A 119469-nucleotide genomic window follows, 5' to 3' on the forward strand; every position below is an offset into this window, starting at 1 on the left:
CCCTTTCTCATCTTCCCAGTTTCTACCCAACAAAAGCACTATTCACTCTCTAACTTATCTCAGGCCCACAGAGATCAAACATCAGGGGTTTCTGTTTTGCAGTATGAAACAATTTGTACTATTTTCTTCTCCCAACATTTACATTTTAATTTTCAGTAAAACTGAACCTGAAACTCTACCTGTGTTGGCTCAAAGGATATACTACACTCATCTTGGAGCTGAAGAGGATGGACAACTTTTGGGTGGGCTAGTCAGAGACCAGCACACTCATACACAAAGGCAGTATTTTCTGTGGCTCCTACCTCTTGTCCTCCAGTTACAGGATGTATTCTGACACGCCCCAGAGAGAAAGACACTGCTCTAGTAGAGGAAGGAAAAAAATGAGCAAGACAACAATCTGATTCTCAAAGCCATTACATCATCCAAATAGTGAATATAGTTGTTTATTTTTAAAACAGCTGGAATCCCATATTTGACAAAGTTGCAGACAGATGGAGCTTTCAGAACCAGGTTGACACTGAAGGAAATTTAAAACACTTTTGCTGGCAGAGCTACAGTAGTAAGGTGCCAAAGTCCCTGCCAGACAGAGCTGTCTTTCAAAGAGCGCTGGTAGAGCTGGTGATACCAGCAAAACTTGTGCTTTTCTTGGTAGACATATTTCACAAGGAGGATTTGGGGGGGGGAGTGAGGAAGCTTTGGCAGCAGAGAGGTCAGTTTTCCAGCCTGAAAGCATCCTGCATTAAGAGCATCTGGTAGGTCTACGGACCCAGCACCATCATAACAGCAAAAGCTGCAGGCATACCTTAGACCTGTCGACAGGCACAAAACCCAAAAGGGAACTTGTAATTTACTTCTTTTGATTCAGTATAAACGAGTGCACTTGCAGCAAAACATATTCTTTGGATGATCACACAGCATAGTTCAAAAATTCTTTGGTTGTCAGACTGCATGAAATTCCCCCTATTTTTTTTTTTTTTTTTCCCCACATGGTGACAAGTGACAGAGTGATGTGGGAAGCTGAAAAAAAGATGCCAGTGTAGTGCCAGGAAAGAGGGCACAATTCCAGCAGAGAGAGGAAACAGACTTTTCTTCAGAGCAAGTTCAGGCTCCAGCCCCAATCCTTAGCAGGTGCTTCTCCCCAGTGCCACCACAGTGCTGAGGTCTCAGCTGCATTCACACTGTGTACAGCAGAACGCTGCTTTCCCACAGGATTGCCAAGAGTGGTTAAAGCTTGTAGGAAGATGCCTAGTATCTATCTGAAGTGATATCTCAGAAGGTGAAGGAGACACCATCAGAAATAGAGCACTTCTCTTTCCTCTGGGGGAACAGAAGAGGTTGTATCCTTAAATATCTACCATGTCAGTCCAAATTAATGTCAGGGTGCTGGTTTCAAAAAAACTGCGGTTAAGTCAGTCTTGGCTGGACCATTGATGATTCAAGCACCATTGTTACAAAAAACCCCATATATATGTGTGTGTGTGTGTGTATGTGTGTACCTTCTTCTGCAGGTATTTTCACTCAAGTTGCCCAGAATGAAGTCTCTTGGGGTGTATTTCCTTTGAACTGGTCCTGTGCTGGCAGGGCAAGGAAGCCTGAACCATCACTGACCCAGCTGACACAGGATTCGTAGCTGAGAAGGATGTCTGTTCTCTTAAGCCACAGAGCCTTTGAGGTATGCTCAGTTCGGGTTGTTAAAAAGAAAAAAGCAACCCATTTCTGACCAAACGCAAAATATGTCATCTGAAGGTATAGGGCAGAAAAGCAGACCAAAATTGGACATTGTAAAGAAATAAAAAATAGTCAATATGAAATTAATAACATTATAACTGTCTGTTATATGGTCTTATTTGAATAATCCTCTATATTAATGTCAAAGGGAGTGAATATATGTATCTTCATCCACAAACAGCAGACTTTTGTGCTTTCAAATTGTTTCCTGCTCTATGTTGCTGTAAATAGGGCCCTGATGAAAAGGAACAGCAAGAAGAATCACAGAAACCATGCACTGTGAGGAGGGGGATTTCTACCTTTTCAGGTTATCATCTGCTCAGTTATTTTCATTTACTTAAAATTTTTGACATTTTAGCAGTTGGCCAATTTCTCTTGTCAAAGAGTTAAAAAAAATCAAATTAAAGACATATATTAGGATGAGAGAAAAAAATAAGGTGGCAACAAATGGCAATGTATGATGAGGCACAAAAAGAATTTTGAGAGGACTGTTAACTTACTTAGCAGTATTGATGCAGAATTTCAGACAAATAGAAAAATGCATAGCAGGCCAGAAAATGCTTTTTTTTTTTTTTTTCCCTCCAGCTTGGACCTGGTAAACTGTATAAATCCTACTTTTTGCACAAACCTGCTGCACCACCCTGCAGTTGTCCTGACAGACGAGACCGACTTATAAGTACAAGTTCTACTTCACAGCTAGACATGAAAGAGCACAGCACCAAGGAGGAAGGGTCTGTGCTTCCCTTTTTCCCCGCAAAGAATTGCCAGCTCACCAGAGATGGACTGCAAAAGGACAGAAAGACAGAGGTGCCAAGAAGGCATTGTCTCAGCCTCGAAGCTACATAGAACTTCATGATGACACCAGGTTGGACAAAACTGAACTGTTCTGCCTGTCCAGGCTCTGGGCAGAGTCCTCAAAAGCACAGATCCCAGCAGAGGCAGAGGAAGGGACAAACTGCATGTAAGAGACAGAAAGAAGGACATTGCTCCACTCCCAATGGGCTTTCCATAAAGACTGTTAGACTCCAAAGAGAATAATTTATATGAAATGCACAGAAATTTTCTACAGAACAGGTCTTACAAATACCCATTTTACAAATGAGTATTTGTGAAAAGGAAAAAAAAAAAAAAGATCCCACAAACCATTAAATGTATTTTCCTGTATTTGGCAGAGGGAAGGTTTTAAGAATAATCTGTAAAAATTCCCGGATGAAAACCTGATTTCATCATGTACTGTTGGGGTTAGGAGGGAGTGTTTGCAGTGATGTATTCAAGTTGCAGCTCATAATTTTTGACGCTGGCTGAGCTGATGTTAGAAAAAGTCCACAGTTCTGATAGAAAGAGGTAACAAAGACGGGTCAGCTTATCCAGGCAGAAATCAGTTTGTAACAGTTCCTTTGTTAAACAAATCATCCTTGGAAGTTAAGAATCAGGTAGGAATTTGCAGGATTTCCCTTCTGTAAACAGATGGAGGAAATTAGAAGCAAGTTTTCCATCCCTCTGACAGGAGAACCAAATGACTCTCCAAATGAGTTTTAAAGGCACTTATTGCAAATAGGTGGAAATGACTCCAGCCCAGCTTGTGAGACAGAAGTTGTCTTTCTTTTTAAAGCTTATAAAAAGCAGGTTCTCCATTATAAACTTGGGGGGGGGGAGGGGGCAGAAAAACTTTGGTTCACAACATTGTTTTGCATAGGCAGTCAAGTAGATCTTCAAAAGCTACCGGCTGTCCAGGCTAGTAACAAAATATCCATGCTCTCTTCTCAGTAGTGGACACTCTTCTTTGGTATTGTATTTTGTAAAGCAGACATCTTGTGGAGGTGAAGGAGTCATACAGATGCATCTTTGAAAAAAGAAAACAGTGTCACTTGCATTGCCACAAACAGATTCATCTACTTGATTAAGGAACACACAGGAAACCTTCTTTTGGCAGGGGGTGGGGAAGGGAGAAGAGAAAGCACTGATATATTCACTACTTGCTAGAGACAAGTTATCTTGCTCTTATAGTTAGTTAACAGCTGTCAGTAGCTGTGCTATGTCTGTGTTGACAGAAAATATGGAATTATCGCTTTGTGAGTAATTTTGAGTAACAAGGAATAGGAGGTTAATAAATCCTTCCAGGTAGACACTGCCCTGTGGCAGAAAATATAAATATTAATTTTGGGAAGCATTCCAGCAGTTACTAAGCATGATACTTACTTGTTGACTGCGTGATGCACGAAACCTTGTAGGATGACCAAATGCTTAAAACACAAAGGATCGTAGCTAGGAACCCGAAAGTCTAGATGAGAAAACAAACAAACCACAAATACTTACAGAACATTAGATGACACATATTCCATGAATGTATGGACGCTCTTGTATACCCAGCTACATATTTTACGACATTAAGAGACCCAAAAATTTGACTTTTTTACTCTACTCTGGCAATATACTAAAAAAAAAAAGTTTCCATAGTATAACAGCAGCTTATGTTTTGTCAAAACAGTGACTGAAAGATAGATTGAGAGTCATATGCAAGGAAGGAGAAAAAAGCTGGACAGCAGCATAGAGCGTCACCCTCTAGACTTCTCACTAGGATACTGCAACAAAGAAAAGACTTTCTAACACCTCTGATTACTGATCTTTTACTGCCCCATTTAAACAAGTCTTTCCCTGCCATCTGCCAAATAAACAAGTCAGGTAAGTCTTCTAGTCCGTTTGCATCATCAGGATTAAGTTTCTGAAAGCAATTCTTTATTCTGGAGGAGCTGCGTTTCAGGTCCTGCTGTGGTGAAAATACTGTTGCCCACAGTCAGAAGTCATGCCTCTCTCTATAGAGCCCTCGAACCAAGACAGAGAGTATCTCCCAGTAAGTCAGCCCAGGACCTCTGTTAGTTTTAGCTCAGGAGAAATTATCTTCAACAGGGCTCTGTTCAGGAGCTGGAGGTGTCAAAAGCTGAAGACTGGGGTGAAATCCTTTACGTAACTTCCAGCTGCTACAACAGACATTTATCAAAACTGAATTAGCTTAATTCTTCCCCTAAACACATTAGTTCTTATGAGTTAAAGCAGGAGCCTTTGGTTTCAACTCTCTAACAGGACAAATAACCACTTTAGTGGTGAGCCTGGAGTCTCACAACAAAATCTTTTTGTTTTCACTGTGTTACAGAACATTTATTGACATGAGCTAGATCGTAGTTTACCCAACCAAGACACAAGCAAGTCTGTAAGAAAATAAAATTACAAGTAATAGATTTCCAATGTCCTACTAAAAATATATATTGCAATTAAAAAAGTGTCAAGACTAATAAAAAGAGTTTTACCGCTCCAGCCACAAGTCCAGTCAAATTGTAACTCTTGGATGCTGCTACAATTGATGCGATGAGAAGCAGAATGGTACCGATTAAATAATGAAGAAACTCCTGTAAAGACAAGCACAGCGTGCATCAGAAGGGAAACTTATCAGGAAAGCATTTTGATATGCCTCAATAAAAACTAGTTGGCAGAAGTTGCTCAAACCCAGAGGACAAAACACCAGTCAAAAGAAAAAAAAAATTAAAAGGCTTAAAAAAAAAAAAAAAGAGAGAGAAAAAAACCATCTTGTGAGTGGGTTTTGTACCATACCTCACTTTCTGTTCAAAAAGGGAGAGAAGGCCAATCTTCAGGTCTACTAGTGTTACTGGAATAAGATCTACTTACTGGGTACGGATGCAATCTTTCAGTTCAACACGGTACATTACTGAAACACGTATCTTTATTGCATCAAGTATGCAACTTACTTAAAGAGACAGTTCTGGAGGAAGGAAGAAGCCTTAAGGGCGTATTTCTCTAGCCTATATGAAATGGCAATAAATGGCAGCACATGGCATAAGTGGAAAACCAAATGCTCCTACTTCTGACAATCTTAGAAATTAAACTGGGTTTACTAACAACTTACATCAACCAAGACTGGAAACAGGAGGGAACCCATGAAAAGCACAGCTATTTAGACACTGATAACCAACACCCAGGCCCCTAAGTCTCTATGGGTGGTTGCAGCTGTCCTGCAGTAAAACATGACGCCACAGGTTTTTCTGAGAGCGCACTGAGGCACCACTTTTAAGCTCTTCTCTAGTGTTATGAGTATCAGTCCAGGAGTCAATTTTACCTTGTTACAAGCTGGGGTTGTTTATAGACTTAGATTTTGAATGCTCCCAAAGGTTATGGCAACCACTATGGGTGTCTGCGAACTGAACACAGGTTGTTTCTTTTGCATGGTGGGGTGGGCAGGAGGACATCTGCTTACTTTATCTCCATTGCACTACCAGCATGAGCTAAGGAAATGCCATGTGTAAGGAGAGATTCCTTCTCAAACCAAAGAAGAGAGAATATAGTCCCAAATGGAAATTGTTCAAGTAAGTCCCAGAAAAGAAATAGTCTATCATACCATACCACAGTTTCCCTCTGCTCAGGTGTTTAGAACAGCTGAGGAGGATCTTTGCCATAAAGTAGGCCCTGGCACTGCAACTTACTTTCCTCATTTCTAACCTTGTTTCAGGTACTCAAGAATAAATTATTTCTGTAAGGAGGCTTCTCTGGCTAGTACACGATGCAGCAGGCAAATTAAGCGTGCCATTCCCTCCTTAGAGACACCAAATAGAGCAGTATCCACAGGCCACCACTTTAGAGGAATCCAAGGGATGGGCAAAGGTGCAAAAGAATCATCAAAGGCTAAATTACGTGGAGAATCAACCCCTGGCAAGGCTGGGAGAGTGCCCCTCTGGAGAAATACTACTTTAAAAGGTGCCAGTGCTGAAACACTGCAACTTTATTGGCTGCAAATCTGTGATCCCTGATTGCAATGTAGGGATCCTGCCAGGAAACTGCCAAACACTAGCTGTAGTTTCCCGAAGTCTTTTACAGGCCTTCTCATTCTGTTCTAAAGATACTTAAATATGTGACTGAAAAGGAGGTTGGTTGTAAAAGAGTGGAAATGTTCAAGCATTGCATCCCATAAAGCTATCTGAAGCTGAACAGCCACAAACTGCAGTTCCTTAAACTCACTAGTGACTCTGGAACATTTAAGAATGATTACACACACAACAAAAATCAAAAGCAGCCTACACAGAGGTCAAAACTGCACAGTTCTATAACAGCAATGGACACATTAAATGCTGCTTTACAAAACTGTCATTTATTAGGTTATTTCAATCCCTGCATCTGTATTATCTCCAGATAGAGAAGTACTTTCTAGAGACAGATAGTGGTGGTATACATTTCAAAAAATAAAAAGGTGCACAAGTTTAACCGTATTCTTCAGCTAAAAAGAAAAAGAAAATTAATTTTTTCTCTAGTGAGAAGTGGATGGATAAACTGTTATTTTTGATCTGTAAACTACTTACAGAGCTTCCATTAAATGCCACCCAACCACTTCTTGCATTTCAAAATCCCTCCATATCTCTCCATGTGGCTTTCCTCACCCCTTTGGTCCTTTCTCTGTGGAACTAACATGTCACTATGCATAAGGGAGACATGTTTTAAGCAGTTAATAAAATCTGTCATCCCACCCTAGGACGCAGGACTCTTCTGTTAGCCAGTCTGACCCAAAGCTACTGAGGAAGTTCAGGTCTTGCATTTTCTGTGCTGCTTGTTAGTTCTCTGCTAGGATATGAGAGAGGTGTGCAGGGGAAATGTGGGAATGAGGCAGGACCATCCTGCAGAATATCCCAGAAATGGCCAGGCTATGGCAATCAGGCAGAGGCTCCTATTTCTTGCTATTGTGTAAGTTACCTAAAACTATACCAGAGAGAGACACATTTGACTTAAATAGCACTCACAGACTTTATTTTGGGACAGGACGTAGTACATGAATTATAATGCTATGATTTGGTACTCTAGCAATCCCTCAGCTGCTATAAATGACCCGAGCTACGACCCGTCTGCTGAAGGCTAGATAATCAGTAGCTTCTTTTCAATTGTCTCTCTATTGCCTTCCCTGAAGTAAATCTGGATTTATATCTGTGTGAAGGGGGGCAGGATTAGATCCAAATCAGCCAAAAAACTTACAATTACAGCATCTGCTGAACTGAATACTTGTAACAAAAGCAACGAAAGGATTTGTAAACAAGGCAAAAAAGAATTACGTGAAAGACAGCCTATCATTGTGTGATGACACAAGAAAATGGACTAAGTAATTGAGTAATCAACCCACAAGACAGGCCAGGAACTGAGACCATCTAACAGGCTTACCGCAAGTGGCCAGCTAACGCAAGTGAGCTGCCTGTAGATTCTAAAAATGTGGATAATGTAGAAGAACAAAATCATAATCAAGTCGCACATGGTGACAATCTGAAAGTAGCTGAATGCACTGTAATCCGTCCATTGAGAATTATTTACGCTGATGAATCCAACTAGCAGTGAGATCTGAAAGACAAAAGCCACATTCAAGATTTTTACAACGGTGCTCAGAGGGCCGTGGAGATGATTTTAAACACAACAAAATGGCACTTAGAAACAGAAGACAAATATTTAATATAAATTGGATGGTCCAAACAAAATGGAGGACAAAGTAACGAGCATGGTAATAATGTTTTACAATTTGCTGTTAAAGGAGCTAAAACGACCATTAAGAGTGGGGAAAGCGCCAACTGCTAGAAGGAAAGCAGTGGTTTCAGCCTGAAGAATCCAACCTGAAGAAGTCTCTATGTACAATACAAGAGATCTCAAACAGAGAAGAGGCATTGAATGCCTGGAGTTGCAGCAGTGACTGAAGCAGCTAAACCCCATGGACTTTCAGAAGGAAATCACTGAAAGTTGTAAAAACAAAGGTGGCCAGGAACGCATGCACCTTTTCTTCCATTTAGTGAGATTTCTCACATGCAAAATCAGAGGACCTGACTGCAACTGAACTAACAGTTTTATCCTTCCTTTTCTACCACCTACAGAGCAGGAGTATTAGCAGACTGTAAGGTAGTATCATAGCAAATAATATAAACATTTGGAGCAATTGATTAGTTCACCCCACTCCCAACACAATAGTTATAAAGCTTTAATATGTTAACATTGCAACATTAAACTATAAAGCATTATTGTACAACTTTCTTCAGTTGTAGTCTTGCAAAGGACAAAAGCTATTTTATTTTTTTAATCTAAAGCTACTTGTTTCTTTTACTAATCTTACTGCTTCTACCAGCTTGGCTAGCCTGAGTGATAAAAATAAATCTACCAAGGATATATCCAAGTATTTTCTTACTACAGACTTTGTCAATACATGCTTTCAGCCACTCTAATTTTTAGTTCATCCAAAGTCAACCAGAAGCAGTAATGATCCACTTTTTAAGTGTTTCTCCAAGACATTAAAAAACTATCTGAGAAAGCCAGCAATTCAAGGCTGCACCATCCTTTCCTGCACACTCATCCTCCAAACTCCTAACCAACTGCATCTGTTATCCGAATAATTTCCTTACATTTAAAAGGAAAAAACCCCAAAACCCAACACCCAAACAACATAGCTTAGATTCTCCCTGCTGCAGTTTAAACTGAGTTTCACCTGCTCAGTTCTAAGTGGACAGGCTAAACATACACATCCTCAAATGCAACCAAAAGCTCTATACACACATAAGAACTTCACAAGAAGTTCACAAGAACTTGCACCTTGGCCGAACTCCATCCAAACAGCTACATCAATGTCGCGACAGCGAACCGCCTCAAAAAGGTAGCTCCAAAGAGTAAAGTCAGTGTTCCGGTATCCTTTCCCACACAAGTGGCTAAGCTACTGTAAGATCTGGTCCAGTTCCATTATTTTTACTGTGGTAGTCCAAGTAGTTGATATTAGCATTGTAAGTGATGTTCAGTCCAAGCCAGTGACAGGCTTCTGCACTAGACTACTAGCCTACATCTCCTCCCACCTTTGAAATAGATATAGGTAGGGAAGATAGGACTTTGAAGTGCAGGGCTAGATCATCCTCAATGCTTCTAAAGAACAGATGTTATGTGTGCCTTTGCAAATGCATGGTATTGCTCGGTCCCTGGTCTCCTCAAATATGTTCCTGCCCTCTGGTTGGGAGTGCCACATCATAGCAGCATCCTGCACGTTTAGTGCTTCTGTCTGTACCATGCCTGTTCTCACAGCCTAGCCACTGGGGAATCCTAAATGCACAAAGTCTTGCATCTTGTCCATGGCAGAGCTTTCTGAGATGCTACATTTCTTAGAAGACAGCAGAGCAATGCTCTCCGCGATTCAGCATTTGAAGACTTCTGGCTCAGTTTTTCAATTCTGAGATAATTTTAATGCAGTTTTGTCCAATCTATGTCTACGTACAGCAGGTCTACATTAAGCTGTGGTTTCATGAGGGACCATGGCCTTGGTCATCCTCTCCTTCCCACCCTGATTCCACTCCCTGTCACATACTGGCTCCAGCACTCATCTGTGCTGAGCTATCTCATTTTACTAAGCCAGCAGAAAAGTGAACTACTAAAATAAGCAAATAGCTTTACTCTGACTGCTATCACATAAGGCAGGGTCAGGTGAGCAAGGGAGCTTGAGGGAAAAGCCAGGACTCCAAGGGAAAGGATAAGAAGGACTGAGCAGGCAGGATGGCAGCAGCTAGTAACCCACACTGGCTCAGGCTGCCACAGACCATCCATCTCGGTTCCTTGAATCCTAATGTAGGTTAAGCAAAGAGTCGTCCGAATTGCCTGTTGAATAACTAACTTGAACAATCAGGAGATCAGCAGGTCATTTACCCTATAATTTAGGAGAACACTTGAAGTGATGCAAGACACAGATCCATTATTTTCATGAGAAAATGAAAACTAAATTTAATGAAATTTCATTCTTTAGGAAGACTCAACAAGAAGTCACAGCAAGCATTGAATCTTGCTCTTGGATAAAGGCGGGATGAGGACAACACTTCTCTAACCACCAAGGCTAAAAGCGGTCTCCCTTATTCAGGTGTCTTCACAATCATCAGTTCTCAGTTTCAATTACACTGTACAAAGGAAGAAGAAAGAGCTAACTCACAGAAATACTAAATGTGCCTATTGGCTCATTTCACGCTTGAACCATTAACTTTATCAACTTTTTTACTGTTTACAAAGGGTAAGACGGGCTGGATCCTTGAAGTACAACCACCATTCAAATAATAAGAAGCACTGGTAAAAACCCCTTAGTTTAAACTAGACCCAGTTCTTTCAACTCCATGGAAGCATAGAAGTGGGTTTTTTTCAGTTAAAAGGTATAAAAAATTGAGAAGAAACACAGAGAAGAATGTTAGCCATCCAAGGACAAGGTCAGAAAATTCATCATCATCAGGTGTTATATTCCTCAGAAATAAGAAGATACAAGGTACCAACAATTAAGTGATGAATCTGCTCAGCTCCTAAGAACAGGGTAGAAATGTGGATTTGAACAAACATGCTTTCCATTTCAAGCATATTTCACAATTAAAACAATTCCAAAACCAAATAGTAATGATTCTCCCTTCTTTGATTTTAGATGTGCCTACCTGTACACAGGTAGGAAGAAATCACTGCGTGGCAAGAGGGACTTTTTTTCCAAAGATTTCCTTTCTTAGCGTAAATTTCACAATATGAGATTTACATGCAATTTCTAAAGAGGGTTCTTTGATCAAAGGTACATAATGCTATTTCACAGAACAGGTGCAAAGGGGGCCATATAAACAACTTTATGTAAAGCTATACCATGTTTGCCACATTATATTGCCTGCATGGCTACCAGGTACAATCAGTTTAAAACTCACCTGTTAAAAAAGAATGCTAACAAATGTAGGAAAGGGAGACACGTAGTATTATTTGTCCTTTAAAAGTGACAAATATCAAAGTTCCTTCACCGGATACTGGTTTATCATGATACACTGGGTGATGACTGTATTTCCCCTCCCCCCCCCCCCCCCCCCCCCCCCCGGAATTCCTGTTTCCAGAGAATTTAAAATTGAGTGATAAAATGATTAATATGTAACTTTCTGGGATACAGGTCAACATATATCCTAGAAGTCAGTTTGTGGCACAGAGAGCACAAGAGAGAGAAATGAATGGCAAAGCAATAAAATGACCAAATGTTATGAGTGTTCTTTATGCATCTGTGGTCAGGAGAGCAGGTTAATACATCTTGAAAATAAAAACTAGAGGCACAATAAAGTTAGGGCACTGCCATTTCCATTTCAATATAGTATTTCACAGATTGTGAGGGCGGCAGACGTGTAACCCATAGCCAGCAAACCATTCAGACCAGAAGTACAGATCAAATGATGGTCAGTCTCATTAGAAGATTTCAATGTGCTCCACAAAATATATCCAGCCTTCAGACCTGCATTACAAAAGGGGTGGGGGACACACTGCAGGACACTACTATTTAAGTGCTTTCTGGTTTCTGAAAAACAAAGAAAGAACACATACATTGATCAACTCCAAGGCAGGATTTTTGGATTTAAATAAAGTTCCGTATTTACTCTGTTTCACAGAAGTAGATCAGCTTAAACTAATCCACTTCTTGACTGTTCATTGGACCAGATATTTGAAGTGAGTCATGAAGGGTGTTTAGGAACGCTGGTATATATCAGGAACTACCTTGCAGCAAAGCCAACGAGAGCTAAAGGCAGTCAGCAATTGCCAGGAGGCACTCAACACCTTACCAGACAGAACAGACATCATAAAAGAAAGATGGTAAGAGTCTGCATTCTCTTCTCTATTTTGAGCTGGAGGCAAGGCAACCACATCCTCTGCAACATGCCTGTAGAAAATGTGGGCTCTTGAATAGCACTGACATAAGCTCCCAAGTCTAAACCCCATTCTGATTTTAAGTGAGCACAGCTCTACTAAAAATGAAACATAATTTGCTCTTTCCTGATATGGTCTTCCTTCAAAAGCCAACCCATTGCCCCTAAAAAAGGGTAAACAAGTGCAGATTTTTCAAGGATGTTAATGGGATAGGACATGGGCTGAGAGATCTGTTCTTCACAACAAAGAAGGGCCAGGTATTATGCTGCTGCTGCCCTGAAGTGATGAGGGCAAGGCCCAAGACCCTTTTCCCCCTGTGATATGACACCACCCGCTCAACGGGCCAGGCATAGGCCAGGCCAACCAGCTACACCCAGGGCTGGGGGCGGGGTAAGAGCAGCACAATGTGTGTCACAGCCATATGGGAAATGTAAGGTGTGCTGTTATGTGTCCTGTGCTCACAGCAAGGATCAACGAATCAGAGAATTCTTGAGGTTGGAAAGGCCTTTGGAGGTCATCTTGCCCAACCTCCCTGCTCAAGCAGGGACACCTAGAGCCAGTTGCTGAGGATCGCGTCTACCTAGGTTTTGTACATCTCCAAGGATGGAGACTCCACCACCTCTTTGGACAACCTGTGCCAGTGTTTGACCATTCTCATGGTGAAAAAGATTTTTTGATGTTCAGATTGACTTTCATGTGCCTATTGCCTCTTGTCCTGTCACTGGGCGCTACTGAGAAGACTCCAGCTCCCTGTTCTTCACTCCCTCCCATCCATACATTGATAAGATCGCCCCCAAGCCTTCTCTTCTCCAGGCTGAACAGTCCCAGCTCTCTCAGCCTCTCCTCATGTGAAGGATGCTCCAGAATCTTCATCACCTTTGTGGACCTGTGCTGGACTCACTCCACTAAGTCCATGTTTCTTTTGCAGTGGGGAGCCCGGAACTGCACACAGCACCGCAGATGTGGCCTCACCTGTGCCTACCAGAGAGGAAGGATCACCTCCCTCCCTCTGTTGGCAACACTCTTCCTAAAGCAGCCCAGGATGCTACTGGTTGCCTTTGCCACGAGGGTGCATTGCTGGCTCATGGTCAGCTTGTTGTCCACCAGGACCCCAAGGTCTTCTCTGCAGAACTGCTTTCCAGCCATTAGTGGAGATATTGAACAGCACTGGCCCCAGTATTGACTTCTGGGGTATACCACTAGTGACTGCCCTCCAAGGACCTTGTACCACAATCCTCTGGGCCTGGCCATTCAGTGTCTAATCCACCTCACTGCCCGTTTACCTAAGCCATACCCTGCTAGCTTGTCCATGAGGATGTTACAGGAGACCATAACGTTACTAAGATCAAAGTAAACAACATCCACTGCTCTCCCCTTGTCCATGCTAGTCACCTCATTAGAGAGGGCAGTAAGGCTGGTCAAGCATGATTTCCCCTTTGTAAATCCGTGCTGACTATTCCTAATCACCTTCTTGTCCTTTATGCGTTTGGAGATACTTTCCAGGAGGATTTTCTTCATCACATTCCAAGGGACTGAGGTAAGGCTGACCAGTCTGTAGTTCCCTGGGTCTTCCTTCATGCCCATAGAGATGACATCAATCTGTTCAGAATGGTACACTTTCCTTCTGTACCTTTCAGGCTAGAGAGGATAGGGAAGGACTGGACCAGAGTGATAAATTCTCTTTCCCTGTGCTATAAAAAGCTACCTGAAGTGTTCCCCAGAAACACTGTTCCTTTTTAAAAATCAGCTGTTTTCCTTCCTGTTTCTTCTTGTCCCTGTCAAAGAATAAGCATCTAAAGTCCATTGGTCATTGATTACACTCAGTAAAAAACAAGGAAAATGCATACCAAGACTTCAAAGTAAATCTACTGCAGGAAAATTCAATACCTTCCTAAGGAAAGGAGAGGAATCATGCCTTTGTATTCTGAAATTATTATATACAGGAGAAAGATCCAACTTCCAATTACTCCCAAGGCAAATGCACACTGGAGAAAAGGCCTGTGCCATTAGGTCCAGATGCCATTGTACTCGTCATTTCAGATGATTTTAATTGCACCTAACTCCCTGCACTTACTCTTGGCTGGCTGTACTCCTGCAGATGCAATTAGTTTACAGAGAAAGTTCAGCTTCAAATATCCTAGTTTCACAGGAGTGTATTGGGTATGATGCTGGGACCAAGACCAAGCCAGCAACACAATCCTCAGTCTCTCTGGTGGCTAGATTCTCCTGCAGTTTCCAGTCCTGTCACTGGTCACATGGGTCACCGTGAAACTGCCCAAGAGCTGCCTGCATCTCGGGACTAACAGGCTGGGCTCCCCTTCGCTAACACAATCGTGCGGGAGCGTATCAGCAAAGATGGAATAACCTGGACCAAGCCGGCAAGTCTGAAGAAGCTTACTGGAGAATCACCTGCTCCAAGGAATGGGTAGGCAGAAGAGATTACAGACACAATTTTCCCCATTAGTGCCCTGAGGGTAATGAAGGAACCATAACATAAGACTTGTTTTGCCCTCCATGTACTCATAGGCCAGCTGGCATCACTGAGCATTTTCTGATCATGTGGTAGAAGACCATAGTTTGTCTGACCACAGAACAGTTTTGTAACCCAAGAATCAATCTGTGCAAGTGCTTTGTATGATCTTTTTCTACTGTCTTGATTTAATGGATGTAATAAATAAAGCTCTGGCTTTATTACCAATATTTAATTCTTTTGTAACATTTGGAGAGAACTAAATTTTTCTCAGACACAGCTACCTGCACAAACGTAAATCCAGCATGATCTCCAATATTGACAACAACCTACTCTAAGGAAAAGCCTAATGTTCTGAGGATTAGAGGTACGTTTCCACAGTCAAACAGTGACACAACAAGGGAGGAATTGAATGTCACTGGCTCTTGAATTCTGACCCCAGTTTTGTAACCATCTCACTGTCTGAGCTTCAGTAAATGATGTATTTCACTACTTCAGCTCCCCCATTTGCCAAAGGAGGGCTAATAAAGACTTTCCATGCATCATGCTAAAGTTTTTCACCTTCAAAACACTTTAGAAGTGTAAAAAAAAAAAAAGGTAAAAATGTTGAGCACTTCTAATAAACCTCTAGGTCAAGATGACCGTTTTCCTTTATAGTGTGAATGAGAATAGATGCCCACTAAAAAGAAAACCCAAACCCACAACCCCCCGCCCTCCAAAAAGCTCAAATCAACAATAAACAGATCACAGATGTAACAGAAAAGCATGGGCAAAAATATGTGTGGGAATGACCCTAAAACAACCATGGAGGGAGCCACAGAACACATAAAACAATAGGAAAAGATTGGTCTTTTAGGGGTTGCGTTTTGGTTGATTTGTTACCATTACACAAGATAAATAAAAATGAGAGTCCTAGCTCACTGTAAAATGGGAATTGATATTTATGTTCTGACTGTCATGTATTTACTTACAATAGACTTTGTTATCATGTGTTGCAAAAAAAACCATCATGCACAAGACATTGCAAATAAACTGTTTTCTAACTAGAAGTGTAATCCATAATACTAAGGCTACTTTACTATTCATCCTCTTGACCATTCCTGACTGTTCTGTACCGCGCATATCCAGCTCTTCTTTCACAGTTCTATTAATGACTGCAAAGTAAGGGTTACCCTTTCCCACTGTGCCTGTACAATACCCCATATAGTGGTGATGTACTGGATGTGGCTGGGACAGACTTAACTGCCTTTGCAGCAGCTCATATGGTGCTGTGCTTTGCATTTGGGGTTAAAACAGTGTTGATAACACATCAGTCTTTGGGCTGCTGCTGAATAGTGCTTGCACAGCAGCAAGGCTTTCTTTCTCTCCTCTCCCTCCCCTCACCTCAAAGCAAGTAGGCTTGCAAGTGGGCAAGATGTTGGGATGAGATGCGTCAGTGATAAAAGGAAGACTAGGGAAAATGTGGGTCCTTTCTGGAGGGAAGCAGGAAACCTGGTTACCCAGGATATGGAGAAGGCTGAGGTACTCAACGAATTTTTTGCCTCAGTCTTGCCCAGCAAGTGCTCTAGCCACACCGCCCAAGTCACAGAAGGCAAAGGCAGGGACTGGGAGAATGAAGAACTGACCACTGTAGGAGAAGATCAGGTTTGAGAATATCTAAGGAACTTGAAAGTGCACAAGTCCATGGGACCTGATGAGATGCATCCTGAGGGCACTGGCAGATGAAGTTGCTAAGCCACTCTCCATCATACTTGAGAAGTTGTGTCAGTGGGAACTTCACCAGACTGCCTGGAAAAGGGGAAACATAACCCCCATTTTTAAAAAGGGAAAAAAGGAAGATCCAGGGAACTACAGGCTGGTCGGTCTCACCTCTGTGCCCAGCAAGATCATGGAGTAGATCCTCTGGGAAACTATGCTCAGGCACATGGAAAATAGAGAGGTGATTGCTGACAGCCAACATGGCTTCACTAAGGGCAAATCGTGCCTGACAAATTTGGTGGCCTTCTACAACGAGGTTACAGCGTTGGTAGATAATGGAAGAGCAACTGACATCATCTACCTGGCCTTGTGCAAAGCATCTGACACTGTCCCACATGACATCCTTGTCTCTAAATTGCAGAGACAATTGGATGGATGGACCTCAGTGGATAAGGAATTGGCTGAATGGTCACACTCAAAGTGTTGTGGTCAATGGTTTGATGTCCAAGTGGAGATCAGTGACAAGTGGTGTTCCTCAGGGGTCAGTATTGGGACTGGTGCTGTTTAACATCTTTGTCGGCAACATGGACAGTGGGATCGCATGCACTCTCAAGTTTGCTGATGACATCTAGCTGTGTGGTGTGATAGACATACTGGAGGGAAAGGATGCCATCCAGAGGGACCTTGACAGGCTGGAGAGATGGGCCCATGTGAACCTCATAAAGTTCAACAAGGCCAAGTACAAGGTCCTGCACATAGGTTGGGGCAATCCCAAGCACAACTACAGGCTGGGCAGAGAATGGATTGAAAGCAGCCCTGAGGAGAAGGACTTGGGGGTGTTGGTGGACAAGAAGCTTAACATGACCCAGCAATGTACGCTTGCAGCCCAGAAAGCCAACCGTGTCCTGGGCTGCATCAAAAGAGGTGTGACCAGCAGGTCAAGGGAGGTGATTCTGCCCCTCTGCTCCGCTCTTGTGAGACCCCACCCGGAGTACTGCATCCAGCTCTGGGGTCCCTAACACAAGAGGGACATGGAGCTGTTGGAGCAAGTCTAGCAGAGAGCCACAAAGATGATCAGAGGGCTGGAGCACCTCTCCTGTGAAGACAGGCTGAGAGTTGAGGTTGTTCAGCCTGGAGAAGACTCTGGGGAGACTTTATAGCAGCCTTCCAGTACCTAAAGAGGGCCTACAAGAAATCTGGAGAGGGAGTTTTTACAAAGGCATGTAGTAACAGGACAAGAGGTAACGGTTTTAAACTAAAAGAGGGTAGATTTAGATTAGATATTAGGAAGAAATTCTTCACTGTGAGGGCGGTGAGGTGCTGGAATAGGTTGCCCAGAGAAGCTGTGGATGCCCCATTCCTGGAAGTGTTCAAGGCCAGGTTGGATGAGGCTTTGGGCAACCTGGTCTAGTGAAGGGTGCTCCTGTGCATGGCAGGGGGGTTGGAACTAGATGATCTTTAAGGTGCCTTCCAATCCACACCATTCTATGATTCTATGACACAGCCAGGACAGCTGGCTCTAACTGACCAAAGGGATATTCCAGACCATACAGGGATAAAAGCACAAGAAAAGGAGGTATAAGGGGAAATGTTTGAGGTTATGGCACTTGTCTTCCCAAGCAACCATTACAAATGCTGAGGTCCTGCTTTCCAGGAAGTGGCTAAACATCTGTCTGCTGATGGGGAGTAGTGAATTAATTCCTCTTTTCGCTTTGCCTGCTTGTGCAGTTTTTGCTTTCCTTATGAAACTGTCATTATCTTGATCCATGGGTCTTTCTGCATTCCTTCTATTTTCTCCCTATCCTGCAGGAGAAGGGAGTGAGAGGCAGGGTGGGTGTTTGGCTGCTGGCTGGGATTAACCCTCTGCAGGTGGCCTAGTCCTTGCCTGGGACTTCTAGCTCCTGCAGTAGTAGAAAGAACAATATTAAAAATCTTTGTTGCAGAAAGGAACTGAACACAGTTTTTGCAAACCCCAAGATTATATCCTGAACTGACAGGCTGAAGCTGCTATCTTGCTGTGTAACTTTTAACTATGGATAATAATTCTCTTTTTCTATATAGAAATTAGACACAAAATGCCAGCTAAACTGCAAGGTGAAAAGATAATGTTGATAAGAAGCAAAATTGCCTCAAGGTACCCATTTCTAGAGAAACACTAACTCTTATTTCAAACATTTACCATAATACTGTGACACATACATTGTCATGTATAATCCACCTAGCACTGCATTATCTTTTCATTGAATTATTTTGCTATGCAATGTACAACCACATTCTTGCTTTTCTCGGAGTATTTTCTTTTTTTTCTTGACTGTACTCCCCTCTGCTACACACTTCCGTAAGAAGTTGTACTATGACTTTTTGTCTCCAGTGTTTCCCTTTTTTCTGCTCGATTCCCCTTTCCTCTTCTTTCCCTACATTACACTCCGTGTTTCTTCTCCTTTATAGCTCTCATTCTCTCTCATCCAAATTTCCCTCTATACATGCAAACACACCATAATTCCCTCTTTTAATGTTTCCTGGCTATCTTCCCCACTCCCTTGTGTCACGACATGCATTGCAATTAGCTAACTGAAAATTAGCACCATTTAGGGGAAAAAGGTCAGGGGACAGGATTCAGCATGGTACTACACCTGTACAAAGACTGTAGGCAGCAGCTCTCCTCTACCATTATCCAGTTGGTAGTTGGCAACACCTGAAACTTTTCCATCCTTCTCTGACAATTTAACCCTCTGAAGACAGAAACAGCTTTTTTTTTTTCCCCGCCTCTCCTGGATGCTGTAAAACAGCATTGAGAGGAGAGCTTCTCCATTGCACTTGCTGGAGCACTGATGAACCTTTGTACTGCTTTAATGTCCCTCCTCCTGAATCTGAAAAGAGGAGGACCCTGAGAACTATCCATGAAACTGATAAAAACTGGTTGATTTCCACTCACTTAAAACTTACCCAAATTCTAGTGCAAGCAATAGTACAGAAACTGCCTGTCTACAGATTTGGAGCAAGGAACAGCATTGACTCATATCCACTTGTAACACAGCCTTTAAAAAAAAAAATAATAAGAGTTAAATGCTTTTTGTATTTGAACAAAAAGAAGTCAAAGTTTCCAGCTTGTGACACCAGCCAAAATAGTAAGCAGAATTTTCCATCCTGAAACGAGCCAATCAGGATAACCACCCCCTGGAGAAATGTCACTAACTGCAGCTGTACATTTCCGAATGTTACACCTCACCACAGTGAAGCAACACCTATACTATATTAGGTACATATTTCTCAAAAGAATAAAACAATTTTTGAACAGCTTCCCAAAACAGAAAGATGAGTGAAGCGCATGCCAAGATTACAATTGTAGTTCATGCAAGACTGGTTCAGCTAATTTAAGTGACAAAGTTGACTGCTGTTGTAATCGAGACTTCCCTCTTCCAGAGCGGTGTTGGAAATGCGAGCTGTAACAGCCAAAACCCCACTAGAAAAAGAAAATGAAGATTAAAAAAACAGGCCATTTAAAACTTCACTAATGACAGATGAAATCAGCTGCCTTCAAGTGCATGATTCTGTGAAGCAGTCAGTCTTTGGTTGCACAATAATCTCTCAGCCCCTGTGTGTGGGCAGATTTCCTTCTTGTCTGGCTGCTTTACTAAAATAAGGAGGCTGCCTGGCCTCTGTAAGTGACTTCTCTTGTGCACCCCCATCCACAGGTTATTTACTGAAGATAAAAATGGTGGGACGGTGACAAAAGGCAAAATGATCTTATTCAGACCCTCTTCAACTCAGATAAGAGGACAATCCTAAGTACAAGCAAGTGGTATTCTTTATCTATTAATAAGAAGTTATCTATCTGCTCAGGCACACGGCTCAGTGGTAGAAAAGGATGTGGGGTAGTCACAGAACCAGCATACGAATGACATTATTAAAAAGCCCTTGTTACAGGATGTTAGCCATGATCATTAAAAAGGCAATTCTTTGTAATGACTAGCTACAATTAAGTCCTGCCTACCACTGATCACAGCGTATGCAATACTACAATCCCACCACTGCCAGTTTAACTAGCTCCCTGCCTCAATCCCCACAGCTGCCTGCACCACCACTGCACCACACTGAAAGACACCATACAATCCTGCGTGTTACTAACTGACAGCTGAGAACTTTACAGTTATATGGCAAAGAATATGCTATATTGGGCAGTGAATTATTTTTTCTAAAAAACCCAATCACAATACAAGTTTGTTACCTACAACAACCTCATAATTTTCTTTTCTCTCCAATCCAATAGGAACAAATTTGTTTTATAAATCAACTTAAATTTAAAACATTTCAACTGTAAAAGCATTATCAGTAACTTTTTCCAACCTACACAAAAGATGCACACACAACACTCAAAATACTGCAGCAATTTAAGTGATAATTCAGTAACATTGCACAAGTGCCATATTCAAAGTCACAAACAATTCCCAAAACACATAAAACTCATTGCAAAACAGTATTAATGGCACAGCTAACTTTTAGCATCTCTGCAAAGGATAGGAACGGAATTTTAAATCCAGCAAATGCCCTAGCAGGGTTTTAACTCTGGGAAACACAGCTGCTTTCCCTGTAACTTTCAAAGAGGTGCTTACGTCTTTCCAGACACCTGCAATGACTGAAAGTACTACTCTGGACAAAGCCAGGAGACCCCTATATTTTGTGAGGATATAGCTTATCCATCTATTAATAAGGAGTGACGTCTCTGTGCAGGCAACAGCCCCCACGTAACAGCTAGCCCACCACCCACTCCAGTGGTCTCTCCTGTCTCAATCAAGTCATAATCCCCAAATCACAGATGAACCTGCTGTTTCAAGCAAGAGCAGGGACACAACCTCTATAACTGATTTACTCTGCAGACACAATCACTGGCTCAGCCTGTGCTCTCTGCCCTCCTCCCAGGCAAGGTACTGGTTGTAGTCCTTATTGGAAACCTGTGTCCCACACCACCAAACCAATTGCCCACTTAAAAAAATACTACCTGATTGCTGCAAAAAACATGCATGCATGGGGCTCCCGCTGAAACTCGCTCCACTGTAGAGGACTATCTATCTTATATGGTAGGGAGAATCCCTGTATCACAACTCAGAAGATTATAGGAAGTAAAAAACATTGAAAGAACTTGAATCTCCAGAGTTCTCTAGTAAAAAGCAGAGTATCTGGTGATAATAACCAAAAATGTAGGGATTAATGTAACCAAATCTCTGCATATTCAGAAAACGGACAGCAAACTGTGATTGTTACTTCTCTCCTCTGCAAGGCATGCACTTCCAACATCTAGACCCTCCTGGAGAGCCATGTTAACTGTTCTCTCAGCCTGGTAAACCTGAGAGTCAGAAAGAAGGACAGGAGAAGACAGTCCACAGTGTAAGTAGGTTTGTGTAAACAAAGAAAGACTGTCTCAAGCACACAAGGTGCTTCTGAGGCAAGAAAAAGAAAAGGACTGAGAGGCAAAGAGAACTGTAGGCCAAGAAAAATGGGTTTGGTAGAATCTAAAAATTAAGAGGTTTGAGCTGCCTCAAGGAATGGCAGAAAAGTGGCTCTTGATGGCAGAAAGGAATCCAACAATGATGTGCAGGAATATACATGCTCATGGAGGTACAGAGACACCTAAGTATGTAAACACTGCTGGAGAACTTTGTCTTTTGAGGTAGCAACAGAGTTCTCCAACTCTGGGTCTGGAGAGGGAGCCTTGCTCAAGGGCAGAAGATTGCCCACCTCACCTGCCATAGCTCCTTTTAGTCAGCTGGGAAGAAGAGCTCCTTGCAGGAGCAAGGCCCTTCTGAAACCACTGCTCTGAACCATTCTCAGATTTATCACTTGGGTTGTTTGTACTGTTTGCCCTTTAAATAGTCAATAAAGTCCCATATTATCAGCAATATACAATAAAGAAAGTGCTTAATCCTTATTTGTGAGCTATAGACCTCTTGTAGATAAAGTTCATGGCTGTCTAAAAATGGATGTACCAACCATGCATGGCAATACCACCTACAGAGAAGGAGCCCACGTTGGCTGACCAGCCAAGCCTGGCTCAGACTGGCTGGCTGCTTGAAGCCCAGCATACATAGTGTTTATTATTAACAAACACCCACAAACTCTGCACAGAAAGCTGCACAGTTTCCCCCTTGACCTGGATATCCAATACATATCTAACAGCATACGGCTGCTTAAAACTCAAACGTCATACACAAAACCAATACCTCATGGCAACGATCATTCTAGTAACCTATCAAACTTGATGCACAAAAAATAAAAAGCATACGCAATCTAATCTTCTGAAAGTTGTTACTGAGATAAGGAATACCTTGCGAACCACTCAGTGAAGTCTCAGTGCCTATGCCTGCTAACCCTCAGCAAGCAATCTGTTCATCACTCGCCCTTACAGATGCTGCTCACAACACAACCCGTTCTCATTGTCTGAGGCATTTATTGCTTGACTGATTCAAATCTTCAGTTAACACCTGCCGTATCTCTCCCTGCCCCAGAGAACACCACACTGACATCTGGCAGTCGCACAGACGGCAGTGAAAAAGTTTGTATCTGTCATCTCCAGCAAAGGCTTTGTTAGCCATGGCAACGGAGCCTTCAGCAAGGTCTCCTCGAATAAGAGGAGGACTTGTTTATGTCGCCAAAGTCCATGCTGTTAACTGTGCTGGCACATCATAATTTTTATCAGGAAAAAACAGGTGAGAGTTCCTGAAAACGCTAACATCATGACAATTTCCAGACCAACTGGCGTGATCACAACCTGGCTGCTGGATCAGACTGGGCCTTAGCACACAAAAGAACGACCTTGTCTAAGTGCAAACACTTGATGCTTGGCAAGGTGCCAGAGAAGCGAAGGGCAATGAAGGGGGGGGGGGGGGAACAAGAATAGATGAGATTCCCCAGTGCCACTGTGGCAACTGACAGCTTTCAGTGACCGCCTGGAGACTGGCAGGCCTCCCAAACACACTGGGACGGCACTCCCGTGTCTACTAGGAAGCTTCACTCAAGCAATCTACACAAGGCTCAATTAGCCAGCAGGTGACAAGTAGCAACTGGGGACCGTGTTTTTCCTAAACAGATGAGAGAGCTCTCGAAGTGGCCTCCTCAGAGCATGATTACAGGCTTGCAGGAAAGTATGCTAAGTCCTTCTGTAGTTCTGCAGCTGTTGCTTGTCATCTCAAGTTAACAGCATACTTCTCACCCAGCTGCTGGTCATCTCAACAGCATACCTTCCGCCCAGCAGCCAGTACCTGTTTCTTGAACTCATTAGTGGCTTTTTAAAAAAAAAAAAACAAAACAACAACCCACCAAAAATATTCTAAGAAAATTCCCCCTGTAGCAGCTTCTCCATCTTGTCGTCATCACATGGCATTTTCCTTAACGGAAGCTATGAGCAAGAGAGGAAGCCATAAGCGTTGCAGCTGCTGCAATTGTTGCAAGAACAGCAGCCAAATTTGCTTTCGCTTTGGAAGTTGCAGTCACCTAGCTTTGACCAGTCAGACATATCTGTGCTCGCCACTACATTCGTCAAATTACCAGCATTTCAGCACAAGGAGTTGTTTCAGCTGTGATTCCTTAAGAATCTGAGTTATGCAAAAAAGAGGAAGCTCATAGGTGAGTGGGAGGAAATCACAGCAATTTTAGAGTTTGATCTTTGTGTACAGAAAGTAGCAATTTCTGGCTGCTGTATACTTTACATGTCACCGCAAAATAAGAGGACAAGGCCACAGCACGCATGATGTGACAACAGCACAAAGGAGACAACTCAGCCGCAGTACTGTGTGAATACCTCACAAGAACTCCCCAGGGAGGGGAGCGGAGGAAACACTTACTCATAGCAAGCAAACACTGTCTGGCTTTGGGGGACAATACTCCACTACCCCAGTAATGCAGAGCAGGTACCTAACAGTACCTCACCGACATACTGGATCCACAGCTTTACTGGATCACAATGAGACACTACAAATTGTTCCAGCATCTACAGCCCTAGAACCCGATGAAGGATGCTTGGCAAGATGTTCTTTATTATTTATTTATAGGCTCCGAGCAGATGGAGACCACACTTGGAGACGGATGGAGACCACAGAAACTGATCCCTTGGTTTCTGCTTCTCTGTGGCAGGAGAGGAGGATATTCAAAGGGACACCATCTCCAAAGAGAGGGAAGACAGGGAATACACCACACTTGCACGTCTCAAAGGAAAGTCACAGAGCGGTAAGAATCCACGCTTTTCACCACATCTTATAATCCACGGACACCATGTACACCTGATTAAGACTTTTAAATGGCACTTGCAAATCTAACTTCCTGTAAAACAAATCTGCCAGGAAACCACTGCCAATACTTCACTCTGCTCTTTCAAGCATACTAAACACGTCTCAGGTAATGTGGTGAATTTCTAGGCTTCATTTCCTTTTTTTTGTTTCAGAAAACGTATTTTCTAACCCTTGTTCAATCACCTCTATACAAAGAGCACTACATGCACTCAGGTTGCTAATGAATGTATTGCAACAAATCCTAATGGATGGGACAAATGAACAATGAAAGGTAGCTCCAACTTTGTGCTTTTAGGAAGCTTCTTCTGGGATACAAATAAAACATTCACTGACACATTCAGAACAGAGATTCCCTAGTGTTCAACAATGATTATAATTGCCTTTTTACAAAACATACTAGAGTTGATATTTTAGCCTCCTAGAGCAGTTTCAACATCAGAAAAATTACTAGTTTCTTTTTTGCTGAAAGAGATAGAAATTAATACAGATGGTATAAAACCTTCCCCTGCCCAAGAGAAAAACAAAAAGGACTAACATCTCAGCTTGTGGTTTGAAGCATGTGGAACCACTTCAGGCTTATGCAGTTCCTGCCCGTGTATGCCAGACACTCACTCTTGCTGACAGTAGTCTCTACGGCTGCACTGTTCTCTAAAAACTCTTATAGAAAAAAGAAAACTGAAGGAGAGCTGAAGTAAAGCTACATCAGTTCCCTGGTTTCATTTACTGCATAACCTTGTGAACAGCTGCATCACTGCAGCTGAGAATGGCTGCAGGGAGGTGAGACAGAAAGGGAAAATTCCTTAAGCTGGTCTTGCCTGTGGAGTTTTGTGTCATCAAATAAAACCATGACAGCTCCTTGGTTAACACACAGGGAACATGCTGTTTGCTCCCAGCTCTTATGCAAATACCTGGGCAGAAATTGTAAAATGGCATGGAAAAAAATTACAACTGCCCAAGCCAGCCTGTTTCAGTGATCTCAGAGTGGAAATAACAAGACTTTGCAGACATATTGGTTTTAATTACTAGGCTTGGACGTTCCTCACTCAACTGCTCCTGCTTACTTTGGAGCCACCTAAGTGATAATTTTTTTCTCCCTTTACCCAGCATGCCAAGCAAGGTCCTTTTACTGCAGCTTCTAGCAGAACAAAAATAATTAGCACCTGCAACACATAGCTCTCACCTTGGCCTGAAAAGAAAAACTTTGCCGCTAAAAACCATGTCCCATTTCTTACAGCTTAGCCAGTAGTTTATTACATAGCTGCAGACTGAAGACACCTGCACATTCGTGGGGTGGTTTTCTTTGCAAACATAAAATGCCTCCTGCATGCCTCAAAATAAGACTTTTTGTATAATATGCTATGACATCACTGATAGCTATTACAGCATTATTTTTCATGTTTTCTGTTATCAGCCAGATGAAAAGCCAAGCAGAACACAGAACTCTCTGAATCTAAGCTTTGTAGATTAGCATCTGACAATTTGCACCAGGCTTGTTACTTCTGGCCATTATTGTCCTTTGGAAGAACTATGACAGAGTGATAGCAGGGGAAAGTTGAAAGTGCAGTCTACACAGGACCCAGAAACAGGCTTATAATTTTAGCATCTCACCGGAATCCCTCTCTTCTGACTGAGCGGCATTATTACCATACAGGCAAAATCATATATCACTGACAAGCTGCTCCAAAGAATTAGATGTTTTATTTCAATCACCTCCATGGACAGAAAGACATTTCAGGCTCAAGATCAAGCCAGAAGACTGAGTAGCTCTCAAATCAGTCCAAGCATCATTTGCTTTTGTGAATTTCCTTTTCCTCTATCAATGGTTTTGATTAGAAATTGTTTTCTTCCACTAACAGATTTTGCTTTCTTTTCATATTTTAACTTCTGAATCGAGCTCCCTAGTAAATTTGTCTGATAACATCCAACATATTCAGAAATTGATCTTGGCGCCAGCAACCTAACTACCTAGCATCTTCTGCCTTTCAGTGTTGGACATATTAATATTATCTTGAATACTACTATTCAGCTGTATGTTAGCGTACGAATAAACCGTAGAGGTTTCAGCACACTCCAAAGTTACTCAGAATTACAGACTCTCTTGCTGGCAATTCACATATCAAGTACATAATTGTTTTTGTCAAGACACACTTTGGAAATTAAATAGATACTCAGCAGAAAAGCTTTAACTATTGCCTCAGCATTTTTAACAAGTAAAAATGATGACTAAGTCAACTTTTATTGAGTTTATCCTTGTCTACCTTGCAATTGTTTGCAAATTTTTTCCTGAGCCTTGAGAAGAAAATTTTGGTTTTCTTCCTTTCTGTCTGATGAAACTGCTTTTTCCTGGTTCAGACTGAGCTGAAAGAGTAAGGACTGTTTTTAGCTTAAAACACCCTGTATTCTGAGGCTGTGTTTAACGTGCCAGAACTATTGTCCACTCAGTAACAGCAGCATTATTGTGGGAACAATCGCCTTCAGTCTGAACTGTGGTCAAAGTTAGGTTGGCCCAACCTGAAGAAGGGGAAAGAGAAGCGGGAAAGACCATGAGCCACCTCTGCACCTCTCAAGAGTGCAGCAACGAACAGTCCAAGAACAGTTTGAGAAGCCTGAGAGACCTATACAACCATGTGCTGTGCCATGATGGCTCTCCTACACATGAGCTCTCAACACGTCTTTTCTCTCTTCAGTCTGTATTGGTCACACTCTTGCAAATCTCTGCATCAGACACTTTGGACAGGTGACAGAATCACAGCCACTTCTACCAACCAACTGCCTAAGATGGTGGGATACCTACACAGGCTCCACTCTCAAACATGTGCTGTGCTGGAAGCAGGACCTAGTCCAATACAGTGTCTGTGGCATCCTCCAGACTTCAGTTGTCAAAAGGCACACTAGGGCTCCACAAGAAATTCAGCTGAAATCAGACTTGTTTCAATCTATGAACACTGCCACCTGAGCCACCTTGGTGACAACACAGATTTAAATTCATATTGCTGTCTCTAATGGCACCAGATGCCTCAAAAGGCTTCCAAGAACCCATCTCCTGAGAACTCGCCAAACTCTTACAATAAAGTAAGCCAGCAGTAGCACAGACACTTGAACGTGCTTCAAACAAATCAGCACAGTTACTGTGGCATATTGAAGATTGCCACATGTGTCAATTTTGCCAAGCTGGCTAAAATTCAAATTATTTATCTTCTCTGGTACAAGTGTATTGTGCATACTGATATACACCCACCCACCCATTTACTTAGAACACTGCTGCTATAGAACCAAGGTCGCCACGATGCGATCCTGCATGTATCCTTGTGAATATAAAAAATCCTGACAAAACTGCAAATACAAAGAAAAAGGAAAGAAAAAGGAAAGAAAAAGGAAAGAAAAAGGAAAGAAAAAGGAAAGAAAAAGGAAAGAAAGAAAAAGGAAAGAACTCTATTAGTCACCATCAAGTTAAACCAGTTGAAGCCAATTAGATGTTGAAGATACTTCATAACTTCCTGTTAAAAACAGAGCATCAATTCAGACTGGATTTTGAAAATGGAGCCCCTACTAACATTAGTAATACGCATGCATGGAAAACAGCTTTCAAAGTGTCTTACTGCCATGTAAAACAAGTCACAGAACTACTTTTCTCCTCCATTTTATTTTCAAAATATTTACAGACCATTCCCTAAGCATTAGGAAGTCAGGAACTCAGTGCATAAAATACATTATCTTTTCAAAGCTACAATCATTCTGCAATGTTAGAGAAATCCTCTAGCAAAAAAAGTAAAGGAATTTGTGCAGGCTTACAGGCAAGAAACACATTTTTTTACTTCCTAATTTCATTCTATGCTAGACACCACAGCACCCAGAATTTGAAGAGAAAGCACTGGTAACATGTAGGCAGTACCAAAAATTCAGTAATAATCAGATTGCTGCACAACCTCTTCACCTTGTCCAAGACTGCTGAGTTTTAGTCATTGTGTTATGATCTTTCTTACAGAAGCTGTAATGTTATCTTCTATTTATTTCCTTTGTATAATTTCCATAGCTTATTGATCTAATCTATTAGAATTATTTCACATACAAATACCTTTTTTTTTTTTTAGCTTGCAAGCACTGCAAACAGCCCTTAACATTATAGTAAAATATGAAATGTGTCTTTTTTGTTCTCTCTCATATAATTTACTTCTTGGTAAAAGGGATTGAGGAATAAAGAAACAGATTGAGGAAACAGTAATGTTCCTTCTTCGTAACCACAACCACTCAGAGGCCCAGTATGCAATTTAACCCAAAAGATCTTACCTCCTCTGCCAGCATAACGGTTCTCCTTCTTAGTAAGACTGTAGTCCCACCAGCCACATTAACACTAATGCAGCAATGTTTATAGATTTAGCAGAAAGAATTATTTTCAAAGAAAGATACTGCCAGTACTTACTGCTTACTAGAAGAACTAAGTGCTAAAACAAATAGATCCATGGATATAATGGAAATACTGTCTGAGAAGACCTAAAGGAGAGTTGCAAAAATACTTAGTTCTCCACATTTTATTGGGTGCAGGAGTTAATCTAGAACTAACCTATCCTGGTTATTTCTACACACTGCAGCACAAACATTTCATTTTCTTAGGGAATCATTTGAGAAGACGACACTATCGTGATACCATATTAAAAGAAGTTCCTTTGCCTGAAGTTCCTTGGATACTTGAGGTAACTTTTACTGATGTTATTTACAGGCAAGTTGGAAAGCAGAAAAATCTAAGAAGGTGAAGCTGAGCAAGCTTCATTTACATTATTTTAACTCATGTTAAAGTCATTGCAGAAAACCAGTAGCTTAAATTCTGATGAATTTGATATTGAACAGCATTGATAAAATATTACTTTATGTAAAGTATGTGAAGTATTACATAAAATTACACAGATTTTCACACAGTACACATAAAGAGTGTAAAGTATAGACACATACTTTACACGTGCACCAAAACTGAAATTTCAGTGCAAATAAGCATGCTAGTGCTAGTCACATATCATAGCTGTAGTGACACCACAGCAGGATGGAGAGCAGAGAGGACTAGGTACTTCTAGTCCATAAAAGGAACTGTTCTTTCCACAGTGGTGAAAGCAAAATGACAAATAGGCTTTTATCAGCAAAGTGCAAGTCTACCGTTTTAGGGCTACAGGTTCATTTGCAACGTAGATACACGCTCAAAAGAATGTCATCTGCCTCCTGAAAAGATACTCCAGATCCGCACGACGGTTTGGGAACAAGCCAAGAGAAGGCAGCAGACAACTGACTGTATTCCTACCAAACTGAATTCATAGTGAGGGACAACTCTGAGGTCTCACGAGTGCAGTACGAATGCTTGGCAGGTGCAGGTAGCCATGCCCAGTCACATTCAATTGCGTCCCTTCCTACTGAGGCTTGTTTCTAAAGGCAGCTGATGGCTATTCATGAAGTGGAAGAAACAGGGTGCCTTTTAAATTGAAACTTTAGGATCTGATACTACTCCACAGTAACCTACAACAAAATGATTCCTAACTTCTAATATCAGTTTAGGACTCTGTGGATGCTAATAAATTACACAGGTTTAAAAAAATGACTAGATAAATAAACACAGGGGGCAAAAAAGGTATTGGGGGCTATCAAAAAAGAAGGCAACAACTCCACCATAAACTGTTGTCAAGGTACAAGTTTTTGCAGGACGACACTGTATGTGAGGAGGTATTGCTACATGTTGTCTTCCATGCTGTTTCCTAGCCACCCATCATTATTCACCGCCATTACTGCAACTGAGCTGACAAATCACTCCATGGACAATAATGTGCCACAGAAATGAGAGAGAGCTTATCCATCTGTTAATCCTCTCCACATCTGGATGGAGCAAAATTTCCTGCACTGAGTCAAGTTCAGGCATCAGCTCAAATCCTGGCAGCGCTCTGCTATCAATTTATTTCGAACTTCTGCTTTACAGCCATACATCTCCCAGATCCCTCCCTGGGTCACTGGGGCACTGCCCGGAGGTCTCTGACAGAGAGGGCACGGAGCCAGCTGGACTAGCGGTCTGAGCCATGGTGCCCAGCCTTACCAGCCCGCTGTCGGCACTGGCACTTGGCCCTACTTTCTCCCAAAAACTTACCCGTGCTAAAGAACGAGGTGTTCCACTGGAGCATGACATGCCTTCGCCTCACAGTATCACCATTATCATTAATTGTAAAAAGTTGTTGATACTAAAAATTACCACTAGCTACCATTATCAAAATAATACCAGGCAGTACTTCGAGCAAGTAGTGTTACTCTGGGCTCATATAGCTCCATCTGAACAGAAGCGCACACTGCTGCCTCAGGAAAAGGCAAAGGCAGCTTCTGACAGACTTAAACGCCTCGCTTTGCCAGAGGAACCGGGACTTTTCTTCTTCCCGCGAGTTGCGAGAGCTGAGAAGTAAAATCGCAGCGGCCCAAACGGCAATGAGCTGCGACCCCAGCACCGCCCGGTGACACTCTCCAGACCCGGCCCCGAAAGAAACACCCAGCAGCGGTGACTGCGACGCCCGCGCGGGCCGAGGGTCCCAACGGTCCCAGCGGTCGCCCCCCGCCCTCGCTCGCCCCTTACCATCTGGGCCACCTTCAGCATGCCGGCGCAGGAGCGGAAATAGGCGCCGTCCATGAGATCCGTGTCCGAGCCCGCTGAGGAGGCGACGGTGGCGGCCGGGGGGGCCCCGGGCCCCCCGCTGCTCACCCCAGTGCGGATGACTCGCGCTCCGTGAGACATGGCTCCTTCCCGCGCTCCCTTCGCCGCTGCCCGGCCCGGGACAGGGGGACGGGACGAGACGGGGCGGAACGGCGAGGGGCGGGCGGCGGCGCCCCGGGGCTGCCGGGGGGCGGGCGGAGGGCGGCACCTCCCTGCCCGCCCTCGCTACCCGGCTAGCGCGGCCGCGGGGCGGGGGCCGCTGAGGGGGCGGGCGAGGAGTAGCCGCAGGGGTTTCCCGCGGGGGAGTTGCAGCCGCACCCGCGCCGGGAAAGCGGGGCCCGGCACGAAGGCCGGCAGCTGGGCTCAGGACCCCCGCTCGGGCAGGCAAAGAGTGGCCGTGCCGCGGCTCCGACCCGGCGCTCCCGCAGCACCTTTCCGGAGCGGCAGCCGCAGCGGGACGCCTGGCCGTCCCCGTTTTGCAGTTGGGTTACGTGAAAGTAGAGTCCGAAGCGAACATTTCCAAGGAGGGAGAGGGACGCCTCGCTGGAGATTGTGGGGTTCCGGGAGGGGAGCTCCGCACTGAACCGGCCACCACAGCGGTTAGTAGCTCTGCTCGAACTATTAAAAAAAAACCAAAAAACCCTTCGGCCTGTCAAAGTTGGCCAGCAATGTTCTTAGAGGGGAGCTGTGCTTGGAGGTACAGCTGCAAACAGCATCTTCCCACACAACGTTTATTCTTGTAAAAACCCCCAAACCTTCTGATGCATGATCTCGTAAAATATAAAACATTTACCTTAAAAATTGTAACGACTGTCTAAATTTCTTGACCCTGATGTTTGAATTGAATCACGCAGAGATACTAGCAAAACTCAGCAAAGGAAGCTATATATTTCCTCAAGTTTAAAAATAACTTGTTTTGCTTTCTGACAAGTGAGGTAATATCAGGCCTCTCAGCTGGGCATATGCTGCTTTTATACTCATTACAGTAGTAATGTGATCTTCTGCTGTTATGTAGTTAGGATGCACATTCTGTTCATATTTAGTATTTAATAGCTCCTTCAGTAACTAAAATTATCTTAGGAGGGAAGACAGGTAAGTTCAGATGATCTCCAACCCAAATAAAGGGCTAGCATAAGGAATTTACATGTGTTTGCCAGTGTAGGTAGTCTGTAACAGACTAAGCAGTACATAGTTTTGGACTTCTATTAAGCCAGCTAGTAGTTGCAGTAAGAGATATTACCTATCCCACCTTTATCTATAAGCTACAACATTGCCAATCTACACAGGAGTAAAGTACTAGCTGCTGAGAAACAGCTTTTTTGCCCCCCCCCCCCCCCTTCTCCTTACAGTTCAAGTTGAGAAGCATGCACATTTATAGGTTTCTTGCAAGCCTCGTGGAAGAAGGTTCTAATAGCTTCTGTACTTCCTGTTAAGAAATATATTTTTCTTATCCGCTGATTCTGCTTTAGTTTTTAACTTCTTTTGAAAGTGTGTATATGACTGGGACCCTGCTGATCTGAGTTCAGCCCAGTGAAACAGAAATACCTTTAAATTAATCCAAGTAGAGCAACAGTCCTGTTTTCCACTCAGAAATACAGCCATCTACTGTAAACCACTGGCACAAAGTCAGTCTAAAACACTGCTGAATTTGAAGTTTTTATTACAGTTCTCATGCTATTAACTTCATCTTGTTAAGTGCACCATGTATGATGATGATAAGAGGTACTGACAATTCCTTAATAAATGAAATTTGATGGCCAGAAGTTGACATCAAGTATCCTTATGTATGTGGGTGACTTGGATTTGTGTGAAACAAGTTATTTATGATGTCAAAGACTTTCATTTTTTAAAATTCAGAATTAAGGATTCAACTCACAGATTTACCTTTGGAAGACATTCCACACATCTTCCCTTGAGGATCAGTGCTAAAGACCCAGAGAGGTGGTAGGTATTTTGCCAGACTCATTCCTTATTTGGTAATAATGTGGTTTTGTCCTTCATCAAGGGGTTTATACTGACACGTAACACACAGTTTCCATGATAGCTTTTGGTAAAGAAGATGAAACATATTACTCCCTCTTACCTCTACTCCTTCTTACTACCTCTATCCACAAATGTTGTCTGGGTTATGACTTTAGACCAGACCATTGCACTTACCAGAAAATCATGAAAGATTTGTGCAAACATAGTCACATTCTTTGGACTTAAGATAAGTACATCAAATACCATTTAAGAAAGAATTTCTATTACTACGAAAGCATTTTCACTGATGAGAAATCACTGATGAGATTTTAATTCTAGCTATATTTCTAGTCACATTTTATCAGTTGACATTTGGATCAGTTTTATGCCTTTGATTTTTTTTCCAGCAATGGAAAAAGAACATACAGGATTTTAATGACACATTTTATCTGTGTAGATAAAATGCATAGTTGGTAGCCCTTCTTCCTTCTCACAACTGGATAATTTTAGCAAGCAGCAGACAGCCTGACCTTTGTTGTACAGGCCAGATGCAATCTGCAGACAAATATAGGTTTTTAAATAATATCTTGGCTTCCCTTACACTGAAATCCTGTGACTGCAACAGATAATCAAGGACAAAACAATGTGATCTAAAACAGAATTAGCCGGCTGCTGATAAATCTTTGCTCCAGGGCAGACACATAAGTAAGCACACACATTTGGTTACAGGGAGAAATAAAGAAGTTTTTTTAAGCAGTAAGATTTCTCTACTACCATATATAATTGTCCAGCTAGTTTTTGAAGACTGGAAAAGAGTCCAAATCTTCTTAATCCAGGAATAAAAGATTTACCAGTAGCTTTAAATGAGGAAAACTTTAAATAATATCACAAAACAATCATGACTTTACACTCTCCACATAATTCCTAGAAAAAACTCCTTAGGTAATTTGTATTTGAAAGTCATTTTCAAAGGTATCTGTTTTGAAAGTCATAATCTTCTGTCATACCTCTGCTTGACTCAGATATTTAAATATGAGTGTCAAATTAAAAACTTAATTTGTTAAACTACGAACTCACAGATGATGTCAGTAGACAGGAAAGGAGGGAGGAAATTCTTTCTTTGTAGCACTGGCATCTTGACAGTTCTTCTATGGATTTAATCTTTATATAATTTAATAGGATTTAGAAGCCTAGATTTTAATTAGGACAGATTAATGGTCTAATATGAGGAGAAAAAAACTCAGTCCCCTGAGAAAGAAAATGTATTACCTTTAGTAGATGTTTTGTGATATTCTCAGCACATTAAACACTGAGCACTAAGGGACTGTTGTCTAGACTTATGCCTTGGAGCCTGCTGGATTTGAGAAACCTGTTAAGATAATGTGTTTCAGGCACAACATTCCTTCAGTGAGCTTCAGACTTACAGTAACAGGTTCCAAAAGCAATCTCATGATTGTGAGAAGCTGTTATAATATGCAAACTGACAGGATCATCAGAATTCTTAGTAGTATAAATTTTACTCTGAAAAAAAAAAAAAGAAATTTAAAAAGCAACCTTCTACTCCCAGTTTACAAAACATGCACAGTTAGATCATTTGTTTATTTATTTTTAAAGTTTTGTGGGGGGGGGTTTGTTGCATAATGTCCCTTGTTATACATAAGAATGAGACAGTATCAATCTTAGTTTTGATTTCTAGCATTCAGTATCAAAAGTATACCTGTAACACTTAAAAAGTTACATTTACAAAATTGGCACATTGTCTGAGTAAGATTTATTAAAGCTTTAGTAATAACATCTATACACTGTCTAGAAAAATACCATGTTAATTTTAAAAACAGTATGAAATTTTATTATAGTACAAAGTCTGTTAGATGTCTCTAAAGATATTATAAATAATAATTTTAACCTCAAAATGTCAATTCTAACTGAAATGTTCACCCTCTTCCAAGTTTTTGTCAAAAGAATATAATCCTCAAGATATTTTGTACTGTAGAATTAATTTTAACAAAATATTTACTGCAAAGTTCGTGATCGCCAAGATACAAAGCTAAAGTACGTATTTCCAGCATAGCAGGAGGTAACCACGAAGGCAAAGAACTGTAGAGAGAAGGGAAAAAAATACATTAGGAAAAAATATATTTGAGAGCACTGTCACTTCTATGAAAAAAATAGTTATGGAATTTGGAAAAAGGAGAAGTAGCAGGCTGACTAAAACAGCACTCTTTCATCTCCTTGTACTTGAGTGGCCATCACAGTCAACACTGTATAAGTAAGCTTATATTATGCATAGAAATATGGGCCTAGAAGCAGACAAAACATGGCATATTTCATCTTTTATCTCCACATTATACTGCCTCAGTATGGATCTTCTAGACTGGACTCCCACCAATCCTATACTTGCACTGCTTTTAACATCAGTTGTTGGAAAGACTGAGGGATAGTCCATGGGACAGCGTGAGCTCAAGCTAACACTCCTGCACTGCCGCTATGTTCCAGGAATTGCCTACAGCCCACCTGTACCTCACTACAGCACACTGTGCATCAAAATCAATTTGTTTACAGAGGAAACTTGGACTCAGATGCAGGCCCAGGCATGTTCTCAAACAGCAGTACTGATTAGTTTACCAATTCTAGAGGTCCTCTACTAATGAATAAAGGTATTCCTCAGTGCAAATAACAGTGACAGTAACCATGCAGAGATATCAGTACTTTGTCAGAAATTGATTACAGAATAAGTCTTCTGTAGCAGGCCAGATTTATTTTATGTTTAAAGATTAAGAACTACACAGTATCAGTGGTGTTCCTTCTGCAGTCCTTGTAGCACAGGCACACAGAAACCAAAGAACAGCTGTGAACTATTTCAGTTGTACTGATAAAGTCCAATTCAGTGCCAGTGGTTAAGTTCCTGTTAATCGCTGTGTGTTGTTCAAAATAGACAATGTTCAAAATGGTCTTATGATAAGACCAGAGTGTCTTGTGCTCGTAACTGAACCAAATAAAGCTGACACTGCAAATAGGATTGACACTACTTTTCTTGGAGGTGAGTGGTGATAGGTTGAGAGGGAACAAAAGCAAGTTACAAGAAGGGAAATTTCAATTAGATATTGGGTGTGGGGGGAGGGAAATCACAATGAGAGTAGTCAAACATGGCAACAGAGGCTCAGAGACATTGTGGAATAGCCATCCTTGGAAATACTCAAAACTCAGGTGGACAAGGCCATGGTAGCCTGATACAAGTTAGCCCTGCTTCAAGGGGGGAGAGAGTTGGACCAGATGACCTCCAGAGATCCCTTCCAGCCTAAAAATATTTTATGATTCTACCAATGTTTCTTATTTATATACTGTCATTGGTCTGGGTAGGCACGTCAGCTCTGAGAGCAGGGCACTACTAAGTGTGCATACAGGCAGTAAATCCAACAGAGGACTCTTGGCAAGTCTTGCCTAATGTCAGTTTAATCTGTGGCACCAAAAACTGTAGATGATGATGTAAAATATTATTAAAATAGAAAAGTTATAGCATTCTTTTTTTCCAATAATTTTGTTTCTTATGAAAGAAAAGCTCCATCTAAAGCCTTTCTAACAGAAAAAAAACTGTTGGAGATAGATGATTCTCACAAACATCCATCCCTGAAACCCTTAATGGGTTCAGAAAGCAAGAATCTACATTTAATAGTTTATTTAGACAGTGCATTAGAAAAATACTATTAGGAGGTATTAGAAGAGATTCCAAATATCCCATGAGACACTGAGCATTCATGCATTTTGCATAAAACCTGAATCAGCATGGAAGCTTGTCTAACAGCAAGCAAGTTCCTGTCAACAGCAGTGGCTGAGTAACAGATCGATAGTTACGAACTGCCAAGAGGAGAAGATCCTGAACACCACTGAAGTGACAGGGACATAGTTATCCAATTCCCAAGACAAAAACAGAGCAGGTGTTCAAGTCTCTGTGTTTGTGCCATATACAATAAGCTTCACACAGAAGACAGGATTTGTGAATAGTTCAGAGAGGACAACTGCAGAAGCATGAACAGTCAGCAGAGTAGCTGCAATTTGGAATTACTCTATACAATTGAATTTGACTACTGTTACCATAACATGCAAAAAGTTCTTTTACAACTCCCTTAACTTAGCTAGAGAATGCATTCACCTACTCAGAAAGTGACAAGGCTCTTTAAAAGAAAGAAAAAAGAAAAAAAAAAGTTGTTTTTCACCCACATTGACTGACTGCTCTAGATTTCCAAATCTAAGTAGTAAGACAGTAATGTCAGACTAATTAATGATTTGCATCCACTTTAAAACACTGGGAAGTTACATGGTTTTTCAGGCATTTGCCCACCCAACTCAGAAGAAAGATTGAGGCTGTAAAAGGAAGTTCACTGTAGAAACAGCAATACATTTAGGATCTTCCCAGAGGTGCTGTATAGATGGCTGAACCCACAAAAAGCTGAAGGCACCTAATCCACATGTGTGCAAAGTTAGCTGAGTTAGTTTAAACTGCTTTTGAAGTTGTCCAAGTGCATTGAGGTGACTTGGTGCTCACCCAATCTATTTTGTCTACTCTAATGTGCAGGCTGTAACCTTTGCCAGAGAGCTAGTAATAAATGGGGACAAGGGAGGGAAAAGCAGTATGATCGTAAAAATATTACAACTTTTTCTGATATGACTGTCATCTGGTGGAATTTCTAGTCATCTCCAAGAACTATGAACTGAATGACAGCTACCTATAGGTTTTGTACATGAGCTTCTATATCAGTCTGCAGCTTTTCAAAATCCAGAATGCATTCAACCCGCACTTCCAGAGAGACTTCTTTTGATATAATTTTATTGGACATGGAACAGATTTAAACAAAAAATGAACTCACTGAAGAAGCTGCCCAGCTGTTGTAATTGTGACTGTCCAGTTCTTTAGTAACTGAAGATGCATCTACAATGGCAGCAATGAGGTACAAAATGAAGGCACTTCCATTAAAACACAGACCCTGTTGAAAAACCAGACAACATAAGTAAATAATATGCACATGCATTTGTTACCATTTTCTATTCCAACATTGTAAAGCTCTCATCTGAAATATAATGTACACATGCAATGTACACAAGAAATGTGACTCGACTATTTTTACCTTCTTCTAAGTTTCCATCTGTAAGATTAAAATTTAACTGATTATTTTGAAGATCCATAAACATTAAAGCACATTTTAGACGAACTGTTCTCTCCATCACACTAAATCCAGAAGAGTCTTAAAGCTTTTGTGCTGTGATTTTCCAAAAGTGATAATAAGGGCATAGTTTGGTTATCAGAATCTAAGTGTTAGGCAATAAGAATATGACACTGCATGGAAAAAAAAAAAAGAAACAAAATGAAACCAAACCACAATTTGATTATATTTCTAATCTACATGAAGATACACTGTAGCAATGAATGACTCATGGGTATATAAAGAACGTTTACAAAGTTTCCAAAACTTTGTTTTTCTCCGCTTTTGAAGGAGATAAAGAGGGTGTATTTTTTTCAGTCATATTCTTCCACCTTTCAGTACCTTTCCCTTCTGCCTGTTTTTGAGAGGCAAAGAAACAGATAAAGCCAAGGAGGAGAACACACTGAATGGACTACAGGGGTCATCAAGACCCATCCATGGCAGATGCTGCATTTTCTCTTCCAAGGAGCAGAGTTAATGTCTCAGGGTACATTACTAAGAAAGAAGCAAAGCAGATAACGTTGATCTCACATAACACTACAGAGAACAAAAAAGAACAGTTTGGGGGTTGCATGTGAGAGAGAGTAAGAAAGGAAGAGAGAAGGGAAGTCTGAGAAGATAAGAGATAGATAAAAAGGTGTGGGTGTGTGTGTGGGGGAGTGTGTGTTAAGTAATTTTAATACTTTGTCCTTTACTTACTCATTACTCAGTCATGATTATAGGAAATTCATTCTTATTTTTCAGAAAAATCCCCCAAAACTCCACCTTGCTACTTGTCTAAGGCATTTGACTTGGGCCATAAAATACACTTTTAGTTCACTGGTGCCACATTTAAGCGGAATACCTGTGACATGTTTTGTGCCTAGTTACAACTGCAGGAATTAGTAACTCAATTTAGACCAGGTGCTACTGTTGTACATTATCTGCTCCCTTCAGCCTCTGGCCCCATCTTCGCACTCCAGAGTATCACACAAATATCATAACCCTTAACTCTGTTGCCCTAGTTGTCTCTAAATGTTGCTATACTGGTGCAGCTCCAACTTACTAATTTCCATGGTAGGACCCAGTGGATGCTAGGAATATATGCCAATTATTCACTACTGAATTCACTAGTCACCAACTCTGGCAGCATCTAAAAAAAGAGCTGCAGCCTAAGAAAAGTTCAGAAGGCAGTGACAGCAGCCGTATCAACATCAGCAATTCCCCCTCATTGCACCAAAGTGGGGATTGACAGCTTGAAGTTGGTTGGTATGGAAGCTCCTCGCATCCATCTCCAGGACATTTCGTTCTGGCGGAGTTTACCTCAGACTCTGTGGCGTCTGGGACACTGCTGCATGCTCCTGTGACACACAGGGTCCAAAACTTTCTGAAGTGAAGCCATTCCCCAAACACCAGCTTTCTCAACTCCAGGTCCCTCCGGAGAGCAGCATGCTGTGCTGTCACCTGTTTACATTTTAGGCTTCAGGTCACCACTGCCTATACGAGACTTCCCATGCAAAAAGCCTTCTTACAGTTTTCAGAGCAGGCTGAAACCATGTCCTCCTGTGATTCCTAAGTCCTTGCAACTTCAGGGCATTTGGAAAGAGCCACTTGCTCACCTTTCCACAGAGAATTGTAGGCAGTGCCTCAGATGGAGTCCAAGGCTTGCCACTTGAGGTTTGATTCATACACTTAAAAATGAGTGGGGTTTATCTCACCTGTATCAGTTGATCTAATAAGAGGTATTATCTCTAGCCACAGATCTCACCTCTCTTGTTTTATCTGGGCATTACAGTAATAAAATATGAAACTGACAATTTTAGGATAAGATGCCAACAATTGGCAGGTTCAGGTGAACTCCTGTAAAAGCACTGACTTTCAAACTCCAAATTTGATCGCCTAGAGTATTTGTTGTTGTTATTTTTAGATTTCCCATTCCAAAAAGGCTCAATTACCCTGGAAAGCTACAAATCCCTGCAATATCTTGTCATGTAGAAAAGAAAAAAAGCACATAATTTTTGAGAAGTGCTGCTCTGGGAAATAACACTTTTGGGGAAGATGGAATGCAATGCAATCTGATTGGGCCCTTACTGCCAATATATTACTCAAACCAAATGGTTCACGCTAAATTGCCATCTGCTTCTTAAATTCAAATTTACCAGATTTTAAAAGCTTCCATTGATTGTTTTAGCAAAGAACTTGCACTATTAAGGAGAGTCAGTTTTGAAGCATATCCTTTGGGTTAATTTGCAGTAAAAGTAACTGCACTTTAAGCAATTTAGTAATGTGCTTAACCTGCAAAAAAGTGAATTTATGACAGAAGTCCAGATGTAGTTTAGGATACTGCATACAATAGGCACAGTTTGAGCTAACTGTCGCCTAAGGAGGCAGAGCAATAACTAGCAAAAACTAAAACTCAGGATACTTCAGAGAATAGGGGGAAGGTGGGCGTAAACTCACTCAAAAAAGTGAGTGCCAAGCTCTCTTGAATGAAGACATTAAAACATCTCTCTGAAAAAAGACCCAACATTCCTCTTGGCCAGGCAGGAGTGGCAGGGATCCAATTCAAAGGCTGTTCCCAAAGCTCTTCTAATACCTTAGGGCAAAACAAGCTGGAATGCAAACATCTTTTATTTATTGTGAATTTGTTTTCTCTTCGTATTACCCTTTAATATAAAAGGAGACTACCTTTTGGACCTACATTTATGTGATCTTATCTACAATATGTTTAGAGCAAGAAATACACTCACTATGAAGTAGAAACAAATCAAATACTCCAGCTTGTCTACCATACAGATGAGGGGCAACTCATTTATGTGCAGCTGTTGTCTGATAATAGTGTTGAACTAATGAAAGAGGGGTAATGACTAAAGCTGTATCCAAATGGATACAGAGATCCTTTCCCTTCGAATGTACTTTACTTACATCTAGTGAAATGAGGAAAAAACCCACACCTTTAAATGTACCCAGACACATTACTGCTGTAATTGAAATAATCCAACATTTCTATAGCAGTGTTACAGCCTTAATGATAATTGCTGGTCATGAAACTTGAAAACAGAGTTTTCAATTACCTGAACATAATCCTGGTTGTTCTTATTAGCAATTGCTATAGCTGGCTATTTATTACAGCAGCAAATGGGAAGACAAAAACAAAAGAGTATTCAATTTTAGTCATGTACACAGTATAGCTGATAACAAGCTGTTTGCAATACAGAAGTCAAATATATTTTATCATAGAAACAACAGAATTCTAGTCAATAACCTTTAGCTAGTTAAAAAAAAACCAAAAACCAAAAAACCACAGTATCTCACTATAATCAGACAAATGCAAAGCTAAAATTTATAATTCTTGGATGGGTCACAAATAGCCAGTTGGCTGAGATGACAATGACTTTTTAGGATCTATTACCCTGAACGCTAGCCTGTTATGAGAATCACATGTTGAGAGGTACAGCTAGCCAGGTTTGTTCAAACCACAAAAACTGGACCTGAATTTCAAGTGTCTGTGAAATTTCTCTGTAATTACCTTAGCTGTTTACCTGACTTGCATTAAGTCTTGAGCTAAAAGCAAAGTATTACATGGCATGTATTTTACATATATATAACACTAATTTTCAGCACTGTCCTGGTTTCAGCAGGCATAGAGTTAATTTTCTTCCTAGCAGCTGGTATAGTGCTGTGGTTTGGATTTAGGATGAGAATAATGTTGATAACACACTGATGTTTTTAGTTGTTGCCAAGCAGTCAAGGACTTTTCAGCTTCTCATACTGGCCTGCCAATGTGGCGGGTGCACTAGGAGCTGGGAGGGGACACAGCCAGGACAGCTGACCCAAACTGGCCAGAGGGATATTCCATACCATATGACGTCACGCTCCACATATAACCGGGGGGTTGGCCAGGAGGCAGGGCAGCTTATGGTCTTGCTAAACGTCAACTTCGGGTGATGATAGGGGTGGGGACAGTGAGCAAATGGCGGTGTGGTTGTTTTAGCTGCCTGCCAGGTTAAACCACAAGCACCATTTTCACAGTAGGCTATATATGGCTTGTCAAACTGTTGCTACATCTGAAGGACCTTTGCTTTTACTTTAGCAGAGGAAGACTCGTGTTTTAAGAGCCAGGGTCCCACTTCCAATTCATGGTGTTGATTCAAGTAGGGATTTCTGCTATTTAAGCCATATGGCTAGGTGTGTTAGCTCTGAGGCAGTAACAGACTCATTCTTCATGAGATGTAATCACTACAGGGAGAAAGAGAGGCCACTGTGCATAAGTATCAGTCACACGCACATTATTAAAAATCAAGTCACTACATCAACTGCTGAACAAAATGGTGAAACATCACAGGAAAAGTGTTTTAAAAGTGTGTGGGTAGCATGAAGGTTAAACACTGCAGGTATGCAGACACACAGTATTTAGGGAAAAATTTGCAAAAAAGCACGAGTTTGTTAACTACACCCATAAAATGCATCAATATTTTATTCTCTTCATAACCCAGCAAATCTGAAAAAACAAAGAATGGGTGTATTTACCACTGTGGTCCATGGCACCTGGGGGATCCTGGTGTAGGTCATTGTCATATAGATGATCAGAAAGAAGACGGTGAGAACCCAGTAAAACACAGCTACAAACATCACCCAGCCAAAGGCCGGATATAGGAAATATTCTGTTCCAGCAATCAGGGTCCACACCAGCAGCCCTAATACCTGCAAAAGTTAAGGAGAAGAAAGAAAACCGTTACACAGTCTTAAACCTCATACATTTGTTCTAGGTCAAGGAACACCACCACTGCCATTCACATAACCATTTGATGCACTCAGTTGGGATGCTACACTAACAGAATACTAATCTAACAAAACAGTAGAACATATAAAACTGGTTTTGCTGCGGCAGGATGTCACAAAGGGAAAAGCAGAACAAGGCATCTTGGCGTTGATTTAGTTCATCTTTAACTATTATGGAGCTGTACTTCCAGTGGTTTTACAGCTAGCTCAAAAGGATTGCTTATTATAGCCTACAAGCTTACATGCATGAAGGTAAATGCTATTATTTTGCAGTCAGTGAAGTCACTTTAGAAACAGAAGCCCACGAAGGACCACTGGGATCTTCAGGTCCTATCTGCCACAATCACAGGTAATGGAGTAGTTGGGGTCTAGTTCAAAACGGTCCACAAAACACCTGCTCTGTGGACTGGCAGGCACCATAGACACAGAACAACTCCTAGGACCTTATTATAAAAGTCCTAAGACCTTACTATAAAAGGTAGTAGTAAAATATCAACAGCCACCACTGCTGTAGGATGCTACTGGACCACAACAGGTCAGGTTGGGAATGTCATTATATTGCACAGTTCTTAAAATACCTCCCAAGTGACCTGATTCCAAGTAGTAGACAAGAACTCACACTCAAGCAAAGTCCTCAAGCCAACTGGTACGGGGTAAAAAAAACCAACCTTCCTCCTGATCCTGAATCTGGCAATCTGTTTGCATTTAAGACATGCAGAAATGCATGAACCAGAAAGTTTAACATACTCTCTCCAGTTTTCTCTAGTGGTAGGTGATCTCCAATGCATTAAGGGGGATGAGGAGCAAACAAAACAGAAGCCAAGCCATGTGCCACAGGAAGAAAAGTTGTGTGTTTTGCAAGTTGTCCAGCAATTAGAAAAATCTTAATTATAAAAAGAAAGGCATATTTGATACCTTAAAAAAAAAACCCAAACAAACCCAAACCCCCACACTTTACTGGAGTCAGATTTGGGAGCTAAAATTCTTATCTTTGAAACAAGGGTTATCTCTTTCTGCTATTCATACTATGGTAAAACTGCCTAGCAATGAGAAATGAAAGGAAGACAAAATTAAAGCAAATAGCAACACACTTATTTAACACACAACAGCCATAGCAGGACAGACTAATGAACCTTCTACCCCAATATTCTGTCTCCAGCAGTGGCTAATAACAGATGTCTGAAGAAAAATATTAAGAATAGCCCATACAATAGTAATATTTTCTTGGACTACCTTCCTCAGCTCCCAGGAATGTGCAGTGGTGGGACTTCCTGAGACTACAGTGGTATCTTTGTAATCAATAGTCCTTGACAGAAGATGGTTTTGCTATAGCTTCATTTGCACAAAAGCTAATCCCATTCCCATGCAAGTTGTTGGTCATGGTCCCATTTACTTTTCTATTGCAGAACTGAACATGTAATCATTAATGATAATCTCTAAATGTTATATACAAGACAAAACTATACTGTTAAACAAAAGTTTATTGTAATTGGTCCTGCTAACTTTCAGAAGTTAGCTGGTATCTGTTTATTTTGTCTTCAATTCATCTTCCAAATTGCCACCCAAACATAATTCTGCCTGCAATTTGTTGTCTTGTGCGTTCACAGTATATTCCGGTATATTATTTGTACATTCATCCACATCTGCACCATGCATACATAAAGCAGTGCACAAATGTCTGTTCCACTTCTCTGTGTGTGTGTGTGTCTCGTAATATAGAAGGCACATAACGGTCTTTTTAAGAGCATTTTTTCACCGTTTTCACCAACTCAGCAGTTCCTCTTTTATAGGAAGCCCTAAAACTTGCCTGGACTGGGAGAAAAATTCCTACTTTCCACAGCACACCAGGGGAGGGCAGCATTGCCTCACGAGAATAGTTCAAATAGCATTAACTCTGTAGTTTAAAACGCACGCTATTCTTTAGTGCAAAGTTATCAGTTCAGCAATGCTTCCCATAGTTCATTTCTAGTTCCAACAACATTTTACTAATAGTAGCAATTCAGTTAATAATGTCTCAAATTACACGAACTACCCCTGATTAGATTAAAAAACAATTCGATTTTAGTGTAACAACTGCTTTAAGATTAAACAATCTTGTTAGACTATTTAGGTAACAAAATACCATTTTGTTAGGATACAAAGTTGCTTTTCATTGTGCCCGACTAGTTTAATCCAACTTTAAATTCATCATCCAGAAATTATACCAATGAATAATTGGTCTCATGCTTGATAAATAATTACTAAAGACAGATTTGTCCTAGATCTGACTGTCTAGTAAAATACCAAGAACAGAAACTTTGCACATGAGACAAAGAAAACAAAGAAATTAAACATCATTGAACACCATAACCTACTGACAAAAGTGTTGGTTTCTAGAAAGCTTTTAAAAATAAAAGCAGACTTTCATAAAAAGCACAGGAGTATGAAAAATGCTTAATACTAAATTCAACACAAATAAGATTGATAAGGACACCTCAGCTTGTATAATGGATTATTTCTGGAAAGAGTAAAAACTTCACAAGTAGCAAATTATTAAAATTAAAAAGGAAAATTTTGAGGTTACATGAGACCACTAATCTTACATTACCACACAACAAAGCTAGCAGGATATTAACTAGAGCACTGGTATTCTCACTGCTCACTTTTTTCCAGTAATATTCTAACCTGGTGTTATCACCCTTCTTTCAGGATCATTTTAACATTTAAGTGGCTGTACATCTCATGTATCCTAAAGAATTGCTTTTAATGTGTGTTTTTAGCTAGCCCATATCAATGCAGAACAATTTATCTAAGCAATTGAGATGCACCACGGATGTTACAGATTTATATTCTTAAGCAGTTCTTGGTTCATACGCATCGTAACTTTGATGGGTTGCATATTAGAGCGCGTCTGACATTTTCAGTTAGATCCAGATACTCTTACTGCATATTACTGGAGCTGACAGGCTGAAATAATATTTCAGATTTCTTGATTAGACTTGAAAAGGTCAGATCAGCTCATGGTCAACAATTCACTCTGTGTGTAGTTAAATGATATGGCAAATGGTTTTATTGCATATGTAAACATATGCAATAAATTGATTTAAAGTTCACACTGGCCGTCAGCATCTACAAAATACCTAAGGAGTCAAAGGAACATAGACATCTAGACAAGTCTTTTGTGATTAGCTTGTCTTCTCAGCATGTTAAATACTGAAATAGCTTCTGCGGTGTTAAAAGCCTGTCTTGTAATACTCTGACTCTCCCTTACGTTACACATTTGCTGTTCAACAGATCAGTGCAAACTGGATGACACTTGTGCATCTGCTGGAGCTGAGAATGCCACTTTTCTTGCTGATTTGATAACAAATCTCCCCACCAGGAATAACTGGACTACATTCAAATGCCATCTCAATGAGCATCTAGCGTATAGAATCTGGCAAGTGAGCAATAGGTATGCGATACAGTAAAGCAAAGACCAGAAACGGCAAAGGAGTGCCCACAGTATTTCAGCATGCACAGACAGTACACAGCTACCTTCACTGCTTCAGATCAGCTGAAAGACAAGGGAGAAAGCTCCATTCAGTAACTGGGAAAGGCCAGTATCTCCTTATAATCAGGTATGCTAGAATATATTAGTAATAGCTAAGTGTTTGATTTTAATTTATGAGCAAGTGAGAATATGCTTATTTAGAGTTACAGAAGCATACTACCATCCTGTCAAAAACAACTCTGAGAAAGGAAGGAAAAAGCATCAAGACCGAAGAAAATAACACATGCATGTGGTAGCTGATGAAAGGGGATGCTGGGTCATTAGACTAAACTGGTCCAGTGTTTCAAGTCAGATGAGAGACAGGGAGTTCACTCATCAGTAAATGATAAAAGGTAAGCAGTTTTCCCTTGTTTACTGCAGTCTCTGATTTTACCTTGGATATCTATTTTGTGATCATTTAGCTGCTGTTTGATCAGGTACCTCCATTACTAGAATGCATTAATATCTTAAATTTACTAACACATACTTCAGCAGCTGGCAGATACCATAAAAAAGAAATACCTTTGCAGCAAAGTCCAATTGAGTGTGCAGGTTTAAAATTAGATGCTTAACTGCATATTCAAACCCTTAAATAAGTGCAATAATTTTTCCACAGTGCCAAGAATTTCAAAAGTATCAGACTATTTAGTCACTTAAAAAAAAAAAAGCGCTTTGTCACCAAGTAGATAAGACACATCTTGTCTCATATCGCTGGTACAAGTCAGCAGGTACGAGCTTGAATCTGTGTATCCAGGTTTGCATTTTGAAGCAGCTTAAAAACTGCAGAACTGAATTTGTACTTGCAAACTGTATTTAAAAAGCCTATGATGTAGTGGCTTTTCTCCAGTGACACTAGCATTACAAATTCTGCAGCATTCATCTTTACCAGTTAACTCAGCAGCACAGTTAAAAATGTTTATGCATCTCTTTCAAAGGAAAAAAAAAGTCATTGTGGCAGAACTGACAGGGAGTCTAGTTTCATGAAATAAAAAAAAGAAAAAACAAGAAAAAGTATTTGGCACGTTTGCTTGAAGCTTTTCCTGCTGTTCTTCCTAGAGAAGCTTCCTAGGACCATTTCAGTTCTCTGTATGCATAAGTATTGTAGGATTTATACAGAGTTGCTACTGGCACAGATGGAAATGATGGTAGGAGGAAACCAGAAGAGTTGTGCATTTGCAGCAACAGTTGCCTCCTGTATTCAAGCCACCTAAATATGGACAGAATCCAGCAAGTAGAAAGCAAGCCATCTTTCCTTTCTTTCTTCTAGTCATAAATCTCCTTTCTCGAGAAGGAGAGACCATTCTCAGTTATTACACATCATTATTTCATTACTAAATCACAAGTTAGGAGCTACCTCAGCAGCAGCACAAGCAGCGTACGAATGTCTCAACCATCATCCTTTTCTTCCCTTGGCTACTCCCTGCATGTAAAAAAATAATTAAAAAAAAAAAAAAATCCCAGGGATTTTTCCTCCTGCGTGCAGGGAGAGCATGAACATTTCTTATGCCTGCTCCCTAGTTTCTTATCTCACCTTTCATGGCCCTTGGGAAGACAAGGTTGGAGATGTTTTTCATCAGGCTCTAAGGTAAGCAAGGATCCCCGAGGGCAGCCAGACCAGCAGTTCTGCACTATAGGGGCTCCCCTTATTTGATGTAGATTAGTCAACCACCCCTTGGGTGTTTGTAAGCATTTGGTAAGATTAACAAACTATCTTCAAAACCTGTCATGTCACAGATCACACGGCAAAACACAGGATCTTATACTGTGAAACAAAATATTGGGGGGGGGAGGGGAGAATACCTAAAGAGAAAAAAAAAAAAATGGGGGGAAAAAAGGGCATTCCTCCTCTATTGTTCCTGGACAACATGCCCAGGACCGTAAGTCGTAAGAACAGGCAGATTTAATTGTCTTACATTTGACAGATACAGAATTTTTTTTTTCTTCCAGAGATAGCTATATAGAGTAAATGTTTGCACTGCATTTAAACAATCTCTTTAAACCAGAGGGTTTGTGCTCTCATAACACGATCTATGAATTGATATACAACAATTCTGCCTTCTGCCACTAGAGAGAGCACAATTATTACTTTTTTTTTTTTTTTTTTAAGAAAAATGTTTTACAAGGGGGCACTGACACAGGCTTCAGATGCCCAGCAGAAATATCAAAGGGGTGATTTGCATACAGTGCCAAACCCCCGCAGATTGAAAGGGATCACTCGAAATAAGCGATACATATACAGAAATCTGCACAAAGCAACTTTGATAGGTTCACTTCCATACTGGGTAAAAAAACAAACTACCCAAAATAGGGATCATTTATTCGTTTTACTTTAAAAAAAAACCCAAACAAAACCAAAACAAACCCCACCAAAACCACACAAAAACAACATAAAAAACCCAAACCCAAAAAAATCTTCCCCATTATTTAAAAAAATGTGGTTTAATGTCCATGGAGGAAAAATGCCTGAGACAAAAATATGGCGAAAGCCTACAGGCACCAGATAAGTCAATCAAATATCAATCCAGACTAAAATACAAAATATAAAAATCTTGCTTGTGCTGCAGTCAGAGAAGAGGTGATAAACATGTTTTAAAACTCAGCTTTTAAAACAGGAAGGATTCAAACTTCAATAAGATTTCTGTTAACACTGAGTAAAAATGCAAAGACAAGCAAATTAAAAAACATCTTCCAGCTACATTCTTTAGAGAGATAAGATCCTTGCTTAAGTGTCTTTGAAATTTCAAGGACCATGTTAGTGTGCTCTGTAATAATCTAATCAACACATTGCCTTAGACTACTGCTTCTCTTTCCCAGTCTCAAACACTTTTTTAAACACAAAACATTGCAATGAGTTGACAGCAGTCAACTACTACGATTCCCCTCCTCATTACTGACAACACTGTATACCTGTTTTCCTCCATACACATTCGGTGTTATCAGCAGTTGGAAGCATTTATCTTGCTAAGAGCTCCTCGATGGAGGAAAGCTTTGTGATTTGTCCAGACTGTCTTCTGGTGAGACAGTCCCGTAGGAGAGAACTCGGGTGCTAGGCAGGAAAAAAATTCCTTTGAATTCTGGACCTTTTTGCAGGTTGTACACCAAATGAAAAAAAGGCTGTGACTTGCTGGGGCTTTGCCTGCCTAACAAAATCCAAAAATCCACAGTGCTTGCATGCCAGTGCTCATAATAGACATATTAATGAAGTAATTGTATCATTTATACAGTACAACTCCATGTCAAACTGAGCAGCAGCTACAGAACTCCAGTCTCTCCTACCTTTGAAAACATTTGTCATAAAACTGTGCAAAATTCAGTCTCTTCTACTTCTAGAGAATTTTTTAAAATGCCTGAATACCTTTTAAAATATTTTCATGCAATTAATTTCAGTGTTGAATCTTCCCACAAGTTTTCAAACTTTCTGTCACACTCTTGGCTCCGTGGCAGCGCCAGCAAGCACCCCTCACAGCAGGCTAAACATGAGGGCTTCAAACAGCGGCAACGCAAACCATCACTTGAGAGAAACCCCTCCCCAGAGGTGTTTTTTTTAGGGTAGCTTTCATGAGAAAGAACTACTGGAAGCAGCAAGGGCCAAAACATGCTCCAGAAGTACGTCTTCACTAAAGATTAGACTCTCTTACTCATGAGTTTAGTCCAAAACCTATTACAAGCTCCTGATCTGGGCTTGAAGTAGGTCAAAGCCCACTGGTAGACATTTCATTCAATAGGGAGCATGCCTGTTCCGGAGTGAGAATTCAGATCAAGCCCTTCAACAGCTGACGGACCTCCAGTGCCTCTCACACAGCTCCATAGAACAGGGAAGTTCTCCCACACCTACCCCAGTTCCCCAGGAAAGAGTCCAAGAATGCCTTCACCTAAAGAACCAAGGGCCAGACCTCTCCACACTCGAGCCAGTAAAGAAGGGCTAGTCCTGATGTTCAGACTGTGATACTCATTATCCAGATCAGCCATGCAGTGAGGATCTACTGAACTGGCCACGGCACGCATAAATAAGGGTTATCAGCTTGCACTTACAAAAGGATTCACACCAAGAGGCAAAGCTAGCTTGCAAGAGCACCCAAGAAACTATAAAGTCTCACTGGGAAGGGTAGAGAGAGGGAGGCAGTTAGTCGCCGGCATGCAAGTGGGAAACTGATTTTTCTGATTGCAATACTGCAGTGCTGTCCAGGCATAAAGACAATAGTACCCGAGCAAAATGCAATAGTACACCCTAATTTCATGTTACCTTAATGAATCTACTGCCTGTTAAAATGAATAAATGACAAAGGTACTCCTTCTCTAGCCTCCACTGATCTCACTGCAACTCATGCGTGAGGAGTCTTCTGTGATATGGCGCTCCAGCTCACTGCAACTGATAGCCGAGAAAAACAACTCGGGGGTAGGAAAGAGTAAGGAAACTGTACTGTCCATCCCAGGAGTGTATTACAATGCTCAAATGTTGCTTCACCTGAGAAATATGCATGGAATGTGTGAGACCGGAGCTAACACCAGTAACACAGACCAAATGGAGGTAGCTTAAAGTAAAAAAGCAAGAGATGTTTTCTGAAAAACAAACTGTCCCACCTCCCATCAAAATTGTGAAATCACTACAAAAGAGTTTATTTCTTACAGTTTCTCAGGAAGTTTTGTCTGAAAAAATAACTAGAGGTAGGGTAGTGGATATTCAGAAGGTAAACAAGAAATAAGACTGTGCTTGGGTTCTAAATTTTGTTCCATGTGATCAAAAACATCGCAACCAAAGATAAGAAACTGTTAGGGAAAAGAATAAAATAACAAAAACTCCACCAAACAGAATACATGACAGTGCTTTATAAATTAATGGTGTACCCACGCATTGAATATCTTTTGTTCATTCTTCTCTCTCATTTCTAAAATGATTCAGTTGGATTATGCAAGGCACAGAGAATGGCTCCTGCAAGACAAGAAAGTTAAGGTTGGAAAAAAGATGAGTCCAGTTTTCTGTTGAAAACTGAAGGAGGATATGACAGAAGTCTGCAGAATAGCAGGTGGCACAAAGAAGGGAACTAGGACTGGATTAGGACTTGTGACACAAGAAGCATCCAGCTAAATTATCAGGCAGAAAGTTGAAAAACCATCAGAAAGAAGTGGTGTTTAAAAAAAAATAAATCAAGAATAAGAATTAAAAATACATAACCAAATTACAGAATTCATCGCCACAGGAAACATCATATACACTCCTGTAAGACAGATCAGCCCTATCTGTATATATTACCCATACACACGATAGCCAAGATGCAACCTTCAGCTCTGGAAATTCCTAAATATGCAGTTCGCTAGAAGCTAGAAAACTACAGCAGAGAAGGATCTTGCCATATGTTCTGCTTCTTACAGTCCTCCCTATGTTTTCAATACCAGTCATGATCAGACATTGAATACCGGATTAAACAGACTACCGGCCAGAACCATTACAACCACCATTACTAACTTCAGGTTTTAATTTGCCTTGCTTTCCTGCTGGAGACCCTGGCAACCGAAGCCAGGAAGCTGCAAAAGTGTTAATAGAATAGGATGGGATGACTACTGGCCACATCGATATACCATTTGTTTCTAAATTAGAATTATGAGGAAGAGTCTCAAGCAATGGTGAAGAAACTGGCTTGAATTATATCATCATAAAATCCATCTTCTCAGCAGAGCAGTGGTTGATCATTAACAGGTCATTAAAATGTGTACAAAGCATAAAGATTGGTCCTTGTCCCAGGGCACTTTCCACATTAAATGTTTTAAGGTTTTTGAGGGCTGCATTCAGGAGCACACTACTGTTTACTGATGCCTGTAAATTCTAACTTAACACTTGTGGATCTGCATGCACAGAGACATTTATATAGGTTACTGTGCACTAGGCATACATTAACTTATGCACCTTGGCTAACACAGTGCTAGCCATCATTTTACCTACATAGCCACAGCAGAAGACACGGCCTCATCTTTGCCCATAATGTTCTATTGCCTGATTAAAGTACCTTTATGCAGAATACAGCGAGATGGGCCTGTCCCAGGTCAGTCAGGAGAAACACCTGCAACCAGCCTCAGAGCTGCTGCAGCCGACCAGGAACACGCTGGTTACTGCTATCAGCAGCTCCATCAGGGCCACACAGTTTAATGTAAAAATAAAGAGGGGTGGTGCAAAATGTCACTGAAGACAAACAGCCTGTCCTAAAAAACACTTACCTCTCCACAAGGGCACCCAGTGAAACAGTTGGAAGGCAATGCCCTCCACAGTGCTTAATCTCTAAACGTGACCTCAACGTGAGACCGCCTGACCTCTTATGTAGCAATCATGAGGGATGCAAATGAAAGGAACGCTGTTGCTCCCTTTTTCTTCCACTTCAGTAAGGCCTGGCTGCATCAGGGGTTACTCACACCACCTAGCATTTCCCAAAAAGAAATTGTTCAGCAATGCTGTTGATTTCAAATGCGCTGTCTCCACAGCTTCCTGACAGAGTTGGGAGAAGTGGTGCTGCTACGGCAAACACCGTGGTATCACGGAGCTGGGAATTACTCACTAGAATTCCTGCTATGCTTTGCTGTTCAGCAGCGGAGAAAGGAAAACAGAAAGTAATAGCATATTAGATCCAAACATCTGGATCCACCTGCCTGAAAAGACAGATTCAATTACTTTCTGAGGAAATTTTCACTTAATGCTGCTTCTGAGTATGAATTTTAAAGCAGACAATTACACAGCAAAATAGTCACAGAGACACACATGGCACAGGATACATATTTTTCTCTTTCCTAGCAGTTGCTTCTGTGCAGCCTCTAAAGGTAAGGTTTTCTAGGAAAAACCTGAAGATTCAGTACAAAGACCTTCAGTTTTAAAAATAGCAGATAAATTCCATACTCTAATCATTTTTTTCTTTTTAAAACCCTGCTTATAAATCATCAAGATAGGTGAAACAACAAGGTTAATATTTTTGCATTTAACATTCAAATATTAATCCATTCTGGAGTTCTGAGTAAGAGTTGTAACTGATTTCTTTGAGGAATAACATTCACAAGTTGGTCCTTTAAACAGTCTGGTCCCTGTACCGGCAGTACAGAAGCAAAAATACATTCTATATGACCCACATGAGATGCAGTGGTAATTCATTGAGTTGATTTGTAATAAGTACTATTATCAAATTCATACAATGCCATATGATTTCATTTATTTCGATTTTAAAAGATGTTCCTAATACAAAGTTACATGCAGATTTGAGAGCTCATATTAGTAGAGAACATCAACTACTTGGGGGAAACCCTTAAAAGGGTTTGCAGTGTTCCTTTGCTGCAATTTAAATTTAAAAAAAAAAAAAAAAAAAAAAAAAAAGGAAAGCCATACTGGCAGGCTTTTTGAATTCTTATTTTGAGATTTGAAGCCGAGATCTGAAGCCAAGATTTGGACAAAGGAAGAAATTTCCTTTCTCCCATTTAACAAGAATTTCTACTGATGATGAATTACATATCTCTTCTCAAGACAGAAGAGGTTTCAGGAGTGCAGCTGCAGTTTAACTGTGGGATAGGGTTGCCCCCCTCCTAGTTTTTGGTTTAGGGTTTTGGGGGGACATTTCTTGGGTGGGGCAGATGACAAGCTTAACATAGTACCTTTTTGTTTGTGAAAATGTAGTGACTGGTTCACAAATGGGCGTTTTTATGAGAAGGGTCACAGGCTTTCAAAGTCAGATAGTAGAGACCTATTTCTAGAGGTAAAGATCATGGCCTTTGTGTTTTGAATACAATTTCTTCCTTTTTATAAAGTACACACATAAACTGTTACTGCATAGGTTTAACCTGCTGCATACACTGAATACATGGTTGTCTTTGATACTTTTGGGAGTGCATTGTGAGCAAATGAATCCCCTTGCACAGAAAAATTAGGAAAAAACCTATTAGCTTCAGTAATCTCTAACTCAGTAATCTCTTTTTACTTTTTCTTTTATTATTTAAACTGCAGAATCTCAGAAGTGGATTCTGAGCTCAAAAGATACAGGGTCATATGTGTCTGGCTGAATGTCTTCCCCAATGTGGCTATTAATTATTATTTTTATTACTACAACTATCATTGTTTCTTAATGGAATACGATGGTAGGAATGGTTTGTTCTTTTGTTCTAATAAATTCATATAAGTGAAAAGAGGTTTGAGTTACATATATGTTCTTCTACCTTGATCTTGCCTCTTCTATCTATATACAAACTTTTCCTTTGGAAGAAGTTTTATAGCACTCCATCTTCCTTTCTCCCAACTTCCGTGAAGGGATACAGTTCCTGAGGGTAGAAAGCCACCAGCTTCTTAATAAATGGCAATTATTTGTGTAAGTTCCTTTACACATTTGGTGCATGTGTACATGTAAAATAGACACACGCAAAGAAAGTCATTCTGCCATCATTCGTATGTTAATAAAGTGAACCATTTTTAAAAGAGAATTCCTAACAATGGTTACTTATTAATTACGACTGATTATTTATGTGCTCCACTTTGTTTAAATGGTGTCTACATTCTTTAAGAGAACAATGCTGTATACAGCTGCTTTATTAATAATGTCACTGGCTCTTTGTTGTTATTTTTACATCTCCATCTTCCTGTTAGGCCACGTAAATAGAGATGCCTATAATTAGCGGACGCACAGCATTGTTTCACAAATCTTAGCTGTTACATTAAAATAGAAAGCTTATTATTTCTTTGGGAATAACTTTGATTTTGCCCTATAGTTAGGATACACAGTTGTAAAGCCAGAAGTGATGCAATGGAAAAATCAAAGATAGTATCTGCTAAAAAAGGCTATTGCTGCACTCTACATCCATTTAAATATGAAGAAAACATTAACTGCTGATTCAGAAATTTTTCTTTTTAATTTGTATAATGAAAGTATCTTTTAATTTCCAGCTGAACACCACAGAAATTGGTGTTGTACAATACAGAATTTTTGCCCACCATGAGACAAAAATACTCTAGTCACCAAAAGTTGTAAGAGTTCCCCTTGCCTGACAAACAGAAGACATGAGAAATTAAGTCTACATCCAGACACCTATCTAAAAGCTTATTGTACCTCTTGACTATTTCTATATTGAATCCCAAATATAAAGATACAACCCCAGGAACCATTATCTGTGTTTTTAGGTAAAGATTAAGGATTTTAAAAAGACTGATCCCCATGTTGTGGAAGTACCTCATTGAAAAATCTTTTTCCTTCTCTGGCAAAATTGTTTTCTTTCCTGAATACATTTTGCATTAACAACAAAGAACAGCATACCTATACATTTTTAATATGCTTTTCTGGAGGCATTTGTGTTCACAGCCTTCACGGTCAGAAAGGACTGTTTTGGCCATGTGTGCAATTGTATACAGATTTCAACCTGCAACATATTTTTTGGAAAGAGATAGCATCTTGGCATAGACATTGCAATGATAAGATTCATCTTGCCTCTAAATAAGCTGCCATAATGCCTACTACTCTCACTGTTGAAAAACCTGAAGCCCTCTTCTCACCTGAATTTGTCTGAAGTCAATTTCCAGGCATGCCCTTTTCTGAAATCTCCATCTGTCACCAATATTATCACAGGTAACGTTGTACCAAGAGCTCTATCTAAAATTGTTGACAAGACGCAACTGAACAAGAGATAACCACAAATACTAACACTGCTTCTGACAACAAGCTATGCACTTTTGCCCCCCTCCTTTTTTTCTTTCTCTTTTTTTCTTTTCATAGTAGTAGTAGAAGGAGTTTGCTTTGAAGGAATCAGGAACAGGACAAACCCAAAATTACGTTTTCAAGAGAGACCTATTTAAGAGTTGTTACCATTGTCCCACAATTAATGTTTGCAGAGAAGTTTAAGGTACAAAAGCAAACTTTAAGATGAAGAATTATATGCAAGTGAAAATATTAATGCCAAAGGAAGAAAATTAATTTTACAAACATGTAAAAAGACACTACAGATCAGTCAAGCCTTTAGAGAAGTCCTTGTTACTGTGCTCCATAACTTTATTTTTAAGATTCTGAAGAAAAAACTTCACAAGCCTGAAGGACTTCCCACAGCTTGTCTGCTCTCCATAATAAATACTCAAGTGGAGCATGCAGCATAAGAGAACAAAGTAAAAAGCTCCGTGGGATACCTGACACTTGAAATTCAAACTACCAAAGTCCTAAATTAATTATATATGCCTGTGTGTGAGACGGTATAATGTTCTCCAACTGCTTCAATGGACCTTGTGTAAACAAAGAACAGAACAACTGGCTACAACTGTCAGCTTTCTAGTGCAAGGAAATAAAGAGTCTCCAATCAAGAAAAAAATATTTCAGGGCCTCAAGACATTGGCTACATTGGCTTATTCAGATTTAAATAAGCAAGAAGAAATTATTTAATGTCCCTCAGATATGTGCTCTGCTTTTCTGCCAGAAGCTGCTGCCCTGCAAGGGTGACTGCATGCAAAGCTACTCGTGAATTACTACACTCTACTGCCCAGTGTATCTGAGGTAAACAAATCACTGGTTTGGGTTATCACCATTTGCTGAACTGTGAACTGCAGTGAATTGCGAGGCATGGAGACCTTTTCAGCTGTCTGCATTTAAGATCTACCAGCCTGAAATCAAAACTTCTGTATTTGCCTCCCGTAATACATTAACACTGAAAAGTCAAGAAACAAACGGGAACGTGTTCTGCTCTCACTGCATGTACTTATGCTTCACTGTCCCCACAGTACAACTAATAGATTTTGGGTTTTCAAGCATATTCAATTCCATTTCTCTGTCTAAATCTGATTTTCCAATACAGTTCACAGATGTCAGAACTGTTGCAAACTACAGGGATTACTATGGATTAGGGGATCTCCCATGCCTGAAAGAGAAGTGTTTAGAGCAATTACACATCACAGCGGAAAGGTATTCCCCATACGTTCTCCTTCTAGCTCATCTCCAGGCACAGTACTTTCCTCTAGGAGATGAGCATGTTGTTAGCCTGAAAACAGGTACAACCCCCAAATATATCATAGAATCATAGTACAGTTTGGGTTGGAAGGGACCTTCAAAGGTCATCTAGTCCAATCCCTCTGCAATGAGCAGGGACATCTTCAACTAGATCAGGTTGCTCAGAGCCCCATGCAACCTAACCTTGAAAGGTTTCCAGGGATGGGGCATCTACCACCTCTCTGGGCAACCTGTTCCAGTGTTTCACCACCCTCATTGTAAAAAATTTTTTTCCTTATATCTAGTCTAAATCTACGCTCTTTTAGCTTAAAACCATTACCCCCATCGCAATGAGCCCCTTATCTAGCAAAGTGTGCCCACAGTCCTAGCACAGGCTAGAATTCTGTCCTAAAATTCAGGTAAATCTCCTCAGCATGAGATCAAAATATTGGTCTAAAATATAAGCATTGCCTGCTCTCCATCCCATCCAACCTTCCCCCACTGCTGAGTCAGCAGATCAGGACACCAGCACAGTCTCATGCACAGGCATAGGCTAAACTGTGAGAAGAGAGGACAAGATTACTACACCATCAACCACTGACAGATGAGTAAGATAACTAAAGGGCAATCACCTTGTCAGCCTTCAGCACCAAATTTGCAACCACTTACCAGTCAACCACCTCTGCAGCGCTCAGGTCACAGTTCATGGTTTAAGGCAATGGGAACTGTGACTGAGTCAGCTGCTGGTTCAGTGGAGGTGGCCATGACCTGGTCTGGCAGGCAGCTGGCAGTACCAATATCCAAAAATGCAGCAACTGACTTTGTTGAAGGCTCTCTGCATCTGACCTGCAGTTCATTAGCAGCAAGTGATGCAGCACGCATGCCAAAGCTATAAGGAGGAGAGCTCCAGGTAATGTACCAAAAGCCAAGGAGCTGCAGGGTTACAGGCTGAGGGTACGGTCTGTGCTAGCAGCAGGCTCCCTTCCCACCCAAGTGGTTCTTCTGAAAAACCCAAGCCTTTTCCTGTAGTTCTGTTTATATTACACCATCCCAAATATACACAACCAGCTAAATTATATTTACTTAGCTAACTTCCACACCTTTTCCCCTTTCTCTTTCCTCAGATTTGGATCACAGCTTTCTTCTGCCCAGTATTTTCTTTCCTAGAATGACAATAGTGCAGATACAATAAAGAGGTGTTACCAGGCTTTGTTCAAATACTCTTTGTTAAGTATTTCAGCTATTTACCTCCTGCTCAGAAGTTCCTGTTTTCCCACTGAGGGGGGAAGGGAAAGCCATAAGCCTGTATAGTGATATGGTGGCTTTTGTTTAAAAAGTCTGTGTGCAGAGATATTTAGTATCATTGCCCCCCCCCTCCCCAAAACGTGGTACTACTAGTTTCAAATCAAAGAGAGAAAATTCTTTAGAGAGCTAAAAAAAAAAAATAAAAATCTGACTACAAAAGAAGTATTTTGCAGGTATCCCTTTCTTCAAGCTACCAACTATTCCTATATCAAAATGCTCAAATCCACACACGTTGAAACCCCAGACCACTATCATGAACTGTGCACAGAGGCATGTAATATAACCTCCTACTGCCAACAACATTACAGGTCTTAGCAAGTAAAACCAAGAAAGCAGAAAGGAATTAGGCCACTGAAAGACATCACTAACTGGGAACTTTGCTATTTCACACAAAAGGAGGAAGAAGACGACAATATGCATAGTGATTTGTCTCTGATGCAGGAGAAGGCATATGTCGTTTGATAATCCAGTGATAAGGCAGGAAAGTCATGGGACACATTTATTTGTTGGACCGAAGAAACATACTTAGTTTGACTTTTCTGATGCTGAGCTGTTTTGACACCTAGGATTTAATAATATCAGGAGGTTATAGTGATGTGGATGTAACAAAATGACTAACGTTTAATCACGAAATAAGATACCTATTGTACTGTGGGATACAAGACTATAGGGAGCTTTAAAGAAATATGTAAATAAGACATTTAGGTTATAAAAAGGCATGTCTGGAGAATGGATCTACACAGCTTCCCCTTTTATCATCCATCAGCTACTCTGTTCAAGCCAAACAAACTGCACATATGAAACAGATAAACAAACTGGTAGCACATTGGGGTGAATCTTAGTAATGAATAGGTTAAGCGTGCCTTTAATTTTCCCCAAAGTCAGCTTTAGCACAGTAGGTCAATGCAAAAAGAGGTTAAAAGTGTCAATTAGGCTCCTCCTAATCTCAGTCTAATTTGACAGCAAGTACTCCACACAGGGGTATAGAGAGGAAAGGTCTTAAGGGAGGTGATCTCTTTTATTAGGTTAATCTATAGAGATGGCAAATGAAATAAATAGGGAAAGCTTCTGGGCATACACTTTTCTCCAGCGCTGAAACCGGAAGGAACAACAGAGCTGCCCCTTTCCCAAATGCTAACAAGCAGATAGGAAAAGACTATCGGAAAGGAGCTGCTGATCTTTAAGAGCCCGACAAACAATATAGGCACCAATTAGCATGTATAGCTGTTGCGGTAGGTAGGCTTTCATGTTGGTTTTGGTTTTTTTTTTCCCTTCGTGAGTGGAAGTGTCAGGATGGCTGAAGTCAATGGGAAATATGCAACAAGTTTTAATAGCATCAAAAACTGATTCATAACAACCTTCTCTTCATAACAACACCATTTGTGTACATTAGATCTTAGTCTGATTTCGTTCCCATCAACTCATCTGGACTCTATTTGCATCTCTTCTCAGGGTTGTCTTGGTTGTATACATTGTCTATGTAACCTTACAGAAACAGCAACCACCACAAGTCAAAATTATGTGTCCTGTTAAAATGCACTTTTTTTTTTTTAACTGAGACCAAAATTAATGAGGCATTTTGAAATAAAGCTCAGTTTTTAAAGTGAAAATTACTTCAGATGTGGGTTGGTTTGGGTTTTGAGGGGTTTGTCGGAGGCTAGCATTCCACTGTTCAACTTAATAAGGAAGTGAAAATCAGATGTAACCAAGCTTAGAGAATTCCACTTCATTTATTCCCATGTACTCTTGTTTAATTTTAACTTGACTTGGTAAAACACTGTCCAAGAGACCCCATCTCACCTTTAACACATTATCTTGACTTGCTTACTTCAGGCAAACATTTCCTAGGTAGTCCTCTGTTACTGCATAATGAGAACGTCGAGTTCTTTGTACAAGTGTCTGGTCATGTTTCATAATTGCCAAAGTCTAGAAAGAAATCCCAAGTTTGAACAAAATATTTGGAAATCTTATTCTCCTGGCTACGATTCCTACCCTTTCTGCTGAGAAGATAAACAGGAAAAATTCTTTAATACTAACATAAAAAATTGTATATCATTATTCCACTCTTGGTAAGTCTCATCATTCGATTATAATTCTATAGGCTTATGTAATATGTTCAAAACCGGTTTTACACATCTTCAGATGGAGGTCATAACTGAAACAGAAAATACACCACAAGAGAACCCATCTCTTCAAGTAGGTCATTACTTTCTTCTTGCACGCTGCTTTTTAAAGTCAAGTCTCATTAATGCAAGAAGCTACTCAAAACACTAAGATACAGATTGTGGTTTTCTGACAACTATCTTTCTGTCCAGTAGGAATTTTATATGGCATCCAGACTCTGACATTAGCCAAACTCCTGTGCATTTGGAGAAGAACGAACACCAATACTATTCATTTGTACTGTGCTATATCTTAGTAATACCACTGAGAAGGAGAAATATTTTCATTTTAGAGGTTAACCGGCAATCCACAATAGTAAATAACTGTCGTATATGTATTGCACACACCAGTGAACATGGCTTATGCACACAACGAGGCTTTGAAATATAAATCAGAAATCCCAACAGAGATCCTGCTTTTCTATGCATCCTTAATTTATCATATTGAAGAACTTTTCAGTCTTATGCTAAAATTTTTCACTGAGGTCACCACAAGATAGCAGTAGATCTGACAAAAAACAAGTCCATCCAACCTGTTTTTGCATATGTGTCAGCCAAAAGCATTAGTTTATTTAAAAGAAACCACTTGCTGCAATACAAGAACCAAACATATCACAATATTCACCAATAATCTCCTAAATCACTGTATCACTATAAGTATTTCTAATATTCTTCTAAAATACTACAGTATTTTTCATAGTTTTTCCCACCTACAGCTTTAAGAAACCATTAAAGATGGATGTCTCTCATACTGAGGAAAGCCAGTACTTTCAGTTGCCTCACACAACACCTTCTCATAAGACCCCATTTTGCCAAATTGTTATTCTTCTATGTTGATTATCTGTGTCAAACCTGAAGAGCAGCGGTCTGGATGAGGATAGTGCAAAGCAGGCCCTCAGCAAGTTGCCCTGAGCTGCTGGGCAAGGAAGACTTGAAGGAATTAATGGACAAAATAACCCCCCAAAAACCCCATACAAACAAACAAACAAACCCCCTGCAACTAAAGGAGTTGGAAAGATAGTACTTGCAATAGAGAGGCAGAAGAGTGTGCAAGAGAGAGACAGGCACAAACGTATGTTGAAATACTTTCCGTTAAGTATACAACAATGCTGGAAACAAAGTTCTTCACACATCTTAATTCTATCATTAGCTAAGTATACATTATGGCATAGTCTGTAATTACATGACAACACACATTCCCCTTCTCCACAACACCACCTGTGTGCAGCAACAGAAAGGAGAGCCTTCTTCAGAACTAATGCCTTCCACTATTTTGCTTTCTCCTTATTTACTTGTGTGGCCTGCAGATTTGTTCTTAGAGTGCAACTCAGGGCTTTTATCCACATGGGCTCTTTAAGAGTACTTTGTTATCTGAATTATCTCACAGGTCATTAGTAAACTATTAAACACATCTCTGTGAGATAAAGCATGGTATCCCAATTTTACAAACAATGCACTAAAATTAAGATCAAAAGTACTTATTGCCACATTTCACTGGAAAACTCTTTTTCCCTACAGCACTTAACATAACACTGCATTTTGCCTCTTCAGAAAATAGCTCCTCCTGACTTCAGCTACAACTGCAAATAAGCATTTCTTTTGCATTTCAGACCCAAAGTTGGGGATCCAGAAAACAAGGAGAAAAGCAGGCGTGCTGAAATTTCAGGCTTACTTGCCTTATCTAGCATCCCATAGGAACACTGTAGTGCAAGCAGAAGATAAAAACCAGATTTTCCAGGAAAACAATTAGCCAGGAGACCATCCTTTCTCTTTGAATAATCCCGTTCCTTACTCATGACATGCACAATAACCCCAGTAACTCCCAGAAAAACTCTGCTGTGCAATGACAATGACATAAGTTTCTTGATAAAAATAGCACAATCACATAGGTTTTGACAGGATTCCAGTGTCTGCACACAATCCAATACCCAACCAACACTGCCAGGGTGAACATCAATTCTAGCGCTTCTTAATTTCCAAGGTCTTCAGTTATAATAATATTTTATTAATGGTTTTGTATGTGTCTATACACACGCAAGCTCTTTGAAACAGCATATGATAACAGCAAGGTACATCATGGTTTAGAAATTAAACTAAAACCAAATCAACGCTCTGCTGTAATTTTGGGGTGCTTTTTTCCCCTCTAAGAACTGAATAAAAGCACCACCCTCCCCAGCACACATCACAGTTGTGCTCTGAGCCTGTAGAGGACAATTGTGCATTTGTTTATGCTTTCCAATCTACAGCAGTAGTAGCAAGCATCCAACCACAGATTCACCCTCCCCTCACCTGCTGCTAGTCAGTCTGTCCTACAGTGGCTGTCTCCAGTGGGAGACAGCTAAGGCCAATTTTATCAGCTGAAGTGTCATTTTAAAGATATATTGCAGAGGTCTTCCTTTTGGCTTTTTTGCCTGTTCCCCTGCCCCCCACTACTTAATTCCTGCCTGCAACACTGTGTCTCCATTTTTAAATTTCTCCTACAGCTCCTCATACTCCTCTCAAAACTGCACTGCCACATTCAGCTATTACCTGCTGCAGGAGCTGCAGCCTTGGGAATAGCACTACTGTTGAATGTAGAGAACAGATGCTAAAATACATATTATGGTGACTCTTTCGTGTAATCACTATATACAAATACAAAGAAAAAAAAAGGAGGGGGGACCTGTTAGTGGCTGTACAGCTTCCAGGCTAAATAAATGGACTCTGTGCAGAACAGCGTCGCTTTTAATATATTTAAATCCAGGCCTGGACATAGCAGTCATGTTTAAAGCTGATGATACAGACCAGTCTTGTTTTCAGGTATGAAGCAGAGGTTCTTCACTGGTTTCCTTTCAAGTTGTGCACATCAGGCCATGTGCACAAGCAGCAATTACTCAAGTATGATCAGAGAAGCTGCTTTCCCCACATGGCCTCTTTCCAGTCCTACCTAGCATTATTCAATATATTTATTCTTTGTAACTAAATTATGATATATCCAAAGACTGACTACATCTTCCTGATTATTACCATGCTTACTTAGTTCACCACAGTTCTACAAAATCTGATTTTAGTGCAGCTCATATTAGACCAGAAACATTGTGGCTGCCCAGAACAAACTGCTGGGACAGTATCCCTCTAATGCTACCAATTTGTTGAAATTGTTTTTGTTCTGCTTTGAAGAATTTTGTCTCAGCAAACTTGTGGTTGCATCAATGTCATCTGCACACCCATACCTTGCAAAAACGAACAGTGTAAACACTCAGTATTGTGCTCTAACTTGGCAAAAATGCAGTCACGCCCAGGACTGATCCAAGTCTGTGTAGTGAAGTGATCTGGCAAAGCCTGGATCCAGTATTAACGAACATGGAACCAAGACCCCAGCCTCTTTCAGTTCACTAACATAAGTTTAACACCAAGCCTTCCTTGGACCAGACCCAGCTCCCACAAAACCAGTGCCTTGATTCTTTCCATACTCAGTCCCTCCTTCACTGGAGTTTTACCAGTCTTAGACCTGAGCTGCTCCTTTCAGAGGCAGGTGAATCAGTGCCAGCAGCTTCCACAGGAACTGGTTCAGGCCACATGAACAGAACTACCTTGCCAAAGGGCTGATGGATGCTAAAATCTATTTACTATTTGACCCTAGAAAAGAAGGGTTGGTCCTCCTTGCCAGGACACACTTTCTACTGCTTTTCTGGAATTGAAACAGGAACAAATGCAGAAATATCACACTGTTACAATATGTACTTTATCCAAAAGAAAAATGAGGCTAAAAAATACACACATACATATATATAAAAGCAGGACCATTAGAAACTGACTATACGGCACTATTATTCCTAGGGGAGAACAGGAAAGAATAGCAGGTTGAATGAGAAGGCACTCACCAAACAAGGGTAGCACATCATAACTCCTACTACGCTACCCTTTCAGAAGGGCTCAGAGTCCCCAAGAAATTTTTACATGGTTTTGAGAATTCAATTTTTAAGAAGAATCCTTGAACCACCTCTGCTCTAACCCTGCCTGTTGCTGCTACACAATCAGCACAGGACATAAACAGAGCAGACAGATCCGCAGGCTCCCCAGGTACACAGCAGTGCTCCCCGAATCCTAGGGCAAGGAGTGAAAGGCACCTGCTCTTGCTGTAGAAGCGCTTTGTTAACAGTTAAGACAAGGAGTCAGAAACCTGGGGGCCATTTATGATTTTGCAAGAGTCCTATGTGACTCACAGTCAATTAACCTTTCTGCCTTCGTCCTTTCCCTGCTCACATTCTTACTACACAGCCAACAAATATATCTCTTCATCATACATGGCATGGAAAACATTTTTTTTTAGATAGGCATGTACTACTTTAAAATCCTCTAATATGAGGTCTTAACAGTGTGTAATAAATCTTTCCAAGGAGGCAGCAGGAATCCCAGCGCAGAAAGACGAAAAAAGAATATAATGTAAGGGGAGGAAAAAAACTCAAAACAAACCAACAATCACAGAGAAAAGGGACACAGAGAAGTCCAGGATTTGTATTCATTTTAGGACAAAACACAGCATCAAGTATCTCCATCATTTGCTGTATCTGACAATACCACCGTCTTCACGAGCAACTCAGTTCCCATAGTACAATTACCCAGGGATGTGGGACTTCTGGGGAAACACACTCCCCCAAAAAAGTCTTCCATAATGATTTTTATTGGACCAGCTTGCATAGCTGGGAAAAGGCAGTTTTCAGGGATGCAGTCCCAATCTCTTTCCAACTATATCATCAGTCTTTGTCATCAGACCATGATGGTTTTAGCCTCAGCACCCATCCTCCTGAGTCACACACCCAGCTACAGCATTATGCATGCTAAAGCTAAGTGCCTAGGAAGCTGTGCCTATTCCATTAGGAATAATGGCAGGACTGCACATTTCATCAATGTACAGCCACAGGCTACTGAAGGCCAAAAAATTATTTAAAATTAGCTTTGGGTTGCATGAGAATTTTTGTAGGTACAAAAGAAAGAAATCGTTTTCTAGAGTTTGGGAAGGATGAGGGAGAAGGAATTTTATTATAATCACTATCCACCCAAGAACAAAGTTGGTGTTCAAGTACATCTTTAAAGCATTCTTTTTGTGAAGAGATAATGACTTTTCATACATATTCCACCTTGAGCTATTAAGAATATTTTGCATTTTTGACCTTTTGTAAAATATCTGCGTTCAGATTGAGAGGCATTTTCACCGTCTTACCATGTCAGTCCTAATACTGTTTCTGTCTGCACTTGGAGACATTCCAGACAACACTTTGGAATCCAAAGCTTCTGTTTTCTTGTGTCCCCCAAACAATTCTCTCTTCCCAAGGAAACACCCTAATCTTGACCAGGAAGCCAAAGACCTCTAAGGAAACAGAACTTTAAACAACAATATGATCCGAGAGGAAGATGGAAATCATATAGATGTATGTATTCACTACACTGAGGACAGTCACACTCAGGGTTAGCAGTGGAAAAACAGCACATAAAGAAGGAGAACTGAAACTTGACTTCGGTGAGAGTTTTGTCTCACCAAGAGCAAAGGAGAAAGCTTAGACTTTATAATTGTGCATTTTCTTATTCATGCACAGGAAGATGAAGCTACTGGATGAAGTGACTGACTAGTACAGGCTGTTTTTTTCACTCAGTAATTCAAAGTGAATCATTTTAAGACCATGCTTACATACATCTCCTCTAGGCAAAGCACTTGTTCAACACATCAGAAGGTGCCTCATTGTTGTCAACTACATGCAAGCAAACACACTGTGACTGGACTAAAAATTGCATTATAAGAGGAAAAGGCTTCCCTTTCAAGTATGTATCTTATTCTGGGCATTTGACTTAAAGAATAATCTGCATAGAATAGCATGAAGAAATGCAACTGTAATTACAATTTACTAAAATTTACACCACCACAAGATCTCACTTGCTGTAGCAGTGTAACAACCTTCCAAACCTTTCCAAGCTATGTAGTATTTGTTTTGTTAAGGACAAATAGCCATCACAAGCCTTAGAATTAGTAGGGTAAGTTTTATGAGACACTGTATCTAGCAACATATTGGTGTGAAGCAACAATCTGAAGGAATCAATGTCATTCTGCTAGAAAGTAAATATTTTTATAACTACACCCATAGCAACCACAAAACTCTCCACTTCTGCAAAGTGATCCATAATGCTTGACTTGACTTGAGAAGCTGATTTAAAGCTCTGATGAGGTATCACTAGCCATCATTTATCTTGGCCATAAAATTCCCAGGAGGACAAATATATAGTCTTTCTTGGCCATCATTGTACAGAAAAACAAACAAACACACACTCAAAAGACATCTCTGGAAATCACTATACTTGCTTTTTTTGAAACTATAAATACTCCATGGCAGTGCATGTGTGTAGTTATAGGAATAAGTATCAATTATCTTCTATAGGAGATATTTGTACTGCAGTGTCAACCCAGGTGATCGACATCTAAATTAAAGACTCTATGTAACACTGCTTCCATCTTATATACTACTTTTCATCAACAGATCTCAGTGTGCCTTACAAAGATTTGTATCTATATCCCATGACCAAAGAAGTCATTCAGAGAAATTAAGAGAAATACAGATAAATTCATTGCCAGTAGTCACGTGGCCAGCTAAGGCCAGTGAATCCAAGTCTCCCGAGTCAGAAGCCCCTGCCCTGTTTGGCGAGCATCATTAGTACTGCGTGTAAGTCATTTGGATAAGCTTCCACACACCAAAGCTCTGCTTTATGCCCATTCCCAAAGGCCTCTCTCAGAAATCCAGTGGCATTTTCTATTTTGCTCTTTGCACTGAAATAAACTGACGCCAGCTCTTTCCCAGTGAGTGGCAGGAAACCTTGCACACCCTGTGGTCATGGAGGCAGATGTAGAAGGCAATGGAAATCTGTCAGCACCAGGTAATTTAGCCTACACTTCAGGCTATGTTTCTGTGTTCATTCATACTAGATGTGTGCAATGTTATACCAAACAGCATTACAAAATTAAGCTGAACCAGGTTTGGGTACATGACTGCATTACTGCTGAATATACACAGTCAACCTCATCCCAGATTTATGCTGGCTTTAAAGCAGCTGCATAAGGACAGATAATACCTGATCCATCATACAACTATCAAGCTAACTCATTTTGAACAAATCTGAAACAGCAGACAGTGTTTTGCAGCATTGCAAAGAATCTCTTAGTAGGAGCTGTTAAGCTGAATTTACTGTGCCATTAAACCACAGCCTCTGTGCAGAAGTAGCCTGGTTACCAGCACATGTAGAAATCCATGCAGCAGTTAATTCATCTTCACAGCACCCAAACTGGGGAGGTAGGAGCAAAATGAAGATCATTCATTTAAGGGACTGAAAGATTTAATTTATGTGGTTACTTTGTGCTTTTCCATTCTCTTTGGTTGGAGAGTAACACAGATTTGCCCTTTGCCTGTACAGAGAAGACAGCTCCAGTTTCAGAGCCAGGAGCTACAGAACTTGCTGCATGCATGTCATTGACTGACAGCAGCAATAATCAAATATTTATGCAGCCCCACAGTGCAAACCCTCAGAACATTTAGCACTATAGTTTAACACCCCTAGCTCAGCTGTAACATAGTTTCCTAATGAACATGGGGTCTGGCAGATGAGTAGCTGCAGCGATAATGGATAGTACTAAAAATGGTCCTTTTCCCCATCTGTCTCACAGGTGTCTCCAGAGCAGGGGCAGCAGAAGCAAAGGTATGCTCTTACCACAGCTGCTGCACTTCAGAGCTTGGTGCTTAGACAGAAAACGATGTATCAGGCTGCAAACTCCTGAGATTGAAATATAAACACATATATGAGTTTGTCCCATTTACAGGTTTGCAAATTCTTAGCAGAAGGATCGTGCTGTCAGCTGGGGGATCAGTACTGATGGTCATATCCTGAAGAGCCACAACTTTTAGGATGATCAGAACTGGCAGAAACTGACTGATGTAGGGTGCACAACTCCATTACTGCAGAATATGTACAGCCAATTTTGAAATAAGAGATCTTGTGTAAAGCTAGTCAGAGCTAGCTCTCAAAGCACATTTTCGCTCAGAAAAAAAAAAAAACTGGTAGAAAAGTTTTGCCAAAACCCAATGCCAAACATATATATACATACATATATAAACACCAGTTGTTAAATTAAAATGAGTTATTTCAGTTCTATATCAAGGTATTCACTAATATGTTTTTCTTTTCCTTTAATTTCACAGAACAACTTTATATTAAAGCAGGCTTTCAAATAAGTGGGGTTAAGAATCAGAAGTATTTCCTCAAAGGCAGTATCTAGCAATACTCTACTTCTGTAGAACCCTGCCTTATTGCTTTTAACTTTGTATTAGAACTGTCCTCCATTCTCTTAAATACATCATCACAAACCAGTAAAAGTTCATCTACATTACAGACTTCTATCGGCTCCTTTGAGTTGGCCAGGAACTGCACACCTTCACACTGTTGATCAATAAAAATACATACGTGGAAGCTTGTAGTGCAGACACAACTCTACACTAGTCTACAAAGTCATGTTGCCTTGAGGTTCTTTCCAAAGCTGGTAAATGTGTTCTCACTTAAGTACTTATGAAACTTAAACTAAAGTTGGCTCTAAAATGTCAATATAAATGGACTCAAGTATCTCAAAATGGTGGCTGAAGAGTCATAATTATTCCAGGAGTCAGGAATGGCTGACAGGAAACAAATTCCACCTAAAGCCCATCATCACTCTGTTTAGAAAGGAAAACTACACAAATATTATCACCAGTCAACACAGACTAGAAAGCACACTTCCAACAAAGAGTAAGTAAGAGCCTGTCTGTGCCCTGTCACCATGTAGCTCAATGCAAGTATAGCTGATGTCATGTTCACAGTCAGGCTGAATATACGTTCCAGCAGGGGTTCGGAAAAGCCTTGGGTGCCTGTCTAACAATCTACAATGGGATCACTCAGATAAAGTACAAAAAAGTTTATAATTCTGTTGTAAGTAGTTACTAAAAATAATGGAAAAGCAAGCAGCTTTTCTTTCAAAATCTAAGGCTGCTTTATTTGCAGATCTACCACAACCATGACCCTGAAGCATGCCCTGTATTTAACAACTAAAACAAGCCTACAACCACCTGAAGACTGCCAGAATTCCCAACCAAGCCAGCATACAAGGTACCAGGTGGTACCAGGCTCTGACTTTACATACTCACTGCTAACTTGCCCACACAGTGGCCATCCTCTCTCTGACAGTACTGTTCCTGCCATAGGTCCTACACCACATGTCTGCCCAAAGCTTTGCTTGGTTATTTTAACTTTGAAGTTAGCAAAACCAACAGTCATTCCACTGTTCTGATGAAGCACAATGTTTTCAAGCCTTGAAAATGAATCTGATCAGATAAGTTAATCCTTCCAGCATCATCAAAGCAAAAACATCACACAGGAAACAAAAAAAAAATCAGTTGGGGCAACCAGCTCTTTAAGTTCCTTAACTATTAATAGTGTAGATGAGCAGACTTAAAAGAAATATACTATTTTTAAGCAGAGATGTTGCATATCTATTGCTTACCACACTGAGAGCAAACAGTCCTGTAGAGGGATCCCAGCATTGCGTTGTTCACTGTCTACCACTAAGACAAGTGACTAAACCCCATAATGCCTGGCCGTATGTACATTTGTTTACGCCTTATAAAAGTACCTGCAAAAAATAAAATTGCTACCAAAACCAAAAAGCATTCATTCATAGTCTGCTCTGCACAGGTGTATCTAATCACTAAGGGCATAAGGAAATGTTTTTTATTGACCTACAAAATGAAGATAAGTTGTCTAATTGACTCTCACATCATGCTTATCAGTGCATTATAAACTATAAAACATATACAACCAATCTAGTTAAGAACAGCCTCCAAAAAAAAAAAAAAAAAAAAATCAGTTCCTGATCAGCCAAAACCCATTTTTCCGTTACAAGAGGTGATGGTACCACAAACACTGCAGGAGTCTAAAAAGACTGCATGTGCCCTATATTACTTTTGCATTTGTCGACAGTTTCCCTCGGGGCTGGAGCGTTGTGCCTCCTTTCCCCCAAGCCGCCCTTGTTTCCAAGCCGTCCCTTCCCTCCGCTTCACCTGCCGGTACGGACCCATGGAAGCCGCATGAGGTGATGAACTGAGGGGGACACAGCCCAACCTCCAAACCACAGCGGGAACTCTCCACAGCGGTGACCCGAGAACCTGCTGAGCGCCCTGTTCAGGGCCGACGCTCCCTCACCCCTCCGTAGAGCCCCTCCGCAGAGCCCCTCCGCGCACCCCCCAGGCCCAGTTCCTCCATGGCCGCCGCCTGCCCGGGGTCACTCACGATCTCGGTCACCATGAGGAGCCCGGGCAGGGTCCGCAGGAACTCCCTGTCGTAGGCGAGGGTACTGGAGCTGGCCGACAGGTTGGCCGTGAAGGAGCTGCTGGTGGTGGTGACCGTGTGGGACCGAGGGCGCGGCGGCTGCTCCTGAGGCGACGGCACCGGCGGATCCATCGTCGGCGCCGCGGGGCTGTCCCGCACCTCCCGGCCAGCCCGGAGCCCAGCGGCGCGGCGGAGGCAGGGGAGGCTGACGCCTCACGGGCGGCGGGAAAGGCGCCGCCACCCGCCGCTTTGTGTAGCCCCGCCGCCGCTGGCGGGCAGCCCCTCGCCTCAGAGAGGGGGGAGGGTGCTGAGCTCCCGGCCCCAGGCGGAGAGGCGGGTCCGGTGCGGTGCCGCCCGCCCAGAAGGCCGCCCAGCCGGCCGCCCAGCCTTCCCGCAGCTGCCCCTGGGGCGGGAGCGGGGCTGCTGCCTGACGGCGGGCGGCAGCCCGCTGAGGGGGGGCGCTGGGGGCCGGCTGCCAGGGCCAGTGTGGGGGATCGTGGCCCGGGGTGATGGTGCAAGGAAAGGCCCTCTGAGTAGGTAACATGGCATCCCTCTGAAACCATCTCCTTACTTCTCAGACTTTCATACACACAGAGGCCTTGGGACCACGTCTGCTCCCAGTGTGGCCGCGAAGCTGAGCTGAGCCAGCCCTTCTCTGGAAAAACACCCCACAGGAAACCATGCTGTAGCCTTACGGGTGGGCATGGTTTGGGGGGTCCAACCCCAGCCACCTGCCATCGTCATCCATCCACACCGTCACCCCTGGCTCCACAGGCAGCAAACATTGACAGGAGACGTGCTGGTGCTGCAGGTTGTTGTCCCCACTGGCCGCCATTGCTCATCAGTGGCACGCTCTTGGGAGAGGAACCACTGCAAAGTGCCGTGGGCAGGGAACGAGAGGCTAGGAGATAGCACAGCCCTCTCAGAGCTGGAAATGGGGATTTAGCTGGGATCTGCCAAACAACCAAGAGTCTCCATGATGCAAAAGACTTTTTAAAAGCCATGAAAGTCACTGGAAATGGAAAGTATGAGGTCATTATTTGCCTACTACCTGACAGTGCCGAGCTGTTCCCTAACCTGTATTTTTTAGTACTTTTCCAGTCTTAAGTGTCGCCTGTTATAAACAATCATTTCCGGGTCATTTAAGAGCTTCTAAAGTGATCTTCCATTCCACAAAAAGTATGGTGTTTCAACAACAAGCAAGCAGGTTATAGGGGTTTTTTTCAATGTTCAGAAATTCTCATTAGCAAAGCATTTGCATGTGGCAGCTCAGTAAAAATGAAGTGTTTTCCATATGTGTAGTGGCTATTGTCCTCAAATTGTTTACTGCTGCTCTCCCACTGCCTAACAAAGGATGGATTTTGCAGTATTACCTTTCAGCAAAGGAGTGAATCAGCTGGGGAGGGTGGAGGAGGATAGCAGGGTTTCTCCCAGAAATACAGGAAACGTGAATTACCCAAAGGAACTGTTTCTTGTGCATGATTGTGCCTCTGCTCGCAGTGTAAGTGTGTCACAGTGCAGGCTCCATGGGCTTCATGGAATATGTGTCTTGGCTCAGGGTCTATGGAGCCTCCACGTACTCATAGGCACTGGTGACTTCTTTATTTCAGACGGCAGAAGAAATGTGGCAGAGTTTTGCGAACATAAGCTGGAGGTCATCAGAATGAGATGCCACCACTCAGCATGATATGATATATAGATCATAGAATTTCTTTGTGAGAAAAAAAAAAAAGACCATGAGCAAACCACACATTCAAACTGTTTAACACAACATCTCAATCATGAATGAAGAATTTTACATTTTTTTAGCAAAACCATAATTTTATTGTGGGGTTGCCAACATTTCTGTATTGGTTGCATTCCTATTTTATCCCTTTCTCTTAAATAAGAGCTGACACCTTAAAGGAACAGAACACATCTGTGCACTGGTCTGTTTAGAGACCTGCTTCAACTGGTTTGCAAATAAAAAGTGCTTTATCTGATTGTTCAGCACTGCCAAGCTTCTTTCCAATGCCAGAGCCACTTTGAGATGCCCCTATTGCTGTTCGTGAGGATCCATTGTAACAGCATTGATTTTTTTCCTCTGAACGACTTGTCTTTTCAGTTCCCCACCTGTAAGATTAGTAAGTAAAAGTGAATAAATGTGGGGTTAAAATTCATGCCAATAGCAAAATTAGCACAAATTTCATAATGGTTTGAGTCATTCACATCACTTTCCCTTTGAGGGCTGGTTTATTTTACGCTGGATGTACATTCTCACCATATTTCCAGGACATACTTCAGTGGTCTCGGTTTTGATGCCTAATCTATTTATTTTGCTCCCTAAACTTCTGGACATCAGTGTTGTTTCTCTTTCAACATCACAATCAGAGCAATAAATGTCCCTGCTTTTGATCTGCACATCTATCATTTAAACATCCCAGGTCCTGTGGGAAAAAAAAAGTAAAACAAAAGTACAGATAAGGAAACATTCATCTTCTGTTTCAACTATATTAAATGTATTAATATAGGATAAGTTTTCAATGTCTGTTGTAGAGGTCTAGTATCATGACTAGTTCAGCAAGAACTGGATCTGGGCAACTTCTCTGAACACTGACTGCCACTCTGACTTCCTTAGCACATTTTTCTCCAGCAAATATATTCGAAGAGTGAGTTTCACTAAAAAAAAAAGGGCAAATGCTCCAGAAGGTTTGTGACTTCACATTTTGAATGTTAACTGCGAGCCTCTAATTTTTTGTTTTGCATCCTTGCACTGAAGGCTAGAACTGGAAAGCCTGCAGGGACCATCTGAGCTTAGCTAGATTTTTTTATGTGTAGATAGCATCAGAAGCAAAATAATTGAATGCTGCTGCTTGAACAATCAACCTTTTATTACAGAACTGCCAAGAGAGAAGGTGGCCCATTTTCTATATTTTAAATTAACCTTTCAAGGGAAGGATTGGTGAGGCTTTTAAACACCAGGCAAGACTGTAACCTCTGCTTGTCAACTACTATAATGAAGTAAATTGTGATTAGGAAAAAAAAAGGAAAGTAGTTTGGTGAAGCCTTTCAATGTAAATGTTTTAGTAAAAGCAAAATAGCTGATACAAGTATTATCACTTTTTTGAGTAAAGGGCATATTCCTGAATGTCTTGATATCTGATTAACAGATTCTTCCATTTAAGCTGGTTTGGTTCTCAGATCCTGGGGTATGAACATTTTTGAGGTTACTGATCAAGCTCTCTAGAACTACCTTTTTAGCAACAATCTGGCTAACTGGAAGTGCTAATTAAAGTAGGCTCACAGGCCCAAGGAGCAGAGCTGACTGGAATTTCCTGAACTGGTTTTCTGTTTTTGAAATACAGCTTCCCTCCCCCTCCCCCAAATCCTAGAATTTTCAAATATCAACATTATTCAGACTTTTTTTTAGGTAAATAAACCAAGAAAACATATTAAAGGAAAGGTGATTGAGAGTTTTCACTGGTCATCAGCAGATTTAAGCCAAAAGCAAAAATGTAATGTTTTTAAACCACCTGGGAGTGATCTAAGAAAGCTAAGGGAACTTATTCTGAAGAGGACAAGAAAGGAATTGTACTTTCTGTGGAACCTAGGTCATACATAAGGAACATGGATTCGTGTTGGATGTCTGGGACAAATATTCTTGCCCTTGACATCCCACTGCGCTAATCTGAGGATGAGATATTTTTAGCATTAAATCAAGAAATGTTTGGAATATTTCCTAGTGGCTTTTTAGAATCAGTAAAGTGTAGGTTTTGAGCTACAAATGTATTTAAGTAAATAATTAATGACATACATTACTCTTTGGTGGCTTGTGACCATATGAAAAAGCTTATTTATACTAACACAAACCAGAAATACTTGATTTGTACTTTGGTAGTGACATGCGCTATAGGCATGCCTAATGATTATTCAAGGTAAATGGCTCTGTGTATGAACTGGTATTTTGCAAAATAAAGATGGTTTTCTTGATCAAGATACTTGGATCTTCTAATGTTGGTGCAACAGAGAGAGAGTAGATGAGATGCCCATATTTTCAAAATGGGTATTCTGCAAATCTGTAGGCGATCTGTGTTTGTACATGGGGTTACTGAACACGAGGCTAGTTTGGTTTTGCAGTTTGGCCACCAAAATTAATGAACATACAATCAATACCAATATGAAACTACAGTCTGAGTAATGACAGATACATAAGTTACTACTCTAGTGCTGGAAAATGCCAAATTTAGCTGTTTATGAACTGTACTCCTTTTTTCGCAAATATTTCTTTCTTTACATGAAGTTTACTTGAATTGTATGGACAAAGGCCTGACTGTACACATGCAGATATTTTACCTGTCAAAAAACTGTCTTAGCACATATGCACCGCCATACAGAGAATTAACTCCATGCTGTTCACAGTAACATACTGACTTTAAGATTTTCTTTTTTTTTTTTTTTTTTCATTTTTGAAACCCATTACCATGACACTATGTAAACTGTTTGGGGATAGAGACCGTGCTAAGAAAAGAAATCACAAAGTATTTAAGCCATGTATTTTCCGTGCATTAGCCTTTCACCAGCTGTTTTATCTGCTCTGGGAATCTAAAAATCCCTCCAAGCCCTAAAACACAACCACGTCTGAGAAACTGTGCTGAGGAGAAATTGCTTTCTTCCTCCAGAGCAGATTTGTGCTGAGAACACCATCCCTGCACGCTGTATACATATGCTTAACTTTGGGGCAGAGAGAGCACATCTACTCAAATTAAGGGAAGAGTTCATAGTGAGAAGTGTGAAGTCTACATACAAATCTCAGAATGGGAGTTGTGGTTTTCCTATTTTGGGGTCAGGGACCTCAAATCTGTAATGCACGTGCAAGAGTATGCCCATATTATATTTCATAGGCTGCTTCTCAGCTGTCCTCAGCTGTCTTTCTCTGCAGTGAGCCTGCAAACGCAGCTCCAAGCGCAGCTGGTGGCCATGCCTTCTCACACCTGCAAATCACAAGTCACCTGAATACTCAAGTGTCCGGTGTCATGTCATGTGAGGAGCATGTCCTGATAGGCTATGCCTTCAGCACACTCATAAATACTTTCATTGGGGTCACCAGCCCTCCACAGACCTTTACTCTGGTACAAATACATACTAGTGATTACAGTACTTGAGAATATAAAAGATTTCCACTGAAGACATGTATGTTTTCTGCTCATATAGAATGGTACTTTCCTAAGTGTTTATGTAAATCGCAGCAGGTAATGTTTATACAGCACCGAAGCGCAGGGCAAAACAGCTGGAGGAAAAGATCATCTTCAACAATTGTCAATGTCATATTTGCTTTTAGATAAGTAATGAAAGATTGAACAACTCCACCATGGTTTCATCACAGCATCATCCATATGACTTCACAGCCAGCTCATAACTTCTGGCATCAGCTCGCTTGCAGCTTAGCCCTGAAACAGAACAAAAAACCAAAGAAGTCTCCCTAGCACAAAACACAGTCAAGTTCAACTCAAAGCAGGACACCGAGGTGCAGGCACCAGTGTTTTAGAATATACAGAACACTGCTCATGACTATAAATAATGACTGGATGGTTTCATAGCATTAGCATTACGGATATGCACAAAACCAGCATGCAAAGCTGCTGATACCTGGTTAGTCTTGTGTCAGTGCACAACAAAATAGCTGTAGTGATGCAAGACACTTAGTGCATTCTTCTGCCCTAGCTTCCTGAAAACAGCTACTGCAAGAGAAATAGGAGCCAGGAGAACCAGAAGATAAATAGGAGAGAGAATGGGGTTTCTATTATGGCTGCATGTATTTATGGGGAACAGAGTGTGTTGTCTGTTGCCAGTCTAGCAAAACCTGCCGCGATTTTTAAATGAATCAGAAAACCAAATTTTGTTAAATTTCTCATATTCTGCTTTGAAAATCGCAGGCTTTGGGCTACGTGAGAACGGTGCGTGGTATCAGACTGTAGAGCAGTCAGAGGGTGGATGATGGGCTGAATTTTGGAGGGACTGGGATTTCCACAGAACAAAGGCTTATCCCAATTATGACATGTCTTGAGAAAGCTTATCCTGTCAAGTCATTTAGCACCCTACTAACTAGCTACTGAGCATGGATAATGCTTCTTTTCTAGATCAATGAGGGAAAAGAGAATTTCAGAAGAAAGGAAGGTTTTCATTTGGGGATTTTAGGAGACTGGGAGAAGAGCTGATAGGAGTTAGGCTATCTAAGCTCTTTGAGCCATGAGAAAAACATACCAAGAAGGATTTTAGTGCAGCTAAAATACAGCCTTTCTACTGAGGGCAACCTCATTACCTAGGTATTTAAATTATGTGAATTGGCACAGACCTGTGGTTTGCAGTATTAGACTTGGAGTAAGTAGAGGCTGCTCTGAGATGGATGTGGCTCTAATTACTAAAATTGAGGTGAATTCAGTCCATCATATAGTTGTGAATGTCTGGCTTAATGCTGAGAGACAATTCTGACATGAGATTTGTTATAACACAGATGTCCCCATAATCCCCACAATTAAAAAGCTTCGTTTCCTATGAACTTTGAGGTTGGCACACTTTAATGACCAAGAAAGTTCAGCCTCCATTGTAAGTGCTCACTGTAGTGGGGGTATTTATAAGGTCAATCTACTTCCATGTAGCTTTTTTTACTGAGAGACTATCCTCAGTTGGCACATTTTCTTGGCATTTATAAGAATTTGACATCTTTTGGTACTCTTCTACTTTGTCACGTTCAGCTGGAATTGACCAATAGGTTAAAAGACTATGAAGGAAGATGAGGACAGGTCGTGTGATAGCTTAACCTTCATCTCCTCAGCACATCAGAAAACTAGTTTTATATGTATATATAAATATGCATATACACACCCAGACATATCTATATAATTAAAAGAATATCTCCTAGATCAAGACAATTATTTTTAAAAAAAGTAAAAAAGTAGTCACTAAATATATCAAATACATGATGTTCCAAAAGCAGTGTGGTTCTCTGAATATGCCAATCAAATAATTTCTTACTTGCCTTCATCACAGGGATTCAATCAGAGGCTCAGAAACAAGCTGTATCAGTGTGTGCAAATGAAGGTCATGCATCAAACTGCTGTGCTTTCTTTTTAAGTGATGTTATGATTACTATTTCAGTGAAGTACTAATCAGGGAGGTCATATTTTCATGATTCATTGTTCAAGCAGGCAGTAGAAGGAAAAGCATCAAAGTTAGCAAGGATATATTCAAACCAGGTACTACTTTGATGAAATCTGAGATTATTTCTTGCATACAAGCATCCTTCTTGTGCTAGAAGCCTACTTTTCTGGCTGTCTGAATTCACTAGCAAAGGATTTCTTGATGTAATTCACAAGTAAGAGATTCACAAGTAAGGGGATTACTTAAGTTCATCAGTGCTGAAATGCGGGAATTAATAAATTATCTTCATAAATAGCAATAAACAACACTGGGCTACTTTAAGGGGTATTTCAAGGTATTTAGTTGGAAGATGAGTTATAGGTGACATCCTCCAGCCTGCAAAAGTACTCCCATCCGTAAAGCAACTGCATGTAAGGCAACCAGCAGGAAGAAAAAAAACACAGATAGAAAGGGGGGGGAGGGGAAAGGAAAAAGAAAAAAAAGATGCTGGTGAAGGCACCTCTACTGCAAAAACAAGTATTCAATTGCATCTTCTTATAAGACACGGTAGCTGCGAGGATGCATGAAAACTGCCTCTCTAGGAAAGGGGAACGGAGGGGTAGCAGGCCCACAGTCTACCGCATCTGAGTGCAGGTTCACCTCAAAATTTGGGGAAGCGAGGAAAAGGCAGGACTGGAAAAATTACATCCCCCACATACTTGCTCTGTACGTATCCCTGCCTGGAAAAAGAAACTGCCATTTCACACTATTTCATTAATGTGATTGCAAATAACTTTCAGCAACCGTGAGCGGTAAGATGAGTGACAGTGAGAGGCGTAGTCTCTCCATTAGCACTACACAGAGAAGCAGCCCTGTGTATGTGGTAGTGAGTCCCCTGGCGTAAGTTGTGCTAAAAAAAGCCATCATCACATTATAATCAGTCAGCAATACTGGACTAAAGGAAATGCACTAGGCCGTGTTTGCTCAAAGGCAGTACAGAAAATAAAGAATTTGCCAACCCACACCACCACCAACCCCAAATGCTCCAAATCTGTATTAAAACGCATATGAAGATCAGCAATTTCTTGAGATCTGCCTACTGGATTTCAATATATTTTACTAATCATCTCAAGCCAGATAATGCTTTTGAAAGCAAAATAATCTTTCCAACACTATATCTAGCTATGCAAAGACTTGTGACTAGGTAAGCCCAAGAAAACTGCATTGAATAGAGCATGTTAACACTAATACTTCAGAACTTAAAGCAGACTTGAAAATTAAACATTTTCTCTGTTCAAGTGTTATCTATGTGTGTGCATGCATCTCCTTTTTTAAAAACATGAATTTAACACAGAGCAAGCAGTCCTGGGGAGTGAAGTCGCCTGTTCTTTGGGACATGTTCAGTCAGCAGTCCCAGGAACTTGTAACAGCCCAGCTGAAATGCTTTCTTTCATCCTGACTCAAGTAGGCTGCCTGGAATAGTTCAGGTTCTCTGCTTATTTACCCTATAGCTTCTGCAACAATCACTTTTTAGTGATGCATTCAAGAGGGACTCATCCAAGGCCTGATTACCTGGTGCAGAGTTCCTAGTCATGAGAATGATTTTGAAATCAGTCTAGTCCAACTCAGTAATTAAAACAAGCTACCTGGAGATGAGCTTCTCAAATTTCCCCATGCTGAGAATTCCCGTTCTATTTCCTAAAAATCATCTGTCCATCCAGTCTGGACCTAATTACTGTTCCAACATTAGAAGAGCAGAGATGTTTAAACCTCCCAGTATTTACTTACCACTCCTCTGCTTCTGTCTAAAAGTGATCATTCACAGAAGCATTTCACCATAATACTTAAAAATTCACAAATCATGTAACCAAGTCCCCTACTCTTCACTTTAGGACTGATTACAGTAGCAATGAGAAAACCAGTGGTGCTAGTAGAAAGCTTGTACACAACAGACAAGTTCTCAGGTGGAAGAAACCAGGAAGATTTCCAGCCCACTTGGGGGTCAGGACCTATTTTAGATTGATAAAAATGCATCAGTAGTGTCCCTGGAGCGTTCTTGCTCCATTTCTATCATTTAACCTCAACCTCTGGTAACACCAGGCTACAGCTGCCAATAGCATTACAATTCTTTGGTTGTTAAGATCACATAAAAAACCTTAATAGCCAGGATTATGGATACCTTGCTGTTACTGGGGCTCCCACTTCTAGCTCTGAACCTGCAATTCCAAGAGAGAAGGAAGAAAATTCCCTCAGAATTTCGGGAAGAACACATTGAGGAGCTTTGCTTTGAGGGTCTCTCTCTCACTCCTTAGTCAGACCTCATCCTGCTTAGTTTAGCTCTGAGAAAAATCACAAACTGATGAAGAGGTAGACAACACTTCTGATTATTTCGCACTTGCAGCATGTACACGAAAGAATGGGGGTCTTCACCCAAAGGAGGTTGCAATTATTTCTCTGACCAGCTGTTGCCAGGCATTCTCATCACTATCTGTGCATTTTTCTGAACTCTCATGATCCCACTGCAAAGTGAGTAGAGTCCATATTTCCTCTGTATAACCTGTCTGGAGTGCATGAACAGCATATTTTTCTCATCTCAAGAGTTTCCCATATCTTTCTTGGAGGGTAACTTCAACAGCAATTGTTACATCTCAGTGCATTTTGATAATACCAAGTGTGCTTCTGAAATGTCTCTTGCACTTGAGCAACTGCTAAGTTCTCTGAGGAGACATTTCCCAGCTTTTAGTTTTGAAGAGAACATTGCTACACCAAGCTGTTACCATGAAGCTGTGCCTGGTACAGAATGACAGGACAGAAGGGGCTCGAATCAACTCTCAACAGCTTTGTTTTCACTCCTCCGGTATTTTAGTGCATGTTCTTGCATTACCAGCTCTTGCATTGGTTAAAACTGATTTGGTCTCACTCCCTATTCTCCGACGAGTGCAATATTCTGAATTCTGTTCCCTCTCTCCTCCATACGTAGTATATACAAGTTACGCTTACTCGTTCCTTGCTCTTCTCTCATTTCTAATCTGATTGCTTTCAGAAAGCTAACTGCGCCTGCCAGGAAACACCTCTGCTGCTCGACGGTACCCAGCACCCTCAAGCCAACCACACTGTATTTTAGAAGAAAAGCCACACCTGGAAATTGTCATACTGGGTAACTGCACCTTCCTCTGCCAGATGGTTAGAAGCAGCTGAATTACAAGTTTTAGAATATATCTGTCAATAACGTAGAGTCATGTATAAGTTGGAGACAACATTTCTGAGGAAAAAAATTATTTGAATGAGTATGATAATGAAGTACAGTACACATAAGCGTAGGATACTGTGCCTGTAGAGTAGGAATACGCTAGAATCAAATTAAGCAGCTTTTGCCACAATGTTTAAGCACTCTGGCTGGGTGTAGATCATTGCTAGCTACCCAGATTTTGGTGTGATCGCATATTCTAGAGTCTTAAAGCTGCCTGAGCAACTGCACCAGGGAATACCATCAAGAAACACTTCAGCTTCTGCTGTTTTTAAACAGTGAATATATAAGTAAAGATACAAGTGGCAGAAGGATTAAACCCAACAGCATGAAAGTTTGGAAGATCTTATTCCACACTTAACCTCTCTACTGGGCAACAAACATAAGACAAGGCTAAATGCAGATGGCAGTATGCTGATTTTTTTTGCTGTGCTGGCTGAAGCTCCGGGAGTAACAAAAGGTATTGCTTCTCTGTCGTAGCCTACAGCCTGAAAAAAATGCAGATGAAGAAAACCAGAGGATAAGACTAAACACAGACAAGAGAAGACTGGCATGACTAAATGCTAGTGCAATTATCACCTAACTTGAAGCTTAGAGAAAGTTATGCTAGTGAAGTCTACATTAAAAAACCAAAACAAAACCAAAACCAAAGCATCTCTGTCACATTCAAATGCAACTCCGCACAGCAAGTAGAAATTAGAAAATTCCCTAAACTGGGTTTAAATACACCTCTAAAACCACTTGTACAAAAACTGGGCTTGAATCCAAAGCACAGGCACAGCCAAGGCTGTCTCTGCTCAGCTATCACAATACAGAGCAGCTTGCTTTGAGCTCACTGTGCTAAAATGCTTTCAAGTGAGCATTTAGAGCTTTCAAAATCATGTATCACAATACATGTTGGTTTATCCTTAATGCAACAATATAGGAAGCAGGTACCACAGAAAAGAATAGCATGTTAAAAAAATGGCTTACAGTTACTGAGAAGCTTTGATGCAAGTATTTTGTGTTTGAAGTTTGCATTTTAAATACTAGGTAATGCTTCATAAATGTCTCTATATTACTATTTACATAGATCTGGAACCCAGCCAGTGCTTGCTAGCAGATTTGGCTTGCTTTCCAGTTCTCTCTAGCCTTCAAAAAGAAAAAAAAAAGGCAAACTAAAAATCCCCAAGGCTCTACTTTCTGAGCCCACCACATGCCTGTGCTCAGTAATCATCAAACCGAGATAGTCGCTAAGTCCTCAAAACAAACTATTCAGAAAGAATCTGTCATAGAGAGCTGAAGTATGTTTCTGTGACAAGAATGTGATGTGGTAGTTTTGCAATTTTTAAAATGGGGTTTATAATGAACGTGGATTTGGAGAAACAAAGGGCAAACTAGTTCAATTAATGTCATTATTATTTTCACCTAAACATGGAATACGCACTATTTTTTACAAACACGCCATTTCAGAGCTTCAATGACCGGTAGCATAGATATGCTATTATTCCCCTAAAATAATAGTAATGTTTTCAATTAACCCAAGGTGACTTACTGCCATCCCAGAGACCGTAGGGTGGTCGGGAAGAGATCTGTGCACTAGCTTCACAAACAAGCAGCTTTAAATGAATGGATGGACACAGGTAGTGCAAAGGGAGCTGAACATCGGGCCTCCTGCTGGCCTAGATGTGCAAAATTCCCAGCCTCTTACAAGGCTTACTTACAAACGTTCAATAAAAGGTAGGCAGGGGTTTACCTACATACAGATGCGTGTGCATGTACATACACCTACCTTTCGATAGGAAGAACATTTCTTAAGGTTCACGACAAAATAGCACATACAGGTGCAGCTACATAAAGACGAGAGAGAAGCTGGAATAGGTACGAAAACAAGGTGAAAGAGACTAAATGCCTCCAGATGACAAATGCAGTGTAGCAGTAAGAAGCAGCGCTAACATCACAGAGTGCAATATGGGTTATATTGAGCAGACTTCGGCAGTTACCCCCACCTAAACAATCAAGACTGCTCACAGGTCAGACCTGTGCTTTATTTATTATTCACTAATTCCTTCAGCATGAGTTACAAGAAGGACATACATTTAAAAGTAGTAATTCACACTGTATCTAGCAATTTACTGAAATAATCAACATATGGTTCCCAATGCTCCCTGCAATTACCCTTCACATCTCTAACACAGATGCTGTAAGGCCATAGGTAAAGATAACAAATAGGTAAATTCAATTTAGACATGGGAAACTCCGACAGAGATACCATTCTGCTGGGTGTCACCCTACTAGTCTCTTAAAATCCAGTTCTGTGATTGCTTTCAATAAGAGCAGGACTAGACCGATAGATTAAGAGTACCTGAAAGCGCCTAACCAAAGCATGTTGTCAGGAATCTGAAATCAAGTTAGAACAGACTGATAAGATAACCAGGTTTCATTTAATCTGAATGCCAAACACCTCTCCTTTGCACACGCTGGGATTGAAGGCAGATACTCTTCTCATCCATTATTCAAAATAGAAGTGTTACCTTTTAGTGCTCAGATTTCTGTCAGCTCGTGGCAAATCCCAGGAGAAAACTCCATGCAGCCAGGAGACAGGCAGAAGAGATACAGTTTTACACTTTCCAATAACATATAGTGCTATGTTTTCCGGGACAACATTTTATTTCAGCATTAGCCAGCCCCTGTGATATCTACGTACTTCATTCGTATGACTCCAGACTTACAATGAAGTCCAGGGTGGGAGTGTTATGAAGAAGCATCAGCACAGGTGATTGGAAAACAACCTCTTCTCTGCCATGGTTCCTGTATCTCAGAGCCCGCCTGGGTGTTATTTACAGTCAGATGATCAAAGACACCCAGCCTGTAAGCACTGATTTTGTGAGAACACACCACCCCTTCAGAAGGTGACGCCCATATGAAAAACTTATCCATCCTAATTCTCTTGTGATGGTTTTTACTTTCCTATTGACTCGGACTTACTAGAATTAAAGGCCCTTTGGATGGTACCTTTTAGATACCTACATATTTATTCTACTAGTTGATTTCATACACCCTTAAAATAAATCAATTTGGAGCTGAAAGTACAATGAGAAATGAACTAATGGCTGAAACTCTGTCTTAAAATTAGGAATAAAATGCATCTAGTCACAGGTTTGCTGGGCAACCATCTTCACCTGTCAGAGTACCCCTATCTGTAAATGAGGAATTAGGACGTTGCTCTTATTTTATCTTATTAAATGCTTTTAGGCTTTTAGGTAGACAGTGCATTATTCACCAAAAAACCCTCATACTTCTTTCGCAGTATGGTGCCCTACAACTAAATAGTAGACTTTCCTTTTCCTGATCAAACACTTGTGACACGTCCCACCCTTTTAGCTGATGAAAAAACCTGACAAAACTGAGCACAACGTGCTCTCATCATTTTCCAGGCTCTAGCAACTTGGAGATGCAACAGAAAGAAGCATTGCTGGATGCGCATTGCGGGATGCTGATTAGATCTCACAGACCATATTGTCCAAGACCTGAGGTAGTGGCTGTTGCCCTGTGCTGGGAGAGTCTCAGACAACAGGCAAGACAGGGCCAAAGGTAATAAGGTGTTTGGGTGTTTTATAGCAAGCTTGTTCTCTCACTTCCAGTGGATCTACAACACATGCATCTGGTGCTGAACTATAACCACCTCCAAATACAAGGAACATGGTGTAGGACAGCTGCAGTCGCACAGAAACCGAAGGAGATTCAGAAATAAATGGGAAGTAACTGCGCAATCGGTCACCTGCCCACCAGTGCCCTCCAGTGGCTCACACAGCAACTCAAGGCACTGAAGACAAGAACCTGTTTCAGAGGTCAAAGACAGCGTAATCGTTTCACTAATGGACAGAAAGGAAAATGCTGATGGCTGGATGTCAAATAGCTCTTTTTAAAATTTCAGTTCTCGCATGGCAATCTCATATCTGCTATCAGTTCCTACCATATCCATAAAAACCTACATTCCATCAAGTGAATAAAATATTAATCACAAGCTATGTAAAATAAGACAACAGAAACCAAAGTGACTTCCAAGACAAAACTGTTTATTGGTACTAACTCTTCAAATGGGTATACATTCACAATCTTCAAACAAAAATCAGTACACGTCTCAGGCAAGTTGAGTACGTATCATTAGAAGATAATGCCTTCCTTCATCATTAATGTTCATAAATCAAGAATTAGTTACAAATTTATGACCTCGTATGCAAAAACCTTACACAGGGGTTAGTATTTTCAGTAAGACTACCCTGGTACTAGGCAAAACAGAGTGTTTGTAGAACAGGATTCTAATCATTCAGTTCCAGTATCACACCACAGTCTTTTAATGAGCAGTAAATATTAGTGGGGGAAAAATATCTAGTGCCAAGCTGAATGTTCTCAAGCACTGAAAACCAAATGCAAATGGTGAAGTATCTATAGAAGTTTAAATAAATAATTTTAGTTACTGAAACCCCACTTTTTGTCTGAAAAGAACAAGAATATCATTACAGACTGGAGGAAAGAATTCCATAAAAACCTTTTCTCAGGATTTGCCTTAGAATAGGCTTCTGTATAAAACAAGAACAATTAAGATTTTGGGGTTTCAGTGGTAGAAGTAGTATTGGAATAATAAAGAAATAATCTTAAAATATATATTAATTTACCACATTTAGCTCATATAGCCCTTTATGTATCTTACAAAATGCTACCGTTCTACATACTGTACGTAAAAAAAAGTTTCTATATATATGTATATATACACATATAAAGGCAAAGCCAATCAGCTTGGTATTGAAAAAAACACCACAGAGCATAAGCAGACACACCAAAAGTTATGCAGTAATGAGGAGTGTATGCTCCACGTGTGCGTTACTGTAACAGTACTTCCAATCTTAACACATCCTTTTAATTGTCTGAGCAGAGTGCTTACTCCAAGTCAGCTCTACCAGTGATTTTCTCAATTGCCACAAACATCCAATGTTACTTAACCTCTAGTCATCTGTTATATTTAGCACTAAATCAGAAATAAGGCAAAACAATTGTTCTCATCGATGACTATCTGATGACATTCACAAGATCTTCCAAAAATTAATGCAAAACATTAAAGGAGCAAAAGAAAAGGTACCCCTGAGCTGAAGCATCTTCCTGTCTACACAGAGCTGCCCCAATGCTCACCTGTTTCAGAGGAATCCAGGCTACCTAAGTATGACAATTATTCCCAGGCATCCCCTTTGTTTTAGCACGTTTTGAATGACAACTTAAAGCTTCAGGACGGGTTTGTGCTCACAACTTCCGGTCTAAAAACATCACCGAGAACAGTGAACAACAGTTCTGATACTGTTCAGAGGTTTGGAGTGGATATTCAGAGCAGATGGGCATTCTTGTTGAGCTCTGGAAAATCCTTGATGCTAACCCTTGTCTCCCAGCTGCAAGAATGAGTCCTCTCTTTAAGTACCTACCATATATTTTACAAAAATCAGTTTAGTATACAATAAAAGCAAGACATTTAATTTATCTGTCTTCTCCTGCATCAACCTTTAAAAAAAAAAAAACAACCAACAAACCTAACCAAACAAACCCCACCCTCAAACTCCATAAAATCACAAATTTTCCAATAATAAATAAAATAAACCTCCCTCATAAAGCAAAGGTGCCTAGTTGAGATACCTGGGGAATAAGAGAGACAGATGCCTTTGAGAAGCTTTCTGGGAGACTGGTCACAAAGGACTTGATCTAGCACCCATTAAAGTTTTGTCCAGTGAAAGAGTAACTTCAGAATTCATCATTTCTCTGGGGAGGCTGGTTCAGGACTACAGTCCAGTTGACAACGGTCACTGGCAGGCACTGAAATGAATGCAGTCGGCGTACTGGCACATAACCCTTTTGACAACACGAGCATGATCTACCAGGGAATTTCCCAAACTTTCCTTGGAGTGTTGTGTGGAATGCCACACTTTATAGCTGATGGTTAAGCTAGAAACACAGCATGACAATTTTGAGCAGTGGATACCCAAGAGTATCCTTCCCCACCCACCAAACAATAGCAGTGAAGAATGACCACAGAATGGTGGTCTAAAATGACTGAAGACTAAAATGAACCCTAGGCTCCAGGGTTCAGAAACCCCAGGTTAACATTTCCCACTTGTTTTGGGGAACGGGATTCTAGAAGAACCTAGCACCTGGCAACAGCAAAGGAGAAAGAGAAATACAAAAATGCAAGGATTAAAAAAACAGAAGGGGAGGTAGTGACCCCCTTCTAGCATATTCCCTTTAAAACAGTGTAATTAAAAACTTTAAATTCACTTAGAAATCGGCTTCAAAATAGTCTGACAGTTTTAAAGACTTTCAAAAATCAAAATATTCTTCAGAGTTCATTAAAATATCCCTTCTAAATAACTGCTACCTCTTGTTTTGCATTAATATTGCTTAAATTAATATAATCATAAACATGCAGAATGCTAAAATTTCAATTTGTATGCAGAACAAAATCAAGTTCTAATAGAAAGACTCCTAATATTTCAAGGTTACAGGCTTGATTCAGTCTCCATGAAAACCAGTGGGATTCTTCCCACAGTGTGCAGTGGATTTTGGACTAGGCCTTAATAAGAGACAACAAAACATTGTGTTTTATGGTGTAGGAACACACACAAAGTACACTTGTGTATACACACTAGATATGTAGCACAACCTTTGCATTGTGCATCTTAAAACAGTTGTATTTTAGCCAGTAAAATGACAATCACCAAGCCAACACTGCATGCTATGCCAAATGAGGCTGCGTAACAAAAAACCAATACTCATTCTGAGACATTCACGGTGCTACTGTTGCCTAGTGAGCAGCTTTGAACAAAGCTTAATGATACATCCACTTGAACCCAGATACAAATTTGAAAGGCAGAAAGCTGTATTAGTACGATGGCTCGATTGATTTTATATGTGCTCTGGATGACTCTGAAGGCAGGATATCATCTCTCTGACAGGCTTCCCTTCATAGCAGATTTGATACACAGCAGTGAATAGTGGAAACCTGAGGAAATAAGTGTGGGGAAAGCAAATGCAGTGTAAGTTTATTCTGTAACATTTTCTTAAATGAAAGAAATAAAATGGGGTGAGGAGAGGGAGGGGAAAGAGAGAGACTGAAAAATCAATTTATTTTAGTATTTGTCAAGCGCTAATGCCAGGCTGAAAAGCACTACATAAATACAGAACCTACATGCATCTCTCAAATTAGTCACTCTCAGAAGCCTAGCTAGCTATAATAGAGTCTGCAGCATTCATTATGTATGGCACAACCATTAAGTGATCTAAAAAATTAAAAACACTCACAATCTTTCCTTGACATTCTTACAGTGGTACTCACCTACGGTTAAAAAGGATGACTGGCACATCAGTTATGCATTATCTCTGAGCACTAATTTGATAATACAATTGCAGAAGATGGCACAAAGAGACCCAAGAAGAAATTGAAGGTCAAGTTTTTAATAAAAGTCCAAAATTAAATGTGGATTTTGAAACACTAAATTCTCTCTCTCTCCTCTCTTTTTTTTTTTTAAATTGGCCATATTTCCAACAACCTTCAAATTATTCAGGCTTCTCTGATAATCTGAAGGTTTAGTACAGCCAAGATGCTTTACAGAAATTTATATTTGCTTTCTGTCCATCCTGGACAGTGACAACCAGACAAGTTCCATTTTCATACAGAGCCTGGTGAATTTTAGGGATTAGTTATCTGTTCACCAGAATAAATATGCCATTTCAGTGTGGCCTTTTATATTGATAATTTTAGGGATTAGTTATCTGTTCACCAGAATAAATATGCCATTTCAGTGTGGCCTTTTATATTGATAAATTGATAAATTTTGACGAAACACACTAGGTTATTTTGACTGAAATAAAAAACAAGAAACACTGGAGATGGTGAAATAGTTCATTCCTGAGGGATTGATGATCCATTTCTTTTGGTTTATTTTTGTGGAGAACAAGACAAACATAGCAGCAACGGCAAAAACTATTTCAGGTCAATCCAACTGACTTGATTTTTGTTTTTATTTCATCAGTAGAACCAAAATTAGCATACAGCCATATAGCTGCTCTTTCAAATCCAATGCTACACTGTTTAGGCTGCAAAACCCTTATTAGAAAATATGCAGGAAAAAAAATAAATGCAAAGGTGTAACATATGCGTCACTTATCACTCATTTTGTATAACATGGAGGGGGCTGAATTTGCTTTTACCGTAAAAACTTAAACGTAGGCACTAACATAAGATTTGTTATGCCTGTGTGAGATTTCATAGAATCATAGAATGGTTTGGGTTGGAAGGGACCTCAAAGATCACCTAGTTCCTACCCCCCTGCCATGGGCAGGGACACCCTCCACTAGACCAGGTTGCCCAAAGCCCCATCCAACCTGGCCTTAAACACTTCCAGGGATGGGGCATCCACAACCTCTCTGGACAACCTGTGCCAGTGCCTCACCACCCTCACAGTGAAGAATTTCTTTCTAACATGTAATATAAATCTACCCTCTTTTAGCTTAAACCCATTACCTCCTGTCCTATCACTACACTCAAATTTCACTAGAGGCAGCCACAAAACACATGAACCTTCTGAAGCAAAAGCAAGTTTCACACAGCTTTAGGTACAGCACAGGCAGTTACTTCCCAGTGAAGAAGTACCACTACTACAAAACACCTCTTGATACATAACTCTTGCTGTTTATCACAGAGAACATTAGTCTATTGTGCCCAGGTCTGCCACACTTCACATGGGGAAAGCAGAATTAAGGCTGACTGCAGGCTCAGGGCCAGCAAACTCCAAATGGAGCTTAGGTCCGAGCACATTAAGAGGGCTAGTTCTACAACTGTTGAAATGAAAAAACAGATTGCACTATAAATATCAATAGGCATCAACCCTGCTACCCAGGCTCTTCTACTGAACTTTGACTTTTGCGTATTTCTGCGTAGCCTTGGGACTCTTTATAGCATGAGAGTATGAAATTTTACTCCTACTAGACTCTTACCTCTTCACTTTGAAGCCATGGCTGGTTTACTGTGTTTTGCATTTTTAAGTAGTAGCAAGAGAGCTGTTTTCAAAAGTCTTGTTGAATGAGACCCTTTCACAAAGAACTGACATATATATATATATATGGTATACCAAACAGAAATTAGCAACTCTACGTTTTCATATTTTTGATTAAAAACACAACCCCAAGTCTTCTATAATATATTCTATTTGTTGTAAGATAGGGGAAAAAACAACCAATCAAAAAAAAAACCCCAAACACAGCATCCTGTCTCATTTAGGGAATCATAAACAGCAAGGACTCAAGCCAATATTTTAATTAGATTTTTTTTTTTTTGCAGTTAGCTTAATTACTGTACACTGCAGGACTTGGGTACTTTACTCCCAAAGATAATGTTAAAAAATAAGCAATTTAATGCAGCTGATCCATTAAAACTAGACTTTAAAAACTGCTTTGGAGAAAAAAAAAGTAACAAGGCTTGGTCTTCTGACTGGCAGTCATTTATTTTCTGCTTTCGCCTCATCTACAAACAGGAACAGATAGAGATAATGCATCCCTTAATCTCATAAGGAGACAACTGTGTGGCTTTAGGAATTATATATGTTCTGACTCAAATTAACACAAATGAAAAAGCCAGGACAACCTGCTTAATTTCATGCCACAAAAACCTGACCTACACAAGCAATGGCAGGTTTTATCGTAAACCAAACTCGAAGTCACATTAGGAAAGAAAACTGCAGTACCTAAGCTAGAACAGATGCCGACAGAAGCAGCCACTCTATTCAGCTCATCAGCTATAAACATCCTTAGTAACAAAGATCCTCTCCTTGGAGATAAGCAATGAATTTACTACTATGAAACGAGCTGTAGAGCCTCTTCACAAGTCTTTTTAGGAAGCTCAGCTTCTATTTTCATGTATTTTATTCTTTTCACATGTTAAAACACACCCTGCTATGCTTTTCTATGATAGCAGGAGGCAATAATACATTCTGTAAACAGAAGGGCATTCACAAATTTAATGTTACACTATTAACTTTATACTGATATTATTTTCAGGTTTTATTCACTTCTCTCTGATTTTAACTGGGGATTAAGCAACTCATTACAGTGATTTTCTTTTTGGCTATTACCTTCATTAAGACATCAAGACTAAAAACGCAAAAAGAGTTATGGAGATAAAGCAAGTTCCAAATATCTTCTTTTAATCTGTTCTTACTTACTTTTCCAGCATTCCTTTCTGCTTGAGGATACGGTACACTTCTGCAGAAGTCTGCGGTCCTTGTAGTTTCTGACCATTCAACATTTCTTGCTCCAATTCTTCAATAGACTAAGCAATGGGGGAAGGGAGAAAAGGAGAGCTGTGACAAAGTTTTCATAAACCTGACAACATCATCTGGATGGAAAACAAAAAGATGTTATTGAGGGCTTTGCCTTTCTCAAAAGTGTATATATAATACTCTCCTATATTCTTGTTTGTAAATATTCTCCTTCTTCAATGTGCATCTCCCAACATCTTATCCCTCCAGTTTGTTTTTTTTTTATTCACCCCTCCTTTTTAACACCTTTACGCTCATTCTAGCCTTGTAAGAAACTCAAAAATGAGGGGAAAGAGAAGGGTACTCACTCAGTACAGCTAGCATGTCTCGGATAACTGCACTATTACGCCAACAAACCAGGAGTGCTTGTACGTACAACAATGGATTTCACCCAGTGCATAAGGTACCTTTCCAGTTTTAACAAACGCTTCAGCTACACGTCGATTCCGGCCACCGTAACATGTTGTGATGAGATCAGCAACTCCACAGCTCTCCAGGAAAGTGGCAGTAGACACTTGTCCTTTGCAAAAAATTCTGGCAAAGGCAATCATCTCCATTAGGCCAAGGCGAATAACGGCAGCTTTGGTATTGTCACCACAGCAAAGGCCATCACAGAACCCAGCTCCTACTGCTACTATATTCTAACAAGAAGAGAAAAAAGCAAATGGGAAATGAGTCAATTATGGCTTACAGAATCCTAAGAGACACCAAAAGACAGAGTGCAGATGTCCTTAAGAATTGCAATCACTTTACTAGTGTAAGACTAGGTTGTTGTTTTGGGTGTCTTTTGGGTTTTTTTTGGGTTTGGGATTTTGAGGTCTATTGGATAACCTTTAAAAAAATAAAAGAAGGGAAAAAAAAAAAAAAAAGATGACAAGTCTTAGATTACTAAGTACTTCCAAGGATAAAAGCATAGTTACAGCTCTGGAACAAGTTGCCCCAGAGACTGTGGAGCTATTATTATTGACTATCTTTAAGAACAAGAAGGTTACACTACACCCAAACAGGTTTTTATCCAGATTGAGCTGTTCCTGCCCTGAGGTAGGGGTAAAGTTAGACTGACATCCCACAGCCCTTCTATCCATATTTTCTTTATGATTAAATACTGAATCTAAGAAACATTCAGTGACTTCCATACTGATATGCTAAAGGACCAAATTCAGCCAAGCTAATAGTATTCAGCCCTTTTACGTATGCAGAGTTCCTATAACAGTAATAGTTAATCAAGGATTCCCAAAAGGTTCATGACACAGGCAGACCCTTCCTAATCAAAAAATGTTATGGGGTTTTTGGGGTTTTTTCCTTAGTCCTGGTGACAGCCTTCTACAAAGAATGTGCTGTTTCTTCAGCTATACAGTCCTTTCTTTGGTTTACGAACATAGAGATTAGTTGAGAGGTGTTTGAATAAAGTTACTATAACAGCTATTTTCTGGCCTGGGAGTCAGAGACCAGCCATGGTTCGTTTGCCTCTACCAAAAAGACCCAAAACAACCCTATCAAAACTCAAAGCACTCCAAAAAAGGTGGCATTCTGCTGTATTGATAACGCAAACATGGAAGGAATAGATGTAGTGATACCTTTCTGCATGCAACAGCAGCAGCAGTGACGTCAACAGAAACCACAGGAGAACGAACATGGCAGCTAATGTAGCACCCAATGCAGGGGAAAACCAACCAACTAAATCAACTGTAACTGTTGCTGAAGAAACAGCAACAGTCAGAAGTTGCTAATGAAAGCAATAGGCTGATTAACAGCCAGCTTTCTTTTGGTTTTTGGACCATAAGAACCAAAAACTGCAGGCAGCTGCAGTGCTGCGTGGCCAGTCATGGCTAGGTGACTCTGAATCAAATGAGGTCAGAGGATGAGTCATTGCTTTTTGAGCAGCTAGCTGAGATCTAATGGTGACCTTAAAAATTGCAGGCAGATATCTCAACATCAGACCTGAAGCAGCAAAAGACGATGACTTTTAGGCTAGTACTTTAGATCATCTTGGCTTAAATCTTGGCTGTGGTGATTAAAAGTATGTTTTCATCAGACACCTCTCACAGAGCAACCTTCAATATTTGTTCATTTGGTGGCAAAGCAAGAGGAAGTCAAACAGATTAAAAAGTTTTCAGATGGGATAACCCATTTAAATAGAATTTACACATACATGAAGCCTGCAAGTGTTTAACACTCAGCTAAAACCAAAAACATTTTTTAACAACCTCTGTGCTTTTTCCATGTACATCTTGAACACTCCAATACTAAAGCTGCCCCTTCTCTCCAACTATGCCTGCTTTGACTTTACTTTCCACTTTGAAGTGGCCTACCTGATCATAATTTACAGTATGATTTGGCCCATGGTATTTTGTTGTCTACTTCTACTTTTTGCAATGTTTGTCTTTGGAGCAACAGAAATACTGTTTTAAGCAAGTCATACCAAGACTAGTTACTTCTGAGGAAACAGGGTAGGGAATGAGGGAAGTTGTGAGTCTAACTGAAACACTAAGCTCCTCGTTTTTATAATGTCCCCATTGTATGTTCTTACACATAGTTTGCAAATAATGAGGAAACAATACAACTGATTATACTCTAGAACACACACCCATGCCTAGGAGTCTTTTATATCCTGGTCTACATAACCCTCAGGCCACAACTATGAATTTACAAGGTCTACCATCTGGTTTCATTTAAATCCTTGAAGAATCTATGACAACTCCCTGGTGTCTAATATACTGTAAAGAACTGCATTATACCACACTGAAAGTTACACCTTACTGAAAGACCAGCCACTCCTTTTAAAAACAAAACAACAACAAAATCTCACAAAACTTGAGACCGAGTCATCTTTCAGTCCAAAACAAGCCCAAAAAAGGCAGCTTGGTACTCGGAATCTCTGGGTGCAGGCACTAAGCTGCATTTGTTTCAGGAAGACGCATAAGCAAAATGCAAATTAACACGAGAGCCTAATGGCACTAGCACTATAGCCATCCTCTGAGAAGCAGACCGGGGGGGGCAAGAATCACATACCTATGTGGCAAAACCATCTTGCTGTATCTGATATGGTTGACCCTGAATGCTGCCACTGCCAAAGCCTACACCTGAAGCTAAAAGAGCTCCTGCAAATGCAATGGGTATACATTTGTGCAAGAGGAGAGCGCCCATGTTTCCATGAGCTCAAAGACTGAGTGTATTTGTATACGCAACACGGGGGTCTGAGAGCCCAGTAAGCAAGGATGACTTTAGCCTACAGACAAACTTCTTGTTCCAAAGGTTCAAAAATACTGTCACAACCACCCCAAAACGACTGCAACACAATGCTTCTCTTGGCCTGAGGGATTCAGAGCTCTCAGAACCACTTCATCTTGAGCAAACACATTTCCCCACCTCGGCATTAACAGTTCTTTACATTAAGGCACATATCCTGTAAGTAAGATGCACAGGGTGTTTTCATATTGCATGTGGTTTTAAGCGACTAAAATACTTTGCACTAACAGGCGAGTCTTTAGCTGGTCTGGTATCTGGAAGCTGGCATTAGTCCTAGTCCTAGTTATTCTAGAACATGAGCAAGGACTGGATTCACTTATTTTATCACCAGGATAGTGAAGCTATGCTCCAGAAAAGAAATGGTGATGTCAGGCTGCGCTCACAGTATGTGTCAGAATAAATGAGAAAAAGTGTCTTTTACTTGCACATGACCTGCTGCAAACATACCAGAGGTCACAGACACAAGGTCAATAGATGACCAAGAAACCAAGGCTAACAAGTCTGCAGACTTTGCTGACAGATTGTTCTCTTACACAGTCAGTGCTCAGAAATACCCAATTTACAGTCCTACTCTGTTTACAATAATTTGTGGAGTGCTCATGAAGACAGCTTCAGAGGCCATTTCTGAGGCAACCATTAGCTCTCCATAACAGATCATTAGAGAACTAAGCAGAAATGTTAATTCACTGGGGACATCCAGCCTTCTTTGAGGTAGTGTCACAGCTCAGCACAGCCTGCTTTCCCTCCTACTTACACATGAACTTGGAGCAGCTCCTTGCTTCACATCATGGCTGACAGAGGTCAAATGAAGATGACTCAACAAATCAAAGACAGTATCAGCAGGACTGTCAGAAAGGTTAAGCATAAACTGCTTGCTTGCTCCTGGCAAACTTGAATGTAAATAATGGATTTATTTTCCACTTAATCTCAGGAAAGAGTAATTACCACAATCGACTTCTATACTACCTAGACTGACTATCCAACAGTGACTGCCATAAACACACTTTGCAGGACCACCTTTGTAAGTAATAACGCTGGGTTACATAAGCTGGTAAACAATAAATCATCATTCTACTTCTCACTTCTTTGCTTAAGGCTAAGCTGGAGCCATAAGATTTAGAGATGTGCCTGAAGGAACCTGAAAGGCAACCACAGCTGCTGCTCCTTCTCCTTCCTAAAGTAACTGTCACCTCTGTCTTTGTCTTTGGCTGCTGCCATTTAAGGGAGTTTAACTCTCCAGATCCCTGAACAAATACATCAGGCTGCTGGAGCATGGCCATTTTGCCATATCCAGAGATTAGATTCTCACTTCACCTTCCGTCTCTCTCACCCCTGTCACCGTTGCACTGGGTTAAGTGATTCCAGTTGAGTTTACACCCAAGAATGCAGCTATCAATGTTTATATTGCCTCTCAAGTATGCTGCTAGGTTTATATACCAGCTCACTCTTGCCTCACTTCCCTGCTGTTTGATTGTAAGGTCACACACCGGCACAGGCACTAAGGACATCTCAGTGGTGGTACCTTGGGTCTGTGCTACTCTGCAGTATCACATCCATCAGCATCCAGGAGCACATCCATATGTATGCACAACTGCACAGACTCCTCTTATAGGGGTGTCAAAACCTTTAAGCACTTCCTGGGAAGGCTCCTTCCATCATCTGGCAAATGGCAGCTGGAAATTGTAGGTGGCCTTGGGTCAGGCTGCCTGTAAAGCCAACTGGACACCTTGAAACTGAACTATCCAAATTTGAAGTTTGTTAATTTCTGACCTCAACCCTTAGAAAAGGTCAACATAAATAAATGTGAAATGTGCTTCAGTCCTCAAAAGAAAAATAATCCTATTGGAACAAAAAAAGTGCTTGGCATGTTCTTCTCTAACAGCCAACAAGTTTCTGTAGACAGCTGTTCTTCCTCAGTGTCATCAGATTTTGTAAAGTGACTGCCATTGCCTATTCAGCCAGTCTCCAAGCTGACGCAAGACTGCAGTTTCACTCGCTGATTTCTGTACTTCAGTACATCTCCATCAGACCATTGTCACAAAATAAATACAGTAAATGAAGTAGATATTCAATATATACATATGCATATGTATATAAATAGCACATGTTCTTTCATGATCACCCAGCTGCGATACCTATTATTACAGTCTGAATTCAAATATGCTTCAAAGAACCAAATTTCAAACCTAAAATCATTATTATTTAAGGGAAAGCTGTGCTCAGAACACTCTCTGTTACCCTTCTGTATTTTTTTCCCAACCTTTAGGCAACCATCCACATTAAAAGTCTTCCCTGCTTAGAAAGGCTTGTGGAAATAAAGAGTGAGGTAAGTATAGACTTTTAACAAGATCTAGTCTATTATGCCAGAAATACTAGAAAAGTCTCCTTTTCCCAAGCTGGTATTTATAGAAAAATGCAGAAGCTAGGAGAACATACTATTTCTCATAGTGTACTATTTCTCATCCTTTGAACACCAATACAGGAGTTGCTTTTACTATTTCCACATCTGAAAAGACACTCTGGACTGGCACGCATACCTGCTTACTTCTGTCCTCTAAGCTGTAGTTTGCAGTGACACTGCTGACATTTTGAATTGGCACTGCTATAGAAAGAGTAGAACCTCTCTTTTTATACCTGTCTCTTCACACAACGCGACTCTGTCATCTTCTGAAATAGGCACTTCCTCCTTCCAGCAAGTTAAATGATGCTAATTTTTACTATTTTTTTCCATGAAGTAACTTTCCAAGTTTAATAAAGTAATGGTCAACTGACAGAAGCTACGCTGTAGATTTTTCCCTAAAAAGAGTCACATGAAGATATGCTTATTTTTCACATTTTTTTATTACAAAGAATATCAATCATAAAAAAGCAAAGCACTTGTTACCCTTAGCAAACAATTCTCCTAATGATAAGAATGTACAACTTCTAAAAAAAAAAAAAAAAAGCTCATTTACATTTCACTGTTTACATATGAGCTTTGCATTTTGCTTTGCACAGGCAATAAAAACGTACCCATCTGTTTAATTTTAGCTTCTTAATTTTCTTTCAGAGGCATACATGTTACCAATGCATTAATAAAATTTTGCAATTTTTGAGTTAAAAACAGCTCAGGAAATTATTTACATGCTGTCAGCACAAGATTCAGGATTAAAATAGAAAGGGTTTTAAATGAAAAATTACTTTTAAAAATATGATTTTAATAAAATTTTCTTTGAGATTAAGGAAGAGGTGTTTGTTTAAAACACATCACCTATACTAGCATGACTGATCTATGCCACTTTATATCAGTTCATGCCTTTTAATCAGGCAAGAAATCCACAGTATTTTAAACAAGTGAATCTGTCCTTAATTTCTTTTTGTTTAGAGCTCATGCCATGCGTTTCTTTGGAAGTCAGTCATGCCATGCGTTTCTTCTCAACTCAGTTAACAAAATACACTGCAATCAAAACCAGAGTGCACAGAATATAGACAGCTTTTTAGAAATGCAATTAGAGAGTTTGGTCTGCAGGATGCATGACAAATAATGAAGCAGGAGGTAGGAATAAAACAAGGCTACAAAGAAAATACACAAGTTTCACTTCAGTATCTTTCCAGGTCAAGAACAACGATTTATTTAAGTTCTTCTGCACTTCCAAAGAGATACTGGTATCTTGCCTGACTTGGACCTTTATAGTGGAGATTGAGTATCTGCTGACTAGCTGCTCAGTTTGATGGGCATGGTCATCTCTTTCATGAGATTTGTTTGGAATAAAAATTACCTGCGACAGAACTCCTCTATCAAGCAAGAATTTAAGCTAGCCAGGAAACATCAGGCTGAGCAGATTTCAAAGAAAAATAAATCTGTAAAGAGTTTTACCTAATTTCATGGGACTATACACAGGGATTTCTTTCCTGCTAACCTCCCACATCACCACAGCATTTTAAAGTAAAGGCTGTGGAGCCAAATTACAAGCTCCACAGTCTTGAGAAATTGCTATAAACACAGTAACTCCAAAGCATGCTATACCAAAGTGTATCCCATTAGCCCAGTGCACAGACCCATGACCTCCTCCTTCTAGGACTTCCAGTATGACAGCTCTCAGGACAAAATTATCAAGAAAACCTGTATGCCAAAAATTATTGTGTTGTTATAGCTATCAAGCTCCTTCCCACTGAACAGGAATCAGAACTCCTTAGCTTAAAGACATCAGTCATTGGCATGGTAACTTTGCAAGTGAATGGTACAGCTTACACATAATTTCAACACAGAAAACAAAGCAATACAAAATAATTATCCAAAAACATAAAAAAACAAAAAATAAGTCAACTTATCTACTAAACCACTACACCCATCAGAAATGCTTCCATGATAGATATCAGATACTATGAACCACAGTCCTATTGGCCAGGATGCCAAGTGTCTAAAGCCTTCCCCTCACAAATGGACTGTGAACTACCCTGAAAAAAATAGTAATAAGAATATGTTTAAGTTAGCCTTTGCTTCCTGTCAGCATCGATTTTGTTACAAAAAAAAATCCAGATGAGTAACTGTCCAAAATAACTTTTTTTCCTATTTAGGTTATTTCTGTATGTGATTATCCACATGAACCTTATGCAGTGTATGCCCACAAAATATAAAACGTAAGAGTGCTCGCATCGTGTAAGTCAACGAAGAGGGGAATGGTTTTGTCAACAGACACAAAGGATTAATGCCAACTTCCTTCTCCCTTTCTTTTTGTGAACACACTGTTGCTAAAAGGGAACTAAAAAGGATTTAGAAATGTTGGCCAATTAGACGAAATCAACACTTCTTTCATGACTGTGTGTAAGCTAAGTGAAAGGTGTAGAAAGAGAACTTGGGAGATAACGAGACAAGGGTCTAAAAGCCAACTCTCAGAACATGCTGCTCCCTTCCGGAGCAGTGGTTCTTCCGGAAATGTTACGTAGTAGTTTTTATATGTTATATAAAGCACAATAAACTTAATTCTTTAAATGAAAATACCCTTTTTTACTACACAGAGCATCATTCCATCTGTGTACCAGCCGCAGCCCGTTAATTTTACCTTCAGAGCACCACAAAGCTCAACTGTATCTGCATCATCTACTACAGTTATTCGGAAGTTTGGAGTCTGCAGGAGTTCTTTGAAGAGAAGGCCATTTTCCAAGATTTTGCTGCCTGTTGAGAGAGAGAAAGGAAGGCTAATAAAGGAATTATTTATTTGGGTATTATTTAGCATTTCCTGTGCAAGCCAAAATACTAAAAACCAGACATAAGGTTGTTCTATCTTCATCCTAAACAGACTCCTGTTTTAAGCGACTGAGGACATGTCTACATTGCAACTTAAAAGCTCTGCACTGAGTTATTCTGGACTTCTTAATTCATTGTCTGCTCAGCAACAGATTCTAAATAACAATTCCATTAGTTCTCTATACTCTTTTTTTGATAAATTTCTTCAAAAAGAAAAGTTAATAATAATTAAAACAAAAGTGAATTAAAAATATAGCAGGAGCAATTCTAACAATTATTTTTAAGGCCTGCATTCCAGCAAAATGCCTACTGATAAAGGCATGTCAAGGTTGTTTTATTAATTGAGCATGTTGCCACTGACAAATGTTTCTAAGCACTAGGAGGTAATTCAACCATTCAAAAAGAAGTTCAATGCAAAAGCTGATAATGAGAGTTTAGAAAGCTAAAAATGCACAGTAAAAATTAACATTGAAAAAATAACATGAACTCTGTGCTATTATGTATGACTACCTGTATGTATATACACACACACATACATGCCTACCTAGACACTGTGAAATCCAAGACTGGGCACATCTTTATGCTGCGAAGGTGTGCAGACATCAACATAGAATTAAAACCATGTCTAGCTTTTGGGGTAGCTAATTATTCTAAGGAATTAAGATATTGATACCTTAAAAAAAACACAACCCAAACATGCATAAAGGTATTATCTGTGACTATAACACCTGAACTGGGGTACAGAGTACATAATGATTTCTCCATATAAAGCCAGGCAGACCCAAGAAAAATCTTAAGCACAGTAATAAAATAAAGCAGTTTGTTATGTGGAGGGTGATAAAAAGCATACTTAGCATTTTACCTGTTAAGGCCACAACCCTAGTGAGACTAGGTAAAATTGCACTCCTCCCTCTCTCTATTCCCAGTATTGTCCTAGTACTTTTGGAAGTGTAAACATTCTAGGAAATTCAACATTGAAATAAGAAGAACCCAATAGTTTCTGCTAACAGTCAACTAATGTTGAAAACAACAAAATTTGAGCTATTTGGTGTGCAACTGTGAGGACATGAGCATGTTTTAAACATTCTACTTGGAACAGTACCTATTGTGGTTTCACAGAACTTCTCTGCTGCCACCTCATTGGCAATATTAGCTCCCATCAGCACACTGATGTCTATTCCCATCTTCTCTCGAATAATGTCAGAGATCAGTTTGAGTCCCTCTGGGCCTTCATCTATTCCCTGCAGCCAACATGAAATAGAATTACTAAAAAGTTATTCATTAGACACAGCAGAGAAGAAAGCACATCATAATTAGTCTTGTCCATGGGTGGGAACTGCAACAAGGCCTATTCAGATAGAGACTAAAGATGACAGACTTGCTACCAGTGAAATTTCTGCTATTGTTGTGACATCTCCAAGCTCTTCTTTTCACAGGAGGTAACACCTTAAGAATTAGCACTAAACTCCCAATGATGGTAACAGCTTTTATTCCGTGCTCAAAGCCCTGATTCTAAGAAGTGCCGAATATTCAGCTTTGTTAGTTCAGAATCTCAGCTACTTACTATCAGTGTATACTTACTAAAACCAGTGAAGCATCATCAATCCACCAGCTGTGAATCAGGCCTGCACCTGGATTTGAAATTGCACCAAAACTCACAAAAGGGCATCCCAATGACTTGTTTTGTGAAGAGGTATCTGAACTGAAATATCAGATTCCCTTGTGTATAATACCAACAACAGTTCACTAGTTGAAACCCAGTTTAATCATTTTGAATACTACTACAAATGGAACAGCCACTCACAGATATGTAGAAAGCTGAACAACTGAGTAATTTAACTTGTAAGAATATTTTTAATCTGTATTTATAAAACACTTTTTACAAAGCATGAAAGTAGGGGCAGAAATAGGACCTTAGAAAACATCACCCCAGAGATTAATGCTGCAACGGAGAAGACAGTCTGGTACCACTTTCTTCTCACAAAACCTTTTTTTTCCTACCCTGCTAAATGTAGACTCCTATTGAGTTTTTAGGACAGGGACATGGCAGATAAGCTACTGAAATGGTCTTTCCTTCCCACAGCACGCCACCTTTTATACAGTACTATTTTTTAATCTTGGGGATTTGGTACTTTTGGGGATTGGTAATTTTGAATTATGACTTAAAGGCAAAAAGGCAGTGTCATCCTCTACTACTTCCAGATATGCATATACACACACTTGCATGTTGCCAGTAGTGACATTTCAGGCAGGCAGTAATTTGCATTTCCACAGATCAGAGGTGCTATTCCTTAAACAACATGGTGCAAACAAGAGACATGCATAAATGCCTGTATAAAACCAGCCAATTAAACTACAGACAACAACGCTTGCATTTCTGCATTATTTTTCAATCTGTATCACTTAATGGACAGCTCGCTCTCTCGTCTTTAATGAGCCATACAGAAAGAATCTGAAAGCAAGCACACATAGACATGTTCTATTTTTCCCCTCACAGTGTCAAAAACGTCCCCACAAAATAACTGTAAGGCCCCTCCTCTTAAGCAGGCAATTAATAAATGGAAAAGCATGCACACATTGGGAAGAACTCCAAAAACGTGAATATGTGCACAACAATTACTCATCCAAGTGAAAGGAGATCAGAGAGGCTTAGGTGCCAAGTTCAGCCCTGCTATGAAACAGATGCAACTTCTGACAAAGTCAAGGAGAGCCGCACGTATTTCTTGCAGAGTTAAATCCAACACTGAATGACAAGATGACAGGAGAAAATCCAAACACCCCTCCCTCCCCCAAAAACCAAGGCTCCAACATGGGAACTTCCACTGGGCAGCGAAGATCTCCAGTCAATGCAAGTCCAATTTTGTGGTCTTAATGCTTGCATCCTCACATGCCTGCCAGAGCAATCTCTGGGGCCTGTATATAGGTAGATGAAAATGAGATTGACGTTGAGGCTGCCTGAAGAGTATGCAGAGTGACCTCCACCTATCCTGCTTCCTGTGCCCACTGCACGTTGTATACAGTTCCTCCCCCTCACACCCACACAATGATTTGTTAGGTTTTCATAGACACCAGTGATCAGAACTTATGTAAAGCAACACAGCTGCAAACGTTTCAATGGGAATGCAGATTAACCAGCAGACAAATGTCTTTTTTACCCCAAAGACTCAGTTTTATTGTCAGATGTTAGGCTCTGCTTGAAGATTAAACTGTCAAAAAAAAAAAAAAGAAAAAAAGACTAAAAGATGACACAGTGCTAACTTGCCAAGCAATTTAGAAAGCACAGAAACAAGACATCCCACTAATGACACTTTTCAGAGCAGAACCGCACTTTAACTGCCAAAGTTAACACAAGCCACCTTAGTAGCATTAGTGTTGAGCATGAGACCACTAAAATAGGACTTTGATGAAAACAGCATAAAGCTGCAAAAGTAGAAGAATGCATTCCTGCCTCCACTACTTAGTTTCATTGTTCTGTTAAATCTTTGCCCTTTCTTCTTAAATGATACTTTTAATGATGCACATTTATGCCTTTTCATAAAAGCTAACATGTAGTTAGCATTCTCCGACAAAGAAATTAAAAGGGGCCTCACGTAATTTCTTAATTTCTTCTGAGACACTGCCTACTGATGCAGTGTCCCAACATGACAGTGGGAAGCTGCCTAGTAATCAACTTCATAGCAAGTGTCACTATTTTACTTACACTACACTAAGTACAGACTTTTTGTTTTGTTGGGGTTTTTTTGTTTGTTTGCAGTTTGTATTAAATTTTTATTAAGATAAGTACCCCTCCCCCCCTTTTTATTTTTAAACATAGCCATTAATCAACACTCCATTAAAGTACTGGTAATCAATACCAAGAGCAGTAATCCCAAGGGAATATAGGCCCAGACTCTGACTTCAGATATGCTGACATAAATCCTCATTTACGCCACCGATTTCACTAGAGTTACTCCTATCACTAAGGACTTTAGAACATAAATCACATTTAGCAAATTAAAGGAGTATAAAGTTTATCTGGAGTTTACAGAAGAAAGAAGCATAAATGGACAACTTCAAAGCAATAAACTTAAGGGCATCTAGGACAGCTGTGTTGTTTTGATGCTATGCATTCAGCTCTTAACATTGCCTTATTTTATCTTTCTACAATATGAAAAGTTTTTCTACAAAATGCAGCAAGTACACTTGAGAAGTATTATTTTTTCATACTTCTCAGCAATATATCAGGTCAGGACTAACAAAACAATAAAGATTTGATGGGCTTAGCTAGCCAAACTAAAGAGACAAACTTGCAGTAAGTAGTGACGGGGGTTTTGTTCTTTTTTAAGCACAGATCCATAGATGTATCATTTTCAGTAAACAAGGGAATGTGTGCTGAGAAAATGGCGTACTCTTAACTAAATACAAAGCAACAACAAACCACGAAAAAAGAAAAAAGCCCGTCCACATTTAAAAACTCTCCTGCCATCAAAACTACAAAAACACTCCAGTGAAACACTCCCTGCACCTCTGCCCTCTCCTATTTCCTATGCTCGAACTCTCTTTTTGGGCCATGCTGAACAGACTCTTTTGTTGCAACATAATATTTGATATGAACAAGACCACTATCCTCTCAGTCACATGAAATTCTCTCAGCAGTCCTTAAAATGATCAACTCAGCGTGTGGGATGTGCATTAACAATCAAAGCATTATGCTCGTGCTCTGTTCTGCATCTAATGATGTGTTTGGAAACAACAAATAAAAGACTGGAAAGCTTGGTGGTGCAAAACATATTCACTCCCTCTTTCTTTTTAAAAGTCTGACTAAGACAAATTCCAATCTTAGATCCAGAAAGGTTTAATGGAACAATCAAGTGAATAATACAAAGAGACATTTGTATCAAAATATCAAGTTCTCAGTTATTAATGCATGGTATTTATTATATATTATACCTTTATGAGAGTTATACCGAGCGCTTTCTTGGGTACTCGTCCTGTGATTTCATCGCAGACTTTATGAATGAACTGATGGGGAATGACAAAAACCAGCAAGTCTGCATCCTGTACAGCTTCATTAAGGTTTGGGACAGCAACCTGTGTAGTTATGAGAGAGAAAGGCCACATAACTTAATAAAATGAACACTACACACAAGTGTTATCTGGTAAGTAAAAGCACATTTTGGTCTTGTCCTGAATGCTACAAAATACAATGCTTCATCATTGAAAATAAGCAGTAACACAAACTTCCCATAAAAGCAAAAGAATATAAGCTTTCAAACAAGCTATTGCATGTCTCGAAAGGGGCGTCTGCGCAGCCACCAGCATGGTTAGTGCAAGGAAAATTCAAAATGCTCTGTAACATTCACACAAGCACTGAGTAAGAAAATATAAAATAAGAAGCTGCCTTATCTTTGACAAAATAATCTCAATTTTTGATAAATTATTGCATGCAGAAAAGTAGTTTCTTTACTTAGTTCCCCATACACTCAAATTTCTTCTCCAGGCCTCTTACACCTACTAGTTTATACTCTCTTTCTCTGTACTCATAGATTTTGTTTACCCTTTAAGGTGACCTACTTTGAAGTCACCTGCCAGACTCCACTTTTCCTAACACTTGATGACCATCTGAAAATAACACTCAGGTTTACAATGTATCAATAAGCTCAGCCTATTGATAAAGAGAATGAACTCCAACAAGCAGGTAGTGGACAGCAGAAATACCACACTTGCTGAAGGCTGGGGCAACGGGATTTCAGCATTATTGTTAAAGAGAAAATTGCAATGCACAGCAATTCATGGTTTTCCTGCCCAAAAATCTCTACTGAGTTGTTAGCTGCTGCAGTCTCCTCCTATAATGTTTTTGGTGCAATTGTCCACCTGCCCACCCACCATCATGTTACACAAACACAGAACAGATGTGGAGTCCCACTGTTCTGCCCTGGCAATACTACATCTAACGCGCTGATCTGACCATACATAGTTGAAACGCAACTGAGAACCGGATAAATGGCAAACAGCTTGCAGTTTGCTTGAGAAATACTCTAGCTCTCATCCTGTAATACTTTCTGAGACTTTCAGAATACTTGAAATTACTTCAACTCTCCCTTCCAAAGGGAGCAATAACTCCCTTCCAAAGTTGAGGACAATTTTTTTTTTAATGGGTATGGTCAGAGCTGTTAATCTTGCCTTTGTTTTCACATTTGCTTCCCTATACAGAAGTTGAAGTAACATAGAGACAATAATGAGACTGGAGGGGGGGAAAAAAAAAAAAAAAAAAAGAGTATATGCATTTGATTTACCCACCTGCATAACTGAATAATCTTACTTGTTCAAATCTCTGATCTCATCAGTAAAATAGCATACAGTCTGAAATACTATAAACCCTAAAGCTGTTAACAAAACAAATTTCTACCTCCATTCACAGCATGAGCAATATTCCCTCTCCTCCATAGCCAGAATTTAGCTTCTGAGCCTCTTACCACATTATCTGGCAGCTTGTATCCAGGGAGATATTTCACATTTTCATGTTCATTATTTATTATATCTGTCAGTTTTCTCCCATTAATATTCTCCTCAAAGACCCACATCTTCACTGTGGAAGCAAACTTTTGCAATTTTTTTACATTATTGCCTATTATTTTGGCAACCGCAGAACCCCTGCAGGAAAGAAAACAAAAATATTCTTAAAAAAATATTGTGCTCTGAAAGAGAGAGATGGTCTTTAAAATAAACAGAAATTCACAGGTTATGAGACTAGTTACTATGTAGCATTTTTGATCAAGTAAAACAAGTGGAAAAATACACCAGTCATTCACATCTGCTGCATTCTTGCAAATATACCTAGAGTAGGTGGGACTGAAGGATTTATTGAAAACATCTTTACTTATTTTGTCTGCTTATTGGCTATCCAGTGAGAGTTTGGGTTACTGTATTTCCACAAATCAAATAGATTACAACTTCAAAGCAGTGGTAAAAGTGACATACTCAATTTAAAAAAAATGGATCATTTCACCTTTAAGAAACGGGAAGCTTTCTTTGCTAAGATGACTGACCCATCAAGTGCTGTACAATGCAAGATACAAATGCTTCTTGGCTTTAAATGCGTAAGTTGTAAGCTTTATGGTTATAACAAATGATAATATAATATAATATGGTTATATACAAACACTTTAACTTTTCAAATCTAGTTATACTCACCCCCTCCCCTAAATTTATTATGGGTGTTGCCTGTAATAAACTCATAGCTGGCAACTAAACCAAATAGATTCATTCTGTTCCAAGAGCTTTTAATACGGCACAACTCTTTGTGCCATATTAAAGATGTGTGCTATCCAGGCCTAAGGTCACTTGCTAAGTAGTGGCAGAAAAAATTACAGTATCTTAAGTAGACCTTCTTCAGTTAAACCATAAAACTGTATGTCTTAAAAGACTAAGATTTATTTCTCTAATAGCACTTCACACACTACAAAATTCCCCTGGGTTCAGCAGGTGATACAGAAGCCACAACAGTCAGCCACCTCTTATCAAGCTCATATTCTAGATCCGCATGCACAGAGTGGTTTCTGCTGCAATGGTAGACAACTTACCAGCTCACCCCCCAAATTTCAGATCCACACAAACAGTAAGAATCATATTTGACACAGCACAGTTATGTGCTCCTAAGAAAGTGCTTTGAGTTCCTTTAACAAAAGCACGTTTACTACTGCAGATTTATATACAAAGTCTGGATCCTGGCAAATTTCTCTCTTCAGTTCTGAACTCCACTACACATTCTGTGTGCTTAGTGTTGATAGAGGAAGACAGAAATAACTGATTCAGCAACTGTCTGACTGGGATTTTCAAACAGTTTGCCAGTGTAAAGTTTGGCAGCATATACTACTTGTTCAAGACACTAATTCCATTACTATTTAACATTTAAATGCCTTGGCTGTCTGTTTTTCAGTCTTTGCATGTAGTATTAAAAAAGTGAGTATTTGTCTCATCTTAGTTCCTGAATTCAAGAACATTGTCCTGATCCCCTTCTCTAGTTCCTCATTTCCTGTTATGTTGCAACAACTGTTGTACCACTAAATTAAGCAAGGTCAAACAACTGACATCAAGTCTAAGATTGCTCTATGCAAGGTGAAATACCAGCTCTGACACCTGTTTATCCAACAGGCAAGGCTCTCTTCTGTGTCCTAATACCCCTCAGTGAGTACTTCTGAAATAGTTTACCGGGATGTCTGGCTCACCTTGTATACTCCTGACATATCACAAGGCAAAGGAATGGGAATTCTTGCCAATTTATTCCTAGCAATAACAGCTCTAGCGTGAGCCAGACTGCAAGACTTGGTGCCTGCAGCAGCTCAGTTACACAAGAAAAAACCACAGTGAAAGATTCCCTCATACACCTTAACCCTGGCATGCTCTGAGGGATGGTTAATGCTATTCAACTAATACAACAAACTAGTTGCATGCCAATGGCAGTTCTCTTCCTTGCAATGAGTACCACAGGTACACCCAAATAAAATCACATACACTTCTTATTTAACACTTCTGAAGAACTCTATCTGACCTCACTAAGCAAGACCATGCACTTTGAGTCCTGCACTTCACTGTTAAAATGTATTATAGTTGGTCTGCTTTTCTGCTCATCACTTTAAACGTTAAGTACAAAACTCAGAAACTCCTAAACTTGCCCCGATACCAGCATTAGTGGACATCACAAATATGCAAATAATATTATTTGCTTTAGCTCTACCACTTGTCCCTATTAAGATCACCTCAGTTAAAGCCACAATTCTTACCTCCCATTTTTCTACAGCAAGTTCCTCTGTCCTGGTAACTTCCCCTCTCTTCCCAACCTCTACAGTTTCCATTCAAATTGGCCATCAGATTAATTAAGGACTGGTTTAGCAAAACAGGGATAAAGTCTGGCTATGCACATCTTGTTCACCTGCCCTGGAAGTGTTATCAGAAGAGCAGGCTATAGTACACACGTCTGAGGCAGCGTTTGCAGTGTTTTAACTGAATCTGGGCACTGTCCTTGAATTCTGAGGCTCCAAGGCATATTCCCAAGGAGTACTCTCTTCACATTCAAGAAAGCTTATTTTATCCCCTATCTTAAAGATCCTAATACAATCACTTATCCACCAGGTGACCAACCCTAAGTGGGGCAGGGCCAGCAAAAAAGCACAGCTCCTGCTTTTCTATGCCCTGCGAGCCATCTGTACGGTCCCATGATCTTCCATCAGGTGTTGAGGCGACCTCTGCCAAGTCAACTTCATTGTTAAGGTGACCTTCCCCTCTAGCAAACAGACCAAACAAGTCTGACTGGAAAAGTTTATCATCCAAGGTGATTGGCTCAACCCTTCTAAACTGTCACCTGTCGTGCCAAGCTCCTTCAGTGTTGTTTTTCATCCCAGATATAGGTTAAAGGACTGTGAGAAGGCAAAAGACGTCTGTACAGTTACTGGCACTTGTGGGACAGAATCTTCTCACACAGAACCCCAAAACCCCACAGTCTCCAAACTGCTAAAGATTGCCAAAACCCCACTCAGTTCAACTGCTTACATGCTTACAATTTAGGTAATACCAGTCACACACTCCCGTAATCCAGCCTTCAAAAATATACAACCCCAAAGTATCAAAGATAAGATGCATGTAAGTGCTTCAATTTCTTTTCTATTTACCTGCTTTTAAGCATTAAATCCTTCCACTTTAGACCACAGGCCCCAGTTCAAAAAGGCATTTACATGCACACAGGTGTATTTAGTTCAATGGTTGCATATATTATTGAATCAGAGTGCTCTTTGCAGTCAGGGTTTGATGTCTGTCATCCTTTGGACTTCAAGGAAAGAAACCACCTACAGTCTCCAAGAATTATGGTTTTCAGAAACATTTAGGAGGGGGGAGATGGGAGATCTGTTGCACATCATTTGTAATTTAACATTTTTGATTACTTTGGTTTCTGCTTTCCTGCCACAAAAAAAACCCCCCTGCCACACTGCTATCACATATGAAAATAAGGCTATCAGTTATTTGAATACATTTATCCCCAAAAGAAAGAAAAACGCTGATGCCCAGTAATAGCATTATCTCTTTCCTCTCAGCTTTGCAAATATGGGCATTTTGCCACTCAAATAGCCATCCCTTTAGGCAGGAGCTTTTCTTGTTATTAAACTGATCCAATGAGGTGAAAACAAAATATATATGCCCATGGTTATTACTAGTAGATAATATCTACAAAATCCTTTTGCTTCTGCAAGCATGTTTCACAGTAAATCAAATACAAATGCAGTCAAACTTCTGTAAAACTTTTTTGCTAGATTTCAAGTATGGGAAAAACAGCAACAATACTCCTAAAAGACAGGTCTAACTGCGTAATTTCCTTCTGACATATACTGCAATACATAGTATCTCCCTGTTCATCTTATAAGCTAAATGCAAGCAAAGCAAGAAATGCTGCACTGAAATGTCAGCCATTCCCTCACAAGCCATCACAAAGGAAACACAACTTAGCAGTTACTGATATTTTTAACTATGCAAAACAGCACCAAAAGCCAAATGCACAGAGGGGACAGGGGGTGAGCAACAAGTCTAAGATCACTTTGACAAGACTGCTAAGTTTTGTTTTATAAAATGCAGTACCTTGCTCTAGACCAAACTCCACTGAGTTTAGATTTAACATCTTAAAAAACGTTATCAAAATAATATATGCTTAGCATTAGTAATTGAAGTGACAAACTGTAAAGATACATTTATATAATACATTGTAATTAACTTATTCATTGTAAATAGGGACTCAGGTCGTAAACAGTGATCAGGAATGGTAGAGAAATTGAAGAGGCAAGACAAAGGATTATTAATATGATACTCCTCTTGGAGAATTATTATAAATCTATCGCTTCTAGAGGACACAACACTAAGCTTATTTGCATCTAATTATAAACTAGTGATAGATGCAGCAATAAAAACCTTGTCTCAAGCCTTCAGTGTGCCTCAGCATAATCCATTTTAAAAATAAAAGGTATGCGTCTCGTAACCCTTCTTTGAACTACCTTGGAAAACAGCTAACATAGGAAACCCCGAGCAACACTTTCGGAGAGCAGACTTGTTACAGAAGCCCTACAGGCAGCGCTTAATTAGCAATGACCTGCTAAACAAAATAAAACAAAACAAAACACGTTATCTTTAACGTCTATGTCACCTGACATCGGACAAAACCACACAACAAAATACCAGGTTAAAAATATCCTAAAATACTTCTTCACGGAACAGACGGGTGCCTACAAGCACGCCAAAACAGCGGGCTCGATTCTGCCGCTTTCTCCCTCCGTTTACTTCAGGGAATTGCCTCTGCCTCCAAGGGGAGACCGAGGGCCTGGAGAAGCCCACCCGTACGGCACAAGCGCGCCCAAAAGCCGGCCACAGACCAAGCCCTGCTGGGAGCTACGCTGTGTTTCACCACCAGCACCGAGGCCGTCGCCTCCGGGGTACGGCTGCCCTCACCGCCGTCACTCCCGAGGGGAGCGCGGCCACGGCGCGAAAACCTCCGGCTGCGGGCCGAGAGAACGAAGGCGCTGCGCGGGAAACGACAGCAAGGCCCGGACAGGCACAGCCCCAGGAAAAGTCGGACCGGGGCCGCCGCTAAGGTGTCAGCCCTCTCAGGGCTGCCGCCGCCCCACTCACCAGTTCCCCGAGCCTACGATGCAGACCTTGAGGGGCGCCGCGGAGAGCGCCATTGCAGCGCCAACCCGCGCCCCGCCAATGGCCGCGGCGATGGGCTCCGTGAGGCGACTACCTCACACTCTCCCGCCCTCCGCCGTCAGGGGATCGCCCTCGCCTCCCTTCACCCCTGCGGCTTGCCGGGAAGTGTAGTTCCGCCCTGCGTCGCTCGTTCTCTCACCCTTGCCGGCTCTGTGGAGGGGTCGAGGGCTCCCGCCACGGAGGGAGCATCGCCCTCCGTGGCGGGAGCTGTCGACGGAAACTGGCAGTCCCTTCGGCCATATCCTTATTGTCACTGTTTTCTACTCAACTATAGCATACATTCCAGTCACATATGTCACAACAAAACTCTTTGCTCTCTCTTACTGTCGGAGCAGGCACTGAGTAGCTTCAGAGTAAGTCAGTGAAGCGCCCAGATGTGGAGGAACCAACATATCCAGCAATGAAGCAGGTCAGCCCAGGGGGATCTTACTGAGAGAAATACCAGTGTTTTCAAATACTCTTTTCCCCACAGCTTTTAGTCAAAATCATGTTGTTCTCCCTCTCCCATGCTTCTTCAGGGGGAAAAAATGCAGGTGAGTTGTCAGTTTGGTCAGATGGTTTTGAGTCACTGTGATAAACTTTTGTCAGAGTTGTATCTCTACTGACACTTTCAGCTGTAATTAATAATAACCTGGAAGCACTCAAATACAATGCTCTTGCCTCTGTACAAAGATGGTGCCTGTCTCTCCTTATTAAAATAAACTGTGTATCAAGACAATACCCTTTGAGCTTTTCATTACAGGGAGCTGTGGCAAACTACTACTCTTGTACCTTTCCTAAGTGGTTTGCATGGGGCCTGATGGTGTTAGCTGTACCTGAAATGCTTTTTCTATTAGAGGCTACATGAGAGGAAAAGTTGCACCATCTCGGTTGCCTTTTGGGTCATCGTAACTGAAACAGTGTCAACTGCTGCCTGGTGTTCTCTTTATCTGTTTAAAAGTGGGATTTTAATTTACCCCCACTGCCAGTTTTCTATCAAATTAAATGAAACCAGAAGGGTGAAAAAAAACCCCAACAAACAAACAAACCCCTAAAACCATGCATAAACCCAATCTGCTTGCACTAGTATCTTCATTTCCACTGGTAGCATTTCCTAATGTGGAGAAAACTCTGATCTCATTATTGTTTGAGTCCTGTGGGGGGGGTGTTTTTCTTGTGCTTGCCTTAAGCATCCCGAGACTGGGGTTGAGAATATCCAGTGTAGCTTTCGGGGGGACTGGGGAAGAGGTAGTCCTATAAATTGAATACGGACACAAGTGACTGGAGTCTAAATATGTAATGAAATAGGGGAATGAAAATGATGCAGAAAGTACATACTTAATGTAGGCACTTCAGGATCATTTTGATGATGTGGACAGAAAAGATAGGTCTTTATTAAGCTAAATGGAAATATAAAAAATACAGACAAATTATAATTTCCTATAGATTTTCTCATAAAGCTGTCGGTTCTTTTATAGTCTAGAAGGCTATGGTCTTTCAGTCTGCAGCATTTTATGAGGTTGCGTGTGTACTTCCGTGTTTTACACAGAATTGTCATTGTCTTACTGGCAGCCTGCAACCTGAACTTTAGCATACTTCACCATGAACTAAACTGCAGTCTGGTTAAACAGTTCAAGTTTATACACATGCTGTTAACAGCCAAAATATAATGTAAACACATATTCATCTTGAAGAATCCTCAGATGCACTGCAGAAGTACATTGCAGAGGCCGTACCGATACCATTCCAAATAGAAACTTTACCTATGAATACAGTAATCGATTAATTTAAGCTGCCTCTGAAGAGAGAAGTGGCCATCCTTTAAATAGGAACATTGCAGACAGATGGTGAAGAAAGAGCAAAAAAGAACCCTTCTACTGTTAAAACAAGTGCTACCAGATCATTGTGTTACCAAGAACACAAAAATGTTATTTTATGCCTTATCTGCAGACTGGCCTGTGTTCAGGCAATCTAGCTGTACTTATTGAAAATACTGTCTTCCCATCCTAGCGGGCTATACCCACCCCAGCTGGAGATATTAATCTTTTTCTCAATGTTGGCAGAAGAAATTATTTTTTACATGTTAGTGGCTTGAGTTCAGAGTCTGGCATCTTACCTTAAGTTGCTAATGAGGTAGGTTGGGAACAAAGGGAATCTGAAAGGTAGTCTTAGGGAAATCAGAATAGTAATCTCTTTTGTAAAAGAGTGCATCCTCATGGTGTAGCCATGACAGTCCAGGTACGATTAATGAACTGAAGTCACAGATACATGCATATTCCATTCTCCTGAACCTTACACAACAACCAGCCAAAGGGAAGTGACAGACAACTATGAGTTCTAATAGATTAAGCCAAACAACTTTGCCTGAATTATAGGTATTGAGGCCCTCAGATTCTGGGCTTTGTATGGAAGCAGCTGAGGCAGCAGCATATGTTCCCTTATGCCAGCATTGCTATGGCAGCAATTTGAGCTCCTCTGACAGGTGAAGCAAGCATCTGGGTTTATTAAGCACGACTGAGATTTAACAGATTTGATTTGTCAACACCCCAAAAGACTAGGTCAATATCAACTTTATCTAGTGCATGTCAGAAAGCAGATGGTTTGGTAACTATAATTCCATTACAGAAAAAAAGAGGAAGATTGATAAAGAAAATAAAAATACATTTTGGATGAGGGAGAAAGTAATACACAGTGAGATCACTGTTGCTGTTTTCCAGTTTCCCCCTGTATTTAAGTGGTTTGTTGGTCCAATGCCAATAGAGATAGATCCATTTTTTTTCTTCAGTGCTTCATTTGACTTTACACATGCTGATGAAAAGACAGCGTGGATTAAGCACCCATTAAGTAGAACAAAACCAACTCACAGAAGGACACTATAAAGTGCTGAGATTCTCTAGTTGCATGTTCTAGACTACTTATATGCAGTCACTGCACTTACAGCTTAATCTATTAATCTATTTTAACTATTCTAGATATTGCTAGACATTCCTCTTTTTCTAGGAAGTTCTCTATTTGTCTGATGTCCAAGCATTTATCAAAACCTGACAAGCTCCTTTCAAAACTCAGTACCCAGAGATAATAAGATATGTAAGTGCTAATCTACAACTTCAAAGAGTCCTGTACAAAGCAGAAACATCTGGCAACTAGAAAATACAGGAGAGTTATAATAGCTTAAAATATTTAGCTTTAATTGCAAATTTCTGAAAACAGTCCTGATTACCTACTTGGAAAAATTCCATTTAATATGCTCATTTTATCATTGAATAGATTATTATAAACCCCAGGTATTTTAGGATACATTTCAAAGCATTAAATAAGTTTCCTTAGTGGTGTTCTTAGAGTTCTCTATAAAAGATAGGAATCCAATTTATATATAATTAGGCAATTATTGCACTGGAACATATTAAGGTCTTGAAACACATCTTGAGTCATTCTACGTTCTGCTGATTTTTTAGGAATTTCTTTTACATACATACTATCATGTGAGCATGGGACTGTGTGACTTCTTTAGTAGTATAAACTCCTTAGCCTAACTATGGATATGGATTAGATAGCTCAGCTGAGGGGGGCACAGCTCAGCCTCTCTGAGTAGATGACCTCAAAGGGAAGAAGACTAAGATATAATAATTAATATTTTCATAAGACAGTTCAGTTTCTAAAGCATCTTAGAGACAGACATGAGGATTAGGTTCTGTCTACAATAAACAAACAGAGATGTAACTGAATAGTAGAATTAAGAAAGTGTTCTTCATGTCCCACAGTTTTTGACTTTTTTGTGGGTGTACAGAATGGGAAGGAGTTAGGTTTGGCTTAGTTTTTGGATTTTTTTATTCCCAGTGACTGCTGGGTAGCTTTAAAGTCCTCAAAAAGAAGTGCACATTAAGGCCAGGAAATGCTAAGGAGCACAGTTTACCTTCCCTCCCACTCAGATGTCCTCCCCTTCAACTCCGCACCCTATTCCTACTCATCCTTTCTTCACATAGCCTGTTTTCCCACCTCTTATCTCTGCTTATCTTGTCAGTTCTCGACTCCTTTATTAAAATTTATGCCCATTCTCACCTCAGACTTCCCAGTCCTGCTCTACTTTGTCTGACTATTCTGCACTTCTGAGGATAAAAAGTTAAGGAGGAAAGGAAGGTGTTTTCAGGGTTAAAACCCATTTTACTTTTCCTTACATCGAGGCAAATGTACTCACTTTATTTTTAGAGAACTACCCACCTCCTGCAAGGTTGACAGGCACCTTCAAAATAAGTCAGTTTTCCAAATATATCACCTCTAAAGAAGAAAGAATGTTAGCAGCTTTGCTTGGAGATCATATTGCATTTTGACAGGCCTTACAATATAAATACAATTTTAATCTAAATGGGAACCTAGGTCAAGCACAAATTATAAAGCTTAATAGATAAAGAGAAATATGGGAAATGAATGTCTCATTTTAGCTTCATAAAGACTTTTTCTCTGTATCTTATAGATTCTGCTGATACTGTTTTTTCCTCTGCCTGCCCAACATGGTGTACTTCTTTCAGATAACTTATTACTGATGGTAATTTGTTACAAATTATTCCATTAAACTTTTGTGTTACATCATTATTAGTTAAGGTCATAGTATGATAAACCTTTTGGGTCAGTAAAAAGGCCATCCTCCCCAAGTTGCTCATTCCCCTTTCTGCACTTTCTTCCCCACGTTGTGTTGACACACAAGTTGTTTGTGCAGTCCATGCAAAAAATCAGATAGGAGAACCAGCAGTGTTTATTTGCTTTTTCTAGCTTAAAGTGTTTGTTGAACAACTCTCTTGGCCCATAGCATAAGAAGTCAAATGTCTGAGCAATTTACTATTAGATTTGTATTCTGGAACACAGAGTCTAAATATAAAGCAGAGATAGAATTATGTGGGCTGAGGGCAATACACAAAACTGATTTTGGGAAATACAAGTGTCTGTGAGGTAAGTGTTTCTTGCCTATAATCCTTAGGCAGTAGAGAAGTATTTTTGGCAGAATTGCTTGACATTGCTCTGTCCTATAAATAAACAGTATTAAAAGACATTCATTACAAAAGAAAAAAATAAAGGCAAGCTTTGTTCTACATATGTGGATTTTTTTTCCTTTTCAGAAATGCAGATGGCCTCAAATCTTTCCTTTTTTTTCCAACTTCCTAGTCTTCATCTCAGCTTACTCACTGAACCATTCTGTTCATGCATGCAGGGAATGCTTTCTTTCTAACCTTTCCTCCACAAAGCAAACAATAACAAAGACCTTTGTCTTTGGAAGCTAGGAGAATGATGATGGTGTAAAGAATGTAGAACGTTTAACAGTTAGCTTTGATAAAGCATTCCATTTGCAAAGCTTAGATCAGTATCTCTGATGTGATGATCTCTACTGCTGCTAGAGACTAACTAGTGCCTCCGCTCTGGTGCTTATTGCAGCTATGTCCTGCTCTCATCACCGAGTTCTGCTTTACAGATAACTCTTGCATAGTTGCTCTGCCTTCCAGATGGTGCAGTGACCCGGTCTCTTGCAAAACTCTAAAATGAGCTCTCCACTACTGTGTAGCCCCAATCCACGTACTGTGCTCCTATAGTTACACAGGGCTCTTATCAAGCACATAGGGAGTACAATTGAAGTTTAGGAGGAATTAATTGAAGTTATTTACTGTTTATCTCTATTTCCATGGAATTCTACATAAACTTTTTCAAAGTTATTAGTCAAAAGAGGCTTGGATCGCTTGTAAACTTTTTCTGAGTCTGTTGACTGCAAGGGGATTCTATTTTTTTTTAAAGAAGGATCTTTAGATAAACTGTCCTGGCTAGGGTCCATGTGACATACATACTGTTCTCATCTAGGAATAAAAAAGAATACCAGGTCTCTCTCTGCATGTACATTAGCCCATGGAATGCTGCAATTAGGAAGACTCTGCTTTAAACTTGGCTGGAATGGTTTGTGCCTCTTTGTTTATGACTGTGATGCCACAGATGACTGCAGTTCTGCTGCACATTCATTGGCATCATTGCCTTTGCATTTTAACGTAAGAGAGTTTTGAGTGGGTTTGCAAGCTCTTGAGAAGCAATAATCAGGTTTTTCTTAGCATTGCTGTTTACTACCACTAGTTTCTTGGCTTGTTAGGTACAGTGCTGTGTGCTAGCATCATGCTGACACTGAGCAACTCTGGAGGGGCACTTGACCCCAATACCTTATGGCAGTGATGGATCTGATAGTAAAGACATTGTCTGGACTTGAAGTAAAAAACTATTTCTAGCTGGTCAAGATTAAAATGACTGTCTGGACAGTTGAATTATGGAATCAGAAATTCATGGTTGTAACTAACATTCGTATGATGGGAAGCACAGATAAGCGTGGCACAGTTCTCTCATCCATAATGGATCTGATGCACTGTCAGATGATCTGGAATCAGGACAGATCACTTACAGTCTCTCTCTGCTGTTCTCCAGTGACTTTTACTACAACTAGAATGAATTTTAACTGGCAGACAGCTTGAAAAGGTCTGTGGACCAGATTGAAAAGGTTATGGAAGACAGTCCCAGTGCTTTCACTACACATTTTTAGTAAAACAGATGTGAAGTTTAGGATTTCCAAAATAAGGATTGAGAGAATGAAGGCAGTTCCATCAACATAGTGAATGTTGACCTAGATATGTACGTCTTCGTTTCTCTCCATGTATCAGTTATTCAGTCTTATGCAGTCTGAAGAAAACATTCAGATAAAGTTATTGTAGAAAGATATATTGACTGAATTTCAGAAATAATTGTGCCCAGCAATTCCTGCTAGATCAATGATATGCTTAGCCAGTGCTCTCAGTGTGTCTGAAAGTGAGTTTGTTACTGTTTAATAGCTTTTAT

The 119469-nt window shown here is 40.4% G+C and overlaps 3 protein-coding genes across 5 annotated transcripts; all 3 read right to left on the reverse strand.

The window, feature by feature from the left end:
• Window positions 1–413: 413 nt before the first annotated feature.
• On the reverse strand, window positions 414–31745 carry CMTM7 (CKLF like MARVEL transmembrane domain containing 7). The gene is made up of 5 exons (XM_075745740.1): window positions 31469–31745; window positions 7939–8112; window positions 5034–5132; window positions 3928–4009; window positions 414–3571 (listed from the first exon to the last, which is right to left on the reverse strand). The coding sequence occupies exons 1-5, from the start codon at window positions 31625–31627 to the stop codon at window positions 3558–3560; spliced, it is 528 nt and encodes a 175-aa protein (XP_075601855.1). The 5' UTR covers window positions 31628–31745; the 3' UTR covers window positions 414–3557.
• A 3515-nt stretch (window positions 31746–35260) lies between these two features.
• CMTM8 (CKLF like MARVEL transmembrane domain containing 8) lies at window positions 35261–72051 on the reverse strand. Its single transcript, XM_075745739.1, has 4 exons — window positions 71700–72051; window positions 43216–43389; window positions 38374–38490; window positions 35261–35605 (listed from the first exon to the last, which is right to left on the reverse strand). Exons 1-4 carry the CDS (start codon window positions 71868–71870, stop codon window positions 35522–35524), a joined length of 546 nt encoding a protein of 181 aa, XP_075601854.1. The 5' UTR covers window positions 71871–72051; the 3' UTR covers window positions 35261–35521.
• A 14091-nt stretch (window positions 72052–86142) lies between these two features.
• GPD1L (glycerol-3-phosphate dehydrogenase 1 like) lies at window positions 86143–112704 on the reverse strand. 3 transcript variants are annotated; one of them, XM_075745736.1, is made up of 8 exons: window positions 112584–112704; window positions 107367–107544; window positions 105841–105981; window positions 102014–102152; window positions 100727–100839; window positions 92843–93076; window positions 92340–92446; window positions 86143–89122 (listed from the first exon to the last, which is right to left on the reverse strand). In XM_075745736.1, the coding sequence occupies exons 2-8, from the start codon at window positions 107472–107474 to the stop codon at window positions 89026–89028; spliced, it is 939 nt and encodes a 312-aa protein (XP_075601851.1). In that variant the 5' UTR covers window positions 107475–107544; window positions 112584–112704; the 3' UTR covers window positions 86143–89025. The 3 variants fall into 3 exon arrangements, with proteins under 3 accessions (XP_075601851.1, XP_075601849.1, XP_075601850.1); XM_075745734.1 differs by having other exon boundaries at window positions 112558–112699; XM_075745735.1 differs by lacking the exon at window positions 112584–112704 and adding an exon at window positions 110559–112455.
• Between the last annotated feature and the right edge of the window lie 6765 nt (window positions 112705–119469).

The sequence above is a fragment of the Balearica regulorum genome, chromosome 2, assembly GCF_011004875.1.
Source record: "Balearica regulorum gibbericeps isolate bBalReg1 chromosome 2, bBalReg1.pri, whole genome shotgun sequence".
Classification (NCBI taxonomy): domain Eukaryota; kingdom Metazoa; phylum Chordata; class Aves; order Gruiformes; family Gruidae; genus Balearica; species Balearica regulorum.

What these genes read in the sequence shown, in the direction of transcription:
- CMTM7 (XM_075745740.1), bottom strand. Translation starts at nt 31,627, where the DNA reads ATGTCTCACGGAGCGCGAGTCATCCGCACTGGGGTGAGCAGCGGGGGG. An exon ending in GCGTTAGCTGGCCACTTGCG is followed by an intron (nt 5,133 to 7,938) that starts GTAAGCCTGTTA and finishes TTGTCTTTACAG; the next exon opens with GAGTTTCTTCATTATTTAAT. An exon ending in CTGGACTTGTGGCTGGAGCG is followed by an intron (nt 4,010 to 5,033) that starts GTAAAACTCTTT and finishes TTTCTCATCTAG; the next exon opens with ACTTTCGGGTTCCTAGCTAC.
- CMTM8 (XM_075745739.1), bottom strand. Translation starts at nt 71,870, where the DNA reads ATGGATCCGCCGGTGCCGTCGCCTCAGGAGCAGCCGCCGCGCCCTCGG. An exon ending in TCCTCATGGTGACCGAGATC is followed by an intron (nt 43,390 to 71,699) that starts GTGAGTGACCCC and finishes TAACTTTTGCAG; the next exon opens with GTATTAGGGCTGCTGGTGTG. An exon ending in ACAGCTGGGCAGCTTCTTCA is followed by an intron (nt 35,606 to 38,373) that starts GTGAGTTCATTT and finishes TTCTCTCTACAG; the next exon opens with TTCTTTGCCTTCGTGGTTAC.
- GPD1L (XM_075745734.1), bottom strand. Translation starts at nt 112,610, where the DNA reads ATGGCGCTCTCCGCGGCGCCCCTCAAGGTCTGCATCGTAGGCTCGGGG. An exon ending in ATCGTAGGCTCGGGGAACTG is followed by an intron (nt 107,545 to 112,557) that starts GTGAGTGGGGCG and finishes TCTTTCCTGCAG; the next exon opens with GGGTTCTGCGGTTGCCAAAA. An exon ending in ACAAGCTGCCAGATAATGTG is followed by an intron (nt 105,982 to 107,366) that starts GTAAGAGGCTCA and finishes ATAACTACACAG; the next exon opens with GTTGCTGTCCCAAACCTTAA.